This window comes from Xyrauchen texanus, chromosome 33, assembly GCF_025860055.1.
Source record: "Xyrauchen texanus isolate HMW12.3.18 chromosome 33, RBS_HiC_50CHRs, whole genome shotgun sequence".
Taxonomy (NCBI): domain Eukaryota; kingdom Metazoa; phylum Chordata; class Actinopteri; order Cypriniformes; family Catostomidae; genus Xyrauchen; species Xyrauchen texanus.
This window is the reverse complement of record NC_068308.1, coordinates 19,941,559-20,085,737: the sequence shown is the minus strand read 5'-3', so window position 1 is coordinate 20,085,737 and position 144,179 is coordinate 19,941,559. Positions and strand designations below refer to the sequence as shown.

At 39.4% G+C, this 144,179-nt stretch overlaps 3 protein-coding genes across 7 annotated transcripts; 2 read left to right on the top strand and 1 right to left on the bottom strand.

Annotated features, from left to right (window-relative positions):
- The first annotated feature begins 50,952 nt into the window (after positions 1-50,952).
- Positions 50,953-57,965, top strand: LOC127626612 (nucleoside diphosphate kinase A-like). 2 transcript variants are annotated; one of them, XM_052102524.1, is made up of 5 exons: positions 50,953-51,001; positions 51,742-51,874; positions 52,945-53,046; positions 53,199-53,311; positions 57,265-57,965. In XM_052102524.1, exons 2-5 carry the CDS (start codon positions 51,746-51,748, stop codon positions 57,380-57,382), a joined length of 462 nt encoding a protein of 153 aa, XP_051958484.1. In that variant the 5' UTR covers positions 50,953-51,001; positions 51,742-51,745; the 3' UTR covers positions 57,383-57,965. The 2 variants fall into 2 exon arrangements, with proteins under 2 accessions (XP_051958484.1, XP_051958483.1); XM_052102523.1 differs by lacking the exon at positions 57,265-57,965 and adding an exon at positions 53,694-53,958.
- Positions 54,693-131,373, bottom strand: LOC127626608 (caskin-2-like). Of its 4 annotated transcripts, XM_052102514.1 has the most exons (23): positions 131,151-131,361; positions 130,554-130,645; positions 130,297-130,449; positions 119,834-119,885; positions 110,846-110,943; positions 109,652-109,797; positions 97,570-97,665; positions 95,119-95,231; positions 92,243-92,351; positions 90,347-90,455; positions 89,431-89,525; positions 84,103-84,220; positions 82,572-82,742; positions 79,051-79,140; positions 78,017-78,132; positions 77,440-77,518; positions 75,022-75,083; positions 73,926-74,036; positions 73,651-73,752; positions 73,243-73,381; positions 69,810-71,483; positions 61,241-61,481; positions 54,693-56,314 (listed from the first exon to the last, which is right to left on the bottom strand). In XM_052102514.1, the coding sequence occupies exons 3-23, from the start codon at positions 130,388-130,390 to the stop codon at positions 56,218-56,220; spliced, it is 3,912 nt and encodes a 1,303-aa protein (XP_051958474.1). In that variant the 5' UTR covers positions 130,391-130,449; positions 130,554-130,645; positions 131,151-131,361; the 3' UTR covers positions 54,693-56,217. The 4 variants fall into 4 exon arrangements, with proteins under 4 accessions (XP_051958474.1, XP_051958475.1, XP_051958473.1 ...); XM_052102515.1 differs by having other exon boundaries at positions 130,297-130,645; positions 131,274-131,373; XM_052102513.1 differs by having other exon boundaries at positions 130,297-130,645.
- Positions 131,374-142,293: 10,920 nt separating this feature from the next.
- gip (gastric inhibitory polypeptide) lies at positions 142,294-143,566 on the top strand. Its single transcript, XM_052102647.1, has 4 exons — positions 142,294-142,376; positions 143,143-143,280; positions 143,385-143,480; positions 143,557-143,566. Exons 1-4 carry the CDS (start codon positions 142,294-142,296, stop codon positions 143,564-143,566), a joined length of 327 nt encoding a protein of 108 aa, XP_051958607.1.
- Positions 143,567-144,179: the final 613 nt, after the last annotated feature.

Below are 144,179 nucleotides of genomic sequence, written 5' to 3'. Positions count from 1 at the left end.
AAAGTGTAAAAGTGAATGTGACCATGCTTTAAGGAAGAAAGTCATATGGGTTTGGAATGACATCAAGGTGAGTACATTATGACAGAAGTTTAATTATTGGGGTAGCTATTTCTTTAAGGTTGCTTATCATGTGTCTTTGTGCAACTTTTTAAACAGCCAATAATCAGTTGAAAAATGCAGAAGCCAATTTAAGCTATTTTCTATTGCGGACAGACAGCCCTTTTCTGTGAGCACAGACATAAATGAGTATTTTCATGTACATTATTTATACATCCAATTCAAATCCCAACCAGACACCAGAAACTTTATTTGGGAAGACACCGTAAGCTCCATAAAAAAAACAACAACAAAAAAAAAATTACAAACTATTCTGTGATGGAGAGCCTGCAAGTCAGTCTCCATAACAAGATGTTAGTGTCTAAAGAATTGATTTCGTGTTTTACTAACCATTTTACAATATTTATTTGGGTTTCATTGTGGAATTGTTTTTATCAATCCTATTTATTGTATTTATTGGTTTTGTTTATAGCTCGCTTAAAATGGGGATGTGAGGGCTAATTTTATTCTAAAGGGTCATGACATGAAGAATCCACTTTTCCTTGATCTGACATATAAGAGGTCACTGTACTATGAAAACATATAGTAAGTTTCAGAACTGAAAACGTCCTCCTTAATAGAAAAAGAGCATTTATTTAAGCCAAGCTGCAAAAGCGACTCTTTTGGAATTTGTGGAACTTGTGATGTCAAAAGGACCAAATACATCTGCATATGACTGCCTCTTCAGCAAGACATCAATGCCTAATTTTTCATCATTGCACTCTTGGCCCTGCCCACTGGTGCTCAGTAAGGTGAAGAGAAGAGAGATGGGCCTCTCATGGAGATTCATCCATAGTCGATTTACACAGGACACCTTCATGTGCCTATATAGATTTAAATGTTTTTCTACATAAACGTGCATGGCTTTGACCTTTGTCATACATCTCACACAGCTTTTAAAATAAGAGACGTCAAGTTATAACTCTATAAAGGACTCCCCCATTATGTTTCATTCAGCAGCGCTGTCTTGCTGTTGTGCTGTTTTGAAGGCATCATGGGTTCTTATTGCACCCATTTGTGCTATTTATAATTGTTGGTCTTTTGTAAACATGACCTACAGGACATATTTTATCATTTTGATGCATTTCTGGCAATATGCGCAACGTTCTAAGAGCGGTACAAACTTTGCAAAGGAATTGTTATTGAAATATGGGGCAGTTAAAATTGGACTATTGGATGAAAGTAACCCGATTCAATCATGAATGTTTCATACAGTATGTCATGACTGTTTGATATTTTATGCTGTGCTTGAGTGAACAGTTTGATATATTCAGATGAAATGTGTTGGGGGTACATTATGTGATAACCCTGAAATGTAGTTTTATAATATTGTGTGAAAATTGTTAATTTTCTTCGGATTGCATTTCAAAAATAGCTGTATTTTAAGGCATGTATGATGTTAGCCAATCACAACAGTGGGCGATTACAGTGAAGTCTTAAAGGGCCAAACAGCTTACAACTGAGTGTTTCAGACAGAGGGCCAGAGACACGGTGGAAAATTATTATTTATGACTATATTATGACTGTTTGGTGCAACAAAAAAACTTTAACAACATTAAAATGGACCTCAGGGAAAATAATCAAAGGATATAATAAGAGTATGTCATAAATCCTTATAAATAATGGTATTCCAATTCCAATTATCAAAGGTGGGAAAAATGTATATAATAAATGTATAAAAGCCAGCCGCCACCAGAGGTTGGAGAACAAGATGGAGGACTAGTGTTTGGAGCACATGCGTAAGGTTGTTAGCGCTGCTCAAGCACTAAGTATACTCTGGCCTCTATTGTTCAGTGAGGAGAGTGGGTACTGCTCTAGTACTGTAAACAGGTCTAGGTTTTAGACAGTTTTAGATGGTGCTGATTTGTTTGCTCTTAAATCACTTAATTTGCACATTTTGCACTTTTCCAACAAAATAAACATCTTTTTGGAATGCCATCTTTTTGCAATGCCATCCCTTCTCTCCTGTGTAATTCTACATATTCCAAAGCTAAATTATGTCCCTCATGTGGAGGAATGCACTCAAATCTATAAACAAAGTAAAAGAGAGAAAAGGTACTGCTAGTGATGCATTTGAGGGTCAAATTCTTTGAGATCTCCAATCTGCCAGGTCTCAATTCACGCGGAACCAGTGTCCCTGCTGCAGAATTACCCTCCAGACCTGGGCTGCCAGCCACAGTACATTCAATTAATTCTAAACCATATGGAACCTTATTATAGCAGTGTGTTTTGGGAAGAACCTGAAGCCCTTCAGTGTACAGTACCACAAATATCACTTACCTTTCTGAGGGATGTCAAATGAGTAAAAGTTGCAGGTGACATCAGTAATGTCCAATAATGCTGATAATGCCTACCTCAGATACACTCAGATAATTGTTGGTAAATATTTCCAGTTCTTGTGAGTTTCTGTGAAAGCCTCAGGAATCAATATAGCTTGTCTTTGTTTATTCACCACTGCAGTAAGTGTTCATTGAACACAATCTGTTTAACTTTTTTCATTTTGAAGTCTTTTTAGTGAGCAGCCTGCCAAGGATTTGCTGATATTACTTAAAAAAAAATAAAATAAAATAAAATTAGATGAAGAGATCATGATTCATTTAATGTTTTTTATTTCTTTCTTTCTTAAATTTTTTTCTCTTTCTCTCTGTATAACATGTTTGCTACTATCATGGCCTTCAAAACATTTTGGTCACAGACAGTTGCCATGAAAAAAATACAAATTTGTATTTTTATTTGTAAAAATACAAATTTAGTGATTTATAAAGTTTTGTAAGCGAAGGTGGACAAAGTGCACAACTCCATTACTTGAGGAAAACGTTTGGTTACGTATGTAACCTCCGTTCCCCGAGGGAGGGAACGACACGTTGTGTCGGAGAAGCGACACTAGGGGTCTCTCTTGAGCGCCGATATTCATCTCTGACCTATTGAAAAGGGCCAATGAGAGTTGGCAGTCAGTATTTGCATACCCCACCCCCGCATACGGGTATTTAAGAGGGGCAAATACGGAAGTTTAGTCAGGATTTTTCTGAGGAGCCCGAAATGGTCCGGCCACAACAGTGGCTCGGTTCAGCGACATGGCGGAGGAAAGACACAACGTGTCGTTCCCTCCCTCGGGGAACGGAGGTTACATACATAAACCAAACGTTCCCCTTCTGTTGCTCTCTCCACGTTGTGTCGGAGAAGCGACACTAGGGGACCCATTCCAATCTTGCCATGTGCTGAACCGTGTACGTGAACTGCCGATACAGAGGCGGGCAGGGATTCATCCAGTGCCACGCATCGTCTGTACCCGGCTGCACGTACCCTTCCCCAATGCCCCATACGAACATCGGGATCCTTCTAGTTACCCTGAGAGGGGAACAAGGCGATGTTTGCCAACATGGGAGCGGGCCAGCCTGGCTGGGCCTCTTTTCTCTCTATGTTTCTCACATAGAGCAATCACGCCCGGGGCCCTTACACGCATATAGGGAAGGGGGTCTTACCCAGACCCTGCGGAGACCACACCTGCCCTTTTTCTTGGGGAGGAAAAGTGGTAGACACATCACACGGCCATCTTAGGGCTCGTGTGGAAAGTATGGTGCGGTGGTAGATCCAGCCTCGAAAGGGGGGAGTTGCTACAGCACGGCGACCGGGGCAGCTGTAATTGCCTAAGGGAGACACGGGGGTCCGCTCGTAAGGGGACAGAACCGTGGAAATACACACAGGTGGAGTCCGAGCAGGAGGCCTTACCTGTGGAGCACCTATACCAGTACAGGGTAGCCATCAGGGTACCCGCAGTGGCTTGGGTCGGCAAGTTCCTCCGCTGAACCGTGGAACCGGAGGGCTGGGGAGGAATCGACCAGGGTCCCGACTCGGAGTGGGGCGCCCTGGGAAAAAAGGCGCACTACTTAACCTTGACGTCGGTCTACGTGTTACCGAGTTCTACGGGCTCGGACCTGACAAAACACGAGACGCAACCGACTCAACGCGGAGGTTGTAAAACCTTGCGAAGGTGTTGGGTGTTGCCCAACCCGCGGCTCTACAGATGTCTGCTCGGGAGGTGCCCTTGGCCAGTGCCCACGAGGACGCAACACCCCTTGTTGAGTGAGCTCAGACCCGCAAGGGTAGGGGCACGGCCTGGGTGTGATAAGCCAGTGTGATGGCGTCGACAACCCAGTGGGCGAGCCTCTGTTTGGAGACGGCATTCCCTTTCTGCCATCCCCCAAAGCAGAAAAAGAGCTGCTCAGAGCGTCTGGTGCTCTGTGTGCGGTCCAGGTAAATGCGCAGGGCACGCACTGGACATAGCAACGAAAGGGTTGGGTCTGCCTCCTCCCGGGGCAGCGCTTGCAGGTTCACCACCTGATCTCGGAATGGTGTGGTAGGAACCTTGGGTACATAGCCCGGTCGCGGTCTTAGGATCACAGACGTATCTGCCGAACCGAACTCAAGGCAAGTGTCGCTGACAGAGAACGCTTGCAGGTCCCCGACCCTCTTGATAGAGGCGAGAGCGATCAGCAGGGCCGTCTTAAGAGAGAGGGCCCTGAGTCCAATTGATTCAAGCGGCTCGAAGGGGCGTCTCTGGAGTCCTGCCAAGACTACCGAGAGATCCCAGGAGGGAACTAGGCCTGGCCGGGAGGGATTCAACCTCCGGGCGCCTCTCAGGAACCTGAGGATCAGGTCGTGCTTACCCAAAGACTTGCCATCTACAGGATCGTGGTGGGCGGCAATGGCGGCAACATACACCTTGAGGGTGGACAGGGACAGCCTCCTGTCCAGCCTCTCCTGTAGGAAAGGAGCACTGACCTAATCGCGCATCTCTGCGGGTCTTCAGTTCGGGAAGAACACCAATCTGCGAACAAGCGCCACTTTAGGGCGTAAAGGTGCCTGGTAGAGGGGGCTCGGGCTTGGTTAATTGTATTCACAACGGTCGCCGGTAATCCGGCTAGCTCTTCCGCATCCCGTCCAGGGACCAGACGTGGAGGTTCCAGAGGTCTGGGCGCGGGTGCCAGAGCGTGCCCCGTCCCTGAGAGAGGAGGTCCTTTCTCAGGGGAATTCGCCAGGGAGGAGCTGTCGTGAGAAGTCTGAGTTCCAAGAACCAAGTCCGAGTGGGCCAGTAGGGGGTCACTAACGTGACTCGCTCCTCGTCCTCCCTGACCTTGCACAGCACCGGTGCAAGAAGGCTCACTGGGGGAAATGCGTACTTGCGCAGCCCCGAGGGCCAGCTGTGTGCCAGCGCGTCTGTCCCAAGGGGAGCCTCTGTTAGGGCGTACCAGAGCGGGCAGTGGGAGGTTTCCTGGGAGGCAAACAGGTCTACCTGGGCCTTGCCAAACCGTTCCCAAATCAGCTGGACCGCCTGGGTGTGAAGCCTCCACTCCCCGCCGGGCAGGCGTTGTCGTGATAGCGCGTCTGCTACGACGTTGAGCTTGCCGGGGATGTGAGTGGCATGCAGCGACCTGTGTCGCTGCTGGCTCCATAGGAGGAGACGGCGGGCGAGTTGTGACATGTGGCGGGAGCGTACGCCGCCTTGGCGATTTATGTACGACACCACCGTGGTGCTGTCCGATCTCACGAGGACGTGTTTGTCCCGAACTAACGGGAGGAACTTCCTGAGGGCAAGAAGGACGGTCAGCAACTCCAGGCAGTTGATGTGCCAACGCAGCGGGGCCCCTTTCCAAAGGCCCGCTGCTGCGTGCCCGCTGCACACGGCACCCCACCCGGACCGGGAGGCGTCGGTTGTGACCAGAACACGTCGGGACACCTGCTGCAAGGGCACTCCTGCCCGTAAAAAGCAGAGGTCTGTCCAGGGTCGGAGAGTTTTGAGGCAGGCGGGGGTGATCCTTACCCGATGCGTGCCGTGGTGCCATGCTTGTCTCGGGACTCGAGTCTGGAGCCAGTGCTGGAGTGGTCTCATATGCATCAACCCCAGCGGCGCGACCGCCGCGGAGGACGCCATATGCCCCAGGAGCCTCTGGAAAAGTTTTAGAGGGACCACTGTGCCTGGCTTGAAGGAAGCAAGGCAATCCAGCGCCGACTGAGCACGCTCGCTCGTGAGACGTGCTGTCATTGAGACTGAGTCTAACTCCAACCCGAGAAAAGAGATGCTCTGAACCGGAATGAGCTTGCTCTTTTCCCAGTTGACCTGAAGCCCCAAGCGGCTGAGGTGCCGGAGCACCTGGTCTCTGTGTGTGCATAGTAACTCTCGAGAGTGTGCTAGGATAAGCCAATCGTCGAGGTAGTTGAGAATGCGGATGCCGGCTACTCGTAGCGGGGCAAGAGCACGCTCGCTCTGCGACCTTCGTGAAGATGCGAGGGGACAGAGACAGGCCGAAGGGGAGGACTTTGTACTGAAACGCCTGGCCATCGAACGCGAACCGTAAGAAGGGTCGGTGTCGTGGCAGAATTGAGACGTGGAAGTACGCGTCCTTCAGGTCTACCGCTGCGAACCAATCTAGATGCTGAACGCCAGCCAGAATATTTCTCTGCGTGAGCATTTTGAACGGGAGTTTTAACAAGGCCCGATTGAAAACTCGCAGGTCCAAGATTGGTCGTAAGCCGCTGCCTTTCTTGGGTACATTGAAGTAAGGGCTGTAGAAACCCTTCCTCATTTCGGTTGGAGGGACGGGCTCTACCGCGCCCTTGGCTAAGAGGGTCGCGATTTCCGTGCGCAGGGAACTGGCATGCTCGCCGTGTACTGCGGAAAAGAGGACGCCCCTGAAGGGGGGCGGGAGCCGGGCAAACTGAATTGCGTAACCGAGTCAAATGGTCCGGTGCAGCCAGCGTGATGCGTTGGAAAGCGAAAACCACGCTTCCCAGCTCTGCGCTAGGGGCACCAAAGGGACGAGAATTTGGACGTACCCGGCGGGGCCTCGCAGCGGGGCGGAACAGGTAATGCAGCGTCGGGCGGCTTCGTTGCGGCCTGAGGCTGGGGTGCTGAGAATAGACTCAAAGCACTTACCTTGCTCCGCGACACCCGACAGGGGGCGGGTTCGTGACTGAGGAGGAGGTCTGCTGGCGTCCTCTGGACTCGTCTGAACCGGCCGGCCGGGGGGCAGTCATAGGCAGGTGGAAGGGGGATCGCCGCGTCCGGTGTACCAGGACTGTCGTAATCTGAAAGCAGATTGCCTTGAGAACGGCATTTGCGGGCCAGGTGACCCAGAGGCAAAGGAAATAGCTCTTTTATTGAGAATGTGGGTACCACAGCCCCCGTCAGGGGGTGTGGCAAATGAAAAAACAAAGGATTCTCCTCCCGGCCCTCGACGTGCTCGACGCTGGGGCTGAGAGCTGGGCCCGGGTTGAGGCGGAGCAGGAGCTGGTTTCTTCACAGGGGGACGCCCTCGGCGGGCAGACGGAGCAGGGCCCGTAGTGGCAGGTCTGCGGCGGGGCATGATATGGGAGATGGCCTCCGTCTGCTTCTTCACCGCGGAGAACTGTTGGGCGAAGTCCTCGACGGTGTCGCCGAAAAGGCCAATCTGGGAGACAGGTGCGTCCAGGAAGCGGTTCTTGTCGGCCTCACGCATCTCGACCAGATTGAGCCAAAGATGGCGTTCCTGGACCACTAGGGTGGCCATCGTCTGTCCGAGTGCCTGCGCTGTGGCCTTCGTCGCTCTCAGGGCGAGGTCGGTCGCTGAGCGCAGTTCCTGCAGCACATCAGGATCAGGTCCATCCCCGTGCATGTTTCTGAGAGCTTTGGCCTGGTGGACTTGCAGGAGGGCCATCGCATGCAGGGCGGAGGCAGCGCGTCCAGCCGCACTGTAGGCTCTCGCGTTGAGCGAGGATGTTGTCCTACAGGGCTTGGATAGGAGTACGGGGCGACCGCGCCAGGAGGTAGGGCTACCGGGGCATAGATGGTGCGCAACTGCCCTATCGACCTGGGGAATCGCCTCGTATCCGTGGTGCTCTCCGCCGTCGAGGGTGGAGAGAGTGGAGCGGGTGGCACCTAGACGAGTGGAGAGCGGGGCTCTCCACGTAGACGTCAGCTCATCATGCACCTCCGGGAAAAACGGGACCGGGGGGATGCGAGGCAGTGAACGGCGCGCTGCCCCCAGGAACCAATCATCCAACCGTGAAGGCTGTGGGGAGGACGGAGGGTTCCAATCCAACCCCACGCTCACGGCGGCCCGGGAAAGCATGTCGGACATCTGAGCATCGGCCTCAGCCTGGGCCTGCTGGCCCGAAGGCGGCAGTCCAGGGGAGCCCTCGGCATCAGACACCGCACTCTCCGATGCAGCGGCGAGCTCATCTGCTTCGGACTCGGGAGGATAGACGGCCAGGCCGTGAGGCGAGCCGCTATCGCCGCGAGCTTGGACGGGGACCAGGAGGTTCGCGGGGGGCTACCCGGCGAAACCGCACCCGCTGCCGCCCCCAAATCGCCCCCAGCACCAACCGCATCGTCCTCAATCCCGTGGGAAGAAGGAGCAATGCGGGGTGCAGCTGGGGTGGCTTGCTTTCTATTGAAAGCAAGCCACGACCGCAACGTGGTCATGGTCATGTTCTCGCAGTGAGAACATGAACCATCCACAAACGCCGCCTTGGGGTGATCGCGGCCCAAACACACGAGACAGCGCCTGTGGCCGTCTGAAGCGGAGAGACTTCTACCACATCCAGGAATGACACAGGGGCGGAAAGGCATCTTGAAAAAGACGCGTCCTTAAAAGGACGTTCAACGCCGCTGTGTTTGCTCTTTTAGAGAAATTTGCTCTTTTAAAGGAAATCACTCTTTTAATACACAGTGTGTGTGTGTGTGTGTCTGCGCTGTCGAAGTGCTTAGGGGCAACAATGCACGCCGTGCAAAGTACAGAGAAAGCCGCTGTTGTGCGCCATCAAATCCAACAGCAAGCAGATCATCAGAGATACAGGAACGTTCAGGGTGTGTATTCTCACAGCAGACTGCAAACAGACCATCAGCTCCGAAGAAATGTTCTGACTAAACTTCCGTATTTGCCCCGCTTAAATACCCGTATGCAGGGGCGGGGTATGCAAATACTGACTGCCAACTCTCATTGGCCCTTTTCAATAGGTCAGAGGTGAATATCGGCGCTCAAGAGAGACCCCTAGTGTCGCTTCTCCGACACAACGTGGAGAGAGCGACAGAAGGGGAAGTACAGATACTACTGGTCAAATATTACTTCAATACAAGTGAAAGTTGTTAAAACAGATTTATACTTAAGTAAAAGTACAGAAGTACTTGGTTGTAAAAGTTGTTCCTTTTTTTTCTCAACCGTGTTCAATGACTCTTATTTAGAAGTTTTCTCCTGCACTACATTTCCCCAGAATCCACCGTCCTAATCACTTCCTCGTTATCCCCACCTGTTTGCCATTCCCTCATTAAGTTCCCTGTGTATATATATATATATATATATACCTTCTAGTTTTGATTGTTAGTTGTCAGTCCTTAAACGGTAATGTTTGAATGTTAATGTTTGATGTTAGGATTTATGTTTGTTTCCACTCCAGCGTTTGTTCTACTCCAATTAATTAAAGGATTTAAAGATTCTACTCCTGCGTCTCCTCTGTTCCACTCCAGCACACCAAACGTTAAAAATGCATTGTTTTATTATTGTTGCATTGTTGTATACAATACCTTATGCCTCTGAAGCAACCTACTGAATACAATAACCAGCTTATAGTATCTGTGGAATAAAGAGCTTTTAGAATGTTACAAAACGTATAGCAATGAAACAACATAATTGACAAAAAAGACACCATAATCATCTATCATTTTTTTTATTTAACACTCCTACCCACCCCCACAAAAGCAGCATGGTAGTGTTCTCACACAGCTCTGGCAGTGTGCACACATCTATGTGTACATCCACATTTGAATCAAGCAGACAGTGAAATTGCTGTAAATACAGGCATGACCACACACTTTGGCTGTAAGTCCAGGACTATAAAAGACTGTTTATGAAGCTGTTTCATACCTGTAGATGATAACTGCTCTCTCTGGCTCAGCGGCAGCACCAATGCAGATTTGAATGTTCCGGTATGATTTTTGTTAAAGGTTTAATAGACAGGTGAATCATTATCATTTAGGAAAGAGATTGTGTGGGTGTTTGAATCGAGATCGCGATCTTTTATGATTTAACCGTGCAGCTCTACACAACTGTAGTAATTATGCAAGGTAACAACAACAACAAAAAACTAAAAAATGACAAGATATTAATTTTATTTAACTTTAATATTTAACTCTTTTTATATTAACTGATAGGCTGTCTGTCACCAGCAAAAAAACAATCACGTTTTAGAGAAGAAAAAAGCTGCTACATAGTAACGACTTTCTACTCGAGGCCCTTAATAGAAATGTAGTGGAGTGAAAAGTACAATATTTGTCTTTTAAATGTAGTGAAGTTAAAAAAAATTATACTCAAGTAAAGTACAGATACTCAAAAAGTGTACTAAAGTACAGTACTCAAGTAAATGTATTTCATTGCTGTCCACCTCTGCTTGTAAGGGAACATTAATTTTATTTCACAGCATTGAAAATCAGATGTAGAAATAATCTAATGGATACAGAAAGACTATAACAGCCTACACTAAAGTTTGATTGAAAATTCATGAAGATTATATGCAGTGAAATAGTTCAAATCTGCCCAAAACAATGACAATTACAGTACATTTCATAAAGTAGATGTCTATATTTAATAGAACATAGAAATCAATAGGTGGGAGGGTCCAAATGGTGAAAATCCAATAGGTTACAGCAAAAGATGAATAACTCTTTTTTTTTTGGCAGTTGGATTTTGGGAATTCAATATAAGTATAGCATGTCAGCAAATGCTTAAAGCACTGGTGCACATAAAAAACAGACATTTCGCAACTTTAGCTGTAGTGCTTAAGAGTTCTCATGTACATTATAACACTTAAGCTTGAACCACACACCACAGGCAACAAATATAGCATAATTTATATATTTATATATTTATTTATTCACTTTTTTGGTTGCATGACAAAATGGTTACTATTGTTACTATTACAAATATACTGTAGCAGTGCATGGCTACAGACTGATCAGGCAGTGAATTCAGCAACAGTAGTTCGAAAGTTCTGCTACTAAAATCAATACTTTTTAAGCCAAGTGTACACTACAAAACTCCAGCTCATCTCTTTTGATGCTTTGAGTTGGCGACTGATCTGTGTTGAGAAGTTTCAGTTGTGTTCACACTCCTGTGACAGGCCGAGACTTGTACCAAATACAAAGACAGTTTTGACAACAACTTGATATCTAGACATCTTTTCGTCAGGTGTGGGCACTGTCCCGATGAGTGAGAGACAGACAATGAGCCACAGCCAATGAAATATATAGAGAGTGCAAGACGAAGACAAGTTATTAGGAAGCATAAGACAAAAAATAATTTGAAAATAAAACTTTAGCCACATCTCCCTACCTGCGGTCTTGATTATTTTCAGCTGTTTGTCTTTTTTCCCCATTGTAAATATGCACAAAAACGGAAATAAGCATACGATAAGAAAATTGTATAAAGTAAATGCATGAACATGCACAATAGGGACACAGATATGAGCAGCACATAGATTAGAAGCTCAGTTACATGCACTGCACTAAAATAACTCAATGTAAGTTTAATTAAGAAAACTGTGTGCCGGTTTTTAGTAAAACACAGACAAGTCCTCAGGAAATTGGAGACTCTCCCCTCGAAATCCGAACACAAGTGGACAAAAGATATGACTAGGTCTAACGGTGTCTCGCTTGTATATTTATAATTGGATCACCCAAAAACTCATCTTAATACAGGGCACACATGGCCTCAGTCTGGGACAAATGGTCGTGTAGTTGGCACACTACAGTCCTGTAGTGTTTGCACCACAAAAAAACAAGATTGTGAGTTGCAGGGAGCCAACTGCAAGTCGTGCAGTGTACACTCACCTTTACATTAAATTTTAATCACTGCCCCACAGTGGCCAAAGCTGAAAGTGTTGTTAAACCTGTGTACATGCATAAGGAAAGCATATTTTATTAACTCTACTTTGGTGAGGAGGAGGGCATGGCAGGGCCATGATGGAGCACGGCCAGCGCTGAATCAGCTGATCAGCGGGAGAACGAGATTAGGGGCATCTGAAGACACCGGTAGGAGAGAGAGAGATGCACGTGGCCACGTTTCATGTGTGTCTGTGTCCTTATGTTTTATGTTGTTTTAAATTAATTAATGTATTAAAAATGTATGTTTATTGCTGAGCCGGTTCCCGCCTCCTCCTTGCCCAACCTTTAACTGTTAGATCTATGTACTAACCTAAACCTCATTCCTAAACCTAATAATTTGTGGAGTAAATCTATAATTTTGGAGAAAAAGTGCAACGTCTAAAAGTTTGTGAGTGTGATTACTTAGTAGGATGAGAACCCTTGTTTCAGAGGTTGCTCATGCAACACACTTATCACAAGCGCTAGAGGGAAAGGTAACCAGAATTGGGTTTGATTTCAGGGTTCATAAACTTTCAGTAACAACTTGTTGACTTCCTCTGTTATCACATTGCTGGTTAATGGGATCTTAAAATAGTCTAGGGTCATCCTTTTTTTCTCAAATTCTGTAGCGGCCACAATTTTTACCAAGTGAAAAACATTTAGTCATGGATCTGATTAAGATCTTGGCAACAGTTATCATGGACAATGAGTGATATTTGAGACTCTGATTATCAAATCACCCAAGGGTTTTCAAAAAAGATTTAATAAGGTTTATTAAAAATCAAAACCTCATCTGCCTGAGACACAATGAATCTCACTGTCTGCCTTCATATGCCAGCATAAAAACCTTTTAAGTGAATCTCTGCTTTACAATATCAGATTTCCTGCAGTTTAACTCCAGTTATTTCTTAGATGCTTATTGTAAAGTCACTATAATAATATATTACATTTATGGGTAACACTTTATTATAACATGAATAATCATGAATTAATACTTGAATTAATAGTTACTTCTGCATAAATTAATGATGAGTTAATGAATGGACTAATCAGGAACTAATGAAGAGCTAACATTAACTACAACATGACTCATATGAATTCATACTTTAATAAAAGCCACCTTAATTACATGTTAGTACATGTTTAATAGTTAATGTATTAACTATTTATAAGAAAGAATGTGAAGAACTTCAACCTTGAATTAAACATTCATATTTAATATTATCTTAATTAAAATATTTTATACTTTTAGCTGTCTGCAGTTTCACCACAAATGTCATTGAATGACGCAGCATAGAAGTCTTATGTAAGTTTATGTAAGCATAGAGGCAACATTTGTAACAGTCCTGAAACAGTAAACTTACAAAGTTTTAGCAAGGCACGGCAGCCACTACACTAGAGCAGAAGAGAATAAAGCATTGCCTTACCGATTATGAGTTGAAACTTCACTTGGTGCAGAACAATCTGGAATAATATGAAACAACGCAACAGTCCCCTCAGTGCAGCCTGAACTTGTTTAGAATGTTGAATCTTTGTGACAACTGCCCTGAAAACAATCTAGATGCAGCGCAAAGAATGAAACAGAGCTCTGGTGTCTCAACATGTGTTTTTTTTAATCCCTTAGTTAGTGGAAAGAAGACAGGAAATGACATTGGAGAAGAGTGGGAATGCGATCAGGAAAGGACCTCATGAGCCAGGACTCAAACTCGAGTCACCCGTGATCCATCAGCACCACATGTCATGAGCGTAGCCCGCTAGGCTACGGCTCTGACTCAACATACATTTTTGACCATTTTAAGTTCTTTTTAACTTCACATGGTATTTAAAATATGCTAGTTCTGCATGAGACACAGTGTGAATGTCTAAGACATTTGTCCACATGTGTAAACAATAGGAAAACAGAACAGATGCACGCAAAAACACATTCGGTGTGAACGGCCCCTAACTCATCCGTTCGTGCATGTCTGTGAGTGAGAGCACATGTGTGAAACAAGTTAGGTAAGCCTGTTTATTTTTTCATTAATTACAAACCCGAACCAACCCAAACCCAAAGTCCTACTTGAAAAACTGACCCGAACACGGCCCGAAACTTGTCAGATTATGATAGGATCATAATCTTCTTTTTCATTGTAGTTAATAATACATTTTGTAAATTTTTCTGTGGACATTTGTACATGTAAACCTTCAATAATTTCTTGTGTGAACTTCATCCATTTCAAGTGCAGATAGTTTGCTACATTTCTACCCGGAACCAAGTATGTGGCGTTTGTTTCTGATGGGGCACTTATAAGTGGCGCTCTCTTGGTTTTTGCTGGCTGCTTGCGTCCATTTAAATCATGGTAGTGAAAGATTCCCAGGAAGCTAGTGAAATGGAGGCTGCCATCTTTGCTCATGGTCGCTTAGTTCTGGGATCGGGTGTCATGTGACTGATCACTCGTCAATGTGAATCGATAGAGAAAAGAGCCATTCAAAAACAATCCGTCTGTGGATGACGATGTGCTAAATGGAACATTTTAAATGGAAATGTTTCTTGGAAAAAAAAAATATTTAATCACAAAACACGGCTACTTTTGAATGGCTGTCTATAGAGAAACATGCTTTTTGCCATAAGGTAGTGTAGTTCCAGCATCTACCACAGGGTCTAACAGGGACCTGCTAACCAGCCAATTCTTGACCCCCTGATTTAAATGCTGACATTTTTAATAAAAAATTATTGGTTGTTTTGTTAGACTGAATTAGGATTGAAATCAGAGCATTCATAATATCAGTTTTGACGATGTTATATGCATTATTTGAATTAATTTTGTTATTTGTGGGAGTGGTTTTGGCGTAGTGGGCTAAAGCACATAACTGTTAATCAGAAGATAGCTGGTTTGATCCCCACAGCCACCACCATTGTGTCCTTGAGCAAGACACTTAACTCCAGGTTGCTCCATGGGGATTGTCCCTGTAAAAAGTGCACTGTAAGTTGCTTTGGATAAAATCGTCTGCCAAATCCATAAATGTAAGTGTATTTGAATTGAATGTATTAAGTGCTAACATTAGCATTTTTAGCATTTCCTTGGCCATCATGATTTCAAACTCGATTACACTTCCTTGCACCATCTAGCACTCTGTGTCTTCATCAAGCACTATAAAGTGTAATTGAGCTTGAAATCATGATTGTGTCTAGAGACTGCAATGGCAAGATGTACAGTGTGCATTAGTTACATTTTGGTTTATTCTCAACCAAAACCAATAGCATCACTTACAAAGACATGTATTAAATCACTTGAGTCAAACAGATTACGTTTATGCTGTTTTATGTGCTTTTTGGAACTTCATAAATGTGGTCCCCATTCACTTGCATCATGCATATGGGCCTACAGAGCTGAGATGTTCTTCTAAAAATCTTCATTTGTGTTCTGCAGACAAAACAAAGTCGTTCACATCTGAAATGGTGTGAGGGTAAAATATTTTTTATCAACATTTGATAAGGATAATCCATGTAAATTTTGCAGAATAATCCTGCATCATCCAGTGATGTTTGTGGCGAACCTGAAGACACTTTAAAAGTTATAAATTTTTTTTTTTATTATGAACATATTAAATTATGCACATTTAATTCAAGGTTGAAGTACTTCACATTCAGTTTATTTCCTAATTTTTTATTAATGCATTAACTATCAAACATGTACTAACATAATTAAGGTTAGCGTTATTAATGCATGAATTCGTATGACTCATGTTGTAGTTAATGTTAGTTCATTATTAGTTCCTGATTAGTCCATTCCTTAACTCATCATTAATTAATGCAGAAGTAAATATTAATTCAGGTATTAATTCATGATTATTCATGTACTGTTATTATAAAGTGTTATGAATTTATGAATGCACATTTTTCAGTTTTGGATTTGGGACATTCTGTACCACATGCTTAAAACCAAAATCTCTGATGAGCCAAAACATTATTACCATGTGCTTAATATGCTGTTTGTCCTCCGTGTGTCATCCTAAAAGTGCTTTAAGTCCTGTAATTTGCAAGGTGTCGCCGCCGTGGATCGGACTTGGTCCAGCACATCCCTCAGATGCTTAATTGGATTGATATATGGGGAATTTGGAGGCCAGGGCAACACCTTGAACTCTTCATAATGTTCCTTAAACTATTCCCTGTGTGGCAGGGTGCATTATCCTTCTGAAAGAGGCCACTGCCATCAGAGAATATCATTGCCACGAAGGGTGTGCCTGGTCTGCAACAATGTTTAATTAGGTGGCACTTGTCAAATTGACCTCCACATGAATAGCCAAACCCAGGGTTTCCCAGTAGAACATTGCCCAAAGCATCAGATAAACAGTGTACACGTACACGGCTGTCCATGTGATGTAAAAGAACATGTGACTCATCGGACAAGGCGACCTTTTTACACTGCTCCAAGGTCCAGTTCTGACACTCGTGTGCCTATTTTAAGTACTTTTGGCAGTGGACATCGGTCATCATGGGCAATCTGATCGGTCTGCAGCTACACATTCCCAAACACATTAGGGTGCAATGCACTGTGTGTTGTGACACATTCCTCCCATAACCATCATTCAAATTTTCTGTGACTTGTGCCACAGCAGACCTTCTATCGGTTCGGACCAGATGGGATAGCATTCAATGCCCTTGCGCATCGATGAGCCTTGGGCGCCTAACACCCTGTCACCAGTGGTTTGTCCCTCCTCAGACCACTGTCAGTAGGCACTCACCACTGCTGACCGGGAACATCCCACAAGCCTTGCTATTTCAGAGATGCTCTGAGCCATGTGTAGGTTTTCTACAATATCTTGAATTACCTTGTCAAAAATAAAAAGTAATTCCATTAAGTCTAATCACAGTAACATTATTAATTGGCTCTTCACAATCTTTCCTCAAAAACGGCTTCATTCTGTTGGTGCTGTTCCTTGCCATAATGTATGATGCTTTTATTCAGTAAGACACTACTATTTATTTTAATATAAGTTGGGAGAGATACTGAAGTAACCCCAAGCCCTTATAGAGACAAGAGTGTGTTTTATATAAGAAATTCAGTGATACAAGAAGCTTTCTTCCAGCTTCTCCATCTCTGACACTTGCAATAGAGAGACAGCTGTTAAACATGTTTTTGTTTGCCTCTGCCCCCATTCCAACAAGATCAGAGACCCAAGTAATGAGACGGATATCCCATCCTACAGAGTTGACTTCAATTCAGCAGGGTGGGAACACCCCAATAAAGTCTCTACAAACTACTCGCTTCAATCTCCAGCAGCCATTTCCAACTTATCAGGAGTCATTACCTTCCTGCTACACTGAAGGGACAAGGACAAGCAAAGGAACATTGCTTGTTTATTCTATAAGGACAACCAATGAAGCAGAGTTGAGTCAAGCTGCCCCCAAAGCTTGAGAAGCAAAAACCTGATGAGAATTCTTGCTTTTTTTTCAAGATTTAATTGTTTTGATAATGCCAATTGCCTGAAATTCCCACTTTTTGAATTATATAAGAATTGAGGATTTGAGCATGTGTCCAGTAAAATGTAGCCAATTTCATGAAATGATCAAAAGAACATTCCTGTAGTCATGTCTAAGGAATGTAACCATCATGTTAGATATGTATGTATTTTTAGGGGTTTTTCAGTAAATAAATACAATTCCTGTTCTTTTTTAAATGGTCTAGAAACCACTCTTTATATACATACTGTATGTCTCTACCAGATATTATTTTTTATTCCAATTTTATGTACATTTTTATATTCAGCCTATTTAAGGTAAATTTGACCACCTATGCCATTTGGCAAGACACTTGGAAACTGGTGTCTCCAACACTTCAGACATTTACGACAAGAATGTTGACATATCATCTACTAACATGGTTTAGCAAAGTTTACAAAAATTACCAAAGAAACACAATAACTTTTTGAACACCAGACTTGATTTGATGAGCAAAATTGTCTTGCAAGATAATCTGTCATGCTCAAGGTTGTTGAACCAAATGTGAAAAAACCTTCAAAGATTTCAAAAGCATTCGAACACCTGTGTTACAGTCAAGCTAAGCAAAACAGAGTTCTACTCCTGTCTGCATGGGTTTCAGAAAACACACGTTAAGCTTCAGACACCAACACTAATGCAGGAAGTATACCCTATCAACGACTTGTAAAGGGACAAGTGGGTAAACAGGCATTTTAATCACATTAACTTACATGTAATAAAGATTCTGCATTACCCAAATACACTATAAAATCTGTACTAACAAGGTTTTATAATGTACAATAAACATGTGATTTGTAAATATTTTTGGAAAACAGCTAAAACAGGGATTATGATTTATGTGTGAGAAGATGCTGTCCTTTTATTTATTCTTACCACCATATTCTACAGCCTGAATTTGTTGACATGCCCTTTCTCAAGTTCTGTTTACTTTTCGTTGTGCCGAAGTAGCAGTGAATTCTCCTCCCAATATCTAGAGTGGCCGAGAGAAAGAGAGAGAAAGAAATAGAGATGGGGGAGTGGTAGCAGTAGCCTTATGAAGGAGACGCCTGAGGGCTTTTCAGAGAAGTCCTCCAAACTTCAAAGTCTCTTTGCTTCCATAAAGGCCATTGGGGAGTTGGCATCAATTTTAAATGATAAAGATAGAGGTTAGAGAGGGTAGTGAGCAAAAGCATAGCAGAATAAAAAGCAAGACTCTTGTAAGGATTAACATTAGTTGTATTTGTACTGAGAGCAAAAGACATGGGATGTGAAGGTTGTATTAGTTCATCTGCTCAAGCACAGCTGACCCCTTTGATGAGTACTTCAGTGCGTCAAGTAAAAAACATTAGGAATGTATTATCTCAGCAATATTTTGCACAATGGTGTACTTCTAACCCACATAATAGACACATCAAAGGAACTAAGGGTAAAAATACTGATTCTGTAGACCTTATTCACAGTAGCAGCATCTTTGATTTTTGATGGAAATAAAAATGAGACTGAGGTAAAGCAAATAATAATATTTATTAATATTATTATTATTATTATTATTATTATACAATATTGAATATCTTTGTGTCATAACTACAAAGTGGAAAAAATCCCCAACAATATGAGGCATCTAAGGGGAACCCCCCCTTCAGAAATGAATTTCCGGCCCTGATATTATCCATAGTGTTAGTGTGTAATTTGATTTCAGTTGTAATGCTGAGGGAAATGGTAGTCAAGTGAGCTCATTTCTTTTGAAATTCCTCTGCTAGTTTGCCAGCAAGCAAATTTTTAGTCTACCGTCTTACTTTTAGGAAAGTGCCAGGTAAAGGTGAAGGAAAAAAGAAGAGAAGGAATTTTAGAAGAGGATAAGAAGAGTGATGCAAAGAGTGCAGCTGCAATAGTTCCATATTCAATCATTGTTTATATATCTTTTTTGAGTGTTTATGTGGTGATAGGGGTGTGGTCGTGTGTCTGTTTGTGGTCAAGAAGGTGTGGTGAGGCTCATCAAGCTGGTTTACATGATTTCTAACAACTTTTTCTCATTACAGTGATAGTGGAGAGAGCCCTTAAAAACAGCTGAACACGCCAGAGAAGGGAGAGAGAGAATGAGTGTACAGCATTGGCATGTGTTCTACTGAGTGTTCAGATATAGTTAGTGTTTTTGAAGTAATTTATGATTATGTTGAAAGCAACAAAAAGTATCTATGCTGTACACAAAATAGAAAGCAAGAGAATAAAAAGCCTGAACTGCAGCGTGTCAGTGCTCCCCGTCTCCTAATTTCCACACCCGAACCCTGAAGTTTTGTCACAGTCATCTCCTGTATACAGTTTAGAAAATAATGAACTTGTATAAAAGAAGACAATTAAAAATGATCAACTCTACCTCTGTATCAAAATTTCATTGAGACATTCAACAGAGTATGATATACCATATTTCATCACATTATACATTCACCACTTTCAAAATCAGGGACTAAAAAATATTTTTTTCATTTTGGTTCATTCTGACAAAAAACTGTATTTTTTAATTCCGTTTCAGAGGTTTTGCAGCCTCTTATCCAAATGGTTACCGGTTATAACAAAGAAAATAGTGGTTAGTTATGTTCTTTTTAAAATGACAGTACTCTGCATTAAAGGGTGGGTGAAATACCAATTGCAGTGTTGCCATATCTCGCAAGAGAAACAAGCAACATGGTCTGGAAAAACAAACCCAAAATAAGCCACTTACCCCACCAAAATAACCTAAAGTAAGCAATTACATTTTTGTGTGGTAGATTTATCGGCTTAAAAATCATAACAAGCAGCTAATTAACAGTTAAGTATCATTTTTTTAAAGATTTGTTTCTCAGTCAAAACACACAGCATCAAATCTGTATTAATGCATCATATTTAACAATAATTCAGTGAAGACATGGAAATAACTGAGAAATGTACTTTTACCTCTAATAATGTTTTCCTTGTATCTGGATTAGCCGTGCATGTATATGTAGTATTTATAAATGGTTGTTAAAAAGGTCTTCATTCACAGAATGCAACATCCACAACAGGTAATTAGGGAAAGAAATGTGTGATGAAGCAGTTTCCTTCAGGATCAAAGCACATGTTTTATTTTTTCAGGAAACATGAAGTGGTGTAGTTTAAATGTATTTTTGTTGTAATCAACATTATTCCACAAATCCTCTCAATTGAACTTAACTTGTATTGAACCCAGAGTATTCCTTTAAAACATTGTGTTAAAAAACTGTTCACTCTAGTCTAAAGCATAAAGCCACTGTGAGATTTTTAATCTCTCATGACTATACATTTCAACAAAAACATGAACATTTGTAAATATTAACACAACGTGTATTTATTTCTCAACACGCATCCCTAAAGTGGGTCATGAATCATTGCTTGAGATCTTTTCTGTCATACAAATTACTAAAAAGAAGGATGTACATTTGAAATGTTTGGGGCAACAGTGACCTTTATTGTCAAATCGTGGTAATGTCTCCAGGTTTATGGAAACGACCCCAAGTAAGAGGATGCATTTCTCTGACATAAATTATTAGCTGTCCAATTACACTAATCCATCAGTGCTATGAATCGTTCATTTTTGACAAGGTCTCTCTACGTAACGTTGCATGCGCTAGCTCCATGCATTACCGTGCTAGTCTGAATGCAATCCAATCTCTTTTTATTCAATTTCATTTATTCTGGTGTTTACATTCCTCAACATGCGTGTGTGAGCACAGCAATAATTCAGCTAGCTGATCAGATCACAGGCACGGAGCAACAACAACCGGACTCACTTATTATTATTCCTGGAGATTTTAACAAAGAAAAGCTCACACCTGAACTGCCCAAATACAAACAACACATTACATGCCCAACCAGACAGAAATATAATGGATCACTGTTACACTACAATAAAGAATGCATACCGCTCTGTCCCTAGAGCAGCTTTGAGACTCTCTGATCACTGTCTGGTTAATCTTTTTCCATCCTACAGGCAGAAACTAAAATAAGCTAAATCTGTAGTTAAGATTGTAAAGAGTGGACAAATGAAGCAGAGCAGGAACTACAAGCCTGTTTTGACTGCACTGATTGGAGTGTTTTTGAAGCTGCAGCCACTGACCTGGACAAGTTCACAGATACTGTGACATTATATATCAGTTTCTGTGAGGACATGTGCATTCCTACTACGACCTATTTAACATACAGCATTGACAAACCATGGTTTACAGCTAAATTCAGGCAGCTTCGTCAGACAAAAGAGGATGCTTACAGAAGAAGGGATAGTATCTTGTAAAATCAGGCCAAAAACACACTAACAACGGAGATTAGAGCGGCTAAAAGAAGCTACTCTGAAAAGCTGGAAAACAATTTTTCAGCAAACGACCCTGCATCAGTGTGCAGTGGCCTGATAGACATTACCAACTTGAAGACACCATCCCCCAACACTGTAGGGAATCAACAACTGGCTGACAACCTGAATGTGTTTTAATGTAGATTTGAAAAGCCCAGTCTCACACCCCACACCATCTGACCTTCACACAAACACCCACACCTAATGCAACCCCCCTCCTCCCCCTTCCTGCTACTCAAACTGCACTTAAGATCTGTGAAGATGATGTGTGCTGGGTCTTCTGGAAACAGAAGACAAGGAAATCACAGGGCTCAGATGGTTTTTCACCCACTTGTCTATAAAACTATGCTAACCAGCTGGCCTCCATCATCACACAGACCTTCAAAACATCACTGGAGCACTGTGAAGTTCCTAGTTGCTTCAAATGTTCCCCCATCATCCCTGTCCCAAAGAAACCAAGATTGTAGGACTTAATGAATCAAGACCTGTCATCATGACATCTGTAATCATGAAGTCATTTGAGAGACTGGTGTTGGCCCACCTGAAGGACATCACTGGATCCTTAATGGATCCCCTGCTGTTTTCCTATCGAGCTAACAGGTTAGTGGATGATGCAGTCAATATAGGACTATATTACATACATCTAGACAGAGCTGGGACTTATGCAAGGGTCCTATTTGTGGACTTCTGTTTGGCTTTCAACACCATCATCCCTGATCTCCTATGGAATAAATTAACCCATCTCTCAGTTCCCACCTTTATCTGTCAGTGGATCAACAGCTTTCTGACAGATAGGCTGCAGTTAGTGAGACTGGGGAAATTCACTTCCAGCACATGCACAATCAGTACTGGTGCCCCCCAGGGATGTGTGCTCTCCCCACTATACTTACAAATGGAACCTTATAGTAAAGTATTACCTCATATATTTGTTTCCAAACAATCAAAGTGAATGGTGACTGAGGCTAACATCTCCTTTTGTGTTTCACAGAAGAAAGAAAGTCATACAGGCTTGGAACAACATTAGGGTGAGTGAAAGATGACAGAATGCTCCTTTTTGGGTGAACTGCCCATTCAGTAAAAACAACCTGAATCTATGACCAAGGAAAACACATCCAGGATAGGTATATCTGCAGCACAAGAGATCGTCTACCTGCACCGTTTAGACATGCCAGTTAATCTTTCCCCTTCTTGGCTGACATAGCTCAAGGGGAAATCAGGAAGGCAGGACATTGAGTTGATTGCTACAATGTAGCCACTGGTCATTCAGAAAGTTCAGAGCTCATTTAAAAGAGCTGGGGACCTTTTCACCTCGCACAGTGCAATGGGCTCAGGATGACAAATGAGCTCCTTAAACCACAATGTTCTGCTGCTACAACAGTTTCACCCCCACACTTCAACTTTGGCCATTTATCATTCACATCACTGCCTCACCAACAATGCCTATAGTTCATAGTTCATATTCCACAACCAGCAGAATATTTCCAATTTTGAGATATTTTAACTTATTTTAGAAAAAGTAAATAAATTATATCTGGAACTGAGCACTTTCCTAAACAGGTGATAATGGCACAGCTCAGTGGAAATTCACTTTTGTTTTTATGCTTTTTTGTTTTGTTTTGTTTTGTTTTGTTTTGTTTTGTTTTGTTTGAGCAGAGAATAATTATGCAATGAGCAACAGATGCATTTTTTCATGTCTTTGTTTATTTGATCAAAACTGATTGGACTGGGGAAATGAATGCGGCTGTAGCTCTGAAAACAAGCCAAAATAATTGAGCTATTCTCCAGAGTTTCATGAAAGTTTTGAAATCATTTAACTACAAGATGCATGCCCAAAGGATTTTCGTTTGTTTAATCATAATGTTTGTGTAGTGTTGATAAATAAAGCCTATCAAGTGGATGGAGTATTCCAACACAATGTCAAATCATATCAAACCTGCAGGTTCCTATGAGAGATGCATCTTTACCCTCAATTGTCTCCACAGCAACAGATTACATGTCAGAAATGTAAACTCCTTCTCGGTGGTGAAAACTAATGAGGGTGATTACAGAAGAAGGTGGGAAAAAATGAAATGATTAATTGTCTGAAATTCACAACAGTATTCATTTACAGAAATTTTGCTTGCTTTGAAGATGTTAATTGCATCACATTTGAAAAAGCCATCTCAGGCTCAATTCCTCTCAAGTTTCATTTCTACATCTATTTCCATTGCATATAGTCTTTTGCAAGAGCCTGCTACCAATTATACCAAGACAAAAGTATATAAAATGTATAAGGGTTGTCGATTCATTGTGTTAATTTAGTACAATTAAGAATATATGTTATAAATGTAATCATGCCCCTTGACTTGTAAAGCATTATATATGTACATATAATACTTTAATTTGAGTATAAGCCATGCCTCTCTCTAGGATGTGATATATTTATTTATTTATTTTTTGCTTTCCTTAAGACTTGGTTGTGGTTGTTTAGGGATGTAAAAGAATCCCCTAAGCAATTTGTTGTGGGATTGGAACAGTCTAATGAATAGGCCCTGAGTCAATTAGACAGAGGCTGTTTTTCTTTGTTTTGCTTATTGGCCTTGGCACTTTGAATGTAGATCTTGTCATGCAATATTATTAAACAAAAACACTAGGGACAAATAAAACATAAACAAGCATACAAGAAATCACTGACACCACACTCTATTATTCTGTCTCCTCAGCAGAGCTATCATTTCCTCCTGCTTAGTTGTAATTAATGTTAATCTAGCTGCTTGCTAGATATAGCACTCAGCATCTAGCTGTGGAGATCACAAAACAATCTTATAAGGAAACGTCACTCTACTGACCATTATCCATGCACCCCAAAAGCATCACTATCAACTTGTTTCAAAAACGTGACTCTGGTGACTTGTTTCAGAGGTTTGAAGAGTATGTTCTCTCAAAAATAAGAACTCTGTCATCATTTACTCACCCTTATGTCATTCAAAACCCATTAATTTATTCCGTAGCTCACAGAATCAGATAGAAGCCATTCAACAAAAATGGCACCATAGAAGTAGTCTATGACTGTTGAAGCACTAATATCTCATATATTCAAACTTGGTGCATCACAAATAGTCACAAGACATGCAAAAACTACGGTCATTAGTTACATACAGATTTTGCTCAGCACAAGCAAAAATTAGAGGGAACATTTATGTTGAAAAAGCCTGTCTAGCCAGTCTGCCATGCACAAACTCTACAATCAGCTCTGAGGGCCATAGGGAATAATCTACTTGAATACAAATTTGCAGAAACACTGTCAAGAAGATGGGACGTCTATGGTGATTGCCCTTCAGCAATCTTTAGTAAAAGCTTGACTCAGCTCAGTAATAAATATGCAAGATTTGACAACTTTATTTTGCCTCATTCATGTACAAAATGAATTGCATACAATGGATAGTTCTGAACAAAATATAAATAATTGTAATAGTGAATACTAAAGAATGAAGTACATTGTGGCTATTGTACAACCCTTAGATTTAGACTTATATCTGGGCTGTTATATGTTTGTGTTTACTGCTATTGTGCCAGTTTCATCAGTCATGCTCTTATACAATACTATGCACTCAGGCACTCCTCACATTACCCTAACCAGATGCATGGAAAGACCTTACATAGGTTCACCAGCTTTCAAAACACTTGACACTGAAGACCTTTTGTTTTTCATATTTCTCAGCAGAAGAATTAATTAAGTATTAGCACAGCTGATTTCAATTCTCATCTAGGGGATCATGCAAGGAAACATGACAGGTTGGATGGATAGGGTTACTGGTGCCTTCCAAAGATGGCAATCATAGAGAGCAGCCCATGTCATAGCTCAACAATGAAGATTTGTTTTCTTCTGGCCCAATGAGGCCAATAGTTCAGGTAGCACTTTATTTTACAGTAGGTGTACTTCCCTAGTTCAAATATGATAAATATGTTGTACCTACAGACAAATGTGTAGTAACAAGAGGTACTTACCTGAAGTGTTTGAATATGGTAACTAATATGAAACATTACTCTACTTACCAATAGTACATACATGGTCATTATGTTGTATCTGTAGAAAAGTGTTGGGTAATAACAGGCACTTACGGATTGTATACTTGCATGGTAACAACTTATACGAAACATCACTGTGCTTACCACTGGTAGACAAATGTGGCATATATGTACAATGGATATTACAAAGGTTAAAGAGCTGGTCATTTCTGTGTAGTGGTTATGTACAATGGTGCACTTTATTTTATATTCCTATTTCCATAAAATTACTATGGATGTACTAGTGAATATACCTAGCAGTTAATGCATAAGTTATACAATAATTGTAGGGAGATAAAAGCATGGATGAAGATACTTAATGAGTACTTGCTGGTACCATTGTACTTCACCTTACCTAACGATCTTTAACTGGACACTGATTCTCTTAACTGATTGGTATGTGCCACGACATTACCCTCCTTACATCCTTGTAATTTCTGGCAATTAATGAAGGGATTTTTGATGACATAGCTAATAATTATGTGTGTTTTTACAGTTCTCATTTCGGACATATGCAGTAGCTACCAGAATCATATTTGCACTTGACTTTACCAGTTGTCATGTGAAAAACCGCCTTGATTAAAATTACTAAGTACTGACCCTAAAAAGTGCTGCATAGTTACTGCTGTGTTTCATACTAGGTTGTATGTAAAGTAAGATCCCATCCAACTTACAAATCATGTACCACGAGGACTTTCACTTACTGACATTTATAATTTATAAAGTATTGGTTCACATTACGTTTCTAATGTTTCACATTAGTTAACATGTGCATACACTATTAGAAAGTGACTGTTATTACCCCACACATGTCTGTAAGTGCTACATTATAAGCATGTGTGTGGTATTGAGACATACTGTAAAGTTTCATATTAATCACCATGTAGGTACACTTTAGATAAATATGTATTGTAACTCCACAGTAATGTTTTCTATAAGTTACCATGTACGAATACCTTAAGTAAGTGGCTTATAAGACACACCTGTCTGGAGGTACAATACAATTACCAAGAATGTACCATTGGTATGTACAGTAATGTTTCATAAAAGTCACCAAACACTTCAGGTAAGTATCTCTTATTACTACACATTTACCATATATGTACCAGCAAAGTACACGTATAGTAAAATAAAGTGCTACCTCGATTTTTTTCACTGGTCCTGCCCAATACATATTTAAAAAATTATATATTTTAGCTACATATTTTTATGTGTGGAAAGAAATATATTTGTCATAACACGTCTACATATATTATTTTATATATCTCCTATAAATATACAGTATACAGAATATAAATATGCACTCACTGAGCACTTCATAAGGTACACCTGTACACCTACTTATTCATGCAATTATCTAATCAGCCAAATGTGAGGCAGCAGTGCATAAAATCACATAGATACAGGTCAGGAGCTTCAGTTAATGTTCACATCAACCATCAGAATGGGGAAAATGTGATCTCAGTGATTCTGTAACTGCTGATCTCCTGGGATTTCCACACACAACAGTCTCTAGAGTTTACTCAGAATGATGTCAAAAACAAAAAACATCCAGTGAGCGGTAGTTCTGTTCTGCCAGAAGCAGAAGACCACATCAGAATATATATATTATATATATATATATATATATATATATATATATATATATATATATATATATATATATATATATATATATATATATATACACATATAAACATAGATGTTTGTCTATATATCTATCTATCTATGATTCCTAAATGAATTTGACAAGTAAAATTAATGAAACCATATACTACCATACAAAAGCCAAACTCAGAAATTAACTAATAAACCTAAAAAGTTATTTTGAAGGAAAGTATTAAACAGCTTGAAGTATTTTTCTGTGGATTCTGTGTGAAAACACAGTTTTCTCTGAAATTCAGCATATGAGACAAACTCATCTGTCACAGAAAGAATATATAAGACAGCTGATTTCAGTCATAACTTGCCGTTGGGCAAATCGCAAATTGTACATTTCCATTTAACCAATAAATCACAAAAGTAAAAGAGAAATAATCATCTTCTTTTAATATTAGCCTATATAATTTGTTCCCATCTGTGTTCGAGTTTAGGTTCTTAATAATATATGTCCACCTACAACATCTTCTACTAGTCCACTCTAACATACCTGCTAGAGCCAGGATTGGGGTCTTTTTCTCTGGGTAAAAGAGAAGGCAGATAAAGCTCTACAAGCACAATGTCACTAATGCTAATCACCAGCCATTTAAATAGACCTTCTGAGGTGAGAACATCGCCCAAGCGATGAGCTAATTAAAGGTTATAGAACAGACTCCCGCTGGTTCTAATCACACAATATGACATTACTGCAAAGAAACTGTGTACCTCCAAATGACCTTTAGAAAGTCTTGAAACAAGTAACAGCTGAGGTTTATTGAAGGCAATAAAAAGATGAGTGACAAGTGCCTCTACTGCAAGAATATTTCTTCTTTCACTGGAATATATCTACAATTCAATAAGGCACTGCACCGTTTGGTGCAAACTAATGAATGATACTCACAATGAGTGACAATAACCCACTTGGAAATCTGTTTTGGAAACAATGAGCCAAAATGAGGGAATAATACAGGGATGAAAAAAAAATAATAATAATACCGGTGACTGCTGTATTGGTGGGGCATATTGAAAATGTCAATGACGCTGTGGAGAGAAAAATCATTCTCTATTTCCCTCTGGGGACTTTCCACATTCTCTCTGCGTGAGTGAAAGAGAAAGAGTGGAGTGAATGGTTGATGATTACCATCAGGTAGGTCTATGACTCTGACTGATACAACCACCTGCAAGAGAAATATTGCCCCAGTTCTACACTCAAAGATAAGCCTACACATTGTGAAGATTTGCACATGTCATTTTCATTATATTATTGAGTCGCTGAAACTTCGCCAGAAGGGAGTTCTATATAATATAAACATGTAAATTGAACTCCAACCATCAGTGTTTGGTTTCTGGAGGATTGATTGCGCCACAGTCTTTTTACTTATCGGAAATAAGTGTTTCAGCAACCATGGAGAGGTGAAAGGGAGATGGCAAATCTTAAAGGAATGTTCTGGGTTCTAAACAAGTTAAACTCAATTGACAGCATTTGCAACATAATTTTGACTACCGCAAAAAATTATTCGTCCTTTTTAAAAAAAACAAAAACATGGTTACTGTAAGGCACTTTCAATGGAAGTGAATGGTCCATAAATGCTAAATACACCTCTTATAGATCTCACAAGATTTACATTTACATAAACATTAACTGTACATGTTAACATGAATTTAGTGAGATAAAAATATTTAATCATTACAGAAAAGTAATAATATTTGATATAACTTTACACAGATAAGTGTTTTTATTTTACAAAAATCATGTTCACTCACAAATGTTTTTGTACTTTTAAAACATTGTGTATTTATCATTTATAGACTGACACCATTCTTCAAAGAAAGAAACCATATTTCTTTCTTTGGAATAAATTAAACGAGGGGCAAGTCAAAATTATTTCGTGTGGTAATCAAAATGATGGCATAAATTATGTTGATTGAGCTTAACTTGTTTAGAACCCGGAACATTTCTTTAACGTGAATTATAGAGGATTAAGTTCAAATAAAATAAAATACACTTTACCTTCTTGCACAACAAGATGATAATGTTTTTTATTATATGGATCAAACTCATGTGTAGGCTAAAAATTTAACAACTATTTAAAGAACTTATTCTTACACACTTACACACATCTCTATAAACTCACATTGTGTTTGTAAATCATGCATTTCAGACAATAGATTGAGTTAAACGTAAAATTTTTGATTACATTCAAAATGGATAAAATGAAATTCTGCAAGTGCACTACCTGTAATCCATATTTATAATACGTTTGCTGGATTTTGAATAATGCATGTTGACATTTATTGGCCCTCATTTAGACTGCAGAATATTTAATGCAAAAGTAAATTTTGCTTTGTTCACAATCAGTTCAGAGCAATAATGAGGGTCATAGTTTTTACAGGCAGTATACATTACAGACCAGTTGCAGTTGGCATTAATTTCTAATATGGCATGATGATGCTGAAAATGGATCAGTATCCCTTGATAATGTATCGCAGACTTTTAAAAACAAATAAATATGCTAAATATCTCCTCACAACTCCTAAACCATGTTTGTGTCTTGTTGCCATGCATTGCAAGAACAGAGCAGGTTGGGACAAGGTGATATACGTCACAGCGCCATCTGAAAGAAAGCTTTCAACCCCAGGAGGTGCAAAATGGGAAATATCTTCAAACCGACAGATGCAAAAAATCATTTAGTGCTATGGTTTGACACTGTTTATGATCATTCTCTCACACAGTAATGATTAGCTGGGGTGACTGAAACAAAAATACTTAAAGCATAGACTCAAGGGTCCTACAGTTATATAAGAATGGAGCACAAATACAGTGAGCCAAAGTGTTTGCAAACCAGCTGAGCATCAGTTTAGCCAAACTGGGACACCATCTTAAACCAGCAAACAATCTTAGACTGTTTTAATAAGTTTTTTTGTTTTGTTTGTTTTTTGAAAACAGGGAATATTCCATTTATAATATAACCCAAATAAAAGCACACCGACTTTTGCACAGCAGATGTGCAAGATTAATTATTTAATGTGGCTACAGTGTTTTTACACCGTAAACTGGTAATGATTTTGCAACAGTTTAACACCATTACCTCACCCCTTCTTAATTAGATCAAAATTATTTCAAGCTTAATTGAATTTCAGATTATTATTGCATGAAAGCAGCTGTTTGAGGACAGCAAGTCGAACAGGCGATGCACTTAGGAGTGATTGTCCTATCTCAGCCCTCTAGGATTAGTTTAGCATGTATGGAGAGGAGTGTTTTCACTGTTGTTTGCTAATGAATGGCTATGAATGCATGGTCATAGAGTGAATCTGCACTGGCAGCTAATTGAAAAGTAATCTCTGTTCTTTATCTTTATACACTCACGCTCTATTGAAAAACCTTGTGAGCTGCCTACGGAGGCAGCATTTTAAGGCATAGGTGTCTTAATTATGCTGCCTCCTAAGATACTTCATTTTGGCCACATTTTGAAACTTAAGTTAATACATTTTGCAACATAGTCTCATGCCAGTACATACTTATTCTTACAATATAGGAAAATCGTACAACTTTTAGTCCAACAACATGCTTCCCTTGTCTCCTTCTCAACCCTTATATTTCCTTTCATCCAAAAATGGTTAGGGATTCCACTTCATGGTCTCACAATCAAGTGTCCATAACATGTATAATTCTCTTACTTTCTTGGTAACAAATATGTATGTATTTATTTTTAGGGTCAGAATAGGTTGAAACACTTTATTGTTAGGTTTAGGATGTGTTTAGATACCTTTAGTTTAATATGGAAGAAAGTAAACACAATGGAATCATATGTGCTTGGTTGGTGTAAAAGTCTAAGTTATCTTAGCAACAAGCTAACGTCAAACTCTATTGAAATCAATTTTCCATTTGTTGAGTCTCACAATTTCTTTGTCTCCTGAGTATTGAAGTTGCTACCTGTGTAGAGTATTCCAACTCGGTAACTAATGAAGTTCAGTGACAGTTAAAATGCTGCTTTAGTAGGCAGCTGGCATCAGTAGGCAACGAGGCAGCTTACCAGGTTTTGGAAGAGAGCTTCAGTCATTCAAAGGAGGAAATTATTTTCAATATTCTCAGCTGGGCTGCAGCTAAACACAGCATCCACTCTAAGAAAAAGAACAACAGTAAATGTGATTCAGGCCAATATCCTTGACTTGAGACTTTTGAGATAAAATGATAATGATTGCGTCATCTGCAGACTCTTCATCTCAGCAGATTTTGGCTAATAGATGTCTGCCTTTCTAATGTATCCTGTTCCTGTTGTCGTAGAGCAACTATATAAAAGTCCCCAGAGGTTTAGAGTCAGTTTTGGTTCAGCTTCTTCAACATTTAGACCTCCAATGTTTTCGTGTATTCTCTGTCTACAGATGTCTCGGTGTTTTACCTTTCCTCTAAATCAGTCCCAATCTAATCCCAATCCCAATCCAATCCAATTTGCCTGCAGCCCCACACCTCGAAATAATACAAATAATAAACTTTGCAGGCAGTAGGGGCCTGACCTGATTTACTGATAACGCATTTTAATTCAGGCAAGTCCCTGGTCTCCTGCTGAGTTGTCTCTGGGAGGAGGAAAAAAGGTTCTGCTGCTGTGTATTATCATTTCATCATTTATTCATGCTGGTCTATAAACAGAGTAAGAGAGGCAGGCTGAAGTGCTTGGCAGCTTCAACCTGAAAGAGACAGCCATTAATGTGGGTGACATGTAGAGACCCAAATGATGATGCTTTACCTTGACATTAAATTGATGATAAGGATTTATTTCAAAAGTTCAACTGTGAGACTTTATTTCAGGCAGAGCAGAGGACTGCAGTAGGCCAAAATCTGGCACAGCTAAAGAGCACTGCAGCCATATTTCTGCCCCAACATGAATAAGTACCTAGATATAGCATGAGCCCTGGGATTCATACAGCACATGCCCTAAAACCCTTCTCTTGATTTATAAACATCAACAAGTGGAAAGCATTTCAAATTTACAATGTAATTTTAAGCTGATGGCTTGAGGTTCCATTCATGAAACTGCATATGATGGAATGTTTTTGATAATTGGTTTACAACTCAGAGGTCTATAATACATGGAGAAAAATATCCGTTAGCATCCCCATTCATCTCAATGTGGTTGCTTGGCTGGACCCCCCGAAATACATGACCTGCTTGATGTCATCTTTTCTCATGGGCACTCAGTTCTGAGACTTTTTTTGAGTCAGTCACCTGAATCATAAATGCCATCTGACATATTACTCTGGATCTGCAGTAAAATAACATCGTAACAATACTGATTGGATGATGCTCACTGTTTCAAACACTTTACTAGTGACTATCCTGCCAATAAAAGAGCTATGTCGTCAAAAGTAGCATAAAGGGGGGAAAAACTTTTATTTTAATATAATTAAATATTTGCAATTTGTTTTGTCAGAATGCACAGCTACTTTCGAATTAAATTCGGAACACTGCCCCCAGTGGCCAAAGCTGAAAGTGTTGTTGAACGTATGGGAATGTGTGATCTCCAGTGGTTCCAAAAGCAAGTTTTTAGGAGAGCTGTTAGAATTAAAGCGTTGACGCATCATGAACGCAGCTTCACGATTGCTGTAGGAAAGCGGATGGCCAGTCTACCTGCAGATTAATATTGCGAAGCATAAGTGTTTAAGAGATTTAATGCCCATTGCAATGAATATGCAACCTATTGGGAGACTAGTTCTTTCAATTAGTCAAACTCCCACTTAGACTTTGGGAGACGTTTAATGTTACTTGAATTGGTGTTTTTTTTAGTGCATTTCTATTTTTATAAGGCTTTGTTTGGAAAATGTTAATAAAGCATTATGTTGTTACATATTGTTTTGTCTTCTTTCCTAAGATGGAAAAAATACATTTTGACAGGAAAAGAAGTATACATTGTGTGAAATTGTCAAAATATGCGATTAATCGTGATTAAAAAATGTAATCGACTGACAGCACTAATAAATAATACACCAGTAAATAATGTATACAGTCAAAAGGAATGCATATTTTATTAACTCTTTAAAAGAACACCCCATATTCTTCAGATAGATGAGCATTCATTGCATCTGCGGCAGACAAACGCAAGTGTCTTTCTGTATATGTAAAGTTTGGTTCGAACTATCAAGACACAAACTTCAATATTTCACTTAACACAGTGAAGCTAACATATTTTCGAGTTGCCTAGTTACAGTGGTAAACAACTGCTGCTTGCACTCACAATAATGATGCAATTGGAACTCGGTTCAAACATAAATAATATGAAGTGGCCAGCAGGGGCAGGGGTAGGGGAGAGAAAACCAACCCAGGTTCGGACCAAGCAAATAAACCAAGTGTGAAAGCACCCTACGTTTGAACTGATGCAAAAATGTCTTATGATTGATGGTGCTTGTCATTAATTTGGCAGAATGGGATCGATTACAGGAACTTTTGAAAGCAACATGTCGATTTCCCTTGTGATCATGTTGGCAGAGCAGCCAAACCGTGAAACCCTGGGTTTCAAAATAGTCTAACTGGAGAGTATGATGAAGGTGTATTGAGAGAGGAAAGTATCCATTACTCCTTAACAATTATAAATGCTCAATTGCAAATAAATCAATTAATGTAAACTTAAAGGATAATTCTTTATTTAGCGTCTCTCATTAACATCCATTGGACTAATGTTTTTGTTCTTTAAGATAATAAGGACTAAATATTATGGGATTTAGAGGAACATTTTGTATGTAATATGTATATTACATATAAAACAAAAAAGCAATTCAACACTAAATCTAAATTAACTTGTTGGGTACAGGGATACTGTGTAGGCCTCTCTTTATGCCTCTGAGACCCTGCAGTCCAAAGGTTTTGGGCATGTAGGTATTTGAAGAGACAGGGCAACTGACTGTCAAGGTTTAGTCCAAATAAATGGTATATGACTGAAAAGCCAAGGATGTCATCTTCATTACAAAAGTGGTTTCATGCCAGCAGCATTTTTACCCTAATAAATTCAGGTCTTATCTCTCAGACCCTTAAAGGGGACAAAAATGAATTACATAGTCTCAGAAGGCATAGACCACAGGAAGCCTTCAGTCACAGTGAATTAACAAAGTGATCAACAGTAGTAGCTAGCGGAATGAATCAGATAATGGATCATTCTACAATTGTGACAATAACATGAAGACATTTAGGATGGAAGCAATTTTGTGGATTTCACGAAAACACCATTTTCTTTTTGAAAACGATTAATTGGTTGAATTCAGTAGAAAAAGCTTTTTTTTTTTTAATGGGTCTTGTTAAACATTTTCTATGAAAAGAACATAGCTGCACTTCACAATAAATGTATAAGAGGTTGTTCAAACCAACATCTATGCAAAGAACAGCACAAATAGAAAATAAAATGGCTATATCAGGAGTGCCTAAGAAATGAAAGACCAAATGGTCCCAACACTAACATTCTCATAGTTACTTGGCGACTGAATTGAGCCTTGAATCAAATAACCTTGCACCAGACTCCACAACAAAACTGATCAAGTGGGCTGTCTGTAATAAAAAAGAAGATACTGCCCTCTGCTGTTTTAAACAAGCACCTGTTTCCTGTTCACCCAAAATCAAAAATGATATATTGTAACCATAGAACTTTCATTATTTGATAAGGTATCTCACAAGTCTGAACTGGCAGCCTTACTTTGAAGGCTACACAAAAGCATGTCATGTTAAGTCACCTCTTGCATATGGCTATTTATTTATAATTGGTTTTGTTCAAATAAGTAAGAAGCATGCATTAAAGGGAGAGTGTACCCAAAAATGTTGTCCTCATTTACTCACCCTCATGTTGTCCTATATGGCTTTTTATCTTCACTGGAACCCAAAGGAGATGTTAGGCAGAATGATAGGAACTAACAGGCTCAGACACTATTCACTTTCAATGTATGGAAAAAAGTGTAAAGAAAGTAAATGGCAACTGTGTCTGTCCTTTTGCCTAACATCTCCTTTTGTATTCCATGGAAGAACTAAAATTGGGTTTGGAACAACAAGTGGGTAATGCCAAGCCCCGCTATCACTCCATGCTACATAATATCACTTCATTAACATCCTTTAAACACACATAACAGATGGAGCTTCAAAATTCATTGTGTCTGTTCTGACAGCTCTGGCAATGGCAGGTACAAACAGTTTTTGCTCAGTCGAATCACTGCACTGTCACAAAATGCAACTGTTGACACGCTATGGCTTGGTAACATAAACAGTTAGAGAGAAGCAAATTACAAGCAGATCATTTAGGAGTTATTGAAGACCAGTGCTGTATTTTAAATAAGGCCAGAGTTCCACTGCCGCAAGGAATGTTCAGTTCAGTGCAGTTCACACAAACATGAAAATTATGTTATCATTTACTCACTTTTTTTTATCATTAATTCACCTCCTTTCCCAGTAGGTGGATGAAGGTGCATGAAGCATGTGAATTGTCAAAAACAAAAGAAGAATGTGAAAGTAGTGATTGATCATAAAAAAGGACTTAAATATTTCTCTGTTTTACACCCTTAATTATCATATAGCTTCTGAAGACATAGATTTAACCACTGGAGTCATATGGATTAATTTATGCTGCCTTTATGTGCTTTTTGGTGCTTAAAATTTTTTGGCACCCATTCACTTGCATTGTGAGGACCTACAGAGCTGAAATATTCTTCTAAAAACTTCGTTTATGTACTACAGAAGAAAGAAAGTCATACACATCTGGGATGGCATGAGGGTGAGTAAATAATGAGAGAATTTTCATTTTTGGGTGAACTATTCCTTTAAGGCAGACTGCTGGCCTAATTCACCATTCACTTTCAACAATCAGGGGGAAAAAAGATGCAATGGAAGTGAATGGTGATTAAGGTTACATTCTACATCTCAAATTTGACAAGTTAAATTTTGAACAACATGAGGGTGAGTGAAGAATTTTCATGTTTGGAACGATTCCTTTAAACAACACTCAGGCTTTGTTAAATGTAAGATGATCTAGATCCAGATGATCTTTTTGGAGAACCACTGAGCTCTGCCACAGACACTGTCGATGCAGTTCCAAAAGAGTCTATCTCTTCCCAATCCCCTCTCATAGTGCAGCCTATTTTGCGCAATTGGAATAGGAAGAATTTGTCAATAAGCATGCAACTTTTACCATCCAAATTGCCTCACGTTGCAGGTTACCAGGGGAACAAAAATTCCATAGTCTGTTCTATGGATAGCAAACACAAACCTCAAGGTAACCGACATTAAGAAGTCTCATTCATGTGGAGAGGCTCAGAATTTCTGACAGTTTTACTGAGCCTTCTATCTCAACCCAGTGTGCTGTCTTTTTCATCCCTGTACAATCCATCCCCAGAATTACATGAGAGGTGAACAACAGTGATGGCTGAGTTCCCATTGCTTCTCTGTGATGACAAGGCACAACAAATCCCACACCTGAATAAAGCAGATCTGCTCCTGTGAAAATATCTACTTGGATACAAAGTAAAGATTCAAAAAATATCTGTATTCAGCGTATTTCTCCACTTTTTCTGTTTCCAATAAAAATGTTCCCCATCTCACGGACAGAAAAAAGCTATTTTCATAGACAGAAAGACAGAACAAGGTCTTCATGAGGTATGCGATGCTCCGGGTCTGTTAATAGGCACTCTGAGCTACTGAAAGAACACGTCATGGCATCTAATGAAGACAAAAGCGGAGGTTTGGGGAAGGAAGATGTGGGTGACAGAAGGTTAATGTTATATTAATAGAGACCTTCACTGTCCTTGGCAAATTATTTGGCCCCCAAAACCCTTTCCTAGACGTTAACATTATGATAGAAAGGCTAATGCATTCTTAAAGTCTTTTATTTCACTCTCATGTAGCGCATTTATAGAAAGTCATGTCAGCTGTTTTTATTACTTTGTGCCTTCACACTGTATAATTCAGATATTTAGCAATTCAGCAGGGACTCTGTGCTTGAATTTGGAATTCACACCAACAAGAACAGTGTTTGCAGCAAGATCCCAATACAGTCCCATGTTCAGAGTGTTTTGCAGTCAGACAAAGTCCCAAGATAAACAGGGATGTGTGATTTTTAGCGCTTCCGCGGCAGGTTCAGACAAAGCTGAGAATTAGGTTTCTATAATCAGTTTAACCTTTGGATTTCATGTTTCCAAACTGTAAAAGAAACTTCTTAAGAGAGAAAACATGAAACAGTAGCACTAGTACAAAAACATTTATTTGGCAATGTGTGAACAGCTTGTAACGCAACTTAAAAATTAAGCCCTTCGTGGACTTCCTAGGTTGCCTATTAAAGACTGTGGACTGATATTCTTGTGAAGCATTCCTCGAGGGAATTCATTCTGGTTTGGGGATCAAAACAGACCCTGAATTGGCATTCTTCTTATTGGACAGGTAAGCTTACATAACTGCAAAGCATGTGAAATATAGTGCCATAATGACTGATCTGTGTAATTGCCTGCTAATGCTGATGAACTGCAAGGTACTTTGCTTTGTAACTTTCAAATTATTTCAACGATCATCTCTTTACACCAAATGTCAGGTATACAGGATGCATTTAAGCAAATACGATGGTTTCTTGATCATCGTACAACATATGACATACAAAACATACAATAGTGCAACATAACTGCAGCGCAACAGTAAACTGGCTGGTATAGTTTGGTAGTATGTAGCTGTATGTGTGTATCAGTATGCTATGTTAGCTGATAAGTAGTTTTAGTTTAGTCTCATAGTTTGTAGTAAAACAATCATAACTGTGTAATTTTAATTATGCTACCTCATCTGTCAGGATGATGCCAGTGAATCACGTTCAGTCTCTTTGTACGTTACATCATTGTTTTGGCCGTTGCTCGCTCGGTCTCAGCTGCAAAGATGTAGCATCACGCAAGAGCACACGTGATGCCACAATTAACTTATTCGACGAGTACAAGTATGGAATGATATTCCGGACATTATTCAAAAGGAATTGCAAATTGTATTTGCAATTGCGTTTTCAATTTGTGGACGCATAAAATGTGACATAATCCAAACGCAATTGCAAATTGCCATTACGGTTTGCATTTTCGTTTAAGCGAACGCACAGTGACTGCCAGATTTCAAATGGAAAAGCAAAGTCCGTTTGCAACTGTGTTTCCCATATGTTACGAGTTTTGGCCCTGTCATATTTAAATAGCAATTTCAATTACCACGTCTGCTTTTTCACTTTCTCAGCATTGCGTATGTAGCCAGCCAAAACTCAAATGGAATAGGCCTACTATTTTTTTTTTTTTTTTTTTTATTAACAAACAGAACAAGACGATACATACAAGAAATATAAACAATCTTTCAAAACAAAAGAGAAATTATGGTTCAGAAAGTAAAAGTTAAGAGAGAAAATGTGAAAGAAATTTAAATATATTCAGCAATAGTCTAAAAAGAAAAGAGAGTAAGAGAAGAAAGAAAAAAAAAGAAGAGGGCACAAAAGAAAAAACATTAAGAGAGAATATTAAACATGGCACTAATTCTGGATGTTTTCATTGCTTTCTTGTTAACAGAAGTTGAAATTGTATTTAAATACATCTTCAATTTTTCTTTGAAAAAGCTAAAGTGGGGTTTACTTTTCATATATTTACATTTATGGATATGAAACTTTCCAATATATAAAAGAAAGTTTATACAAAAACATGCATTAATTAGATTCTTGTCTTTAACATAAAATCCAAAAAGAATGTGTCTATATGATAAAGAAAAGTTACATAAAACCTTTTGGACAATCAGAGCATCAATATTGTTCCAGAAAGACCGAGTAAAAAGACATTCCCGCAACAAATGATCAACAGTTTCAGAGGAGGCTTCACAAAAAGAGCAGGAAGTATCAATATCATTTCTAAATTTCTTTAAAAAAGTATTTAACTGGATAAAATCTATGAATAATTTTATAGGATATTTCTTTAACTTTATTAGTTAGAAAGAATTTCTGAGGAAGTGACCAAACATATGACCATTTAATATCATCAAAAAGTTATTCCAATAAAAAATGAAGGAAGGAATTGAAGTAACAGGGTCCAAAAATAATGACCTAATTTTATAATTGGATTTATGTATTGAAAAACAAATAGAACCAACCACAGTAGATTCAGGGCTAGGGGGAGAAACAGAAGTCACTGTAGCACTATTATTGTTTCTAAACAGCATACAGATTTCCAAAGAGATGGCCTTGAAAACTATATTAAATTCTTTACTAGATACTGGGAATTGGTATCCTGAAACAAAATCGGAATAATTAAATAAATTACCTTCACTATCAAATAGCTGGTTTACTAATATCACCCCATTATTGAACCAGTTTTCAAGAAATAAAGATTTCCTCTTATGAAGAATATTACAGTTGTTCTGTGGTATCCTACATTTCTGAAGATACTACATGTTCCAAATTAAAAAATTGTGTGGCGAGAAATTATGCTTGTAAATAAGTTTCCAAGCCATAAGAATCTGCTGATGATAATTGGAAAGTTTGACAGGAAGTTTACTAATTGAATAATTGCACATTAAAAGAAAATGTATACCTCCTAATTGAGAAAAAATATATCTTGGGATTATACTCCAAATAGAAGATTGATTGTGAAGGAAACATTTAAGCCAATTAATTTTTAAGGTATTGTTAAGAGAATCAAAATCAATGAAATTTAAGCCACCTTTATTATAAGAATTCAAAATAACTGATTTTCTAATACTCAAATGGAATACTAATTCCCTTAGTATTTCCATTTCCGATGCCTTACACAGAAACCTGTCAATCAGGGTCAAGGGTGGGATTATGCTATGGAGCGTGTTTTTCTTGGGAAGTGACGTCACTCACAGTCGACGGTCAAGAGGTGATGCCCTGAACAGACGAGATAGGTCTAACTGCAGAACCGCAGTACCATACGTCATAGCAGTGTGAGGACGACAGCGCCAGCCTAACCGTCTGATGCCGGAAGTGGGCGCGGCAAGGCATTGCGCTACTTCCGCGATTTGGAACGTTTTAAAGTTTAAAACAACGTTATTATAAATACTTTTTTTAAAACGATTTAATTGAAAAGATATATATATCTCAATTCTCAAAAAGTATAAAAGATAAGAATTATGTTTTGTCCAACAAAAGACAATATACTACTATTAACAAATGTTAATAGTTTTTAAAAGTTAAAATTATACTTTATCCATTTGTTTTGTTGAGTCAAATGATTAACAATATAAATTTAACAAAGCTTAAAACAAAAAAAATACAATGAAAACAAAGCTTGAGCGTTTGAACATTTGATTTAATTGAAAATAATTTTTAATACTCAACCAACAATTTTTTTCATAGAACACAACAATTATATGTTGGACTGAAAAAACAAAAATGATTAATTTAAATAAAATTAGTTTTTTCCTCAAATCATCTTTTGAAATATCAAAAGAATCACACACTATCTGTACCTGCTCCAAATAAATAATAGTAATTAAATAAAAATACAAAATTGAACTAAATAATAAATAAATTATATAAAACTAAATTAAACCAAAGAATATAAATCTTATAAAAGTTATGCAGGCACACATTTAACAATAATTCTCAAGAGAAAAATAATTAAAATAAATCAAAACTCCATACAAATGCAGTTAATCCTGAGGCGCCTTTCATCATGACACTTGCTAAGAAAAAGTTCCATGTCTTCCTTAAACTGGAACTGAAACATGAAAGGCTCTTTGGCCAGTTTCAGATCATCTTTCTTTTCTGCCTGATCAAGTTTAAGAAGGGCCTTTTCCTGGTCTTCCTTATTTAGGTTAAGATACCACGGCTCTTCCACAAAACCTCTGAACGAGTGGCAGTTTTCCCGGAGCCATGCAACTGCGGTCCTGAGGTCTTTGAATATCTGTGGTTCCTTCATGAGAGAGGAGTACAAAAAAGGAATGAAATATTTAATTCATTTAAAATAAATTATTCTCACAAGAGAAAAGATGGTTTGCACCACATTTAGCTGCTAGCTAATTTCCATCTGTTGTCCCTGGGGAGATTGGAAGTGTCCTCAACAATACATTGTGTTTTAATCAGGATGCATGTAAATTATTGTTTTGAAATTATGCTCTTTCATGTGCCCGTTTGAGACGATAAAAACATACCTTGTCGCCGATTTCAGTTTCTTGTGCTTTAGGTGGCACCTGCACATCAACGGCAGCATGTTTCCTGTGACAAACACATTTTTAAGTTAATTTATAGACAGAGAAAATCTTGAGAGAGCGAGAGAGTTACCTTTCAATGGCAAAGTTCTCCATCAGAATAAGGCACCACCATTTCCGAATAAGAGGGAAATCAGACTTACATAAGGGGGGAAAAAAGTGTTAATAGATCAATTTAATAGATTATATTATTTAATTAAAATATATATTTTTAACAAAGACTTACAGCTGTGAAATCAAAGGGTACCTCAAAGACCATCACAAAAAGGGCAGTGAAAATTTCTGCAGCATGTTGTAAATTGCTCCAAAGGTGGTAGCGCTGAACCTCTCTGAATCGTTATGTGGTTCTATAGGTGAAATAAAATACAATTAATGCAATTCTCATGGTCAGAAAATGTAACAAATGCCGTAAAATACAACGCCAACAACAAATTAAATCACAAACCATGAATATGTTACCTAACAAAGTGATGCAATCCAACTGTAAAATAACAATACGTGATCAAGTGCCTTCGTCACAATTCTCACTTAGTCACATTTATTATATAGCACTTTTTACAATACAGATTGTTTCAAAGCAGCTTTACAGGGATAATAGGAAAATTATGCAACAAAGTTTGTCTCTGTAGATCTAGAACAAAATAGTGTCATAATCCAGCTTATGTAAGTTCAGTGTTGATTAATTTCTGTTGTAAAAAAGTTATTAATTCTGTTAATTAATCTATATAGCCATTCTGGAGAAAATGTCCAGAATCAGTTCTCATATAATGTCGTCAATGACAGATCAATAGTATTGTTGAATATTAACTTACAAAATACTTAGAGCCGTTTTGCATAAGCGTATAACGTTAAGTATGTTGCATCCATCAAAGATATAACTTCTTTTTACCTTCTTCTCTTCTTCTTTTCCTTGTTCTACCGTGTGCTCCGCCATAGTTAAACATGAACTCCGTCCACTTCCGGCATCAGACTGCTACCCCGCCCACTTCCAGCATTAGACTGCTACCCCGCCCACTTCCGGCATCAGACGGTTAGGCTGGCGCTGTCGTCCTCACACTGCTATGACGTGTGGTTCTGCGGTTCTGCAGTTGGTTATTATTGGAACAGACGCCGGTTTATCAAATCAAATCAAATCACTTTATTGTCACACTACCATGTACACAAGTGCAACAGTAGGTGAAATTCTTGTGTGCAGTTCCGAGCAACATAGCAGTCATGACAGTGACGAGACATATACCAATTACAGTAAACAACATACTTACACAAAACAATTTACAAATCAAATGTACACATACTTACACAACACAATAATTATATACAATGTACAGTAAACAATACACACAATATACAATACAATAAGTAGGAGTATATGAAATATATATATATATATATATCTATGAAGTAGTATATTGAGGAGAATATGTTGACAGTCCAGTGTGAGATTATAGATGAATAAAGTGCAGTGCTAATTATTGATCCTGATAGACTGTGAGTGATGTCACTTCCCAAGACAAACACGCCCCATAGCATAATCCCACCCTTGACCCTGATTGACAGGTTTCTGTGTTAGGCATCGGAAATGGAAATACTAAGGGAATTAGTATTCCATTTGAGTTTTGGCTGGCTACATACGCGATGCTGAGAAAGTGAAAAAGCAGACGTGGTAATTGAAATTGCTATTTAAATATGACAGGGCCAAAACTCGTAAGATATGGGAAACACAGTTGCAAACGGACTTTGCTTTTCCATTTGAAATCTGGCAGTCACTGTGCGTTCAGCTAAACGAAAATGCAAACCGTAATGCGCGATTTGCAATTGCGTTTGGATTATGTCACATTTTATGCGTCCACAAATTGAAAACGCAATTGCAAATACAATTTGCAATTCCTTTTGAATAATGTCTGGAATATCATTCCATATACAAGTGTCCAATTACAGGGAAATAACCTCCTGAGACCCAAGCTTGACTACTGTGTGCAATTTCCCTTTCTAGAGCACTTTTGGATGAAATCAACCTACGAATGGTTTATTTATAATTGTTTCAGCATATTAAGTTAGGATGAGAAAAAGTATTTGAACATAAAAAAAATATATATATATTTTAAAACGTTTTTTGCTGTTAATATCATGCAACTTTTCAAATATTTTAATTGGAAACAAACCTTTTTTCACATATTTAATTTACTACTTGGACCAGTAACATAACTATGGTGCATTTAATATAGGCCCGTGTAAATCTGACTCTGTTCCTCAAATATCGTGGAAAATAATCATACAAAATGGCACTGGGTCTCAAAAAGCATATCCTTAACCAGGGACTAAAAACTAAATGTTTTTCATTTTGGTTCGTTCTGAGCAAAAACAGTATTTTTTTTCATTCTGGTTGAAAAGTTCTGCAGCCTCCTTTCCAAAAGGTTACTGGTTAGAACAAAATAAAAGAACAATTATGTCAGGTTTAGATGTGTTTTTGTTCATGTCTTGATTCCATGTCTGTTATTTTGAAAAGTTTTTAGTTGCCATGTGTTCCACTAGTCATGTGATGTCCTATTTTTCCCTCCATTTTCATGTGTCTTGTTTTCATTGGTTTATTGTTTAATTATCTTTTTTAGAGTTCTGTTTTATCATTGGTTTATGTTCCCCCCATGTAATGTATTTAAGCCCTCATGTTGCCATTGTCCAGTGTTGAGTATTGTTAATGTAACTTTGTAAATTTGTTCACGCCACGCTTTAGTCAAGACATGTTTTGTCATGTTTATATTTCACATTTATAGTTAGGGTTTCACTTCTGTTTAATAAACTGCATTTGGGATCATCACTCCAATTCACCAATGTCTTCTTAACTGACCCAATTTGTTTTGGGTGAGAATAGACCCAAATATAATTCCTTTTTTGACTATAATTCTTGACATTAGCAGTCTCCTTGGTGATCAGGATTTCAAGCTTGATTGCACTTCCTATAGCGCCACCTAGGGCTCCGCGTATGTGTCAAGCACTCGTGTAAAGGTCAATCTGTTACAGGTTAAGTAATTTCTCTTCCTGACCACTACAGGTCACTTTTAGGGGAAATGTCTATATAAAGCTTCTGTGAGCATAGAGAAAGAAAAGGGAAAGCATGGTCAGAGCGGTTTGTCTGTTTTGCTAAGTGTATGCTGTAACCGCCACACACCAACTGAGAGTTAAGTGAATGTTTTCTTCAAATGCTTAGATGTAACTGAATATTTTTTGTGTCGCTGAATATGTGTTAATTTATACTTGTTTGGAGTTTGTAAAGGGGTTGTAAAAAGCAAGGACTGTTAAAGACTGAGAGTGTGTTGAAAGGAGTTTCCCACCAGTCTTACCTGATTGGATGACTTTTTAGAATTTTTTTATTTATTTATTTTTTCTCCTTGGATTTTGGATTTTCATCACATCATCGCCATCTGGTACATTTCAAAGACTGCTCCTTTCCTCCTCAAACATGCAGATAAGTCATTTGTTTTATGGCCTGTGAATATATTGATTTCTCTCCATACTGAACAGTTGGCCTATATTTCATTCTCCTTTTTGCATACTGTTATTTATTGTGTTGGTGTTTCATTTACCAGTTCATTGGGTGTCTCAATCAAACAAACGTTTCATGTTTCAATGCTTTATTTCATGGTTATGAGTTATGTTTATTGTGACTGTTATTTATTTTGCTGATTTATGTATTTTCCTGATTAGATTTACAATGGTGCTTCATGAATGTGTTCATTGGTTTGTGTAACAATTAATGTTTTCAATACAAAGAATTGATGTTTTGCACTTACAAATCAAGACTCATGTTTAATACTTCAGCCTTATGTAGTTAGAATCCCCCTTTATTTTATGTAGTCTGCTGCCTGTGGAAATAGGTGAGATGGTTATCCTAGAAAGTGAAATCAAGCTTGAAATCATGATCATGAGATTGCAATGGCAAGATATACAGTGAAAATAAGTTACAATTTGGTTTGTTCTCACCCAAAACCAACTGAATCGCTTCAGAGGACACGGATTTAACCCCTGTAGTAGTGGATAACTTTATGCTCCCGTAATGTGCTTTTTGTAGCTTAATGTCTGGCCACAATTCATTTGCATTGAACTGACCTATAGAGCTGAAATATTCTTAAAATATTTGTATTCTGCAGGTGAAAAAGTCATGCACATCAGGCATGGCATGAGGATGAGTAAATGATGAGCACCACTTACTAGTTTTTGCTACTTTTACTTGAGTCAATTTCCATGAAGGGATCTTTTACTTTTACTCAAATATGAAAAATTAATACTTTATACACTGGTATTAATGCATCATATCAAACAATAATTCAGAGACAAATTGGAAACAACTGAGAAATTAACTTTTTACCTCTTATAATGTTTTACTTGTATCTGGATTAGATCTGCATGTATCCTGTATGTAGTATTTATAAATGGTTGTAAAAAGTTCTTAATTTACATAATGCATCATCCACAATGGGCAATTAGGCAAAGATATGTGTGATGCAGCGGTTTCCTTCAGGATCAAAGCACATGTTTAATTTTTACAGGCAACATAAAGTGGTGTAATTCCCAACATTTACTGTGATGAAACCCTTTGGCCTATAGTTTCATGAAGAAATTATTGGAACAAAATTAACTTTGTTAAAACCAGTTACCAGAATTTGAAATTACATTTTAACTCTGGAACAAATGAAAATCACTTTGTTCCGGTTTTCGGTTACGTTCTGCTAAAAATTTAGTTATTTTTCATTTTCGTTCCTTGAACTCTTTTTTTTTTTTTTTCATTTTCCTTAACCTCAACACTTGCTCTTTCTTTTTCTCCAACTCACTCTTTCAATCCAATTTTTGTCAATTTGAAATTTTCACAAAACTTTTGCTGAAATGGGACATATGGATTTCATTCATATCTGGATAGCACCGCCCTACAGTTCAGCATTCTTGTGGCTGGGGAGCAGAGCTTACCCCCACCCAGGACGTCACCTAAACTGTTGATGATGGGGGGGAACAATGGAAGTAAGCTACAATTTGAAACACTTGAGGTGAGCTCCTTAAAGAGGAGGCTGTGTTGTGTTTGGATAAGATGCCTGATAGAATGAATCCAGATATCTTCCTGCTAGAACTATGCTTACTCTTACATTGATAATTGTGGGTGAGAAACAAATCAATATTTGAGTACTTTTTACAATAAATCTCCACTTTTAAAATGTTAAACAATGTGGAAGTGAAAATGGAGAAGTGTTCTAAAAACCTTTGTGTGTGTGTGTAAGTAAGAGTAAGAAAGACATACACATCTGGGATGACATGAGGGTGAGAAAATGATGAGAGAATTTTTATTTTGGGGGTGAACTATCCCTTTAACTTGAACCAAAGTACTGGAGATAACAAAGCCAACTGTGAAAGTGCGAACAGAATTTTTTTTTCTTCTCAATTTATATGTAAATTACATTAATTACCCACCATATGATGTTCCTCTTTTACAGTTGTACTGAATTCATAAATCCAGGGCATCTGAACGAGGACGCATTATCACTCAATTTACTCTAGGCTGAAAATGGGCTTGTTGGCCTCAAGAAGCAAATGAAGCCAAGTGTGGTGCCAGTACACTGCCCTCTTGCGGCCATAGTGGGGAGTTGTTTCACTCATTGTTACTTGTGAAACCATTGAGAAAATTACAGGTTTCTCTAAGAGTGGAAATTGATTATTTGTTGCTTAGTGGAATGTATGTTTACTGATAGCACCCAGTCTGAAAGTAAAAGTGACACTGAAGGTTTCAGTCAGCAAGCCTGAGTAGCCTACTACAATAATTTAATGTGGTCTCTAATTAATGGAAACAAACACTAAGAATACCCACTTATTATCCCTTCTTGATACAACTCGGACCAATAAATGCAGAAAATTAGAGCACAAAAAATGTGACCTGAATAAAGCTGAAGTACAGATGTGATTACAAGCAAATGGAATAGATAGTACGTTTTTATTTGCTGATATATTTCCTCCTGGAGCTGTTTGGCTGCAAAGAACATTGCATAATACATTTGTGCTGATTGACTCCCGCTCTCCCACATGATTAAATTGGTGGCTGTGCACAAGCATTAATCAGATGTTGGCAAAAATAAAATCCTTACAAAAGAAGGGGTTTGACATCATATCTGCATGAAATGTAAGGAACACTTCTCAAGAACCAGAAAAATGTACTGAAACTGATAAGAGGCTAAACCTCTGTTGAAAGCGAAAGAACAAGATCTAAAAGTACATTTACAGTTACTAGGAACGAAGCTGTACTTCACACTACACTTGGCTGCTACAGAACCTCTTTTAATCCTTACTTTAAGCCCTGGTAAAAATAGAGCATGGATTACCAAACATCTACATTGCTGTTGGGGTGTTTAGGAGAGGATTATTTACCCATTTAGTCAGATTAGTACATTTTCTGTTTGAAGGAAGGATGTGGAGATAAGTGCCCTGACTGTTATGTCCCTTTTATTGTTAAAATGATAAAGAAAAACAAAAAAAATAACACTGTGTCTATTCCTTTCTTTTCATATGTGCTCATACAGTCACAGACTGTGTAGTACATCATCTTAGAGTTATGCATAAATACGTATTTGATTAAGTAACTACATATGTTGACAAGATCAACTATAATCAAAAAAATTTAAATAGAAAAATGTATCCATGGGAAATAGGTGGTTTGATTTCTTAAAATGTCCATTTTCATCATACAGTATGGTTTCAGAGGAAGTACAATGAACTGGAAGACTGCAGGTTCAAATCCTGGTCAAAGCACTTACAATTGCTCCTGTCAGGTCCTATTGCATGTCTCCTCTAGGCAGTGTTGGGGGTAACACGATAAAAGTCATGTGTGCTACGTAATCAGATTACTTTTTCAAGTAACGAGTTAAGTAATACAATATTTGTTATTTTAGACCATAATATCTGAGTTACTTTTTAAATAAAAAACTCTGGATCAGTGGCTCCGAGCAACGTTTTACATCGATTGTGTATGCAGAGAAAATTTTTGTTTTATAATAAACAAGAAGTTTGATTCCTGAAACAAACCATTTTTATGACATTTTGGTAGCATTAAAAACTATTCCATTGAAGTTGTATCAAAATGCACCTTTGAAGTTGTGGCATCTATATGCACCGTGGATCAACTCATGAATGAGAATGAGATGACTTAAGTGAAAAATATTAATTTATTCACTTATTCCTTGAACATGTTAGGCTGGCATTCCCCACTGACTTCTGAAAAATATCTTAAGTTGACTATGACATTATCAAGGGGCACAGCACATGATGACATATATTGATGCAGGTTCAAGTGTTGGACCTGGCTGAAGACAGTGGTTATTTTTCATTATTCACGTTGTCTGCCATGTTAATGGAAAAACAAGTCATGCAAATTCATGATATTGATTCTTTATAAATATGACGTGAAGATCTACTTTACTATGTTGTTTTGACATGAGTGTTGTACAGTAGCTAGCATAACCTGTAATGTCTCTTGTGTGCAATGCATGGCATAGCAGAAGAGAAAGTGGCTGAGCGAAAAAAGTAACACAAAGTAAATAACGCTTTACTTTCCATCAAAAACTACTTTTAATTAAGTTAATTTTTCAAGGAGTTACGCAATATTCTAACGAGTTACTTTTAAAAGTAACGTTACACAACACTGCCTCTAGGAACATGCGGCATTGGAGTTTCCGATACACACTGAGGACACCAATGTTTCATTACCAAGCAAAGGCGTTCCATTTAGATGCAATCGCAAGGTATCGATCCCATCACTGAACTGTGGTGTTCATGTGAGTAAGAGAAAAATGTTGACTGGTGCACAGATGGAGTGCTACGTAAACAAAATAAAAATCTATATTTCCTGGTAAATATCACGTGCAAAAAAAAATGAAGTAAAAATCAAGACACATTAATGACTTTTATTTTGGAATTCTCCGCAGTTCAGTGGTTTCTGTCACGCACACATTCTATAGACTGCAACACACCTGGACCTGTTCATTTACATACAAATATAAATGATGGTGTGAATTAAAAACAACTTTTTAAGTATAAAATAAGCTCTGAATAATCACAAAAAGACAAATAACTGAAAGTTACTACAAATAAAATAACAGGATATCTAAAATAGGCAGGACGTGAAGTTAAGCCGTACACACTAATCTAATTTATTCATAACGCAAAGCATTGCTGGGAACTGGAGCGCAGCTTCTTGTAACTGTATTATTAGACACAGATTGCAGACCTTGCTGAAAAATGCTCAATTCTGAAAGAATTTAAGCTATTTGAGTCATTGAGGCCTGTTTTGTGTAAAGGATAGCAGAAACAGTGCTTGACATTAGTGATTTTCACGTTTTCTCAAGAATAATCTGCTGGGGCAGGAATTTTCATGATTTTGCCTAGGGCCCCACAAACCCACAGGCCAGCCCTGGGGTTGAACTATCACTTTAAACACTGAACTGACTGTTTTCTGCACAAACAAGTTCAAATAGCTTAAAACACTGGATGTGTTTGTGGGAAAGGGGAGCTGCTTTATACTTCACAGTGTAATGTGTGTAATTGACGTGGTTGTTATGCAATAATTATCTAAGGATGAACTCTGTATATGCATATGCTGCAGAATATGAGCAGAGGTTTAACTGTACAACCAGGGAAATGTGTTCTGCAAATGAAGATAATGGCCAGATTGTATGTAATGGCTGGCTTATCTAGAGCCAAGATCAATCCCAATTGACCTTGTGCTGTTAGGTTAGAGCCCATTGGTTAAGTTGCTTTGGGTGCATTTAACGAATTAGGCGTTCTGATAATGTGCTTTTTAATGATGTTATCACTGCATATTGACAGTTGATATGCAGTTACATGTTACATGAAGTAATTTACACATAAAACATATACTTAAAATAGCATATAGACTTCTGTAATAAAAAGGAGACTGACAAGAGACAAAATGTGCACAACAGTAAAGACAAAGCATTAACATTCATAGTATGAGTGTTGATACCACCTAATATTGAAGACATGCTTAAACAGCTTGTCGTTCATTTCATGTCAAGTGAAAGAGCTCTGCTTTTCAGAAATCAAGATGCATTACAGAGACTAAGTACAACAGTGACATTCACTGGGACACAGTTTATCCTTCAAGGAGTGTCATCCAGAGGTAAATCTCAAAGCTGAGGCCGGCCAATTCTTTGCAGGTAGACACAAAGAACAAAAACAAAAAAGTCTCCGCCCACCGCTATAAAACAATTACTGCGGTTGATCATGGATTAGTGAATGCACGCGCATGTGAGGAATAAACTACAGACTCGAGGACAGTTGTCAAAGGTAAGAAAGTGTACATTCATGTGTTGTTATTATTAGTATTTTACCATGTTTTCTTAGTTTATTACTGCCTATTTTAGAAACAATCTTACATAGTAAAATATGGCATTGTCGAAGTAAATTCCAAGCAGTTAATAGACGTGTGATATTTGTAAACATTACTGAAATGTAGCGCGTGAATTGTTAAATAGCACGAACAATAATTTACCAGATAACGTATATAATCGACAAGTGTTAGTTTAAATCTGCGATTTTATGGAAATTATGATGTGGAATAACTTTAAGATATAACTTTTTTTAATAACTACTTAAACTTTACAGTTGTAATAAGTCATTTTGTGAGAGACATTTGGCTAAATTAAGAGCGTTAAAACGTTCTAAACGTAATTAGATAACCTACTGTTAATTCGCCGGAACGGATGCTACGATGGACAGAGATCAGATCATCAGTCACGATTTAAGCAGCCGGTCTACATTTAGCCGTCAAACGCAGGTGATCTTTCACTGTAACTTGAAATGTAATTGGTGATGGGATCAGGGGTTGTAGCACACAGGCTCCCTTTTACGCCTCAAGCCCAGTGTGCCAAATGTGTTGCAGGGTAAGTATATATATATATATATATATATATATATATATATATATATATATATATATATATATATATATATATATATATATTCAGGCAATGCGATATTTTTCTTGTTTATTCTTAACCGATATTCATTTGGGCTTTTTCCTCCAGCCCAATGTCTGCAAACGAGGAGCGCACCTTTATTGCCATCAAGCCGGATGGCGTGCAGAGGGGACTCGTCGGAGAGATCATCAAGCGTTTTGAACTGAAAGGATTCAGATTAGTTGCTATGAAGTTAATCCAGGTAACGTTTTTACATTCTGTTCAAAATATTTTATATACGACAATGATTTTGGGCCTGTGCTCAACAACATAGCCTACAGTTTGTGTTAGTTTATGGCGTATGTATGGTAGACTTCACTTAAAGGAATATCGCGGGTTCAATACAAAATAAGCAAAATCGACAACATCTGTGGCATAATGTTGAATACCACAAATTTCGACTCCACCATCGTTTTCCTCGTATATGAAAAAAGGGAAAATCTGGTAAAGTGAGGCACTTTATGGGAATGGGGCTAATTCCCAAACTTTAAAATACTCACTGTTTCAAAAGTATTGCAGTAAAATGTAAACATTATGCGTGATAACATGATTTTAGTGTGATAAATTGACTTACTAACCTTTTCTGTATAAAGTTATATCCAAGTTTACAACTTCGTTGACATGATGACATTACTCCATAAATACTAACCCAAAAATTACAATTTAAACAACTTTAAAGCTCAAATAATAACAGAAGAATGAATGCTTTTACATTTCTGCCTTTAAACTCTCCAAAAATTGGCCCATTCACTTCCACTGTAAGTGCCACACTGTCACATAAAGTTTTACTTTTTTAAAGAAAAGGACGAATTAGTCGAAATAAATTTTTTGGTAGTCAATATTATGCCACAAATGCTGTCAACTGAGCTTAACTTGTATTGAACCCAGAATAATATATAAGAGTTTATAATCATTAATTTGTTAAATAATATTTGATTTATGCCTCGGCTATGATTGTGGAAAGCTCTATTCTTGGCCTTAGGGGACTTTCACACATAGGGGTTAATCTAATTACTAACTTTTAATTGTTGTTGTTGTTTGTGGTCTGTCAGGCTGTGCCATACTGTATATATTCCCATGTGACCATCTAGTTATTATAAACATTTCAAAATTATGATTTACTGTAGTCACATAAAAAAAAATGTCACCGTATAAACATTACACTCAAAAGGGTATGTGAGATTCAAGGGCAATTTTTTTTTCCCCCAAAGTTTATATCTAGCAGTCTTTTTTTGCTTATGTTTTGTATCTTTGTTTGTCTCTTTAATGCAGGCCAGTGAAGATCTTCTCAGGCAGCACTACAGTGACTTGATGGATCAGCCTTTCTTTCCTGGGCTTGTCAGTTACATGTCCTCTGGCCCTGTGGTTGCTATGGTAAACCTGTTTATAATACTTCACTGCCCCCAAAGTCTGATTCTAGGATGCTTTGAATTCAATAATGTTTCTCCTTCATTGCTAATAAGCTGTATTCACAGATTACATGAAGGTTATTGTGATAATGTTCTTTTTTTGTGATATATCTTTAGGTGTGGGAGGGTTTTAATGTTATAAAAACCGGCAGAGTGATGCTTGGCGAGACTAATCCCATTGACTCAAAGCCTGGGACTATCCGAGGCGACTTTTGCGTTCAAGTTGGTCGGTAAGCTCTTATGCCATGTTCTAAAATAACTTTGTCTAGTCTATAAAAAAAGCTTGATTAATGAAGACATTTCTGGTGAAAATGTAAAGCGAAATCTGAAAAATAAAAAAAGGGAATTGTTTGAACATCAAATGTATTTGTAGAATTAAATCAGCATACAAATATCATTTTCTTTGATTAGAAAAAATAATAGATGTCTATGCAAAATAATGTAATTTCAGCAGTGTACTTTTCAATTGTACCGTGCAATTAATGTTTGGCATTGCAGCTGTTTTGCACTATATTCTTCTTCTGGAATCTATATAGTGTCGCTGATCTATGTTAATTTGTCTGTCACCTTTGTCATAAGTATTTTGCTAATGTTGGATTGCTTTTACTTCAGGAACATCATCCATGGCAGTGATTCTGTCGATAGTGCCAACACTGAGATCAGCCTATGGTTCTCACCAGAAGAGCTCTGTGATTATTTCAAATGTCAGCATAGCTGGATCTATAGCTGAACACTTTCTTCTTTCCCTCTTTGGTGTTTCTGTATTGATTCATATTATTTTCCCATTGTTCTTGATGGTTGTCTTTACAATAAATCCATGTGTCATTGATTGCATGTGTTTAGTGTGAAAAGTAATGGAAGGTGTGTGTTTACTAAGTTACAATATCTATTCCATGAGTTTGGTGGACAGAGTAGGTACTCTATTATAAAACCAAATACCAGACACATGATGACATGAGACATCTGATCTGAAGATTGAGCTCTCGAAGATCTTGATTTATTTAATGTTTTCAAATAATTTGTTGAATAAGAAACCTATTTATACTGATGGTACACATGGGTCTTCTTAGCACCACATAGCAAAGCAATTATAATGACAATGCAATGCCACACAACGCATTGCAATACGGAATGAACTTTGGGACATAAAGTACACAGTGTGCATATAAATGATACTGTAGCACCAACGGTGCTGTTTTTTTCTAAAGTCCATCAAAATATTAATATGCTATATAATATAAAACCTATAATTTCAGATTGTTACTTAAAGCATGCAAGAACATGATGCTCTGGTCCTTTGCAGCCACGCATTATAAAATGTAAGTTTCTTTTGAACAATGTTGGTTACATCAAACAGTTAGAGAAAGGTCTCTTTCAGTCAGGTACTGGTTATCTAACCAGTGTACAGTACATGCAGAATTGACAAGAACTGATAAATGAAAATATAAATGTATACAATAAAAGTTACAGTGCATTCACTACATAAATGTGGAAAAATTGCACAAGAGTCACAGGAGTTGCCATCCAAGCAATTAATGTTCCATTTAAACATTTGCTATACTTGTCCTGAATATCCTACCCCATCATAGTAATTTACTATAATTTGGTGATGTTTTTTGTGTGTTTTAACCAGGTGTACTCTAATCTATTAATATTAAAGACAGTTACACGAGTCTGTTATTTTTTGGTCAACTGCATCTAAAAATTTGTGCTTTGCAAAAGCATTTCTGTTGTTCCTGTGGTTCATACAAATCTATTTTGCCTGCAAATTTCATCCAGTTACAGCATTCACCCAGAGGGACTGTCACTTTCTAACCAGACAAATCAAATAAATTATCATTCTTATAAAAATATATATATAATAGATGTGATTCATTCAATGTATTAGCATTTCCATAAAACACAATGGTTGTCAACATAGACTATTGCTATATTAAAATGATAAGATTTTTTTTTTCACCCAAATATCATGTATATGATTTTATATGATCATTTATAAAATCATGTTGTTTCAGATCCATACAACTTTCTTTTTTTTCAAAAGAACACAAAAAGGAGATGTTATGCAGTATATACAGCTTTAGTCACCATTCACTTTCATTGCATCTTTTTTCCATACAATGCAATTGAATGGTGACTGAGGCTAACATTCAGCCTAACATCCCCTCTTGTGTTCCACAGAAGAAAGAGTCATAAGGGTTCTGAAAAAAAACAAGGATGAGTGAATGATGTCAGAAGTTTTTTGATGATCTATCCCTATAAAATCTAGTTAAATTGTTATGCAAAGGTTCAAACATTATACAATGTACAGTGCAAAGTAGGATTTACTGTACAAAACATCAAGTTCAGCAGATAACCATTGAATCTGTTGGCAAGAAATGGACCCTTCAGTACTGCCCCTGTACCTTTGTCAACTGGTTAGGTTACAATAATATTAGTCAAACATACTTGGTCCATGAGGTTTGTGTCAACAAATGATGAACTTAGCACTAACAACAGTGGTTGATTATCTTTTTAACTCCATTCCATTATATGGATAGGTTGTTTTCTCTTCAAAATTAACTGTATTATTACTTATGTTTGAACAGAGATTAGTGGATGTTCAGTCTACATGCAAGAAATCTAAAAGTGATACTGCATGCCAGAGAATTTTAAACATTTCAAGTTGTATCTCACTTAGATTATATACTGTATACCCATTGTTAGAGGTCAACTGTGTCATGATCGGAGCACCACAGGAAATTAAAGTGTCTCTGCTTGAAGAGCTTTACATGCAAATGCTTATGATAGAGTCTCATACTGTCCCGTTGAGTGTAATATGCAGAAAACAAAAGTCTGATAAGAGATATGTGAAAGCATAATGTCTCATGTTGTATGCCTACTCTTTGAGACTCTTCAAGTCTTCTTAAGTAAATAATGACAGAATTAAATTTTTAGGCTAACTACCCCTTTAAATTAAGTAATTTAATTCAATTGTTAAAGCCAATACTTGTTAGTAGGCCCACTGAATCACAGTGCAATGTAAACAAAGTGTTAGAAGTCAAAGAAGTGGGAAGTTTCCACACCGAACACTGCATCTCTATAACATCTAGAAGTGTCCATATGAAGGCCCCATGCAAAGGTTGTAGGAATCAGGTCAATCCAACATTGCTTCCAGCTGGTCAGCAAGATCATCAAACATGTTCCCAATATCGTCAAGAATGTTCCCAGCTGACTTCACTGTGTTAATGCCACTGAGAGAGCAAAAGAATAAGAACAAGGTTGAGGAGTTTAATAAGGATGTGTGGTCAGTGTATATCTGTCTCAATAAGTCAAGAAGCCACATGTTGCATTTAGATACACAGCATCCAAGTATGTAAAAAACTGAATTGTTTTTCTCTTAGATTACCATATGCTAGAATGTAATGAGCTAAATCTGTTCAAAATTCAAAATTAGGTCCATTGGCAGACAGATTGACAGTGGATTTGTTGTTACAAAATGGGAGGGCAATCAAATGAAAGTGCACATTGTTGAGACACCATCTGTCCTGGTCCCTGAAATAAGGACATCAACAATTTGTCTTCATCTCAGCCAAAAAATGTCAGAATCAAAAGGAAGACACTAGTTTCTCCTTCATTGCTAATAAGCTGTATTCACAGATTACATGAAGGTTATTGTGATAATGTTCTTTTTTGTGATATATCTTTAGGTGTGGGAGGGTTTTAATGTTATAAAAAAAACTGCAGAGTTATGCTTGGCGAGACTAATCCCATTGACTCAAAGCCTGGGACTATCCGAGGCGACTTTTGCATTCAAGTTGGTCGGTAAGCTCTTATGCCATGTTCTAAAATAACTTTGTCTAGTCTATAAAAAAAGCTTGATTAATGAAGACATTTCTGGTGAAAATGTAAAGCGAAATCTGAAAAATAAAAAAAGGGAATTGTTTGAACATCAAATGTATTTGTAGAATTAAATCAGCATACAAATCACATTTTCTTTGATTAGAAATAATAGATGTCTATGCAAAATAATGTAATTTCAGCAGTGTACTTTTCAATTGTACCGTGCAATTAATGTTTGGCATTGCAGCTGTTTTGCACTATATTCTTCTTCTGGAATCTATTTAGTGTCGCTGATCTATGTTAATTTGTCTGTCACCTTTGTCACAAGTATTTTGCTAATGCTGGATTGCTTTTACTTCAGGAACATCATCCATGGCAGTGATTCTGTCGATAGTGCCAACACTGAGATCAGCCTATGGTTCTCACCAGAAGAGCTCTGTGATTATTTCAAATGTCAGCATAGCTGGATCTATAGCTGAACACTTTCTTCTTTCCCTCTTTGGTGTTTCTGTATTGATTCATATTATTTTCCCATTGTTCTTGATGGTTGCCTTTACAATAAATCCCAAAATCCATGTGTCATTGATTGCATATGTTTAGTGTGAAAAGTAATGGAAGGTGAGTGTTAACTAAGTTACAATATCTATTCTGAAGATTGGATCGCCGGACCTGCCAAAATGGAATGGTGGACTGTGGTTGTAATGATGGCCATGCACACCGGATATGTGATCCATGGAATGAGGAAACTGCTCTTTTGTTGAACTTTTGGGTACCTCAGCTACTTGAGCATGCAGAAAATTTAAATGAAAACGAAACAAAACATTCTCCTCCCGGCCCTCCACCGGGGGATGGAGTGGTCTGTTCACCAACTCCGGAACAGTGGGTCTCCTTGTCTCTGGGTCATCCATCTCTGGTTCTTGTCAGCCGGCCACGAGACAGCTTGCGTCTGCTTCCTGCGGTGGGATCGATGCCAGGGCGTGGCCACAGGGGCAGGCAGCGGTGGAGCCGGTGCAGTCACTGGAGGAGGACACCCTTAGTGACAAGCAGATGGGGTGCAGGATCTTGAGCCATGCCGGGGCAGGATGTGTTGGATAGCCTCCGTCTGCTGCTTTACTGCTGAGAACTGCTGGGCAAAGTCCTCGACCGTGTCACCAAACAGGCCAACCTGGGAAATGGGGGCATCAAGGAACTGTGCCTCGTCGGCCTCTCTCCTCTCGACCAGGTTGAGACAAAGGTGTCGCTCCTGGACCACCAAGGTGGACACCGCCTGCCCAAGAGAGCGCGCCGTGACCGGGTGACAGCGGTCGAAGAGTGCAGTTCTTGCATCAATCCTGGGGTGGAACTAGCCTCGTGCAGTTATTTTAGCACCTTGGCTTGGTGGACTTGCAGGAGAGCCATGGCGTGCAGGGCGGAGGTGGCTTGTCCAACGGCACCATAGGCCTTGGCTGTCAGGGATGACGTAAACCTACAGGCCCTGGACGGGAGCTTCGGGCGCCCACGCCAGATGGCAGCGCTCTGCGGGCATAGGTGCACCGTGAGCAACTTATTCACCAGGGGGATCCCTGAATACTCTTGGCTGCCCCACTATTGAGGGTAGGGAGGGCGGGGGAGCTGACCTTGGTGCCTCCCACGACCTTGTCAGCTCCTCGTGCGCCTCCGGGAAGAAAGGAACTAGGGAGGTGCGTGGCTGTGAGCGGCGCCGCGGGCCCAGGAACCAATCATCGGGTTAGCTGATGCTTGCAGCAGCAGAGGAAAGCATCTCCATTTCGGCGTCAGCCTGTGACTGGGCGACCATACCCGAGGGGGGAAGCCCAACCAAGGCCTCCGCATCCGACTGGACGAGCCCCGAACAAGAGGTCGAACTCGCTCTGAGACGAGCCAGCGGACTCATCCGGAAGCCCGATCGGGGCAAACTAGTGAAATTATCTTTTCATTTCAACTCAGGGCTGGACTGGTAATCTGGCACACCGTAATTTTCCGGGTTATAGGTCTCCTTTAATGCTGACTGGGAGAGTTCTTGTTGCACATAAAACATGTCCAAAACAATGCAACTAATGCAAAAAAAACACAAAAAATGCAGGGTCTCTTGGCACGTCATGTTACACACAATAGTGCCGGCCACATTGGGTTTTAAAGGAATAAGTCACACAAAAATGAAAATTCTCTCATCATTTAGACACCCATATGCCTTCTTGGATGTGTATGACTTTCTTTCTTCAGCAGAACACAAATTAAGATTTTTAGAAGAATATCTCTGGTCTTTTGGTCCATACAATGCAAGTGAATGGGTGTCAAAAATTGGAAGCTCCAAAAATCACACAAGTCAGCATACAAGTATCCATGTGACTCCAGTGGTTAAATTAATGTCTTCAGAAGAGATATGATAGGTTGAGTGAGAAACAGATCAATATTTAAGTCAATTTTTATTATAAATTCTCCTCCCTGCTCAGTCAATCTCCACTTTCACATTCTTCTTCTTTTGTTTTTGGAGATTCACATTCTTCATGCATACTGCATATCTACTGGGCAGGGAGAAGAATTTCTATCAAAAATTCCTTAAATATTGATCTCTTTCTCATCCACACCGGTCATATTTTGGCATCCATTCACTTGCATTGTATGGACCTACAGAGCTGAAATATTAATTTGTGTTCTGAAGAAAGAGAGTCATACACATCTGGGATGGCATGAGGGTGAGTAAATGAGAATTATAATTTTTGAGTGAACTATTTCTTTCAGTAGCACTTGGGGGGCCACATATTCCTCCTTTTGAGATACAATGTTCCACATTGATTTAGTTCTTGTATCTTTTAAGCCCAGCAATAGTTGTGTTCTCATTATAATGCATGATGCACAATTATCTGAAGTTTGTGACTGAATATTCTGCCTGAAGTATTGTTCTACAAAGGTTGATACTTTTCTATCAGACATTTGAAAAAACGTGATAAAGGCTAAGCATAATTATAAATTATTTTATCACCTCTACTTTCCTGGTAATTTATTATACAAATTAACACACTCTCTACATCAGGGGTCAGTATTATTAAAAACTATTGTTATTAAAAATGTCACTGTTTTATTCTATTACATTAAAACTTTTAAAGCTACTAAATGTATTCAGCTAAAAGCAGTGAGTGGTTTTCTCGTTTCCTTGTTATTGTTGTTTGAGTAACAGCTTTTTTATGACCCAGCCTACTTGACAGTGCTCAATTCAGTTACATGTACACTTCAAGTCCAACATTTTGATGCAAATATGCTTTTTGTCCCACTGCGTTCACTTTAGACCAAATCGACAGCATTTAAATTAATGCCTCACCAAGACAGGAATTAGTGGATTATAAAGTGTTTTTGATAATTTTGTTGCGTACCCACATTAACGCACAAATATTAGCCGCCTGTCAATCAAACAGCACGCAGCTACGGCAGGAAATAAAAAGCCAATCTTTTATATTTTATCTAGAAAAAACCACCAGTGGTTGTCTTGTTATTGCGATCGATGTAATGAACACCCCTGTTCTAGATGTAGAACATAGGCTAAGTGTAGAAAATTACTCAAATGTTTGATCGCAGACATCTCTCTTTTTTTTCAGATAAACATCAGGATTGTTTTATCGACCAGCCCTATTGATAACATTACATTAATCTCTCACAGTAGCCCAATAATCACAGTGATAGATAGCTAATTCACAGGCTACATTATAGACAAAGAATCTAGTAAGCAGAAATATGAAATTTACCTTGATATGTTTCTTCAAATTAGAGGCAGGATTAATGCTGATAACTGGTTTGAGCAAGTTAAACTCACATGACACAATCAAGCAATTGGGCTTTTTCACAGCGAAAAGCCCTTTCAGGTGTGGCCGTGATGTTCAGGTGTTGAAAATGTGTTTGAGGCATCCTCCACATCCATAAAAGTTGACGCCTGAGCTACAGCTGCCATTCAAGTTTTTTACGTGTGATTTGATTTGATGGGAGTCACAAGACTCTCCCTAGCCAATAATGTTGATGGATAAAAATAAAATGAGGAGAGATGTAGCAAACACAGACTGTGGGAAAATAATGCATTAAAAGTTGTTGCAGCACTTAAAATGTACTCAAGTAAAAGTGTAAAATTTTAAAGCTACTTAATAAAGTACAATTCCAGGAAAAAACTACATGAGTATTTGGAATTCGATAATTTACACCCATGGAACTGAACACTCCCTAGGTTAGTTAATATGGACACAGATAATATTAAGGTAATCTTGCCATGCTTGCCCAAATATACCAAAATTTCATGACCATGTTGACTGACTTTAGACAGGACCCTAAGTGTGTTTGAATTTGTTGTGTATTACCTGTTTCTTGGATCCTCCTGAGCCAACTTTCTCTCCACTACTTTAAGTGCTGCCTCTAAAGATGTGCTGGTTTGCTCTAGTCGTTTATGTACAAGCACGTCCTGGCCTTCTGTCACAGCTTGTGGTTTTCCTGACAGCACAAACTGACCTTGAGGCACTTTGTTTGGGGGACATCGAGCCAGAGGACTGCACGGTGGTGAAACAGCAAAGGCCACACTCTGAATGACACTGACTGTCACTCCTGAAAAAAACAAAACAATATTGATGACGGCCGACAAGGGGAAGATGTAACATAACATATTACATTGATTATTAAAAGCATAAAACATCAGTTTACTACTTATTTTTTCCTAAAATGTACAAGATAATCCTAAAACCATTTCCAAATGTTTGTGAGCATCCCATGGTTCTATTTTTTTTACGATTTAATAGAAGCATTATATGAAACAAATTCAACAAAGTATTTAATTGTCAGTTACTTGAAAGTAATACAACTGTTATAAGAGTTTGTTTGCTGTATGATCATTTACGAATATATTGCAGAGAATGTTAACTAAGGAAATTATTTATAAAAAATAAACACTGTTGTATTAAAATTAACATGAAATCAAATTGAACCCCTTTTACTTTTTTAACAAATGTTCCTGGTCTTTTCTCCTGGTTCAATTAAAAAAAATGTATTCATAACCTTTTATCAAAATGCAAGTGAGGCGCACATTTTACAATTCAGTCAATGTCTGGTGGATAAAATCAAGTACTGCCCTACATTTCTTCTCCTCACAGAAGTAAAATGAGTTACGCCATTTAACATTGACTTCAATCATTCAAACGAGTAATACCAGATGCTGATTCAAAGGATAGTTCAACCAAAAATGAAAATTCTGTCATCATTTACTCACACTAATGTTGTTCCTAACACATATTCCTTATTTCCTGTGGAACACAAAAGGCGATGTTAGGTAGAATGTAAGCCTCAGTCATCATACACTTTTGTTGCATCTTTTTTCCATACAGTGAATGTGAATAATGACTAGCATTGTGGCTAACATTCTACTAAGCATCTCCTTTTGTGTTCTACAGCAGGGTTATTTAACTTCATCAACACTTGGGCCAAGCCAGAATATTTTGTCAACAAAAAGATACTACTGTATCTACAGATACTGTAACAGTTCAAAGTTATAGTATAATATTTGTTAACTATATAAATAAAACATTTGTGTTTATAGTTTTTATTTTTTGCATTAGAAATATTTTCAACTAGCAGGAAATAATTTTTTATTTTTTTAAAATACAAGTTCATCACAAGTTGAGCTCAATCGACAGCATTTGTGCCATAATGTTGAGTTCCACAAAAATTATTTTCTACTCATCCCTCCTTTTCTTTAAAAAAATCAAAGTTGCATTGATGCACTTACAATGGAAATTAATTGGGCCAATTTCCTGAGGGTTTAAAGGCAAATATATGAAGCTTTTCATTTTGTAGAAGCATATACATTAATTTTTCTTTTAAAACGCATGTATTATTTGAGCTGTAAAAAAATTACACAGAAGAGGTAAGTGATTTTTCACACCAAAATCATGTTAACATACATATTCAGGGTTTCCAATCTTTTCAAGGGCATTTTATATGCCCAATGGGTTTAATATTCAAGAAAAAACAAACAAGAGGCCATGATGTATAGTATATTGTGGTTATTGGATGGTTATTTTATTTTATTTATTCTATATTTGACAGTTTAATTCCATTAATTATCAAAATGTTGTCTAATCAAATTAATTCTTTAAAACTTTAATCAAATGAAAATAGAATTACTTAAATTAAAATTTTCAACATAACATCAGCAATCTGAAACAACACTGGAGATGAAGTGCTGCATAACAGAACAGATATTGCTTTAATACATCATTATTATTATTATTATTAAATTACTGTAAACATTACATTACCATGCATAATTTTTGCTCTTTTTTTCTCTATTTCACGCATCCATTAAAATGTTTTTTTATTTTAACGCTTCCCAGTGTTTTTGACCTTAGTTCCCTTACGAGGGAACTCGCGATGCGTCGATGACGCTTTGGGAACGCTTTTGCGTGATTACCTCTGAAGCACGTATGTCAACTAGTCAAAGGAATGAATGAACGCCACGGGTGGGTGATGTCATGACCAGGAAAGGATATAAGCACATCCGGTGCGTTATTTGCGCCAGCTTTTGTGTCTGTCTCTCATTATATTGGATGTTATGGCGAAACAACTATTTAAAGCCTGTGCCTCTCCTTGCCCTCGTTATATCACGGGTGGAGATACACATGAGCTTTGTGTAGTTTGTTTGGGAGTGGAGCATGCGATGTCAGCCTTCGAGGAGACTGACTGTCAGCATTGTGAGCGTCTGCCGCTCCGCACGCTCCGCTCCCGTCTGTCCGCATTTGAGGATGATGGACAGGCTCGCGAACCTCAGGGTTCTGGACCCGCGGCTGTCGAGGCAGCTCGGAGAAGGCTCACTTGGGGTTCGCAAATGGATATCTCGGCGGGGTTGGAGACGGGCTCTGCCTTATTTCCTCCTTTACCCGAGGGATCCATTGCTCTCTTGCCAGTGTCGGAAGCCCGCGCTGCAGCTTCTTCCGCCCGGGAAGAGAGCCCGACGCTTCGGTGCTCTAGCTCTGAGGAGGCGGAGTTACTGAGCATTTATGAGAGTGACACAAACACTAACACAATAAGGGGAGAGGATTCGCCATCCCTCTCCCCAGCATATGAGGAGCTTATTGAGGTGATAACTCGTGCTGTTAATAAGTTAAATATTGACTGGCCAGCAGAAAAAAGAGATACTCGTCCTAAAAGCAAATTAGACAAGCGTTTTCTCACATCTAATGTTTCATCTCAACCACGGGCCCTTCCATTTTTTCCTGATCTACATAGTGAGCTATGTAGATCATGGAATAAACCATTTTCGTCACGTCTTTTTAGTCCCCATGTTCACACATATTCAAATATAAAGGGGCTGAAAGATTTTGGTTATGGGTTGATGCCCCCAGCGGAACAGATGCTCGCGAGCTATCTGTCTCCTGGGTCAGCATCGTCCCTGAAGGATCCCGTGTTGCCGAATAAACCACTAAAAACCACATCTAATTTAGTGGGTAAGGCTTATACGGCAGCAGGTCAAGCTGGAGCCTGTATGCACACGATGGCAGTGCTCCAAGCCTATCAGGCAGATCTGCTGGGGGATATCGATAGGAGTGAGGGAGTTAGTCCCGACGAAATTCGAGAACTTCGTCGGGCTACAGATCTTTCTCTCAGAGCTACGAAGGAGACAACCCGTGCTATTGGGCGGTCTATGGCAGCCCTCGTAGCTACTGAGAGACATCTTTGGTTAAATCTTGCAGAGATTAAAGATAAAGAACGGGCTTTTCTTTTAGATGCCCCTATGTCTCCCTCTGGTCTTTTCGGTGACTCGGTGAATACGGTTGTTGAAAGGTTTCAAGAAAATAAAAAACAATCTGAGGCTTTTAAAAAATTCCTTCCTCACCGAGTCCATCCCCCTGGGGATGCTGGGCGTGAGCATCTCCAGCCAAGTTCCTCGCACCGTGTGCAACAGAAAATAAGTGTTGCGTCTCGTGCTCCTCCGAATAAATCTTGGGGACCGAGCCAACGCTCTCAGCCGAAGTCAGCTAAGTCTAAGCCGGATCTGAGGACCGTGCTTACGGCTAAGAAGGCTTCGGCTCAGAAAAGGTCCTGATGCTATGCACGTCAGACCATCGAGGACAGCCCCAACCGGTGTGGAGCAGTGTACACCTCAGAATATGGTGCCCGCTCCACTTCGGGGTCCTCATGGGACCGGTCTGCCAACCCCGCCACCCTTGGTGCTTCGGGGCGCAGTGGTATCCAGCGAAAGTTCTGCGCAATGTCGACTCGACGTTGCATCGGGCGTGAGCCCTCTGAGGGAGGTTCAAAAACAGTCAGTTCGGTTGTTTCCTGCCAATATGCTTCAGGTCGCCGAAGTGGCTGTTCCTTTAACACCAGAGGCCAGTCTCGAGAGACTGGTACCCTTAGTAGATTTTCTGACAGAGTGGAAGAATCTGGCGAATATATCTCCTTGGGTCCTGCAGATAATAGAGAAAGGTTACAGAATCCAATTCGGTTCTCCTCCGCCTCGTTACAACGGGGTGTTACTCACGGTAGTACATCCCGAGCAGGCTCTGGTAATGGAGCAAGAAGTAGAGTCTCTCTTAGCAAAGGGAGCTATAGAACAGGTGTACTCCCCCGACAGAGAATTGGGGTTTTACAGCCGATACTTCATTGTTCCAAAAAAGGATGGGGGGTTGCGTCCAATTTTAGATCTCCGTTTGCTGAATCGTGCAGCCATGAAATTGAAATTCAAGATGCTCACACTCAAACAGATAGTGACTCAAATCAGATCCGAGGACTGGTTTGTCACGATAGATTTGAAGGACGCTTACTTCCATGTCTCCATCCTCCCTCAACACAGGAAGTTCCTCAGGTTTTCTTTCGGGTGCAAAGAATACCAATATCGGGTGCTTCCATTCGGTCTAGCTCTGTCACCCCGTACGTTCACGAAGTGCGTAGATGCAGCTCTGGCCCCGCTCAGGCTGCAGGGCATACGCATTCTGAACTACATCGATGACTGGCTGATTCTGGCGGATTCAGAGCAGTCAGCGGGTCGGCATCGAGATGTCGTTCTCGCTCATATGAAAAAATTGGGGTTGAGACTCAATGCCAAGAAGAGTGTGCTTTCTCCATTACAGAGAACCACTTTCCTTGGTGTGATATGGGATTCAGTCACGATGCGGGCCACACTATCGCCCATTCGTGTAGCTGCTATCATCACAGCCACAAAAGAGTTGAAGCTAGGACAGTCATGCACTGTGAAACAGTTCAAGAGACTGTTAGGCCTCATGGCAGCAGCGTCCAATGTGATCCCCTTTGGCCTGCTGTACATGAAACCTTTGCAGTGGTGGCTCAGGACCAGAGGGTTCTCCCCGAGGGGGAACCCACTTCGTATGATCAAGATCACGCGGTGGTGCATCCGCGCCTTGATTATATGGAGGAAACATTGGTTCCTATCCCAGGGTCCGGTGTTGGGAGCTCTTTGCCATCGAGTTGCTATCTCGACAGACGCTTCTCTCACCGGCTGGGGAGCGGTAATGGAAGGCCGCTCAGCTCAGGGTCTGTGGAGGAACCATCATCTCTCTTGGCACATAAATTGCCTGGAGATGATGGCCGTCTTCAATGCGTTGAGACATTTCCTCCCAGATCTGAGGGGCCATCATGTGCTTGTCCGTACAGACAACACATCGGTGGTCTCTTATTTAAATCGACAGGGGGTCTGCGCCAGGCCCACTCTGCAAACTGGCGCACCAGATCCTCTTGTGGTCCCTGGGGAAAATACTCTCCCTGAGGGCAGTGTATATCCCAGGGTACCAGAATATAGGAGCAGACACCCTGTCGAGGCAGGTGCTGAGGCCAGGGAATGGAGACTCCACCCCGAGGCGTGGAGCTCATTTGGGAATTTTACGGCCAAGCAGAAGTGGATCTGTTTGCGCCTCAGCTTACTGACGCACTGTCCACTTTGGTTCTCCCTCACGCAACCAGCCCCCTTGGGGTTGGACGCTATGGTACAGACGTGGCCGAGGCTACGTCTGTACGCATTTCCCCCTGTTGCTCTGCTCCCAGGAGTTCTGGAGAGAGTCCGCTGGGACGGAGTAAGTCTACTATTAGTAACTCCAGGCTGGCCGAGTCGAATTTGGTTTGCGGACCTAATTCATCTCCTCGACGGCCCTCCTTTCGAGGTACCTGTCAGGAGAGACCTTCTGTCTCAGGCAGGGGGCACAATATTTCACCCCCGACCGGAGATTTGGAACCTATGGGTTTGGCCTCTGAGGGGGCCCAACTTTTAGAGAGTGGTCTCTCGACTGAGGTCGTTGAGACCATTCTTAGCTCCAGAGCTCCAGCCACGAGATAATTATATACACTTAAGTGGAAAGTTTTCACGTCTTGGTGTCACCAGCATCAGCGAGATCCAGTTAACTGTTCAGTCAACACAGTACTTGAGTTTCTCCAGTATCGCTTTACATCAGGTTTATGTCCTTCTACCTTAAAGGTTTACGTGGCGGCCATTGCGGCTTTCCATGCCCCTGTGGGTAGTACATCTTTGGGTCGAGACCCCCTGATTATTCGTTTCCTTCGTGGCACCTTGAGGCTGAGGCCTGTGGTTTGAACTAGGGTGCCGGCATGGGATTTGGCGATAGTTTTGGAAGGCTTGTCTGGGGCTCCCTTCGAGCCCCTAGAGTTAGTTTCAGAAAAATTTCTGACATTCAAAACTATCTTTCTGTTAGCCATTTCGTCCCTAAAAAGAGTCGGAGACCTTCAGGCTCTTTCGGTGTCTCCCACCTGTTTGGAATTTGCACCGGGTATGGTTAAGGCGTTCTTATATCCTAAGCAGGGTTACGTCCCTAAGGTGCCAACCAATGTTCCAAGGCCTATTGTACTGCAGGAATTCTGTCCTCCTCCGTTTACATCTTCGGACCAGGAAAAACTGAATCTCTTGTGTCCAGTGCGAGCACTGGACGCTTATGTCCACAGGGCTGCCCTGTGGAGAAGATCTGATCAGTTGTTTGTCTGTTTTGGTTCACCTAAGAAAGGTCTTCCTGCTTCTAAACAGACAATCAGTAAGTGGATAGTTGAGGCTATTTCTCTTGCATATGAGTCCTCTGGCCAGCCGTGCCCTTTGGTGGTCAGAGCTCACTCTACTCGAAGTATGGCGGCCTCTAAAGCCCTCTTATCAGGAGTTTCCCTCCAGGAGGTTTGTGATGCGGCAGGTTGGTCCTCGCTGCTGACTTTTGTGAGGTTTTATAGCCTGGACCTGGAAGCTGCCCCAGGATCCCAGGTGCTTTTTACTTAATTTGCCGACAGTTTTTATCATCTGGCATTTTGTAATTATGGCGGATTGGGTATTATCGCTCCCAAAGCGCCATCGACGCATCGCGAAGTTCCCTCGTAAGGGAACGTCTCAGGTTACGACTGTAACCCTAGTTCCCTGAGAAGGAACGAGACGATGCGTCGCCCTGCCATACTTCCTGCATCCCTGCGATCGACTTTGCTTCGGCTCTAAAAGCTAACGTGAGTAACGCACCGGATGTGCTTATATCCTTTCCTGGTCATGACGTCACCCGCCCGTGGTGTTCATTCATTCCTTTGACTAGTTGACATACGTGCTTCAGAGGTAAAAACCTCGAACGCAAAAGCTTTCCCAAAGCGTCATCGACGCATCGTCTCGTTCCCTTCTCAGGGAACTAGGGTTACAGTCGTAACCTGAGACGTTTCTTACCTCCAGATAAGCAGGTTGCTACATGGCCCAGTGTAATGATTATTAAACCCCAAAAAGCAAATTTAATCAAATAAACATATAGTCCATATGTCCTTCAGAGCTCTCTGTCATCTACTACACATGCACAGAATGACCAGATAATCATGATCCAGTGTTTTCAGGGTTTGAGTGTCCAGCTTCACACAATCACTTTGAAGGACGCAGCACATGCAGATTATAAATTATATTTATTTCATTAAATCGCAGTCTTTTGCGGTTTATTAATCGCAAATTAATCATTATTAATGAGTGTCCATGAACCCTAATATTGTTTATGTCTTGTGGCAATACTTTTTAAATAGTGAGTATTTTGACATTTACGGATTGGCCCCATTCACTTCCATTGTAAGTGCCTCACTGTAACCCAGATTTTTGCTTTCATTTCAAGAAAAGGAGGGACGAGATTCAAATCTAAATTATTTTTTGTTGTAATCAACATTATGCAACAAATGTTGTCGATTTAGATTAACTTGTATTGGACCAAGAAAACTAATTTAACTTGTGACAAAAACATACATAATCATATACTTCATATAATTCTTCACAACAGTTAAAGCATTGTTGCGTATAAAACACTTTGGAAGAGTTTACTCTTGTTTACGATAGCGTTTACGGTTTTGGTAACCAAAATGTTTTCATCATTTACAGAATTTCAAGACGATTGATGGATAATTCAAAATGCTTTCAATCATTTTGACCACTGGAACAATTGTTTCTTTACTTGTAGGCATTTCTCTACTTTTGAAACCTTCCCACCATTAAACAATCTGGATTAGTGGAAAGAAAAGGTATGAAATACAAAATGGGAGAGAGATGATAGTTAAGATTTGAGGAGAGAAACGAGAGATGCAAAGTGTTGTCCACTGGAATAATTCATGGAATATTATTCAATAATTGGGTGACAAGATCACAAGATCATCACATAAACTTACAAGAGAAGAATAAAAAGAAAAAAAGGAGAACCCACAATGCAGCCCTTGATATGCAAAAGTTCTTGCAATATATGTCACATTAAAATATGAAGCAGTATAACCAAATGAATAAATATAACTTATCTGTTTAAGTTTAAAATACAAATATCAATGCAAAGATTTACATGCAGATATTTAACATAAAAAAATTAATAAAAATTACTATCTACTTTTCTTACTTTAAAGAATTGTTTTAACAAGGTTCAAACATTGCCATACCTGAAGCTGCTGCAGTAGAATGGCATGTGGACTTTGAAGGGTTGGGAGGTTTATGCTGAGAGCCTGGTTTCAGAGAGGTTGTAGGTTTATAAGGATTTTTTGTCAATCCTACATTCTGCATTCGTTGCGAGACCATCTCAGTCTCTGTGGCCCTTTCATTTCCTATGTGCGTGCTTGTGTCCTGACCTTTAGTCTGCAGTTCTTTTGCTTTATGTCTCCTCTTGACAGTGTCTGATTCTTTTAAGTTAAACTCAGGCTCCTCTATGGCTAATTTGATTGATTTCTCTGGCTTCCGAATTTCAACATTGGCCTCAGACTCCATCTTAGTGCTAGATATTTTGGTCCTTTGTTTGATAGTAACTTTGCCCTCGTCAGCAAAAGGTATGCTCTCTTGTGAGCTCCCTTGTGCGGGTGAACATGAACACTGCTGATTCCTCAGAGGACTCATGTTTTCCTCCACAGGTTTTTCTCTGTTGTGCTCTGTCGCATACATTGAAGATTCACTGGTGGTTCTCCTACGGTTTTCCATGTTTTTTGGTGGGGTGGCTGGTGAGATGGCTCTAAAACAAGGGCTGTTGCATGTCTTACTTGGGCTTCCTGCATTGCTCTCCAGTTTAGCTGCAATGCTTCTTACACTTCCTGCACTCTCTGTTTCAACCCCACTTGAATTCACTCCACTTGGGGCAGAGCTTAGACGCTTTGGAGGGGGTGGAGGAGGACCCTTACTCTTGGCACGTATGGCAAAGGAATGACTGCGGCCCAGCTGGCGCCCACAGGGACCGTAAGATGACTGACTGCTACCAGGCTTGCGAGTTAGCGTGGCATATGAAGCCAGGTTGGCTGAAGTTTTAGGTTTTGATTTGTCGTCATCTTCATTCTCTCCGTCCGACAGAGTGTAGCGAGACAGACTTTGGGTGCGCTTTTTGGACTGGGATGCCTTTCCATTTTCCTGCTGTATCCTGATTGGAGCTGGACTTCCCATGCTGGATTTACTGTTTTTATGTTGCAAGTAGCTGAAACCTCTCTGAACAGGTGATCCATGTGGTGAGCAGTAATGGGGCTGAGTGGGAGAGGCCGCTGGTCTGGGCTTGGTCTGAACAGTTGAATAGGCAAAGTGTGCTATATTACTGGTCATTATGGGTGGTGTCCGTGCCGGCATTGGACTGCCAGATAAAGAGTGATGGTGCTGTGATACAATTTTGATAGGTGATATTTGGCTTCTGTCCTGAGACTCAACTGCTGCATGATGCTCCTTGCTGGGGCTGCTGTCCAGAATGCCCAGGCTCTCCTGTAAGCGGCTGTGGGGGGTGACTGATGCCATCGGGCGTTCCAGTGACTGCCTAGACCCCCCCGATTGTGTGCCAATGGTCTCTTGACTAAAATGCATGACTGCTCCGCTCATGCTGCCAAGACATTCTTGGCCTCCAGTGTGCCCGCTCCGAGCCATGGCATTTTGGAGCTCTGTGCTTAGCTCACTGTCCTGAAAAGTGAGCATCTTTGGTGATAGAGGAGATGATGGGCAGTCAGAGCTCTCGTGGTGCTCAATGGCCACCAGCTCCAGAGCAGGAGGCGCTCCCCTGCGCTGTAGAAGTGCCTGGCCCTCTGCCTGGCTCTTACGAGCCTTCTGCACATCACTGAGCTTCTTCACAGCAAGCATCAACTTCTTCTGATGGCCTATAGTTAAATATATCAATCCAAAAAGATATTTAGAAAATTATCTTCCATCCCTTCCTTTGGATGAATGGATGGATGGATGAACCTGTACCTAAATATCGATCCAACCATATATTCATCCATCCATCCATCCATCCATTCACCTACCCATCTATCTATACATATCATTTTTCATCCATCCAGCCATCCATCCACTTACCAACATACCTACCTACCTACTTACCTAACCACATACAGAGCTGTGAAAAGTATTTGCCCCCATCCTGATTTCTTCTGTTTTTGTGTATCTCTAATACAAAATTATTTCTAAAATTTAAACACAATCTAACATAAAACAATGGCAATCGGAGTAAACATAAAATACAGATTTTAAATTGTAATGTAATTTTTTTGAAGCAAAAAAAGTTATCCAATACCAACTGGGTCTGTGTGAAGAAGTATTTGTCCCCTTAGTTACCAAATCCCCAAATTCATAATTTGGTTCAGCTGGACTAGACACACCCAGGCCTGATTACTGGCAGTCCTGTTCAATCATATCAACACCTAAATAGAACTTTTTCAGCATCATGAAGTTGGCTTAAAGGTTGCACACTATGCCAAGGTCGAAAGAAATTCCAGAAATGATGAGGAAAATGGTGATTGAAATATATCAGTCTGGGAAGGTTTACAAGGCTATTTCAAAGTAAGAGCCATTATTTCCAAATGGAGAAAACTTGGCACAGTAGTGTACCTTCCCAAAAGTGGCCGACCTTCCAAATTCCTCCAAGAGCACAGCGATGACTCATCCAGGAATTCACAAAAAAGCCAAAGACAACATCCAAGGAACTGCAGGCCTCTCTCGCATCAAGAAAGGTCACTGTTCATAACTTCACTATCAGTAAGACACTGAGCAAAAATGCCATTCATGGAAGAGTGGCGAGGCAAAAACCATTGCTAACCAAGAAGAACATTAAGGCTCGTCAAAAGTGGATGAGTCAAAAGTGGAACTGTTTGGAAGACAGGGGTCCCATTACATCTGGCGTAAATCAAACACAGAATTCCCAAAAAATAACATCATTCCTACGGTCAAGCATGGTGGTGGTAGTGTGATGGTGTGGGGATGCTTTGCTGCTTCAGGGCCAGGGTGACTTTCAATAATTGAGGGAAACATGAATTCTGCTCTCTACCAGAAAATCCTAAAGGAGAATGTCCGTTCATCAGTCCATATCTTGATTTTCAGTCGCAACTGGATTATGCAACAAGACAATGATCCAAAGCATATGATTAAGTCCACCTCTGAATGGCTCAAAAAAGCTAAATTAAAGTTTTGGAGTGGCCTAGTCAAAGTCCTGACTTGAACCCGATTGGCAGGACTTTAAATGGGCATTTCATGCTTGAAAACCCTCCAATGTGGCTGAACTAAAGCAGTTCTGCAAAGAAGAGTGGGCCAAAATTCTACCACAGCATTGTGAAAGACTGATCTCCAGTTATCAGAAGCATTTGTTGTATATCTCATTTGAAGATCTAAAACAATTTAGAATGTAAAATAAAAAAAGAAGAAATCAGGAAGGGGGCAAATACTTTTTCAAAGCAATGTATTTATCTATCCACCTACCTACCGAACTATATATTCATCCATCAATTTATCTACAGTACTTTCCAATCTATCTAACCATCCATTCATCTACCCATCTATCCTTCTATCCATCCATCCATCCATCCATCCATCCATCCACCTAGATCAATTCTCTTTCTATGTAGTAAGGATATGCTCACTTACCCAGCATAGTGATGCCAATTTCCTGCATATCCTCCCAAGTGATGTCCTGCACTATACTGATGGAGTCATACCCATTCTCTGCTAGCTTTTTCTGGTACTGTGGCAGCCCAATAGCACTGAGCCATTTGCCAATATCAGACTGAAAAAAACAGACAAGTACTGTGTAGTTAATAATGGTGCTCTTATTACTTGATTTGATTATTCTTCCGTGTCTCTGTCTCTTTCTCCATCTCTCATGTAAAAGTCAATATCTACAATATAAATAAAAAAATCATCTTTTGTTTTGCAGCTAAAGCCCTCCTTAAGTGTCATGGCCGTCATTGAACATGTTTATGTAAGCATGTATGCAATACATGTATAATGCATATTGAAACTTTCATCTTAAAAGATCAAATAGCAATTCATTACTGGAATGTAATCTGGCAACCACTCAGGGATATTCAAATTGCTGATCTCCATGGAGATCTTCTTGCGATGGCCAGGCTTTGTCACACCAATAGCAGTGAGATCCTGAAACCACAAAAAGAGAAAAATTAATATAATAAATGTGATGACTGTGTTGCCTGTCCATCAGGTTTGATTCTGCAGGATGCAGAAGTGAATGCCAATTTGTTGTACAGGAACAGCAGGAAGAAAACAAGCTTTTGTATATCTGAATTCTGCTATACAAAGAGATAGCTCACCTCAGGGGTCATTCTGCTGATAGTGGGCACATCATAGCCAGCCGTGATGAAATTAGATGTATACTGCTCAAGTTGAAACTCACTGAGCCAGTGGTAAATAGCCTCAGCATCCTGGAGAGATCATTGAGAGTTATGCCACAGAAATTTGCATCAAAAACAGTAGCAGAAATAAAGAACACAAGGGGTCAGTCAAAGGGCCACAAGTCATTTGGTTCTGGTTCTTTACTATTTAAAAAATGTAATAGACATACTACAGATAACTGAAAACTACAGTAACCTGAATTGTTTTTTAATAATAAAAATAATAATAAAGTGGATTTGGATGGTTCCATTCGGCTATGTTCAGAATGGAATACTATCGTACTGCATGCTGCACATTATACACTGTAAACTGCCTAATTACTATTAACAAAAATAGTAGGTTAAACAGTAGGCATTATTCCAAGATAAACACTTTAAACTGTAGTATGCTACAACGCTAATGATCTCACTACGTTTGCCACATGACCTCACAAATTGCATGTTTAATTCAGTGAGTGGCATCTTTTGGATTGTTCACCTAAAAATGTATAAAACAATATGTCATAATTTTCTCACCCTCATATTGATCCAAACCTGTATGACTTTATTTCCTCCATGGAACATAAAAGTATATGTTTAGAAGAATGTTAGGGTAATAGCCTTAGACCCCATTTACTTAAACTGTACGGAAAAAAAGAGCAGCGTCAACATTCTTCGAAAAAAAAATAAATGAATAAACCATGAGGGTGAGTAAATGACTACATTGTTTTAATTTTTTGGTGAACTAACCCTTTATTATCTTTTGAAAAAAAAGTTTTTCATTTATAATACAGTTTTGTGTAAAAATGTCATTTGGCAGTCTAAAAAAACAAAACAGAAAAGAGATATACAAAATTGTTGCAGCAATTATTTCTGCTTCATTCATCACAGTGGAAATGGAAAGTCAAAGTGAGCACACACATGTGGTATAAATTCTATTCTGCACATACAGAACATTTGCATACTGTGCACAGTATACACTTCAGCAATAGTTATAATAATATCTCTAGTAATATAAGGGATATCTTGGACTCACCCTGCCATCTAGAAGTTTCTGTGGATGGATGACATGTTGAGGCACCCTGCATCCAAGAGCAACTACAGCACACACACACACACACACACACACACACACACACACACACACACACACACACACACACACACACACACACACTTGGTCAAAGCTATTGCCTTTGGCTGTGGAGGGTTGAATCTAGCAGCAGTAAACAGTGCAGGGGCTCAGTGCAGTCTTTCATACATGTTATTGTACCTATACGTTTGATGGACTACATGTTTCAACAGACTGAAAAAGAATGTTCTCATGTTTCCCCAGGCACTGTTTTTCATCATCATCAACAAAGTCATACCAGAAAATCACAATCCCTGACATTTAGGGAAGAGGACTTCAGTCTTAAGGCAGATTTGATGAGTGATTCTGTGAGTTTCCATATATAAGACACAGAGAGGAAAGGCATTATCAATGTCTGATGACAACATTTTATTGGCTTGAAAAACAAGTTCCAAAGTACTAATAATACTCTATACTGTATAAAGACAGCCATTACATTTGTAACAATGCATAAAGCTACATTTAAATAGATATTTTAAATATGCTGATTTTTAAAAAGTCTCTATCTCATGATAATTTTTGATCCTCTTCAATCCAAGGTTCCTATATATAATTTGTGTCCATGTCATTGATATTCTTTTCTCTCTCTCCACATCTTTTCTTGGGTATTTCTGACTTACATACAACTTTGCCTCCGTCACTGTGTCCTTCCCTCATATGTGAAATCTGACACGGCTCTGTATTGGTTCTTAAGTAAAAATGGGCATATATTCAAAGCCTCTTCACTCATGTCTTAATTGTTGTGTTGGAGAGGGACTGTTTCTAATTTTAAAACTAATAGTTTTGAGATAAAATGCAATTACATAAATGGCTTAAAACTTTCAGATGTTAAAAAAGTCATGAATATAGAGGGCTGGAATTGACATCTTTGCATTACACCATTCTCAGAATATGTATTTTGTGGGTAAGATACAACATGTGGCATCCTTAAGAACCTCACAAATTATAAGGGTAAGCTAGAGAATAGTGCAAATGTACTTTTTGCGCTTCAAATTTTCAATAAGTGTGTTCAAACGTATATTAATATTATTATCTAAACGAGCAAATGCTTTATACACTGTGGCACAAAATAGCAGACCAATTCAGGACACTCAATTTACAGTACATTTTATAATATAGCCTACCTGCATCTACATACAAACGATGCTCTGAGCAAACTTAACTTTTCTTTAGCCATTTTTGCAACGTCTATAATACAACAGATCCCAAGGTGCTTTCACACTAGCACATTTAGTGCATGCCCGGGTTCGAATGACATCAACGTTCGGTTCGTTTGCTTTATGTGAATGATATTTTCCAACCTTGATTGCACATCCGCGAACCGCACCAGAGTCCACTTGAAAAGGTGGTCTGGTGTACGATGTGAATTCCAAAATGTTTTGCTGCTGATATGAATGCAATAAATAAAATTGCGTAAGTTAAATGCTATTCATGATGTATAATTTGTGCATTTTCAGGCTCCCAATTGCAATTATAATGGTATACTGCATTTCCCATACCTGCTTGTGTCTAAATAAATCCCCTTCAGGGAGAAACTCACATTCTTAACATCTTGCATCCAAGGGCTCGTAGCGGACACCAACACTAACACTCTTTACATCATTGCACATTCAATGCATCCATAGCAGACAAACAAATGTCATTCTGTGCATGTAAAGTTTTGGTGGTAAATCTAAAGAGACAAACTTTAATACTTCACTTAACACAGTGAAGCTTATGTCTTCTTGAGTTGTTACCTAGTTGCAGTGGTACACAGCTGCTGCTTGTACTCACGTTGATGTTGCAATCGGACCGCAGTTTGGACCCAAATAATATAATGTGAACAGAAACCAGCAGGACCGGGGGAGAGGGGAGGAAACAAACTCGCGTTTGGTCCAAACAATCAAACCAAGTGTGAAAGCACCCTGAAGTTCACAAAAGTGTCCAAGCAGAGAAACCACAGTTTATTTACAACAAAGGACATGGTGTCCTAATGTGTCCAAATACTATTTGTCTAATTTGAATAATATATTGATTCATATATAAAATATTCAATTTTGTGAAATATTTTGCTTTAAAGGTGTGCTTGTGCTATCTTTCTTACGAATAAAGGTCGCTTGGTTTAATACTTTATTATATATAATGGAATGAGAAGTTTATACATTTCAAGAGTGGCTTAAGTGGCCACATCTTTTAGGGGTCTTTACATTAGTATTAGTAGATCACTATGCCAAAAACATTTTCAGAAGCCTTTTTAACCTTGTTATTATCTTTTGGTTCAGTTCAATTCTCAGAGAGATTAAGCAGTTCAGTAGTAAGAGCAGAGGTGAATATCATGCTAACCTGAATGAGGGTCTATCTGTTTGGTTGATTCAGGGATTTGACAGCATTGTTCCACCAATTCTCCAGCAGAGGGAGGCAGCTGCACAGAGGAAAAAAAACAACAACAACAACAAAATAACCAGTCTGGCATTCAACTCAACAGCTGTCTGGCAGAATAAGCTCACAGAGTGTGAAAGATTTCATAGAGTGTGCAAGATTTCACAGAGAGGCTCTTCATCATAAAAATCTGTGTGATCTTAAACTAAAAGAAATAAGAATAACTTCTTCAGTGTTCACTGTTGTGGTGTAATGACAATACAGAAACGGGGTAAATCACAGCATGCCACTTTTGAGATAAACAGTGGTTATTGTATGGTAACAGAAGTATTTGCAGAGGTTTAATATGTGGCACAGTCAGACAACCAGAAGATGTGGCTGGTTAGGACAAAAACTCTGATTAACATGGAAGATTATTCCTTTTGTTACTGCCTTACAAGCACAGTAATAAACATTCCAAAGCTGCATTTAAACTGCAGTGTTCCTTATGTTGTGTAATTAATGGCAATGAGACTGTGAAGACGATGGGAGCGGGACTAACAGAAGCAGGTGACTGATGGGGTCCATTGTGGAGAAAGTTTCCCTCAGTGCTCTGTCCACTGCCAGCACTGCGACTGCTGCCCATGCTGCCTGCACTGCCCACACTGTTCCTGTCTCCTAGCGAGACAAAGAAAACCAAAGTCAGAGAAAGAGATTGCGATATTTCACCTAATAATACTACAGTATATTGATATTCTAACGGCAATAATCAGTATTTGTAGTTACATTTTCAAATTACTATTTTCGGAAAAATTCCAGAGCACAACTCGGATCAAGTGTGCGAGAAAATGAAACGTACTGCAGTATGAGGTCAATGAACACTCAATTGTTTATATTCAATCAAAATGAAAACTCAGAACGAACTAATAATGTAAGTCTATAAATGTTATCACTTCTACGGATCTCTGAACAGATCCTCCATACAGACTGCAAGGTTATCTGTGTAATGATAAAGGCACTGGAAACAAGATGTGTCACATTTAGTTTTTTCTTTTCTGACACTGGTCTATTTCCCTTCTATTGCTCTATAATGAAGTAAAGAATGACATTTAGCACTAGTTGCACAAATCACAGAAGTCCAATGAAGATAAATGAAAAACAAGTGAGTAAAAACACACAACATATCACAGTTTTGAGTTGCAATACAGTAAGCACACAACATTATTATGTTATAACCAAGATATCAATATAATATTGTATCGCCAGGTGCCTGTTGATTCCCACCCCTAGAAACAAATCTAGAGGGAAGGATTCTAAATGGTATCAACTATGATGAGCTAGTAGGAGCACAAAGGAACAGTGAGGAGGACTAATGTGAATTAATTAACACACAATGGCAAGCTGATGGTAGGCTGCAAACAATCAATGGACAAATATAGCCAAAGGAAACAGGGACTGTGTGAAACAGTTCGGTGAAAACCTCAATTTCAGATTGCTGTGCAGGGTTTTAGAACAGCAGATGGTCGTGGGGATTAGATAAATGGCTGGGGATATGCTGAGGACGAACAGGGGCCAGGGAAAATGGGCAACTCTTACCATTAAGAGAGGTCCTGAGGACCCAAATATCCTCTGGCTCTTTGGGACTAGCTGGCTTACATGGGGCACTGGGACTGTCGGAAAGTGGACCTAGCAAACACAAACACTTTAAAGGGCCAGAGAGGGAAACTGAGGTTTCTGAATCTCATACCAGAGTGCACATGAGTTTTGACTTGTTAGTTTTAGAATTGGAGAATAAAAAATAAAAAAACTTGGGTCTACAGTGGCCCTAAAAAGTATTTAGACACTTAAAGGGATAGTTAACCCCAAAAAAATTAATTATCTTATAATTTCCTCACCTTCATCCCAGATGTGTATTACTTTCATCCTTCTGCTGAACACAAAGAATTTTAGGAGAATATCTCAGCTCTGTAGTTGGAGGACTAAGGAAGTGAATGGGTACCAACATTTTGAAGCTCCAAAATGCACAAAACGGCAGCATAAAAGTAATCCATAAGACTCCAGTGGTTATATCTATATCTTCAAAAGCGATATGATAAATGAGGGTACGAAACAGATCAATATTTAAGTCTGTTTTTACCATATATTCTCCTCCCTGCCCAGTAGGAGTGTGAATGTGAAAGGGGAGATTGATAGTAAAGAAGGACTTAAATATAGGTATATCGCTTATAAGCATACAGATTTAACCACTGGAGTCATATGATGAAAATTACTTTTATGCTACCTTTATGTGCATTTTGGAGCTTCAAAATATTGGTACCATTTGCATTGTATGGATTTACAGAGCTGAGATATTCTTCTAAAATTCTTTGTTTGTATTTAGCAGAAGAAAGAAAGTCATACACATCTGGGATGACATGAGGGTAATTAAATGATGAGCGATTTTTCATTTTTGGGTGAACTATACACACTTACAAGTCACACTTACAAAAGTGCCTGAATGTCATGGCATTAAATAACAAAATATCAAATGATACTAGAGCTTCAATATTTTGACCCATTTATCAATAACTGGCCACAAGGTGATATTATATTCGCACAGGAGTTTGAGCAGAAAAAACACAAGGGAACATCACATTAACAAAAGACGTGTAAAATGTAACAATAACTTTGTCTGCATTTTGAACAATATAGTCCTATATATCGTTTTATAAGTTGAAGCCAGCTACCTCCTTTTTTTTAAATGTCTTATTTGAAAAGTGTGCTTGTGCAATTTTTCTTTAAATATACATTTTTAAATATTTCTTTATCTTTCTCTAAAATAAATTTGGTTTGATATATAATGCAAAGACCTACAACTTTTAGTATTGCTAAGGTGTCCAACACAGGGGATCACCTATTATCACTTATTAACAATGGCTGGTTACAATGAATAAAACTGTAGATTCTGTTGTTCAACACTAAGGGTGGGACCATTCCTAGGAGGGAGAAAGTCTGTCATCACAATTTATCCTGAGCTTCACCTGACCCTTATCCAACAACTCCCACAACTGATATATCATGTCTGTGTTTGTTTTTTATAATCCAATACAGGGGTCGCCAACATATGGCACACGTGCCAGCATTGGTATGCGGAGGGGTAATCACTGGCATGCCAGCAACGGCGAGAGAGGAGTTGACTATTTTATTAAAGTGAATATAAAAGGTCTACACACCCCTGTTAAAATGCCAGTTCTTGTGATGTAAAAAAATGAGACAAAGATAAATCATGTTAGAACTTTTTCTACCTTTAATGTGACCTATAACGTGAACAACTCAATTGAAAAACAAACTGAAATCTTTGAGAAACTCACAATAACCGGGTTACATAAGTGTGCACACCCTTGTGTTTTTTCTGCTCAAACTCCTGTGCGAATATAATATCACCTTGTGCTTCAATACTTTGTTGAAGCACCTTAGCACTCAGTTTTTTGGGTAGGAGTCTATTAGCATGGCACATCTTGACATGGCAATATTTGCCCACTCTTCTTTGCAAAAGCGCTCCAAATCTGTCAGATTGCGAGGACATCTCCTGTGCACAGCCCTCTTCAGATCACCCCACATATGTTCAATTGGATTCAGGTCTGGGCTCTGACTGGGCCATTCCAAAAAGTTGATCTTCTTCTGGTGAAGCCATGCTTTTGTGGATTTGGATGTGTGCTTTGGGTCATTGTCATGCTGAAAGATGAACTTCCTCTTCATCTTCAGCTTTCTAACGCACGCCTGAAGGTTTTGTGCCAAAATTGCCTGGTATTTGGAACTGTTCATAATTCCCTCCACCCTGACTAAGGCCCCGGTTCCAGCTGAAGAAAAACAGCCCCAAAGCATTATGCTGCCACCACCATGCTTCACTGTGGGTATGGTGTTCTTTGGGTGATGTGCAGTGTTCTTTTTGCATCAAACATACCTTTTGGAATTATGACCAAAAAGTTCAACCTTGGTTTCATCAGACCATAACACATTTTCCAACGTGCTTTTGGGAGACTTGATGTTTGTTTTTGCAAACTTCAGCCGGGCTTGAATGTTTTTCTTTGTAAGAAAAGGCTTCCGTCTTGCCACCCTACCCCATAGCCCATTCATATGAAGAATATGGGAGATTGTTCTCACATGTAGCACACAGCCAGTACTTGCCATAAATTCCTGCAGTAGGCCTCTTGGAAGCCTCCCTGACCAGTTTTCTTCTCGTCTTTTCATCAATTTTGGAGGGATGTCCAGTTCTTGGTAATGTCTCTGTTTTGCCATATTTTCTCCACTTGATGATGACTGTCGTCACTGTGTTCCATGGTATATCTAATGTTTTGGAAATTCTTTTGTACCCTTCTCCTGACTGATATCTTTCAAGAATGAGATCCCTCTGATGCTTTGGAAGCTCTCTGCAGACCATGGCTTTTGCTCTGAGATGCAACTAAGAAAATGTCAGGAAAATCCTACTAGAACAGCTGAACTTTATTTGTGATTAATCAGAGTCACTTTAAATGATGGCAGGTGTGTAATGACTTCTATTTAACATGAGTTTGAAAGTGATTGGTTAATTCTGAACACAGCAACATCCTGAGTTATTTAACCAGGTTATTGTAAGGTTTTTAATTTTAATTTTTTCCCCCAGTAAGATTTCAGTTTGTTTTTCAATTTAATTGTTCACATTATAGGTCACATTAAAAGTGGAAAAAGTTCTGACATGATTTATCTTTGTCTCATTCTTTTACATCACAAAAACCTGGCATTTTAACAGGGGTGTGTAGACTTTTTATATCCACTGTATATCAATTCGCACCAGCATTCCAATCTACATCTTGATGAAATCCTTCCTCATGATCACCTAGCATGTGTTCATGAGCTGAATGGGAGACTAAACAAAAAGTTCAAATGTGGCCAGTCTGCAGTATACACAACAGACTCGTGCAGCACATGAAAGCCATTCGTGCATCATGAGCCGGCAGATAAAAAAATGGCACTCTGTGTCAAAAAGGTTGACGACCCCTGCTCTAAAAGACTGAAGTTTGGATGCCGTTGTGAAATTGTGTGTGTGTGTGTGTGTGGGTGTGTGATTTGATTCATGACTATGAGTCTTCTCACGCTACCTGAGTGCTGATCCAGCTCTTTCTGTTGAGTCAGGACAGGACGGGTGGATAAGTATAGGGTGTAGGAGTCATCTGTGTGAGAGGTGGGATTAGAACTGTGTGGGGGCAGGACCCTGGATAGAATGTGATGTTTCTGGATAGGCAGTGAGGCCTGCCGGGAGACAACACCCCCTATACACACAACATGGAAATACAAATGAGGTACTATGGCAACACAAATGAATTATGAAAGATGATACAAGAAATTAAATGAGACATGCTCTTAAAGCCAAAAGAGAAAGGTTAACTTTCTCTGAAATGCCACAATCATGTAACATTTAAATTAGAGGACCTCAACTAGTGGGTTGCAACCCAAAAATGGGACAGTTCTGATAGGGTCACAATGCTGAATGCAAATAAAATGTAAAAAAAAAAAAACCACATATTCATGCATAGTTATGATGAAAAAATAAATATGCATCTCATCTTTTTAAAGGGTGGAACTAACACTTCCCATATCTTTTGTTGTTGATGTCAAAGTTCTGATCAAACTCAATATTACAGTATTTTGGTGCGCATGATGGGTAGATAACTTATAATATATACAATATTTTGCCCAGTGTAATTTATATGCGTTAAAGTAAATCACATTTCTGTTTATGTGTTTTAAAAAATTTGAATATTTAGGTCTATGCAGTCCAAGTATTATTAATAAATGTTATGAGTGATGATGGTATGAATTTAAAGATGTTTTTGTTTACTTTTGTACAATAAACAATTCTGATACTGTGTTGGGTCGCCATTTGATGTAAAATCTGGGTCCTGAACCAAAACCAGTTTATAATTTCTGATCTAAATAAAAAAATGACTAAACACTGAAAAACATTAAAAGTGACAATTAAAAAAACAAGGAAGTTGACAAAAGAAAATTATAAACTGGATGTAAGAATAGTGGCCCGGCACGATCATATCGTGAGTTTGGGTCTAGATCCGAAAGGACTGGCATTTTTGCCTTCATCATCTTCTCTCCAGCAATATTGAGGCTAATTTCGAGTGAGCAGTAGGACGTTAAAGCAATGACATGGCGGAGTGCTGAGTCTGCCGCTGTGCTCACTCTCTCACAGGAAAAAACCCAGTATCATTTCAGGAAAAGATTTTCTATTCAGGCACTGGCAATCTAAGGCTTGCTTCCCCTTTCATGAAGGCACAGGGCTCTAAAGCTGATCCGACTGCCTCCAATTTGTTGCTGTTAATCCCATTAGAGTGTGTGTCTGTGTGTGCCTTTATCAATGGACTACATGTCCACATGTCTAAAGGAATTTATAAGAACTGCACTTCATGAGTATGCACAATTTAAATATGTGCAGTGGGGTTTAAAAGTATGAGTCCACATTGAAAATCTAGGATTAAAAATCTAATTTCAATCTGGAAATAAATAGATTTTATTTTAAATTATTTTTCAATCCTATAACATTCTGTAAAATATGTTTTAATTGTGTACAAATTAAGATACTGTAGTTTGAGCAATAAAACACACATATATCCAAAATACCTGATCTGCGACTAATGACCTCTGTGATGGAGGGAGGGAAGTATCCCACACGATCAGTACCTCTCTGACTGTCGTGGATGTGCCCTTTCCAACGTCCGTCCATGTGCTGCTCTAAGACCTGAAACAGACCAAGAAGATGAAAGGATTTCCAGGGCCAACTGCACTTTCAAAATAAAGTTACTTTCAGTGATTTGAGTGACCTTCTTAAACACTTTTTAAGAACTCAATAGTTAATGGGACATCAATTATTTTTAGATAAGGGATTATAAATAATTTTATAGCCTGTAATTAATTATAGCCTTCTTTGCACCCTATACAATTCAAAGCAAAGTGACCTGTGTGTCATCCAGTTTAAATTTTTAGATAAGGGATTATAAATAATTTTATAGCCTGTAATTTAATTATAGCCTTCTTTGCACCCTATACAATTCAAAGCAAAGTGGCCCGTGTGTCATCCAGTTTTAAATAACAGGCTTTAAACCTTTTTCCCTAACCTCATGGCCAAGCCTGTGATCCTTTCTTTATATGGCTGACCAATATGATAAATAAAGTCAGTTTGCATTCCACAGATAACAGAGAGAACATGTATAGCAACACACGGTCCATCTCGTTGTCAAAGAATTATATTTAGTATAAAGCCGTGTGTGTGGCTCGTGATAAGCAGAGCAGAAATATGACCACAAAGTGTGTCAAAAGGAAATCAGCAATCAGCAATCTATCTGAATCCTCATTGTAAACAAGCAATGGGGGTTTGTGCTTCTTCATTTAACATCTATTGTACTGTAGATCTATTGTACTCTGTAACACAGTATTATGGTTATTTAGAGATAGGATGCATCATGCATCAGATCAACACATGGTGAATAGGCCTATGCTGACTACGCCCTCTGTTGTTCAAACTTTTTGTTGGTCAAAATTTTGAAAAATGGATAAATCTAACTCTATATGTTATATCGCGATTAATTTTTCAAATCCACAATGAAAAAAAAGTCACATTTTTGTATCGTGGCGCGATATATTATAACACCCCTACTAGAAAACTCTATTTCCGCCAGCATAACATAACCAAAAACATTCTCTCACCCTCATGTTAATCCAAACCTGTATGCCTTTCTTTCTTATAAAACACAAAAGGAAATGTTTAAAAAAAAAAATGCTCAATACTTCGGCAGTGTATAAGATCCTTATTTTTAAGGTTGAAAAGTACCCAAAACACAGTTGCGTTTTATGCTAGCAGAAACGGCAGCCTATCCAGAGAGACTGGGTGTGAACAATGACCTTGCATATGTGTGGCACTGCACCTCAGGCTTCACACTACAGTACAGACAATGAACATAAACAAGCCTTTGAGTGGGGGAAGAAGAACACTGTATTGAAAATAGGATGAATCAACACTACTACAGCACAAACAACTCAACTTACGCTTAATTCACTTGAGTAAGACATCAAAAGCTGATTGACAAGGACCTAAATTGTTCTCTGCTGAGAACACCAAATTACCGTCCTCACTAATTTACTCTTCTGCTAATTTTTATGTTCAGATCATGATTGTTTCAGTTAGAGATTTTATATGAAACTGTGTTTTGTCTTCCATCTTATTGAATATTTAAAGCTCTAAAACAGCTACCTCTATCTGTACTGTTTTTCCATAGGCCTACACCAGTGTTTCTAAACCTTTTTGTCTTCGGTACCCCATAGCTCCATCAGTAAGGCTGAAGTACCCCTTCATCAACACCAAACCATAAATGTGTTCCTTTTAACTTATACATAAAAGGATATTAGTTAAAATGATTAAAATTACCATTCTTGCAATGGTTCACTTTGCAGCTAGAGTCCATAAAATGTGAGTAAACTTATTCAATTATTTCAATATTGCAGATTTGCAAATCAGTATCTGTTTTTCCCATAGGCTGGATATGAGTGACAGCTGCATAGTATAATTTGTCAAAATAGACAAATTTGTTTTCTTCGCTTAAAAAGACTTCAGCAAAATGACTCAAATTTCAAGTTGTTTCTCACTGAAACGTATCATATGTCTCCAGAAGTTGTATGGAAGTTGGAAATGTGACGCATGAAATGTCCTATTTAGTTCAGTTAGGAAGCTCTAAATGCCGCAAGCCAATAGGTCCAGTTCCCAACATACCTCTCTATGTAACCCAATAAGGTATTTACACCCATCTGTCAAAATATTAAACTACTTATCACCACAACAGCTTCGACTACAGGCCCAGCAGTTGGTCCATGCTGACTTCCACTGTCGTCACGTTTTTCATCTCCTTTTTTGCATTTCTCCTTTGAGAAGAAATGTCTCACCTTAAATATTCAAGCCAGAAGAGGCTATGCTCTAGTCGATTTGGGGGGTGAACATGATATCTGCAATGAGATCAAGGAATCCCTACCCACAGACACCAAGTGAAAAGTCAATCTTTGGGGTAAAACACATCTTATTGGTCTGTTTCAGTTGAGTGCGGACTGGACAATTTCCACAATCCTGGAGGATTTATTTACCTGGAAATATCTCCATCAACCAGATTGCCCACAAAGAATTGTTAGAATTATTTTTGTCCTCACAAGAAACTCCAGCTCCGACTACAACATAGCCAATGCATGCCCATACCAAAGCCAAGGCAAAGTGCAAACACCTCAATACTGGTACGTACCATGATATGTATCTATTCCTCCAGCCAAAAAGCGAAAACCTGACACACCTTCAAATAACGATCCAGCCATCACAGCAATACTGGAAATGCAAGAATCCATAAACAATCTGGATTGTAATGCTCAAAAATCCCCACACCCAGCCTTCCCCAGCTTGCCACGTTACCGCTCCTGCTTTCCCAATGGATCCCTCGTAATGTCAAAAATGAAGTCACTCAGTGTTTTGATTTGGCTTCAGGTATCCTGGCTTCTGTCTGCAGTTAACCTTTCATCCCTTGTGCACAAGCAATACTGTCTACCTTTCTCTAGATATTAGCAGGAAACAACGTTTATTTAATTAAAAATGTACTGTACTCTTCTAGATTGGTAGATAGGTGCAAAGTGGATTTTGGTGATGTCTCTGTTGGTCTAAAATAGTGTGACCCCACACTTTCTAAATGTCTCACCTTAGTAGAATTGAATGTTTCCTTTGGAGTGTACAGTATAGAGATACAATCTGTAAAATGTTTCCTGAGAGGAATGCTGAACTGGACACCTACCTTACAATCATATCAGATTATGCCCTCACACATCACAGATCACTAGAGTACCAAAAGTCCCTTTACATTCAACATTTTAATTTGAGGCTTGACTTGGCCATTGATGATCTGGAATTAATAAATAGGCACTTCACAGGTCACCAAGCTATCTCCTGTCCTTTCTGCAGTTCCTTCGCGCATTTTGCAAAACTGTGCCCTAGAACAATGTTTCAAACAGCACAGGATCAACTTGCATTGTCTTCTATTCGTGAGCCAAACATTTCTCTCTTTATATTCCAGAGAGTTTTAATGTTCCTGTACAAAACCAGACCAAGAAAATGAATAAATATCCTTCCACTCCAATCAACGTGCAAAAACTCTCAAAAGAATTATCTTGGCATCCTAATCAATGTTTCATTAACTTTCACATTTCTGGTCTTTTACAAGGTTCTCTAGCTGGTCTTTGCTTCATCCCCTCCTCCCATCACGTATAAAAAAATCAGCACTTAAGAAGCCCAATGTAGTACAGTAGATAGGCCTTGGCCTAGTACACAGTTAGACAGACCTAATTCAAAAGTAGGTGAAGAAGGACTACTTAACTGGTTCCTATTTACAAATTCTCCATTTAATAATCTATCCCTTAGGTCTTGCTATGAGGAAATATAACCAGTAAAAAATGCCTCATATATCAGCTCTGCACAGTAGTTCAGTTCCTAGCATTAACAGTCTCATTCCCTCTGACATTTTTTTCTTGTCCTATGCTTCAGTCATCCATGCCATTAAATGTATTAAAACAGGTGGCAAAGGTGCTTGGATAGGAAAACTGACATCACAGATACCTTGAAAACCATGCCACTACATCCCTCCAAATGGCATTTTTGGAGTCAAGTGGCGGTCAAAATTATACTTTGCCATCCGGCTAGCTTTTGGTTGCGTAATATTCTACAGTTCTTCGACACTCTATCTGAAGCATTTTGCAGGATCCTCCTCAATTAACATAAATAACTCTTACACCTGTTAGACGATTTCCTTGTGGTCGAATTTCTGATATACCAACCAGACTGAGGTATTTCAACTTTAAGGTCTGTTTCTCTTGACAACCACAATTCACTATCTTCCTTTTAGCATTCAAAAAATGACAGGCTCAGCAAAGGTACATCAATTGTCATAGCCTGAACTAACACAGGTTTCTGTGCTCTCTCTGCCCTGTCCTGCTATCTGCGAACCTGGAACTCCATCTTCCCTTTGCATCCTCTCTTCCTTATGGCCGAAAGGGACATTTATTAGTTTGTGGTTCACCTCTTAGATGAAGCAGCTCTGAGTACTCAGTGGACTCAATCCACAGGCATACACAAGCCACTAATTATGGATCGATTCTGGACCAAGTTCACAGGTTCTGCCAATTCTGCATGTTTTATTTGAACCCAGGATCTCGGCAGGGCTCTAGATTTGCTTTTGGTTAGTGGTAGCTGAATTTGCACTATTGTGCACATAGATAGCTTGTGTTCTTTCTCCATACTCATAGTCATTGCGATGTTGGGGGAGTAGGAGTGTGGTTTAACGGATGTTGTATGGTAGCAGCAGCATGTCTCTCTAATCTTAGGTGCAGCGCATTTCCAAAAAGAGCAGCAGCATATTGACTAATGTCAAGCAGCAGCGTGCATAAAGTAAATATAGTTAGCCAAGAATAAATCTAATCTGATATCATTTACATTATTAAAACATTTTTATAAACTATTTTAAGTCCTTTTTTAAGCTTTAAAGGGAGGCACTATCCAGTGCCATTGTATTAAATAGACGGATTGTGATCTTAAATTTTTCTTTTGTTTTCCACAAAATAAAGAAAGTAATATGGGTTTAAAACAACAAGTTACATGTCTGCTTTACAGGTTGAAAAACCCCACAGGGTTATGTAGAATCACTGCCCTAAACAACTTTGTTGTTTTTTCTGTGTCTGTGATTCATCAAAACATGGTTTAGTAGTTCAGTAATCCTGCAAATCAAGCCAATCCTCAAAAATGTATATCCTATTGTCTAGGCCTAATACATAACACACACATTATACACAAGTATAATTATCATATCAGTATCAAATTAGGACACCTCTTGTGAGAAATATAGGAGAGTTTGCATGGTAAATAATCAAGCCTACCATGATTAGATCTCCTGCCCGGATGTTGAGTGCAGTGGGGTCGTGGAGATTCCAGTAGTCCTTCAATGCTCTCACTTGCAATGCTCCACTGGCATCTAATATCACATGACACAGGGCAACATAAGGAAGAAATTGTGAGAATAAGAGAAAAAGAGAGACAGCTGCCATGAAAATATTAATCAATCCTCAACAGGCTTTACCTGCAAACTCAATATGGCTCCCTGGCAGTGTAACTAATGTGATCTTAAACAATTTGTGAGGTCTTCCTTCCCAAGATACAAAATTACTACCTGAGAATGTATTCCTCAAATGAAGAGACATTGTGGGTTGAAATAAAGAAGTGTAATGAAGAGAACTTAAAGAGCAGTATTGTAGTGTTTAAATACTCAGAAGCACTGAGCAGATCTCCTGAATATTTAATGGTAAGTGGAGCTCAGAACAGAGAGACTAACCACCTCTCATCTTCAAACACAACTCCTTCTGCCATTTAGTGCTCATATCAAAGTGCATACTTCAAATACAACAAGTTACTGGATTACAGGAGACATCGTACAAGAGTACAGTCCTTTATTTCACACATCCAGACGCACACAAGCCTGTTGAACCAGGCACACACACAAACAATCTTTTTGTTGAAACTCCAGGTATGGTTGCTATTGTTATGCCCCGGAACATTAATGTTATGCAACTCTATAACATGGAAACAAACAGGTTCTATCATATCTGTACACACCCACAACAGAAATGAAAACACAAAACTGAACACACCTCAAACAATATATTGTCTACATCTAGGCAAAAAGATAACAATGAATGAAAGTCGATAGCCTGACATAAACAAAATAAGGTAGATGAAGTATAGCAGAATGAGGAAAGAAAGAAAGAAAGAAAAAAAGAAAGAAAGAAAAAAAGAAACCTCTTAGAAGTTGTTTGATTTCTTTGCTGGCATGTGAAGTGGTGAACTGGTTCACGATGTCCAGGGCTGTTTGGTTGTAGGTGTTGCGGATGTTCACATCAATTCCAGCCTAAGTGGTATAGAGTGAAGCATTGGATTGCCACGGACAGAAACACACAATAATACATCACAAAAGTAAGATGACATTGAGCTCCAATATAACAGGAAAATGGTGGACAAACTTCCTAGAAGCTGCTATCACAGTTGTGTACACTGCAGTGTAGCTATACAGTGCATCCGGAAAATATTCACAGTGCTTCACTTTTTCCACATTTTGTTATGTTACAGCCTTATTCCAAAATGGATTACATTCATTATTTTCCTCAAAATTCTACAAACAATACCCCATAATAACAACATGAAAGAAGTTTGTTTGAATTCTTCAAAAATCACATGTACATAAGTATTCACAGTCTTTGCTCAATACTTTGTTGAAGCACCTTTGGCACCAATTACAGCCTCAAGTCTTTTTGTGTATGATGCTACAAGCTTGACACTCCTATTTTTGGGCAGTTTCTCCCTTTCTTCTTTGCACGACCTCACAAGCTCCATCAGGTTGTATTGGGAGTGTTGGTTCACAGCCATTTTCAGATCTCTCCAGAGATGTTCAATCAGGTTCAAGTCTGGGCCCTGGCTGGGCCACTCAAGGACATTCACAGAGTTGTCCCGTAGCCACTCCTTTGTTATATTCGCTGTGTGCTTAGGGTCGTTGTCCTGTTGGAAGATGAACCTTCACCCCAGTCTGAGGTCCAGAGCGCTCTGGAGCAGATTTTCATCAAGGATGTCTCTGTACATTGCTGCGTTCATCTTTCCCTCGATCCTGACTAGTCTCCCAGTTCCTGCCACTGAAAAACATCCCCACAGCATGATGCTGCCACCACCATGCTTCACTGTAGGGATGGTATTGGCCAGGTGATGAGTGGTGCCTGGTTTCCGCCAGACATGACGCTTGCCATTCAGGCCAAAGAGTTCAATCTTTGTTTCATCAGACCAGAGAATTTTGTTTCTCATGGTCTGAGAGTCCTTCAGGTGCCTTTTGGCAAACTACAGGTGGGCTGTCATGTGCTTTTACTGAGGAGTGGCCTCCGTCTGATTGGTGGAGTGCTGCAGAGATGGTTGTTCTTCTGGAAGATTCTCCTCTCTCCACAGAGAAACACGGGAGCTCTGTCAGAGTGACCATCGGGTTCTTGGTCACCTCCCTGACTAAGGCCCTTCTTCCCTGATCGCTCAGTTTGGCCAGGCGGCCAGCTCTAGGAAGAGTCCTGGTGGTTCCAAACTTCTTCCATTTACTGATGATGGAGGCCACTGTGCTCACTGGGACCTTCAATGCTGCAGAAATGTTTCTGTAGTACCCTTCCCCAGATCTGTGCCTCGATACTATCCTGTCTCGGAGGTCTACAGACAATTCCATGGACTTCATGGCTTGGTTTGTGCTCTAAAATGCACTGTTAACTGTGGGACCTTAAATAGACACGTGTGTGCCTTTCCAAATCATGTCCAATCAACTGAATTTACCACAGATGGGCTCCAGTTGTAGAAACACCTCAAGGATGATCAGTGGAAACAGGATGCACCTGAGCTCAATTTTGAGTGTCATGGCAAAGGCTGTGAATACTTATGTACATGTGATTTGTTTTTGTTTTTTATTTTTAATACATTTGCAAAGATTTCAAACAAACTTCTTTCATGTTGTTATTATGGGGTATTGTTTGTAGAATTTTAAGGAAAATAATTAATTTAATCTATGTGGAAATGTGGAAAAAGTGAAGCACTGTGAATACTTTCCGGGTACACTGTAGTTATAGTCACAACACTGTTCTATGTTTTTCTAATTAGAAAGAGCAATATTTCACTTACATCCAGCAACAGTTTTACTACTTCTGTTTTCCCATAGAGGGCAGCCTCGTGCAGAGCCGTACCAGCTTTAGTAGTTCTGTTGATGTCAATCCCAGCTTTCAGCAGGAGTCTAAATATGAATGATAGCACAGCGACACGTGAGCCATCCTGTCCTCAAGATACAAACAAAATAATTTATGTCTTTAAAAAACTATGTAAGGGACAATGCCCAGCGGGTCACTATCACAAAATAAACCCTGAAAAGATAATCAGGATCTTGTTTCACAATGAATGGGGTTTATTTAGCTATAATGACCAGCAGATTGTACATTATCTAGCTTATTACATGGTTTCTTATTAAAAAATAAATGATATTAAATATTGATCTCAGTTGAAATCATGTTGTTTGAGAAGAAAGGAACCCCAGAGTGATACGAGAGGCATGAATCTAGCACATCTGTGTAGAAAATGGTTTCCTGGGACATGCAGTTTGCAGTTATTCAGTTTCATGGTCATTAAACAAAAATATTTGACCACAGACTGCTGTGATTGACCAATCAGACCCCCCCCCCCCATGTCACTCCAAACCCATATGGCTTTCTTCTGTGAAACACAAATTTCAGATTCTTTCCATTTGAGACCTTCAGCAGAGCAAAAGATTATCAAAACATAACACATTACCTTTTGGCCTGTTCCTCACATAAACCTATTTTATGGCTTCAGAAGACTTGGCATATAGAGTACAAGTCATATAGACTACATTTATGGTGGTTTTTTGTCATTTTGGAGCCAGACAGGCCAATCCCATTTCACAATCTTTATATGGAAATAAAAAGCATCCAGCACAATATTCCAAATTTCTCCTTTTGTGTTCCTTTGAGGATAGAAAGTAAAACAAGTTTGTACAACATGAGGGCGAGTAAATTATATTATTTTAATTTTTGGGTACACTATTCCATTAAGTCACCATGACAATAATTACACTTCAACAAAATGCTGATAATCGAGTTAATTGATTCCTTGTGTAAACATCACAAAGTATCGACTTCCTGATAAAATCTGTTTGTTCAGTATAGTCATTATGTTTATAAGGAGACTAAGCAATTGAATGATTTATACTCCTAAGCAAAATGCAGCCTCCTGTTACCTCTGTCCATCTTTTCCTTGTTTACAAGTTGCATTCCAGGAAGGCTTTGGAGAGGAGAGAGATTCAGCATGAACTTTCATATATGGTTACTGCTAGAAGAGCATGTCAGAACAGCTGACTGGCCGGTGTAACCCTATTTGGCCTCATTCCTATGCATGTTAACATCACAGTGCTGTCAAAGGCCTCTAACTACATGCACACAGAGGGGAGGGCAGCTCGGGTCAACACATGCCCACACCTCCAAATGCACACTTAATTTCTCTACTCATCTATCTACTCTCCATTCTATCTGTCCACACGCTCATTCCACACTCCTGTCTCTTCACCTCAATTGTTCGACAAACATGTCAACAAAGCTGCCTACCAAAGCCTGCCTGACTACCTGCTTGACAACACACTAGGTCGCAAAAAAGGCAGACACCCTCCGCCTGGCATTCATTCCTACAAACACACACATATTCTCTCACTCTTTTGTTGCACCTCTGCAAGCAAGTACCTAAAAAAACACAGCATCTCTCCTCTTGATCTACAACATCAGTTTGAAGAAAGAAGCAGACAGATCTAGAACATTCCTGTAACTTAACAGGTAGAGCATGGCACTAGCAATGCCAAGGTTTGTTTACATGTAATACATAAAAGGATTATATGTATACCTACAGTTTTTATAAGGTATCTATAATTACTATGTACTTAAGCATTTGATACAATATACTTATTATGGACATATCATATGTGTTGTTGCATTGTACTTACATTTAAAGCACCTGCATTAAATTGCATCTGTAATTACACTGTTATCCTTACCCCCTAAACATAACTCTACACCAACCCTAACACCTAAACCCTAACCCTTACCTCACCCATACTTACCTGTATCTCAATCTCAGTAGCAGCCAATGTGAATCTTGTGAGAATTTTGCAGAACAACATGTAATTACACAGTAACACATTGTATTGTATGTGTTTTAATGTAAGTACATAGTAGTTAAAGACATGTAATATAAAGTGGGACCACACCTTGAATGCAGTATACTGTAAATTGTTTTGGATTTTGTTTTTAATTCTGCCAGATTCATAAATGCATTAGAGTTAAAACTAGTAGAGCATGGCACTAGCAATACCAAGGTTATGGGTTTGAGTCCCAGGGAGGGAACACGTAAATTTATAAAATATATACATTGAATGCACTGCAATTAGCATTAGATAAAAACTTGCATAGATACATTACAGTTATAACTGTTAGACCATGGCACTAGCAATACCAATGTCAAAGGTTTGATTCCCAGGGAACACATAAATGGATAAAATATATACCTTGAATGCACTGTAATTCACATTGGATTAAAATGTCTGCCAGATGCATAAATGTATTACAGTTACAACTGGTAGACAATGGTGCTAGCAATACCAAGGTTATGGGTTCGATTGCCAGGGAGGGAACACATAAACTGATTAAATATATTCCTAGAATGCACTTTATTTGCATTGTCGTAGTAGAACGACAATGCAAATTTCTACTTTGCATTGCAAGTAGAAAACTTCTAGACCATGGCGCTAACAAATATTATGGGTTATATTCCCAGAAAACACTTAAACTGATCAAATATATACTTTGATAGCACTTGACTTTAAGATGCTTTGGATAAAAGTGTCTGCTAAAAATATATAAAAGTAGATGTCAACAGAGAGGGAGATAAGATATAGGAAAACATAATAGATTGAACATTTTTGTAGCCAGTGAAAAGCAAACCTGATGATGTCCTTATGGCCATTGCGAGCAGCAAGGTGTAGGGGGGTATTATCTCGTCCATTTCCCTCTAAGAGTGCTACCACCATGTTACTGCTCAACAACAGCTGGGTCACCTGAGGGAAAGTAAAACAGAAGTGTATTTACCTGTCAGACAATACTCCAGTGTTATATACTTTTGTTCACATCAACGTTCTACAACAGGGGTCCTCAATAGTACTGCAGGGGGTTCGGCAATAATTGTTTGATCTCAAACTATTTTTAGTGAGACATTTTTTTAAATATATGTTAAAGAAATACAATAACAAGTTAACTTAAACCAATGATGTATATATAATGTACAAGTATATAACTATGTACATTTATTATCAATATGGTACTATACAAATATTATTACAGGTCTGGCTTAAAATGTAACAATCAGTTTTATACAATCAGTAACAGAGGTCCTTGGCCTGAACATTTTTGTAGAATCATGTGCTAAACAAGTAGCCAGTGCCAATTTACAATGCAGCAAACTTACCAGAAAGAATTGTCAACCCAGGCATATGACTATGTACTATCTGACATTGATAATGTGTCAAATGGAATTCAGTTTCCAACTGGGGCAGAATCCTCCCGCAGCCCAGCAACTGACTCGCTGGTGTGCTGCTAAATTAGACTCATTCCATCAGCCTGCCTCTCTGCAGCATTTACATTCTATAATTCCAAATTACTTGGGCAAAAGATTAAATAGAAACAGTTCACCCTTGCAAATCTAGTTTAAGGTGAATTAAAGATCTCTCAACAGGACTTATTCAGAAAACTGTCAAAAAAGCCATTTTCCCAATCCTTTTATCCTGATTTTCCCAGTTTGTGCAGGGTGCCACTGTAAGCAGTTTGTATAAGCTTAGTGATATTCTTCGCCACTGAATGCGTATGTAATACTGTCTTCGCCAAAATAATCAAGACCTCATTCAAGCTCTGTTATGTCATAAACTCCTGCTTATAATGTAGTGTGGAAATATCTTCAGTGGTATGAGCATGTTTTGAGAGTTGGATAACTCAGATAGATGTTGAAAAGGGCACAGTTATTTAAAATGTGGTTAAATGCTCACTGTACTGATGCAGAAAATACCAAAATAGTAGTTGAACGATTCCCCTGCACATTCACGGCACCATTTCATCTTGTGTTAATAAAATTAAAAATTTGCTAAAAAATGCAGTTTTACCCTTTGGAAAATCTAAATATTTGTACCTCAAATTGTTAAATGAAACAATCAAACAATCAAATCTTACGGACTAGGGTTATTGACAACGGCTTGAGTTCTTTCCTAAACACACAAACTAATGGACAGTTGAGTTCATTTTAATCATCCATAACTTTCTGAAACAAAATTGTATTAACAAATCAGCCTATTCAACTTTTACCTAGTCAAACACATTCAGGTGTGTCAAGATCATTTGTGACCCACAGGCTTATATACATTTTATTGTAATTAAAATAAATGTTATGCATTGGTTTTAGAAAGGGCTAATGTATGTCAACTGCGAGAATAAGTCTATAATTCTTAAACAAATGTTCATTCTGTTTAATACTATTTGTCAACATTGTGTGGGTAGGTTGCAAGGTTTTTATTAGCTGTATAACTTTCTATTTTTTTTTTGTCATGTCACTTAACATTGGCACCTTTAGACACCATTAAAGGGATTGTTCACCCAAAATGAAATTTCTGTCATAATGTACTCGCCCTCATGCCATCCTAGATGTGTATGATTTTCTTTCTTCTGCTGAACACAAACAAAGATTTTTAGCAAGTGAATGGTGGCCAGAAATTTAAAGGTCAACAAAGCACATAAAGGCAGCATAAAAGTAATCCACATGACTCCAGTGGTTAAATCCATATCTTCAGAAGCAACATGATTGGTGTAGGTGAGAAACAGATCAATATTTAAGGCCTTTTTTACTATATATTCTCCTCCCTTCCAAGTAGGTGGCGATAAGCACAAAGAATGCAAAATGCCAAAAACAAAAGAAGAAGGATGTGGAAGTGAAAGTGGAGAGTTATATTTAAAAATGACTTTAAATGGATCTTTTTCTCATCCACACCTATCACATCACTTATAAATATATGGATTTAACCACTGGAGTCTTATGGATTAATTTTATGCTGCCTTTATAAGCTTTTTGGACCTTCAAAGTTCTTCATTGTGTCTACAGAGCTGAGGTATTCTTCTAAAAATCTTTGTTTGTGTTCAGCAGAAGAATGAAAGTCATACACTTCTGGGATGGCATGAGGGCGAGTAAATGATGAGAGAATTTTCATTTTTTGATGAACTATCCCTTTAACATGATATTTTGTGACTTTTTGCTTGAATAGCACATATCAAGGATATATTTATCCCTCTGAAGAATAGGGGCAGGCCAGTTTACAACAGATGTAGTGACAGTCACAAAATCTCCTCTTCACTCACCTCGTGTCTGCCAAACTCACAGGCCAGGTCCAGAGGGGTCTTCTTTACTTTGTTGACAGCGCAGGGGTTGGACTGGTGTTGCAGTAGCATTTCAGACTGAGTAGACACACACAAACACAGAGATATAGTGAAAGGGCAAAGGAGCCGTGTCTGGGTACATTAGGCTTCTGGAATAACACAATTACACAATAGAAGGACAACATCAAAAGCCATATTGATTTTAGTCTCCTCGCAAATGAAAAGCTGAAATGGCATCCAGGAAGGTCAAGGAATTTGAGGGAAAGGGCATAGAAATCCTTTGAATTCTTTGTTAAAATATATTATGTTATCTAGCACACAGCATATCCTGTAACATTATTTGTGAGAAAGGGTCAGACATCTGGAAAGGGAATACTCTGCATTTCGAGCCAAACCTTCGTCACTCTAACAAGAGCAAGACTAACTGGAAAAAAAACACATTGTTTTAAAACAAAGCCCTGGACTTAAAGAGTAATGCTATCTATGTTGGGGACCACTGTTTTGCCTTGAGCATGCAACGACAAGTCTTGCATTTTCCAGGGCTCCCATTTTCTTTAAAAAAAAACATTAAATGCCACATATCCTCTTCATCTAGCAGCTACTGTAGCTCTGTAAACAGCCTCAAAAGCAAATATTTTGGTTTGATCCACAGCATATTCCTGAGTCACTATCAAAGAAATCTACATTCAGCCTTTTTGCCCATTTATTTTGAATAACGAGTGCAAAGACAGAGATGAAAGCATTTAGTGAATTCCCTTTGACAATATGGAAGATGAACATTACTATTTATACATGTATGCATTTAGCAAAAACCTATATCCAAAGTGACTTACAGTACATTCAGGGTATATCTTTTATCAAAATGTCTGTGCCCGCAGGGGCCTGTGTAGCTCAGCGAGTAAAGACACTGAATACCACCCCTGGAGTCGCAAATTTAAATCCAGGGCATGTTGAGTGACTCCAGCCAGTTCTCCTAAGCAACCAAATTGGCCGGTTGCAAGGGAGGGTAGAGTCACATGGGGTAACCACCTCATGGTCACAATAATGTGGTTCTTGATCTCTGTGGGGCACGTGATGAGTTATGTGTGGATGCTGCGGAGAATAGCATGAGCCTCCACACGTGCTACATCTCCGCGGCAATGTGCTCAACAAGCCACATTATAAGATGAGATTCATCCTCCACCACCCAGACTGAGGTGAGTCACTACGCCACCATGAGGACATAGAGAGTGTATTGGGAATTGGGCATTCCAAATTGGGGAGAAAATGCCTCGTTCTCTACTTCTGAGACGTCCCTACGTCACTAGAGAGGCCAAATAATTTATGACCGTCTCTACGGCGAAAAAACATCAACATCTACTTTAACATCATCGCACCCTTGGCTCCGCCTACTGGCACTCTGTTTGTACTCAGAGAGAGAGAGCAGGACAAACAGGCCTAGTATGGCCTAACTATTCCAGGATATCAAATTATATTTTAAATTGTTTTTGTATATTAACATGGATGTCTTTGACTGCTATCATGTATCTCGCTCCACTTTTAAAATACGCTGTGTCATGTTACAATTTGAAAAGGAGACCTTATTCTATTTCATTACCTGCTCTGCCTGTTTTGAGCACTTTTTGCACCCATCTGTACTATTTTTAATAGCCATGACAAATGCATTGAGAGAGATTGTAGTTTTTATAAAGTCAGATCAGATAACGGCTCTGTGACACATAAAACAAAGAAGAGAGAAAGACTTGCATTATTGGCATTACTTTCATGGCTGGAACAGTACATTAAACACAGTGATGTCACCCTCAACAAACTAATTTTAAAATCATGCCGTGCATAGTGTAAATGCCGGCTTCATACTTTTATGAGAATTTAAGTTCAAGCTTTGAACTTAAATAAGCCTAACAAGCTTCCAAACACGAGATGATGATGCAGTTTACCCTACAGAACTAATGATCTAAATTATTTCAACTAAATACTGTAACTACCCTGAACTAAGAATCCATGCAGGACTTAAAAAACATGTGAAGTAGCAACAGTAGGTATTAATAAAGCATGATCTTGCTTCATTTTAGCATTATATATAATTAGGCCTGTGGAACGTTGTTTACGTTTTTTCATTGTAATAATTACTAGAAAGGTTTCCAAACTTTTCTTCTAATAGAAAGATTCATCTAAATCTGTCAAGCGTCCTTAAAGTGATAGTTTAGCCATAAATTGATATTCTGTCATAACTTTCCCACATTCATGTTGTTCTAAACCCATGTGACTTTGTGTATTTTGTGGAACCCAAAATATGTTAGACAGAATGTTAGAGACTGACTGCCTCAGTCACTACTCACTTTAAAATATGGAGGAACAAAAACCATTCAGAGAAAATAAATAGTGACTAAGGCTAACATTCTGTCTAACATCTCCTTGATTGTATTGCATGGAAGAAAGTCATATGGTTTGAAACAACATGATGGTGAATAATGACAGAATTTCCAATATGATAATAATAATAATTATTATTATTATTACAATTGTTAGAATTAATATTATGTAACATTTTAATTGTGTATTTTGTAATGGAATATTGTGGAGTAAACGTCTATTATATTATATGTGGAAGTAAATAGTTACTCGCTACTTGAGTATTCTTTCAAGTGGATACTTTCTTACTCTTACAAATTTTCTCTTACAGGTAATTATTGACATAAGTACTTTTACTTCTACTTCAGTGATTCTTTTTAAAGTAATTGTACTTTTACTTGAGAAATGTTTTGGCTACTCTACCCACCTCTGCAATAAAATTATAAAAAGGCTATGTCATGACCCTTTTAAGATACAGGAACACCAGGACAATGTATTCTCCTATCACTTACTGCTAACAGGCCTCACAATAGGAACAAAAGGAAGGCAAAAGACCAAAGCGCAATTGACTGGAAAAGCTGAAATGACTGACAGGAGTAGGTTGGATTGAGAACAGGTTTCTATTTTAGGACTGATTCCATATGTTTTTTTAATACCGGAACTGTAAGATTTTCATGACTTTAGATGACATTATAATTTTTTATGTGCAGTTTTCAGATGATGCAGACGAAACATCATATTAAAATACTCTGACCATGTTTCCTGCACTTCCATTCAGTGGCACTCCAACATCGTTCTTGAATCTGCAGCTCTAAACATACAGTGCCAACCAGTGAAGTTTGATTCCTGAATGAATGACTCTTATGAGCAGTTTCTTTTGAATCTACAGCGCAATGAGTGTAGTGCGGTTCCTGAGCAAATTACTTTTATGAGCTGGTTATTTTTAATCTACAGCATAAAACACAACCTAGTAACCTAGACGTTCCCCGTCTGTCACTCACTTTGACGTTGTGTCGAAGAAGCGATAATCCAATAATCAATTTTAATCACGCCATGTGCTGAACCGTGTACGTGCGCTGCTGACACAGGTGCGGGCAGGCAGTTGTGTGCCAAAACGACAGGCAATGTCAGACTGTACGTACCCTTCCCCAACACCCCATAAGGCGCCAGCCGCACCTTTTCTCTCTCTCTGTGTTTCTCGCATAGAGTTAAAGTGGCTGGGGCCATCTTAACGCTCTCACACGCATCGGGGAAGGCGTTCTTCCCAATTCCTATTCTTTCAGGGGGGAAGACCCTGCGGAGACCACAACTGCCCAGGCTGGGGGAGATAAAGAGTGGTGGAATACATCACATGGGATTTTAGGTTGCATGTGGAAAATGGCGCGGTGGTAGATCCTACCTCATTGGGAGGGAGGAGTTGCTACAAACATGGTGACCGGGGGGCAGTGAGGACTGCCCAAGGGAGACGCGGGTCCGCTCGCAAGGGGACCGTACTGCGGAAAATACACACAGGGAAAAATGTCCACATGGGGGCCAGACTTGTGGAGCACCTATTTCAGTACAGAATAATTTGAGTACTCGTAGTGGGTCTGGTCGGGGAATTCCTCCGCTGAATTCGCGGACCAGAGGGCTAGGGAGGAGTCATCCAGGGAGCCGAGTTAGTGGGATCTCCTGGGATAAGAGTGCATGATATTACCTCAGTGAAGGGAAAGTGCGCTAGGTGGAAGCGGTACACCCGGTCAGTTGTTACCGCGTTACCGAGTTCTACCGGCTTGGACCTGAGAAAGCAAGGGATGAAACCGACTCAACCCTTAGATTGTAAAATCTCGTAAAGTTATTGGGTGTTGCCCAACTCGCTGCTCTGCAAAGGAGGTGCATTTGGCCAGTGCCCACGAGGATGCCACAATTCTCGTCTAGTGTGTTCGAACCCGCAAGGGGGAGGGCACGACCTGGGTGTGATAGACCAATGCTATGGCGTCAACCACCCAGTGGGAAAGCCTCTGTTTGGAGACAGCGTTCCCTTTCCGTTGTCCACCAAAGCAGACAAAGAGCTGCTCAGAACGTCTAAAGCTCTGCGTGCGGTCCAAATAGATATGCAAAGCACGTACCGGACACAGCAACAAAGGGGCTAGATCTGCCTCCTCCTGGGAGAGCGCTTGCAGGTTCACTATCTGGTCTCTAAAGGGAGTTGTAGGAACCTTGGGCACGTAGCCTGGTCGCAGTCTTAGGGTGACGTGAGTGTCTGCCGGACCGAACTGCAGGCAGGTGTCGCTGACAGAGACCACTTGCAGGTCCCCGACCCTCTTGATGGAGACGGAGAGGGTAGAGGGTCTTGAGTTCAACTGATTCTCCAAAGGCCTGAGGATGCGTGCCCATTGCACACGGTGCCCCAACCCTGTTTGGAGGCGTCTGTAGTGACCAGAATGCATCGGGACACCTGCTGCAAGGGAATTCCTGCCCGTAAAAAACAGAGGTCTGTCCAGGGTTTGAAAGTCTGGCGGCAGACGGGGATGATAAACATACGGTGCGTGCTCTGAACCAGGGCGAGCTTGCTCCATGCTTGTTTTCCCAGTTGACCTGAAGCTCTATGCGGCTGAGGTGCCTGAGCACCTGGTCCCTGTGGACGCACAGTGACTCTCGGGAGTGGGCCAGGATGAGCCAGTCGGCGAGGTAGCTGAGTATGCGAATGCCTGCTTCCCAAAGCGAGGCAAGGGCTGCCTCTGCGACCTTCGCAAAGATGCGAGGTGACAGGGACATGCCAAAGGGGAGGACCTTATACTGATACGGCTGGCCGTCGAACGTGAACCGTAGAAAGGGTCGATGTCGAGGCAAGATTGAGATTTGGAAGTACGTGTCCTTCAGGTCTAACGCTGCGAACCAATCTAGATGCCGGATGCAAGGTAAGATGCATCTTTGCGTGAGTATTTTGAATGGGAGTTTGTGCAAGGCCCGGTTTAAAACTCGCAAGTCCAAGATCGGTCGTAAGCCGCCGTCTTTCTTGGGTACGACCGTGTGACGGATTGGGAAGTGAAAGCCACGCATCCAAGCTCCGTGCTAGGGACACTAAGGGGACAATCATTCTGGCGGGGCGGAGCAGGTAATATAGCATCGGGAGGCAAAAGCGTGTCCTGAGGCTCTGGTGCTGAGGGAAGACTCGATGCACTTACCTTGCTCCGCATACCCGGCAGGGGGCGGGTTAGTGACTGAGGAGGAGGTCCCATGGAGGCGTCCTCTAGACTCGTCAGAACCGGCCGGCCGGGGGGAAACAGTCGTGGGTCTGGAGGCGGGAGGTCCGCATCCGATTTGCCGGGACTGTTGAGGTGTGGCACCGGGGTGCCGTGAGAATGGCATTTGCGGACCAGGTGACCCAGAGAAAGAGGAAATTGCTCCTTTATTGAGAATGTGGGTACCGCAGCCCGATGGCGGCAAAGAAAACAAACTGGACTTAGGATTCTCCTCCCGGCCCTCCACCGGTGGACGGATTGGTCTGCTTACCAGCTCCGGAGCAAACGTCTCAATCTCTGGGTCGTCCATCTCAGGAACGCTTGGGAGCCTTCCGGGTCCTGGAGGGTATTCGTGGGCGTACACTTCCTGTGGGGCGCTCAACGCTGGGGCTGAGAGCTGGGCCCAGGTTGAGGATGCCGCATGTATTGCTCTTTTGGAGAATCAAACTCATTTACAATATTCTCTTTTAGACAGCGCTGTCGAAGCGCCCAGGGGCAAAGCTGCACTGCCGTGCAGAGAAGGAGAAAACCGCTGATCTGCGCCTTAGATCCAACAGCATACCCTCTTAGAGATGAGGTGAACCGTTTTGTGAATCGCAGCTCTCTGCTCACACAACCGGTTGGCTCCGAAGAAAATTTCTGAATGAACAAACAGCTTCTTTCACAAAACGTCGAAGTGAGCGAAAGACGGGGAACACAACGCAAACAGTGTAGTTCAATTCCTGAATTAATTACACTTAAGGCTAATTTATACTTACTGGATGAACAGGGTTCTTTTATTTCGCATAAAAATTTTGACAAAATGTTATGAAGTTTATGTACCTCCAAGATGTTCATTTGCAGATATTTCTCCAATTCAGCACATCTCTGCAAATCTTGACCTAGGAGAACTTGGCTAGGCGAAAAGCATTTATGACTGGTTAAAACTAATCATGGGTGTGGTTTGGACGTAATGTTTTTTTATTTACAATCACGTGTGCCAGCTGAGGAGAAGTTACCAAGGTTACTATCGTTAAAAATGAATAACATTGAAGCCTGTCTCTTGTTTGTGCAGAAGTACACTTATTGTTTAAGGATTTACAACACAAACTATACAAAGAAAGCATGACCATGACAAATGCACTGAGAGAGATTGCAGTTTTTATAAAGTCAGATAAGATAACTTGGTGCCAAAAGTGGAAGGGGCTCTGTGACACATAAAACAAAGAAGCGATGCAGTGCTAAAAGTGGTGGAGAGAAAGACTTGAATTATTGGCATAACTTTTGCAGCTGGAACATTATATTAAACACAGTGATGTCACCCTCAACAAACTCATTTTAAAATGATGCGGTGCGTAGTGTAAAAGCAGCTTCATTCGACTAGGGTGCTTTAGTTCATCCAAGAGAAAAAAGTTCAGCTTGTTTCATAGTATAAATTAAGCTTGAAGAGATGGTTCTTTTAAATCTACAGCACATCCAGTGTAATGCAGCTGCTGAATGAATAACACTTATGAGCTGGTTCTTTTAGTGAATCAAAAACACTTCAACACAAATTTTGTTATAATAGGGATCCTTAAAAAAAATAAATGAATGAATGATATACCTGTATGTTAGCACAATATTTGTTTGTTTAAAATGTTATTTAAAAGTTAAAGTAGGACACATTATTGGATTGCATTTATCCCTCTAAAAGTATGTAAAGTACGAAAAGTATTAAAATGTCTGTGTAAACATGCCTTTTGTGATAATTGTATTAAATTGATCTCTTATTTGTTATATCTGCACTGTTGAAATCTGAAATTCCACATCTGTCACTCACTCGACGTTGTGTCGATGTAGTGACACTAGGGGTCGCTCTTGGGAGCCCCAAACACCTTCAATCTTTGAAAAAAGGTAAATGAGAATTGGCGAGTGGAATTTGCGTCCCACTCCCCCGGCCATATGGGTATAAAAGGAGCTGGAATGCAGCCACTCATTCAGATTTTTTCTTCCGAGTCAAGCAGTTGTGTGTCAGCGAGCTGAATCCCACTGCCAGTCCAATCACCTCTAAACAAAGAAGAGTATGCTATTGGATATACGCCGCATTCCCTTTCTCTCTGTCCTTCTGCATGATCAGTGCAGAGCAAGCCCCTGGGCGCTTCGACAGTGCTAAAAGAGTATAAATTCCTGACAAGAGAGTGTCTTTTTTTAAAGACGTGTCTTTTTAAAGATGCCTTTCCATCTTTGTGTAGTTCCTGGATGCGGTCGTTATCTCTCCACCTCCGACAGCCACGGGCGCTGCTTCACATGTCTGGGCATTGATCACGTTGAGGCAGCATTCGTGGATGGTTCATGTTCTCATTGCGATTGGGTCTGTCCGCCCAGTCTGAGGCCGACACAGAGCAGACCACCATGCTTGCCCTCCACCCTCCCCTGAGCCCTCACGGCTAGATGATTGGCCTATTGGGTGACACCGTCGAGGACTTTGCCCAGCAGTTCTCAGTGGCAAAGAAGCAGACTGAGGCAATGCAACACACCTTGCATGGCTCAAGATTCCGTACACCGTCTGCTCGCCGAAGGCATCCCCCTGCGGTGGCAAAAGCCAAGGCGGCTCCGCCACAGCCCGAGCCCAGTCCTCAGCCCCAGCATAAAACCCCTCACGGCCGGGCACTAGGACCCTGAGGAAAGTTTCTAAACATCCCTGAGATGGATGACTCAGGGAGCGAGATGTCCACCAGAACACTGGAGCTGGTATCCAGACGGGAGGTAAATCTTGTGTTCTCTTTTGTTCGCCACCCACATTTTCAAAGAGCGCTTTCCTCACTCCTTGAGTCACACAGCCGGTGTTTATGACCGATTTTATCAAGTCAACCGGACACCGAGCCCATGGCCAGGCGGATGTGACGAGCTACGAGGATGGTCAAAAAGCCCTCCTCCCCCATCGTTGACCCCCCCAAGGTTTCCCTCAGCGCAGCCACCTCAGGATGAAGTGAGGCACCTTGATGTGGCCTTTCCAGCTCCCGCCCGTTGCAAGGCCCCACCCCCAGGTACGTCAGACACGATTGTCCCTTAGCCCCTTAGTGCCCCTTGCCCGGAGCATGGACGCGTGGCTAATGCTTCCTACCCATCACGGTGGCTGGCTAGGACCATCTGATTCGGCTACGCGATTCAGTTCACCAGACGCCCGCCCCAGTTCGCCGGCGTCCGCTTCATCTCTGTGTAGGCCGAGAACGCCGCCACCCTGTGTGCTGAGATCGTGACCTTCTGCGCAAGGGCGCGATAGAGCCTGTCCATCCAGCCAAGATGAGGAATGGGTTCTACAGCCCTTACTCCATCGTGACACAATAAGTAAGGAAGAAAGGCGGTGGGTTACGGCCATTCATGGACCAGCGAGTTCTGAAACAGGCCCTGTACAGACTCCCATTCAAGATACTAACTCGGAAATGCATATTGCCATGTGTCGAGTAGGATCCAACCCGGCCACATCCAAGTGTGACATCAGAAGCCACGCCCATCCAAGTGTGACGTCGGAAGCCTACATAGTTACAAACTATTATTAAAGTGATAAGAGCTGCTTTCAACAGGTAACATCTCATTCTCATACAACTCATTCTTATTATGTTGAACAGTGTTTACACTAAAACCGCAAGTGTGTTTTGTGCATTTTGTTTCGCAGTTACCTTCGTCTTCTAGTCTTCTCTTCTCGATGCTTCTTCCTGTTTTTAAATGTTAACGTTAATGAGAATGTGTCCAATTTGGGCATGGGCGTAGTGGCTTCTGACGTCACACTTGGATGTGGCCGGGTTGGATATCCACCGCAGGATGCAGCGAGCTGTACTTCCATGTGTCCAGCATCAAGATTTGCGGCGGTAGACCTGAAGGATGCATACTTTCACGGTTTTACCGCATGACAGACCCTTCCTACGGTTTGTTTTCGACGGCCAGGTGTTCAATATAAGGTCCTTCCCTCCCCTTCCCTTCCCTTCTCTGTCCCCTCACATATTCACGAAGGTCGAAGAGGCAGCTCTTGCCCCGTTAAGGGAAGTGGGCATCCACCTATTCAACTACTGGCTGATTTTAACACACTCTGTGCACACAAGGACCTGGTGCTCAGGCACCTCAGCCGTTTAGGGCTTCAGGTCAACTGTGAAAAGAGCAAGCTTGCCTGTGTCAGGACCGGGGCTTGAACCCAGAGTGTGCTGCTGGCAACCCAGAGCACTAACCACTATGCTATGGAGCTGTGTGGACCCAAATTGCAGAGAATCACAAGAGGCAGGACTTGGGGAAAACAAACTGTCTTTACTTAATGTTCTTAAAGATCAATCATCAAAAGCAGGGCTGAAGAAAGTACAGATCCTCAATGGCTTGATGCTGGCAAAACATGTCCAAAAGCATAGAACAAACTTCCCAAACAAAAAGGTCAAAAGATATGGGAGAAAGTCTGTCAAAGTAATCAAAAGTAGGTTAAATGGGAACAGGCATTTACAAAAGATCTGCCTAAGCAAAAGAACTTCAAGACTGAGCAAAGATACAAACAAAAGCAGGTCTTATATATACAAATACACACACACTCTAACAAGCCAGGCACAGGTGATCATTGAGCTAATAATGAACAGGAAATTAGGAGGAAGTTGTGGAAGGACGTGTGCTCTAGGTTCCCCTCTGCTGGACAGACCATGATATAACAGCCTGGAGTTCGTTCTGGTAGATTCTAACGTTATCCTAAGACCTCAACCGGGCTATGAGCCCAAGGTTCCCACGAGCCCTTTAGGGGTCAGGTAGTGAGCCTGCAAGCGCTGTCCCAGAGGAGGAAGACCAAGCCTTAATCGTTGCTGTGTCTGGTGTGTGTTTGCACACCTATTTGGATTGCATGCAGAGCTCTAGATGCTCTGAGCAGCTATTTGTCTGCTTTGGAGGAGAGCAGAAAAGGAACGCTGTCTCCAAACTTTTAGGACTTTTTGTCTCTGGGTCGAGCCGGTTTCGTCCCGTGCATTTTCAGGTATGAACGGGTAAGGTTACAGGACAGCTGGCCAGGTATACTGCTTGCGTATGGCGCCTTTTCCCTCCGTGAGGTGAAGTGTGCTTCTTTCCCATGTGAGTTCATGAACCTGGATGCCTTCCTCCTTAGCCCTGTGGCTCGCATATTCAGCAGAAGAGTTTGCAGCCAGACCCACTATGGGTACTGATATGCCCTGTACTGGAATAAGTGCTCCACAGGTGCCAAATACTCCGGTAACCCCCTGTGATGTATTTTCTGAAGTACGGTCTCCCTGTAAGCAGACCCGCGTCTCCCTTGGGCAGAGTTTTCTCTGCCACAGTTGCTGTGTTGTAGAGCTCCTCCCCTTCGAGACAGGACCTACCACCGTTCCTTTTCTATGTGCGGCAGATGAGCCACATGTTAACTCCCCTTCGGGCAGGATGTGATCTCTGTGGGGTCTTTTTCACCTGAAAAATAGTTAAGGAAAATAACACCTTCCCCGATGCATAAAATAGCGTTAGATGGCCGAATATAATACTCTGTGGAGAGAAAACATAGAGAGAAAAGGCTGCGGCTGGCGCTGCCTGCTATCGTGCTAGTTATGTCACTTCCCCCCCTCAGGGGTGTGAGGAACTACATGACGTCTTGTGGGGACTTGGGGGAGTTTACGTGCAGACTGACGCACCTGCTATTATGCACGCAGCAGCTCGCTTGCACCAGCATCGGCAGTTCACGTAAAACAGTTCAGCTGTTGTGGTGTTTTTTCTACAGGGGTCCCTATTGTTTTACTATATCAACACAATGTCGAGTGAGTGACAGAAGGGGAAAGTCCCCTGATGGAGGGTATGAGACTTTGTGGCCCTCTTGCCACAACACTGTACTATCCGCTGAAATAGCCGGGACCTTGTCTCGGCTCCTCGGCACAAAACCTGAATGAGTGGCAGCATTCAGCTCCTTTTATACCCGTATGTCCAGGGAAGTGGCATGCAAATTCCACTCACCAATTCGCATAGGCCTTTTCGTCAAAGATTGGAAGTGTTTGGGGCTCCCAAGACCGACCTCTAGTGTCACTACATACACAACGTCTTGTTCCCTCCATCAGGGAATGGGGTTACAACAGTAACTGAGATGTTATCTCATCATTAGGCAACAGACTGCTAAAAATTGCATTATTTTCCAAATATTTCTTCCTCAAAATTAAGAAATTTTAATGGAACTGTCGAAGAATCTGAATCGTTAAGAGGAATGTTACCAAACCACCCGCTCTAAAAGTGTTTTTCATGAGCCACCCAAACGGAACCAGGTTTTGCTGAGTTGGTGATGGTTATACAATGGGTTTAGGAACACAGTTCACTCACTCAAAGCTGCCCAGGCTATATCTGTTCATCAGTACATCTATGCCATCACTACATATCATACCAGTCAACCTCACTCACTTTAGTACAATGGATTTTCATGCAAGTGGCAGTCTAAACCCAACTTGACTATTGACATTTTCCTCCTTGTGTCATTACAGACAGGTATAAAACTGGAGGAAACGTGAGCTACATACCACTTCATAGTGTCCGTACTGGGCAGCCAGGTGGAGAGGGATCTGTCCATCTTGTGAAGCCCCATTCACAGAAGCTCCAGCTCTTAGCAGCATTAGCACAGAGTCAGCCTTCCCCTGCCAGGCAGCATAGTGCAATGGACGCATACCTAGAATAGTGGGTAAAAGCAGAATATCGTTTTTTTTACAGCTTCAAGTTCCACTACATAGAAAAAGACTGTGCCTTCCTTGGTAGGGGCCTCTTTTTTCTATTAAAAGTTTTTTCTATGCTCAGCACATGTCCACAATAATCCATATATGTTTCTAGACTCCTTGGAGTCTTTTGAATGTTAGGTTTATAAAATTATGAATATGGGTTAGGAATTCTATGAAAAGTTTATAAGCTGTCAACACTTTTTGTCTGTAGTACAGTTGAAAAAGAGGCTCTGTGAATGCATGTGTTGTGAAAACCACTGGCAAAATAAAGTTGACTATTGGGTAGTTGACTGTTAATAATTTTTACTAAAACTATTTTAAACAGATAATTCTTTGATCATTACATTTGTCATACCATAGGACCATTAAAAATGAACTAATTAAAGCAAATACAGTAGCTGATTAAAGCAACGGTCATATTAGTGTTAGCCTTTGAGTATGCAAAATTATTGCAGACACCATAATGGATAGGAAATTATATCATGCTCAAGGGATTCTGTTTTTAAAAATTAATAAATCCCAAAAATGCTAACATATTAAAAATGTTAAAATACAGTGTCTATTCACTGTCCTGCAACAATAAAAATATGCAGCTTTGAAATATGAAGACCTTTCGATCTTCTATTGGTCACATGTATTTTCATCATACAAATTTACAGGCGATAGTTCACCAAACTTTCATCTGCATCGGAATGCAAAATTTCTTTGCATGAGCTTGCATTTTGGTCTCCTGCATTTGGTTGCATTTCAATTGCAGCTTAAAAATAATGACCAGATACAATGCACAATATATACAGTACACTTTCCCATTTATATCAACTTGAAATCTTGAACATCGACAAAAACAATATACAAGTCAACTACCCTGTCTTATTGAATCTGTTTTGATCCAACATTAAATTGATACAAAACAATGCAAAGTAAGGACATGCACACTAAACTGACTGACTGATTTGTAGCAGTATAATGGAAAGAGCAAGCAAAAATGCCACAGCATTTTACCATTACTGTCTTTGATATCCACGGTAGCCTGAGCCTCCAACAGCAGAGACAGCAGGTCAGTTGTGCCAGTGAGAGCTGCATGGTGAAGTGCTGAAAACCTGTGAAAGATAAGAAGAAAAATATAAAAGTCCTGAAAAGTATGAAAAATTGTCCTGAAAAAGTTCTCTAAACTTGTCTATTTATTGGTTAAATAAGGTTCAAAGTGACATGTAATTTCTGTGCATCTAGCGGCACCGTACATAATTGCAAAAACAATGACTGCTTTCAAAAAGGTTTCCCGAACATGCTCCCTGTCAGTTATTGGTCGTGCAAAGAGAAAGTACCGCCCCAAACTCACAACATTGGTTGAGCAAATGTTGCTGTGTCGGGCTGCAGGAGACGCTCAAAAAACAGAGCAATGTTTTGAAAGATCCAGTGTTTACACTTTTAATATAAACAAATATTGTGAAGTTTTATGCTCTGATTAGCCAAAATATGAGAAGAAACATTAATTCAATTCAGATCTTACAAATAAAAAATTTGGGAGAATAATAACCCATCTGGTGTTGAAGAATGTAATATTGTAATATTTAATATGATTAATAAATCCAGAATATCTTATACATATGTATATAAGTATGAGTCATGGACTGATTAAATGCTGTATTAAATATAAATGGTGTGCCATTAAAGCCATATCCAGAAATAAATTATATATCAAACATACAGTATATTAAAAGTGGAAGAGCTTTATTATAAGAATATTATTCTTCAAATCTGCCAGGCCAAGTGCACTTGGGATTTACAAATTGCTTTGTGTCAATGGAATAATAGATGTACATGTAGCTCACTACCATTTTAACATCCTCACACTGAGTTCTAAGAATAAAATGTGTCAGTACAGCTAATAAGTGTATAATTAGCTCTCTAGATTAAGCTGACTTTGCCTTGTAGACTTGAGATTGTTTGGAGGAATAGCACTAATCCAAACAAAGCCTTCCTGGCTGAGACAAATAAATATATAATTTGCATTAAAAAATGTATCACAGGAATAGAAGACCAATATTTCTTTGGAATTACTTGTGCCAAAGTGAAAAAGTTTTTCTTTTTTCACACTAGTTAGCTGTTGCATTATTCTTCTTTAATAGAATATCAGTGCACTGCATACTATGATGAATTTGCACAGTATTTATTGAAAAGATGTATTAAGGATCAGTTTAGAGACACTCCTTTCTAACCCATATGTGTAATTCAATGTCATAATAATATTCATCTGCCTTGGGTTTAATGATGGATGAGACCATGCCAACCGCACTTGTACTGTGTACTGTATTTGTCACACACCCCGTTTGTACAAAAACACATTAAAAAAAGAGGAGAATCAAGGGCCTCACACAAAAACTTAAGGGGCAAAATTGCAGCTTCAAAGACATTCAACAAGGGATGTGCAAAACTATAGATTTTCATAATCGATTTGTTGGGTTGAACAATTATTAGTCAACTTATTGGTCTTAAAGAAGCCCTGTATAATTAGACCTGACCCCAATCGGATGTGTACATCTTCCTGTCTTCTCTCACATTGCACTGACAGAGTGTTCCTACATGCCCTTTCATCCAGAGATGAATCACAGGTATGAGTACAACTACTCCTAACTTCAGTTGAGACTTACTGTAGATAAAATCATGATTGCATACTTATTTTTGTGAAACTAATAGATAAAAATGGAAAAAGCACCATGCAGCCTTTGTTCTGCAGCCACAGAAGTTGAGAGTGAGTAACGCTGAGACAATTAATATTACACATATCTCAAGCATGCTGTGTTTGGCTTATGGTGCGGCATTCACTATCTGATCCAGATTTCTGAGCTTTTGACTGAGAGCATTCTTAAACCCATTCACATGGGGCACTTCTTACACATCAGTATGTTGTCCATCGATAATTACTGTGTATGTTAAAAATATCCTGTCGGGCAAATTATTATGTCCTATTATTATGTATAGTGTGAATAACAGAACATGACTCTAGAAAAAACACACAAAAAGACTGATTGAGCAAATGAAAGAAAGAAAGAAAGAAAGAAAGAAAGAAAGAAAGAAAGAAAGAAAGAAAGAAAGAAAGAAAGAAAAAAGAAAGCCGGGTGCTGGAGCAAACAGCGCCAGTAGCACTGATGAATAATGAAATGTTTTCCCTCCACCTCAGCTGCGGGTCCCTCAGGAATCTGTTTCTCAGTTCTTCTCCTGCTGCTCATGAAAGCACAAATTAACAACTTCATCAAGATACGCTTTCAACTTTCTGCCGATTTTATCTCTCTAGACTAATGGGACACCCAGATACAACATCCGCCATTTTTTATGTATATGCCTACACAATGTCACATCATCTTTGAGCTACTTACAAAAAGGAATCCAGCTGCAAAGATACCAGATGACCATTTTACTCTGACTGAACTAGCAAATAACTTTAGTCACCAAAAATTACATTTTAGTTGACAATAATGTGCAAAATGACAAAAATGTGTGTCAAACTGTTTGTGGACCGGTTATGTTCTCACTGCGAGAGCATGACTATGGCAACATTGCAGTCGCGGCTTTCCGTCCTCAGAGGAAAAGCCACCCCAGTGGCTCCCCGCCGTGGTCCTTCTACCTACGGATTTGAGGCCGCATCGGTTAGCACAGGGGGCGATTTAGGGATTCCAATGGGAGCAGTTCTGCCGGGTAAACCCCACGGACCTCCCATTCCCCAGCACACTCGTTTGCCCCAGTCGAGATCTGCGATGAGACCACCGGCTCATCTCTGTGCGAGTTCACAAACTCATTCGGGGCTCGTGAAACGGATGAGCTCTCGATTGCAGCATTGGAGAGCGGGCTGGTTCAGTCTGAAACTGAGGACTCGATGGGGCTCCCACCTGTGGGTGCGGTTGCCCGTCGCAGGCCAACGAGGAGATGACTGCCATGCTTGTCTGGGCGGCTGCGAACGTCGGGCTGGAGTGGAACCCTAAGCCCTGTCCTGAACCATCGCGGATTGATGATTGGTTCCTGGGTCCGGAGCACCACTCACGGCCGCGTCCTGCCCGGTCCCTTTCTTCCCGTAGGTGCATAAGGAGCTCACGTAGTTGTGGTGGGCATCTTTTACTGCCCGGACCCGATCTCTGAGCTCCTCCGTTCTCACTACCCTCGATTCCCCAGGTGGATAAGGCACTTGTGTTTCACTTTTGCCCGCAAGGCGCTGCCACCTGGAGGAACCGTCAGAGACTCCCGTCCAAGGCCTGTAGGTTTATGTCACTGGTGACTAAGGCCTACATTGCTGCTGGACAGGCCGCCTCTGCCCTGCACACCATGGCTCTCCTGCAAGTGCACCCTCTGGGCAACGAAGGTCACGACTTGGACTCTCGGGCAGGCGATGTCTACCTTGTTGGTCCAGGAGCACCACCTATGGCTCAACTTGGTCGAGATGAGGGAGGCTGACAAGGCACAGTTCCTTGACGCCACCATCACCCAGGCTGGCCTATTTGGCAACACCGTCGAGGACTTTTCCCAGCAGTTCTCTGTGTTTAGAAGCAGAAGGTGGCATTCAGCACATTCACAAGATCCCACACCTCGTCTGCTAGTCGCCAAGAGCGTCCCACTGTGGCAACGACACAGGCCCTTCCTGCGGTTTGCTTTCAATGGCCGGGCATACCAGTGCAGGGTCCTCCCCTTTGTCCTGCCTGTCGCCTCTCGTGTTCACGAAAGTCGCAGAGGCAGCCCTTGTCCCGCTAAGTGAAGTGGGCATTCTCATCCTCAACTATCTCTTGAGACTTGCTGTGTGCGCACAGGGACCTGGTGCTCAGGCACCTCAGCCGGCTGGGGCTTCGGGTCAACTGGGAAAAGAGCAAGCTTTCCCCGGTTCAGAGCATTTCTTTTCTTGGGATGGAGTTAGACTCAGTCTCTATGATGGCACGCCTCACAAGCGAGTGGGTGCAGTCAGTGCTGGTCTGCCTGAATGTCGTCGGGCTGAGAACGGCAGTCCCACTAAAACCATTTCTGAGGTTCCTGGGGAATATGCCGTCCTCAGCGGCGGTTATACCACTCAGGTTGATGCATATGAGATTGCTTCAGCACTGGCTACAGACTCGAGTACCGAGATGGGCATGTCACCTCTGGGCACATCACGTGGTCATCATGCCAATCTGCCGCCTCTGGTTCAGCCCTTGGACAGACTTAGTGCAGGTGTCCAGGCATGTCATGGTTACGACAGACACCTCCAAGCGTGGCTGGGGTGCTGTGTGCAATGGGCGTGCAGCCGCCGGCTCCTGGACAGGGCCACAACTGCGTTGGTATATCAACTGAGTTGCTGGCAGTATTGCTCACCCTGCGGAGGCTTTGGCTGTTGATCCAGGACAAGCACGTGTTGGTCCAGACGGACAACACAGCGACTGCAGCGTACATCAACCGCCAAGGCATCTCCTCCTCTGGAGTTAGTAGTGAGCCACTCACATCCTGGGTGACCTCAACAGCATGGCAGATGTGCTATTCTGACAGGTCACGCGCAGGGGAGAGTGGAGACTCCACCCCCAGGTGGTCCAGCTGTTTTGGAGTTGATTCGGTAAAGCGCAGGTAGACCTGTTCGCTTCCCAGGAATCCTCCCACTGACCGCTCTTGTACACCCTGACCAAGGCTCAGATGCGCTGGCAAACAGCTAGCCCCGGTGGCGACGCAATAATGCGTTCCCCACAGTGAACCTACTTGCAAAGACCCTGTGCTAGGTCAGGGAGGACGAGGAGTAGGTCATCCTAGTAGCACCATACTGGCCCACCCAGACTTGGTTCTCGGACCCCACGCTCCTCGTGACAGCCCCCCCATGGCGAATTCCCCTGAGCAGAGATCTCCTCTCTCAGGGACAGGGCACCATCTGGCACCCATGACCAGACCTCTCGAATCTCCACGTCTGGCCCTTGGATCTAAGTGGCCTTCCACCCACAGTAGTAGACAAGATCACTCAGGCTAGGGCTCCCTCTACGAGGTGACTGTATGCCTTGAAGTGGTACCTGTTCACTAATTGGTGTTCTTCCCGACACGAAGACCCCCAGAGATACGCAGTCGGGTCGGTGCTTCCCTTTCTGGAGGAGAGGCTGGAGGGGGGGATGTCCCCCTCCACCTTGTAGGTGGACGTGGCCACTGTAGCAGCGTGACCTGATCATCAGGTTCCTTAGAGCCGCGGGGAGGTTGAATCACGCCTTGTTCCCTCATAGGATCTCTCTTTTTTGCCTACCAGTCACTGTGGCTGTTGAATGCCCAATTTTACCAGCCACTTACCAGCTACTTACCAGTGTGTGTGTGTATATCTTATTTTTATATATATATATCAAAAGTTTGGAATAATGTACAGATTTTGCTCTTATGGAAAGACATTGGTACTTTTATTCACCAAAGTGGCATTCAGCTGATCATAATGTATAGTCAGGGCATTAATAACATGAAAAATTACTATTTTATAAAATTCAGAACTTCTTAAACTTCAAAGAGTTCTCATCAAAAAATCCCCACATGCAGATCCTTGGCATTCTAGCTGCCAGTTTGTCCAGATACTCAGGTGGCATTTCACCCCACGCTTCCAGTCTTGTCGGGCACTTCTCACAGACCTTACAGTCTAGCTGATCCCACAAAAGCTCAATGGGGTTAAGATCCATAACACTCTTTTCCAATAATCTGTTGTCGAATGTCTGTGTTTCTTTGCCCACTCTAACCTTTTTTTATGTTTCAAAAGTGGCTTTTTCTTTGCAATTCTTCCCATAAGGCCTGCACCCCTGAGTCTTCTCTTCACTGTTGTACATGAAACTGATGTTGAGCACATAGAATTCAATGAAGCTGTCAGCCAAGGACATGTGAGGCATCTATTTCTCAAACTAGAGACTCTGATGTACTTATCCTCTTGTTTAGTTGTACATCTGGCCTTCCATATCTCTTTCTGTCCTTGTTAGAGCCAGTTGTCCTTTGTCTTTGAAGACTTTAGTGTACACCTTTGTATGAAATCTTCAGTTTTTTGGCAATTTCAAGCATTGTATAGCCTTCATTCCTCAAAACAATGATTGACTGATACGTTTCTGATGATAAATCTGTTTCTTTTATTGCCATTTTTGACCTAATATTGACCTTAAGGCATGCCAGTCTATTGCATACTGTGGCAACTCAAAAACAAACACAAAGTTTGATATAATGGCAAGTGATTTTCTAGTACCAAATTAGCAATTTAGCAAGATTACTCAAGGATAAGGTGTTGGAGTGGTGGCTGCTGGAAATGGGGCCTGTCTAGATTTGACCAAAAAATATTTTATTCAAATAGTTATTGTGCTGTTTTTACATCATTAATGTTCTGACTATACAGGTGAAACTCGAAAAATTAGAATATCATGCAAAAGTTCATTAATTTCAGTAATTCAACTTAAAAGGTGAAACTAATATATTATATAGACTCATTACAAGCAAAGTAAGATATTTCTTTTGGCAGTGTGGGCAGGTGCCAAGTCCTGCTGGAAAATGAAGTCAGCATCTCCATAAAGCTTGTCTGCTGAAGGAAGCATGAAGTGCTCTAAAATGTCCCGGTAGACGGCTGCGTTGACTCTGGACTTAATAAAGCACAGTGGACCAACACCAGCCGATGACATGGCTCCCCAAACCAACACAGACTGTGGAAACTTCACACTGGACTTCAAGCATCTTGGATTGTGTGCCTCTCCATTCTTCCTCCAGACTCTGGGACCTTGGTTTCCAAATGAGATGCAAAATTTGCTCTCATCAGAAAAGAGGACTTTGGACCACTGAGCAACAGACCAGTTCTTTTTTTCTTTAGCCCAGGTAAGACGTTTGACATTTGAAGCCCATGTCCAGGACCCGTCTGTGTGTGGTGGCTCTTGATGCAGTAACTCCAGCCTCAGTCCACTCCTTGTGAAGCTCCCCCACACATTTGAATGGCCTTTTCCTGACAATCCTCTCCAGGCTACGGTCATCCCTGCTGCTTGTGCACCTTTTTCTTCCACACTTTTCCCTTCCACTTAACTTTCTATTAATGTGCTTTGATACAGCACTTTGAGAACATCCAACTTCTTTTGCAATTACCTTTTGAGGCTTTCCCTCCTTGTGGAGGGTGTCAATGATGGTTTTCTGCACAACTGTCAGGTCAGCAGTCTTCCCCATGATTGTGCATTCAACTGAACCAGACTGAGAGACCATTTAAAGGCTCAGGAACCCTTTGCAGGTGTTTAGCTGATTAGAGTGTGACACTTTGAGCCTACAATACTGAACCTTTTCACAATATTCTAATTTTCTGAGATTCTGAATTTGGGGGTTTTCATAAGCTGTAAGCCATAATCATCAAAATTATATCAAATAAAGGCTTGAAATATCTTACTTTGCTTGTAATGAGTCTATATAATATATTAGTTTCACCTTTTAAGTTGAATTACTGAAATTAATGACCTTTTGCACGATATTCTAATTTTTCGAGTTTCACCTGTACTTTGTATTCAGTTGAATGCCACTTTGGTGAATTAAAGTAACATTTTCCTATATATATATAAATATATATATCATTGTAATGATATTTTGTTTTATAAAATATAATCAGGCCTACCATTTTATTATTATTACCATAATGATAATTTTGTAACATAAAAAGGGAAGCTAAAAAGTAGACCAGCACAGAATACATAAACTTCTTGTTCAAGCACCATTTCTGAGGCCAGGGGCGTAGCGCCAAATTTTGGGCCCTGGGTACAAACCATCTTGCTGGGCCCCCGTACCAAATATGTATGTATAGAAAACTGACTTCTAAGGGGCCTCCCCTGCCTCGGGCCCTGGGTACTCGGTACCCTTTACCCCCCCAGTCCGACGCCCCTGTCTGAGGCTGTACTGAATTATGAATACTACAGATGACAATTCTCACCTAATGTCATTGCATGTCATTTGCTATGTATGGTAATGTATACAGCCACAAAGATTTGGAATAAAGCAAAATCAAAATGAAGTGAACCTACAGAGTTTCGTCCCATGGGCGCAAACTGTTCCATGGAAAGTGAGCCAAAATCAGGTAATTTGCAGCATTCTCATAGACAACACTATTCTTGCAAACTGTTTGCAGATGACTGAAACAGAGTAGAAAGAGTGGGAACTTTTTGCAAGCACGTGTTCCATCAGATGCGCTTGTGCTGCGCTCATGGGCGGCAGAGCACCACTAAACACACTAAATCAGACACGTGCTTCAACTGCTTTTTTTTTCGTCTGTTCATCAAAATCTAATCAAGTGTGTTTATTAAAATGTGTGTCTTTGTGTCTAATGGCATTTCTGAAATATGTCATTCTCAGACATCTTACCCGCCACAGTGCTGGGTAGATAAGCACAAGTACCCACCACTGTGCATGTGGCGAGTTGGTGGGTGTTAATTTCAAACCCTGGATGTAACAATTTTCAATTTTTTAGATTTGTAAATTGTGAGAAAATTATACAAGTGAGCAGAGTCTTCCAGTAAGGTAATGGGACAGTAATGGTCACCACAAATTTCTAAAGAATTCTAAGGACATTGTTGTTCAACCAAACAAAAAGAAATCCAGTTTTTGTGACAATTCCAATTAAACAAGATTGTTAATGGCATCTGAATTGAATAAAGGCACTTTGACTGAAAAGCACATGTTCATAGTGTATTTAAACAGGTGAAAAACACATGATCACATGATCAATTTAAGGTGCGTATAATCACAAGGTGTTTTAAACTGAGAAACCAATGTTTTTGTGTAGCTACAGTATTTCTGAAGTGCTCTGTTTGATTCCAATCTGCTCCTTAGCAGTTATAAACAGGGCAACTTCATAATTGAGAATTTGAATTTTAAGTTTACAGAGATTACTATGTGGATATTTAACTGCCATGGGGGTAGGCTTGGAAAACTGCACAAAACATCATCTAAACACCAAAAAAACAGAACTGTGAAAAATGAGGGAAAAGTTCTCCATAACATGTGGAAAATTAGAGAACTTACCCATCTTGGTCTTGGTAGTTCACATTCAGCCTCTTTGTCGAGCCCAGTAACTCTGGAAAAACAGATAGAAATAAAAGTCAAGACATGATGTAATATTTTCAACATATCAGTCAGCTGCTGATCCCTCCATTAGAGAGCTATGAGGCATGATGCTTTTATGGCAAGAGAGCACTTGTTTCAAACTTTCAACAGGCAAGAAGACTGATGGCTGTATGATATTTTGTACCAGACTTACAAAGCATTTTTAAGTGTACACTGTCATCTGAATTACTAACCATATTTATATGTAAATACACTATGTTTGACTGTAACAAGGATTACTTATTCAGCATGTGAACTGATCAAAAAGTCAGTTATTTATTGCTCTGTTTAAATTTGTCTTAAAGGAATAGTTTACCCCAAAATATAGATTGTCATTATTTTCTCACTTATATGCCATTCAAAGCTGTATGCTTGTTTTGTTTTGTTTTGTTTTTTCAAAACAAAAGTAGAATTTTTTAATCTTCTTGCAGCTCTTTTCAACACAATGCAAATTTATGGTAGCATGCATCAAACTCCAAAAAAAACAAAACATAAAAGAACCTTTTTGTTCTTAAAGCTTGATATGGTCACTAGGAACTATACTTTTATGGAAAAGACTCATGAGCTGCATAAATATTCTGCAACAATGGAAAAACTAAGAGCATGCTTGTTTGGAACATCCTGTGGATTAATAGTGATAGAATTTTCCTTTTGGAGTGAACTATTCCTTTAACTGAAGCTCCTTCAAAGAGATCAGTCAATGCCTACAGATGTTCTGATTATTAAATCCTTCAAAATATCACTGCCTTTGCAGCCATGCAAACTCCTAACAATCCAAATTAGGAATGGCTCCTTTGGATACATTTCTCCATGTATATGGCTTGGTGAACATCCAAGCAACATCCAAGTTAGAATGTTCTAACAAATACAGAGAAAAAACAAATACAAAATGTTTGAGAAAATCAGTTCAGAACTGTCTTGCAAGCACTGCAAATGTCAAAATATATGAAACTCTGAAATATTTGTTGCTCCACCTGTCGCTAAAGGGAAAATGTGATCTAGATCCCTATGTGAAGGATGATGAATGCAGAGCCAGGCTGTGTCCAAGCTGTTAGTGACTGAAGACAAGTCTGTCCCCTAAACAACACAGAGCTGTGTCATCATTAAAAAGACATTCTGAGCTTCACAGCCTCCCCTGACCTCTCGCCTCCTCTTTTAAGAATAAGACAAAGAATGCTGAAAAGAATCATCAATGGAAAAACCATTAATGTAAACAGTTCTAACTTACCTGTCAGTACACACATCGCCACCTGTCCCATGTTGTCTTTAAAAAATGTCACCCAAAAATTATACCTATCTGTATCCTCACATTCCCTATTACACAATCGTTCACTTGCTGACAGACCTTCATATGCAAACCATATCAAAGCTAAGCACCATCAGCCACACTAAAATATCCTCTCTCCTGCCTGAGATCAAATCAGAGGAACACTGCAAGAAACTGGATCAATAACTATTTGTTCGCTCCAGTATGGTGGGAGCAATAAAGATGCAATGAATTCCTTCCCCCACGTCTTTTGGATTAAAACCAATCAGAAAAAAAATCCAATTCATTGTTTCCTGCAAACTGTTATCTGTTACTTTTTGATTGCAGACAGTGATCTCTTTTACTTGGAGACCAGAAAGCTGCTTAAGACTTGAAAATGCGTTTTCATGCACTGTGTTTTACGCTTTCTCTTTACTCCCGTATTCATGTTGGATTATGCTACAATAGTGAACGCAGTCCACTATTATTTCACACAAGAGTGAAAAGAGTGACAAACTCTGGGATTCCCCCGATTTACTTTAATGCATATATATGCTGACAGTATTCAAGATTATAAACTGGTGTGTAATAATGGGTATATTTTATAATGTATGTGCTTTTAACACTGTACTCCCAGAAATATTTAATTCAATGAATTATTGAGTCATAATGCATTTTTATGCCATGTTATTCATAACAGTAGGTCAGTTGAGGCCGCTATTTTGCAGCTTTTGTTTTCAACAACTAATCAATAAAGCGCATTTTGACATCTTTGGAGTTCGTGGTTTGGAAAGAGGGGGCATGCCTAATCCAACGGCTCAGTCTTGTGGAAGTAGAATGTCTGAAATCGCTTACAGCACCTTTAAGTGCATGTAAACGTTGTCAGTGAAGGTGATTATCAATGCCATCTAAAATTTGGGAGCATTTAAACTATACAAATTTCACTCATCATGTTGAAATAAAGCAATTTATGCTTGCTTTCTATGGTCATGGTCAACTGTTAAATAAATCAAATATAAAAAGCACAACGGAATGTCTTAAATCACTACAAAAATAATGTTTTTAATGGTAATCAATAATTTTTACTGGTAATCAAGTCTTTTTGTCTTGATTTCCAGAAAAAGATAAACATCTTAAAACCAGCAAAAATTACCACAAGAAAAACTACATAAGATACTATATAAATGTATAATTCGCCCCAAAAATTATAATTCTCTCATCATTTAATCACCCTCATGCCATCCCAGATGTGTATGACTGTCTTACTTCTGCTGAACACTGAACAATATCTCTGTAGGTCCTTTTAATGCAAGTGAATGGTGGCCAGAAATCTAAAAGTTCCAAAAACAGATAAAAGCAGCATAAAAGTATTCCATAAAACTCAAGTGGTTAAATTACTTCAAAATATTCTTCTAAAAACCTTTGTTTATTTTCAGTAGAAGAAACAAAGTCATACACATCTGAGATGGCATGAAGGTGAGTAAATGATGAGAGAAATACATTTTTGGGTGAACTATCCATTTAAGACTTGTTTTCAGATAATATTTTATATATACATATATTAAGTCTTGAGTATGTGTACTCAAAATGCCAGATTTTCCCCACTGGCAAATTAAGCATAAACAAGTGTAAAAAAGTCAAACAAAATATGCCATAGCCGTAATTTATATATTCAGACATGTTTATTATTATGTACATTTATCTTGTCTTAAGGATTCTTAGGTATGGAAAACAAGATGAAGATACTAGTTGAGAATTTAGTTTTTGAAGCGTGGCTATTTCAAACATCATTTTATAAAACAAATTGTGTGAAATAAGTAGGGGCGTTTGTCTGTAGACCAGTAGCAACACTGGCATAGCAAGAAGGCGTACAAAGATCAGAGTGGATTCTATCTGTCTATATTCGCTATAGTCAATCCAAGTAGTCAATCCAGCTACTGATTTCCTGTGGATCTGAGAGGAATTAAGCCATGCCTTTGGCTCAATCCTGATCATGTCGGCCTAATCATATGTGCTGTTGTGCTCCAACAGCGCCAATCCACATGGCCAGCGGACAGAGGGAAAGATGCCAGTAAAGCTATATGAACTTTACATATTGCTGCAAGGGAGGGGAAAAAGACAGCTAAATGAATGTTATGGGCCTTTCAAGAGGAGTTCAAGTTTCAACATGAGACAACATTCCAGACATGGCTTACCCACCCAATCTCTCTATTTCTATCTATGCCCCTCTCTCCTGCCCTCACAAAAGTGTGCGTGCAAACACAAACACTCTTTGTGTCTGTCAACAGTGGTCTTTTCACATTTAATGGAAGCGCTGCTTCTAATGTGGGCATCTCTCAAATGAAATGAGCCACAGTAACCATACAATACACATAATGAACCAATGTAAAGGACACCTAGTATCAAACAATTAAATGTCAATGGGCCTGTTAATTTATAACACTTGAAAACATATTTCCATATATCTTTATGAACAGAAAATGCCCCTCAAAAACATTTGAAAACACAACAGCAAATAGGTTAAGGGTGAAATCCAAGGACGTGAGCATGTAAGTGAATGAGAGAGAGAGATATCAAAAGCCTTATAATGTTGTTGTTCAAGGAATTTGACATGCTCAAGTTAATGATAACATCAGTGAAAGTGCATTTGTGAAATGCCAACAAGTCATTAACCTTTTTAATCCAGCTCTTAAATTATTTTTATTATTGCAATGTCATTATCAATTGTAACTTCTGAGATATACTATAGGACTTGCTAATTTGTTACAAAATCTCTATTAATGTACGTATCTAAACAGGCCTATAAGAAGCTACATTTTCATGCTGACACTGACATGCTTGCTCTTTTTGACTTACTGTAGCACCAAAGTATTGAAATTTTATTGAAAGTATTCCCACCTGCATATTTGCCGCAACGTGTTTTGCATTCATGCTTACAAATCCTTATTTTCCATGTTTCCACAGTGGAATATGCCACAGTTTCATTAATGTCTGAAGACCAGACTGATGTAACATGTACGCAATGCTTCAAGATTTCACTCTACAAAAGCAGTTATATTTGTTTGGATACTGTAATGGTGTTAGTTAGTGAATTCCTAATCAATCTACCTAGTATAGGGAACAAACCTACCGTTACCTAATAGCATTCATTCTTTTTCGAATAATTTTTTTTTACTCAATTTCTGTACTTCACAGCAGGACTTATTAATTTGCCCAACATTAGCTAGCTCTTGTCCTGAACATAGGAGTCAACACGTGAGGGTCAAAGAGAAGGTCAAAGAGATCATTGACCTTCCTATGTGTTTCAATAATCATTACAATGTTTCCTCTCTTATTCAAGCTATTAAGGAATTGAAGGGATAGTTCAACCAAGAATAATTATTCTGTCATAATTTACTCATGTTGTTCTGAACCCATATGACTTACTTTCTTCCTGTATAATTTTCTGTCTTCCACAAAGAAAAGAGAAAACAAAAATTTTGGGGGGAACTATCGCTTTAATACGTTACGCTGTAAAACATTATGTAATATGTGCAAACCATTTTATTTTTATGACTGTAAATTAAGACTTTAAATCTGAGAATACTGCCAATTCTAGCATAAACTGACAAAAAAAAGAGGACCAACCAATAAATTCCTTGGAGAACATGTGATTAAGCGAGGGTGAAATGAATGATGATGGAATGAGCATTTAGACAACTATACCGTTAACCCACATGAATTTCAACTACTTCTGTGTGGCGCACTAGACCTAGCAGTCACAATACTGGTTTCCCATGAGCCTTTATGACAGTGTGCTCAAAAGGAATTACCATAACAAAAATGGGAAGAGATTTACTTTAATACCTTTCTAAAACATTGGACCTTCAGCTCACTTTCCACACAATGTTCTTCCTCATGATGAAAGCTTCCCAGAAGAAACAAATGGAACATTGTCAAGGTGTCTAAGCTCACTGTCTGTGGATGAGCTGAGATAAATGAGACACATGGTTACATAACATAGGCTACATCATGTGACTGCACACAAGGCTGACTTACAGTAGCTGAACATACAGGTATATTTAAATTAACCTGAACACAATCTACCAGAAGAAGCAAACCATGGAAATGCATTGAAAAAGACTTTTGACACAAATATTTTCACAAATAAATTCTAATACCACAAAATAGCACGATTATGACAAAACGTATAATTGTCAATTATTCCTCTTGATATGTAATCATGACTTTTAATTACGATAAATATAATTAACATTGAAAGACGTGTTTTGCAAGCCAAATTCTTTGCTACAATTCAAAAACAAGCTGAGAATTGTGTTCTTCAATTACTTATTTGCTGTTAAATTAAAGAGATAGTTCACCCGAAGCTGAAAATTCTCTCATCATTTATTCACCCTCATGCCATCCCAGATGTGTCCCAGACTTTCTATCTTCTACAGAACACAAACAAATATTTTTAGAAGATCATTTCGGCTGTGTAGGTCCTCACAATACAAATGAATTGTGGCCAGAATTCTGAAGGTCCAAAAATCACATAAAGAATAAAAACTAATCAATAAGACTCCAGTGGTTAAAACCATATCACCTGAAGCAAAATAATAGGTGTTGGTGAGAAATAGATCAATATTTAAGTCCTTTTTTTACTTTAAATCTTCACATTTGACCCGCCCCAACCAGTAGGTGGCAATATGCACGAAGAATAAGAATCACCCTGTGGCAGCGGGGGCGTGGTCAAGCGCCCGTCCGGGAGAGAAAAGCGGTAAGGGCGCTTACAACTGAGCTAAATTAAGCCTAACACCTGTGTCTAATTGCAGTAGCGTGAGGAGAGCGGATAAAAGCAGCAGCCACAGAGCACGAGAGGGAGAGCCCGACACCAACACCGAGAAACAAAGTGTTATGTAATTTGTTAAAACTGTGGAGATAAGATATTAAAGGACCCTTACCTTTGAAACTGACGCTGTTTCCGACCCTTCCTTAGTGAAAAACCTTTACACACCCAAATAAAAGAAGAATGTGAAAGTGAAAGTGAAAGTGGAGATGGGTAGTAAAAAGGACTAAAATATTGATCTGATTCTCACCCTTGCATATCATATCGCTTCTGAAGACGTAGATTTAACCAATGGACTCATGTGGATTAATTACTGCCTCTGTGTGTTTTTTGTAGCTTAACAATTTGGGTGCCTATTCAATTGCATTGTATGGACCTACAAAGCTGAAATATTCTTAAAAAAATCTTTTTTTCATTTTTGGGTGAAATATCCCTTTATATATTATAAGGGGAGCGTTCTACTTGTGTCGCAAACAACATTACTGGCTTCCCTGATAGCACATGTACATCACCCAGACATTTGTTTGATGTGTTTGTTCATACATTAAATGCATCAAATGTAATTTGTTTATACATTAATGTATTCCATTTAATTCCTAAACAAATTGAACATGCTTCCTAAGTCACATGAGGTGTGCCAAGATGCCAAGTGAGCAGGGTGGAAACCCATTAAAACTATAATAGAATAGACTTTAATTTATAAATAATTGTAGTTAAAATGTATTTGGTTGCAAAAGATTCTAACAAAATGCAAAATCATCCAAATGAGGATGTATTTTGATTCTACGCATGCCTGAATGACTTCAAAGCTGTTATTTAAACTTTGATGAAAAAAAGTATTTAAAACAAAAATCTGTCTTAAAGTTATTTATTTTTAATATTGTGGGCACCTGTACAAAATAATTAAATAACATGTTCTGTAATCTTTTTTTTTTTTTTAAACTTACATTGACACGTGTTTTTGTTTTTTCTTGAACCCATCTTTTTTCTTTTGCCAAAAATTATGACAGAAGCAAGGAAGAAGCTATTTAAGACATACTGAAGAAAGACAAAATCATTCAGATGAAAGCAGATATGGGCCTTTGAGTTCAAACAAGGTTCATATCTCGTGCATAGTCTGGTTTCGTTGTCTGCCTTTGTATGATCGTTTTGGCGCTGGTGACTGTAAACAAATCTAGCGTGAACCAGTCTCATCAAATAAACCTTAAATTCACTTGGCAAGCCATCACAGATGAAAGAAGACGTTTCTAGAAGCAAGACATTTCTATAATGAATGCTACATTTCCATTCAAACATTTCTGTGCCAGTAATTTTTCCTAAAACAAATATGTTCTGAATGAGGTGAAACTTATAATACCAATACCAATACCAAAGATTATGGCAAGTGTCTATGTAGTCATTGTTCAGCTTTAAAATATAAACTCTTAAGGTGGTTGAGGTAAAAAAAAAAAATGCATCTGGGGCATTGTACCATTATTTTAGAAAACTGGCTTCCAAAAAAAGTGCATGTCTATTTAAGCACAATATAATTTGTTTTAAATCCTAGATAACACTTTTTGCACAGAAATAATGGCTTACTATTGTCTCTACTTATTATTCAAAGTACTGTTTGCTCATTCCTAAATCTGTTCTTGCAGTACTAACACTGTAATAGGAAATTACATATTCACTATATACAGTATAACAAGTCAGTAAAGAATGTGAAACGTGTTATGTTTTTTGAAGCCTGAACAGGTTCACTATCAATTGCATCAACACTAAAACCAAAAATGAGGCAGAGAATATAAGAAAGTACAAAGCTGAAAAGTAGAGTAAATGAAAAAGAAACCATGCTCATATTTATTAGTTATAACCTCTTTTCCCTCTGAACCTATTTTTTACATTATAAAACCAAGGTAGTAGAAAGCTGATTCACATGCAGTCATATCCAGTCAGAGTAATAAGTGTTCTTGCAGCCTGCTGCACTCTATTTGTATATTCTACAGTAGCCCTGTATTCTGTATGCTAATTAAGCCAAAAATAGCAAATGTATGCATGCTCTCAGATATTGCTATACTGTCCATCCTTTAATTATCTCTAGTTTCAATGAATATTTAAAAGCTGACGTTTAGACACAGGGCCTGTCTGCCTAGTTCAAAGAAATGCATGCTTAGTTTGTACTAGATCTAGCGATGACTGACAACATCGCTCATGGATTAACCCATTGAGCAGATTCCAAAACAGGCCTGAGTAGCCTGACCCATCTGTCATGAACAAGACTTATAAAACCTGTGTATGCTTGTGTCAAACATACAGTCATAAGACAATACTTAAGTTTCCACACTGAACTAACTGGCTTTGAGCCAACTCATGTGTTGCAGTGCTGATCTTTTTACTGTAGTAACTTGTATAGTACATTTTGGGGAAACAAGAAACAAAGAAGCAATAACAAAGTAAAAAGGATTAACTACAATGGCTTAGTGACATTGTTAAATAACAGTGAAGAGTGTCCTGAAATCTGTTAAGTGAATCTGTCAGTTTGCCATATGGGGTATCCTTGATTTGTAACAGGACATGTGTGGGCAGGGATGAGCACATACCAGATTTTGGCAAAATGGAAGGCTGTTAAATATCAACGCACCAAAAAAAAATGGAAAAATTCTTGGTTTTGGCTTGTTTTGTAAAGCAAAAGCCCTAAGAGAGCAAAGGTCTTTGCATCATCATAGACAACATTTATGCATTTGGCAGACGCTTTTATCCAAAGCGACTTACAGAGCACTTATTACAGGGACAATCCCCCCGGAGCAACCTGGAGTTAAGTGCCTTGCTCTAGGACACAATGGTGGTGGCTGTGGGGATCGAACCGACAACCTTCTGCTTAACAGTTTAGTGCTTTAGCCCACTACACCACTGCCTTTCCTAGACAATTGTAAGCTTAAAATTACAGTAGTATTAAGAGTATTTAGAACATAAAAGCAATGGAACATGGAAATAAACCATGGGACAAATGTATATAATGGTGAATGGGAGACCACAGCAAATATTATTTTTAAGTTCCTATTTGCTCCAACAGAGAGCAGTGGACTATGACAGTAAGAATAGAAAAAGATACCAAATTTACCTTCACTCCCTCAGCAGCAGTATTAGAAACACTATCATGGCAGTGTTATCTTTTTTTTTTTTCCTTAATGGCAGAATAATATAAAAATATAAGGATATAAATGTTTATCAAATAATTAAAAAGATAAACCCTGCTAAATTAAGGTGGGAAAAATCATCACAGTTGGTGAAATGGGTCCATTGGACAAGACATCAAACACAAAGATCATTAAAGTAAATATTCCAGGTTCAATACAAGTTCAGCTCAATTGACAGCATTTGTGAAATAATATTGAGTACCACAAAAATTTATTTTGACTTGCCCCTACTTTTCTTAAAAAAAAAAGCTAACATCGAAGTTCCAGTGAAGCACTTACAATGAAAGTGAATGTGGGCCAATCCGTAAATGTTAAAATACTCACTATTTCTAAATTATAGCCACAAGACATAAACAATATGCATGTTAACATGATTTTAGTGTGATAAAATCACTTACTAACCTTTTCTGTGTAAAGTTATAGACAATTTTACAACTTCGTTATCATAACTATGTAACATCAACATCAACAACCCTAAAATGACTGTAAAAATTACCATTTAAACAACTTAACATCTCAAATAATACATGAATTTTAACAGCAGTGTTTTTATAAAATTATAAGCTTCTCATTTCATAAAATTATGTTTACAAGCTGTAAACAAGATTTCACACAAGGATTGATGTCCTGAAGCAGAATATGATCATAAATTGGACTTACTATCACAGGGGAGTTCTACTTATTTAACCAGAGTTTATGTCTCAGATACCCTATTTACATCCAGTGTTTACATAAAGTAGTTTAGTGCAAACATGACTGGAATGGTCATGAAAAGTGTATTTAATTTTAAGTTTGGATGCGGCTGTTGCTTGGTGTCACACAGGGAGTCTTGGCACTGTTAATTAGTGCAATTACCACTGTTGATGGATACAGCTCAAATGTTCAAAAAGTTGTGTCAGCAAGGGAAATTTTCTTTTTGAAATGACTATTCTAACATCTTGGGAAAATTAAATCAATCACTTGTGCCCCCAAAAAGTAATTAAATAGTTAATTTGATGATGAGTTTGATTGCCACATTTGAGTGTCTAAAAAAGTGTCATTTGAGTGTCATTTTTCAAACAACTCATCAATGTACAATTACCAGCTGGTATATAAAGAACTAAGGAACTAAAACAGCACCAAGACTACTTACTACTTCGGTTGGTCTTGGTCTTGGCCAGAAGTTTATGAGCTAAGGGAAGGTCTCCATTCTTCACAGCCAGAAGAAGGTCCTGCTCTTTGCCCATGACTCTTGTCCAGCTACTGCGATAAGTTGCACTCAAGGCTCACAATGTCATGATCCTCTCTGTTCAGAAAACCGTGGATTGGTTTATCACACCATTCTGTCAAATTTAGTTCATGTTAAGCTTTTTATTCATATTTGACAGAACAGGGGATTGATAGAAACACCTTTGAGATTAAGGTTTTATTCTATAGAAAGTAGATATTTGTTCTTGAAGACTGTAAGCCATCCTTAGAGCCAGAAACATCACAGAGGAAACCTAGGGAAGAACAGATATGCTATATTATCACAATAATTCTGTTGACTAATATTGTGCACTGTACATTGTATATGCTATCTATACTGATAATACACTTTAAGGTAAAAAATTGTACATTAAAAAAACTTTGCCAAGCTATTGAAGAACATTGTACTTATATACACATCTTGGTCATCTGTGGTCAATGACATTCAACTACTTCCAGAATTTATTTGCTATATTTACTATATATTTGGTATAAATCATTCCCTGCGTGAACTTAAACATCATTCTTAAATTCAACTAGTCAAATACAACTGACATAATCTGCTGTACAGCCAGTTCTTTAACAACTTAACTATTATCTAGACATTTATAATAATAATAACAATAATAATAATAATCATAATAATGAAAAGTTTTTTGTGATCAATAGCCAGGAAACCTTTCATGAGGGTGTTAAGACAACAAATCACTTCATGAGACTAAGACAACGTAGGACGTTAAAGTAACGTAAGACGGATACCTGAAAACTTTCCTGTCCGGTAGCCTGTCCTGATATTGTAATCTATAGTGCTAGTAGATTCACATGCATCTTAAAAAAAAAATTGCAGCACGTCTCAGCAGTCGGGAAAGGTAGCCTACTCACCGATACAAACACAGGTCGATAAAGTGCAATATTCATAGATTCCATGAAAAGTAAGAATTTCAACAAGTACAATCCTCTCTATAGTTTCTGTTCGTGGAAGCGCCAAAGCGCAATGCCATTCTTGTGAACGAGTATAACACAAGCGAGCCCTGCGTGAACGCGCGCGCGTCTCACGCGCATCCCCGTGTTATTTTCTTCCTGAAAGATGCGCTATACATTTTTCCAACATATTCCTGATAAAGATCCTACAAATGCAAGATATTTGCAATAAATCAAATGAATATTTACGTTCAGATGTTTACGTTGCTGTATCTAATGTCCCACAATATTCAATATAATTACATTTGATAATTTAGGCCATTATTAAAAGGTATTCATCGTGACTAGCTTAAAGAAATTCTACATATATTATGATGGTGATTTAGGTAATATTGTAAAACGTTAATCTTTAATTTTGTAAGGAATAAATCACTGTCCAGGGTGTCTAAAGGTTAGAGCGGCATCTACTGGCCGAACTCTACAATGTCCCGAGAGTCAATGGAGTTCACCTGTAGTTCCACCTCAAGCACACATCAGTCCTTTAAAGACTGGATTCTAACACGCGCTCCTCTCAAGTAGGATGACTGAATGTAAGAAAACCACAGAACTGACCTATTGTGGTATTTTTACGGTTTATTAATTTATTCATTTCAGAATACAAAATACACTAAATAGAAAAACCATGCAAAAAGCTGTAAACAGATTTCATACCCCACATTTGCAGCACATTTTCACAATGTGAAATAGCACAGACTCAGACTCTACTTTTGCTTTTCTTTATTTAGTTATTATTTGGGTCAATTTAAGGAAGCTAAAGTTCTTGCAAGAGACTGAAATTCCCACTTAGATCTCAGATTTTGTCAAATACAATCAGATCAATATGTCATCATGAAATCCCTTCTAGGTCTTTATTTCCCAATGGTAAACATGATTATCAAAAAAGCAATTCTTTACTTTGTTTGGTGTCATAATAGTAGTTTGGACATTTCCGAAAGTCAGCTCTGCCATAACTATAGACTCTCACCTACAGTAGGAGCAAAAAAAGAGATAATTAGATAATCAGTCTTTATTTATTCTGCTGAACACAAACAAAGATTTTTATAAGAATATTTCAGCTCTGTAGGTCCATACAATGCAAGTGATACCAACATTTTGAAGTTCCAAAAAGCATATGAAGGCAGTATAAAAATAATCCATAAATCTCCAGTGGTTAAATTCATATCTGCAGAACTGCTATGGTAGGTATGGAACAAATCAAATATTTGTATTTGATTTTTTTGCTATGAATTATCCTCCCTGCCCAATAGGTGGTGATATGCATGAAGAATGTGAATTGCCAAAAGTCAAGTCATTTTTATTTGTATAGCGCTTTTCACACACAACACATCATTTCAAAGCAGCTTTACAGAAAATTATGCTTTAAAAGAAAAAGAAGCTCTAATAGTATAGTAATGTATTGGAGTCACAATAGTGCCATTAAAAAAACATGATTGTAATTGTCCCTTAAAATAAATAATAATATAAATAAGTTAATTATTTTTGTATTTCGACCACTAGTGAACAAGCTAATGGCAAGTTTGCAACTGTGGCAAGGAACACAAAAAGATTTTGGTTAATTAATATAAATAACCTTGAGGGAAACCAGGCTCACTGTGGGGGCCAGGTCCCTTCTGACTAAACAGCATGAATATAATGCCAATAGTAGTCATTTATGTGTATTACAAGTCATGATTTCAAATTAATAAACTATGTAATTGGTAGGTGCCAATGTTTAAACAAAAACATTTTGTATGAACTAAAATGAATGACTAATATCTTAAGTCCATCCTGAATTAACTGGGAAAATGAACACCTTTGTTTTTTGGCTGATGAGTGCTTAATTTGGTAACTAATTTATTATCTATGTATTTCATTTTAAGAGAGTTGTCCATCCTATGACCAAGGTGATGCCGGCAGAGGTCAGTGAGGTGCATTGCAGTTCCACTGGCTTGTGGCAGATTAATTTATGGTAATATACTTCCCATCTTAAGTTTGATGTTTAGGCAGTGTCCAGTGAAGTATCCCATGTCTGACAGTTGGTGCTGGCATCAGTTCATCCTCTGTGAAGTCCATCATAGTAGACTGAAGTAATATCTAGCTGGCACAAGCTGCAGTTAGTCTTCATCCATCAGCAACACTTAGTAGTGGGAGTCAGACATCAGACAGGCAATAACACAAGAAGAAGAATGAGAAAGTGAAAGTAAAAGTGGAGACAGAGGTTAAAAAGGACTTAAACATTGTTTCATATATTTTTTCTAACACCCACTTATCAAATCGCTTCTGAAGAAATTGATTTAACCACTGTAGTCCATAAAGTTTGTCTATGGCAGAAATATTTATTCACCCATCACCACCGGCTGCCTCAGAGATTGCACTTACAGGGAAGGTCAATCACAAAGAAAAAGTGCTGTGTAATGATAATAAAAACAAATGAATTGCATCAGCTACAGTGGAGTTAACGTTTGCCAACGATGTCTGATCTATGTAGAACAGTCAGTCGTGTTTTTCATAGTTTAATATAGATTACCACTATGTCTATGTTTTTATATCTATGAAAAAAATGTGAATGAAAACAGTGAGATGCGGAGCAACGGTCAAAGATGACTGTCCACTGCATATTTAAGTGCATTCGTCTAGCATGGTTATATAGGAAAATAATTTAACCTCTTAACGACAGGTGGTTCAAAAATGACCCACTTGCTTATTTATTTACATTTAATTTATGTTTAACAAATGTTTATACTGTGAAAATGAAAAACAATATTTACATCCAATATATCATTTGGAAGATCTGGGTCTCAAAATCTGATATATTAAAGCGATTTTGACAAACGCAAAGATACAACAATAAGATTTTATTAAGCATGTCAAGAGTGAAAATCAAAACATGGAAAATGAAACCAGAAGTTCTGACATTTATTGTCTTCCAGCCAAACACAGATGAAAACAATCCTTCAAGCTTCAGTATGCTTTCATTGCAAGAGTCCAATAAATAAAATAGCATACATTAGAGAATTTAGTCCAAAAATGTACAAATATGAAGAAATATTGATAAATCTGTCTTTGTTCTGGTTTTACATACTCAACACATGTTATCATTCATGTCCATTCTCTGCAAAATCTTACACTCTGTGTAGTGTTTCAGTAGCAAAACAACCAAGCATGATTTTTGGGAGGGTCTTACGAACAAAATGAGCCCTCTCTCAAGATTCTCTGTGCAGTTGTGATTGGGTAGTCACTCAAAATATCCAAACAGGACAGTTGACACAAGTGATGTAAAGATTTGCGTCATCAATGTTTGTCTCTGGAAAAAGCCAGCCAATGAAAAGCTAGGTCATTTTTGACTGATTTGGGTCGTGTAGCTAATGAAAAGATGAAAACAACAAAATGAGGGTTGTATGCCGAATGCCGATTTGCAAAGGCTCGGATTGGAAAATCATGGACTGTGTTTGTTTGTTTGTGCTTTTACGCACTATGTGCAGTCATAGTGTGTTACTGCAACCCGGTTGGTTACTGACATACTGTTGACAAAGAACTCGGCTTTTTGACCCGTGATCTGATCCACCCACCACGGCTTCAGTCACAATCATGGAGGTTATGGAGAACACACACTCCCGACTGCATTTTTTAATTAAAACCCCTGTTCAACTGCACATCCAGGGGGCTCGGACATGTCATTCAACCCAAAATGAGCCACGCTCCTCGGCTTCAGTCACCATCACGAGGGCCTGGAGGAACCATTCCTCCCGACTGCATTTTTTCATCAAACCCCCTGTTCAACTGCATCACCGCCTGGTACAGCAATAGCACGGCCCTCAACCGCAAAGCCCTGCAAAGGGTGGTGCGAACTGCCAGACACATCATCGGAGGTGAGCTTCCCTCCCTCCAGGACATATATAACAGGCGGTGTGTGAAAAAAGCTCGGAGGATCATCAGAGACTCCAGTCACCCGAGTCATGGGCTGTTCTCACTGCTACCATCAGGCAGGCGGTATCGCAGCATCAAGACCCGCACCAGCCGACTACATGACAGCTTCTTCCCCCAAGCAATCAGACTTCTGAACACTTGATCTCTCATGATCAATATACACAAGCACTGCACTTTATTAATCTATTATCTCACACTGGACTGTCATAATTATACTCTCCACAATACAACTACAGCATATATATTTTATATACTCTTTATTTTTATTTTTTATTGTATGTGCATTCTACAGTATATTGTGTGTATTGTTTACTGTACATTGTATATTATTATTGTGTTGTGTAATTATGTGTACATTGATATGTATATTGTGTTGTGTAAATATGTTGCTTATTGAAATTGGTTTATGTCTCATCACTGTCATGACTAAGTAAGTAAAATGTATTTATATAGCACATTTCTCAGATAAAAATCACAAAGTGCTTCACAAGAAAAGGTAAATACACAACATTAATAAATACATGACACTATGTGATCCAAATAAATAACTAAATCAAAAACAAAAACATAAACAAACAGAAATACACATCAGACAGGCCTAACCACTGCTATGTTGTTTGGAACTGCACACAAGACTTTCACCTACTGTTGCACTTGTGTATATAGTCATGTGACAATAAAGCGATTTGATTTATTTGATATGACATCCAGGGGGCTCGGACATGTCATTCAAGCCGAGATGAGCCACTCTCACCAAGAGTTAGTTTTCTATTGGCGCCTCCAAGTGGCCTTTATTTTGGAAGTAGGCCCTACACTTACATAAATCATTATGGAACATAGAGTTTTGGTCATATCTACTTCAAAATTGTGTTAGACCTTCATCCGACATGTATCAGATACTTTTGTATTTTGTGCATAGTCTTTCATATAAAAAAACTAATATATATATATATATATATATATATATATATATATATATATATATATATATTTTTTTTTTTTTTTTTTTTATATGTAGGCCCTATATATATTTGAATAGCTCTAACTAATTTTTTTTACTACAATGATACATTTTTTACTCTTGAATATCAAATGTCTAAGTGTCTACTTTCAAACAAGCTCAAGTTTGTGTTTGTAGACCATAGGGTTCAAGAACTGAAAGTGTTTTACTTTGGGTATTTTGTTTTCAAGCTCATGCACAAAAAGAGGCCGGCTGTTAACAGTGCGAGTGGTCACAAACTATAAAAGGTGTGGTGACAAAATGTAAAAAGTTAAAAATAATACTTGAATTCTTAAGATTTATAATTTATGGCCGTCTTAGATTTTAAAACACAACTTTAACTGTAAATTGCTTAAAAAATAAACATTAGACTAAAAGAAAAAATCCTAGAAAATCTTTTGGAGCAACAGATAACTCAGCAGCTTTAGCTATTTAAAGCTGCACTGTGTAAAATGTTTTGGTTAAAAATTCACAAATTGCCTTTATTGATTGAGTACATAACCAGTGTTCAAAACAATGTCCATACTTTACCCCGATTAACTATGGTAAGCCTATAAAAATTATTTGTATTTTGAGCAGTCGGGTTTGATTTGGCGCAAAATCACTGGCTTATGACGCACATCTTTGCATCTCTTTGCTGATGGGAGCCTTGTCTGTAGTTTCCAATTCATGAGCATTTCCGCTGGTGAAAGAACATTCTCCAGTGGTGATGCCCTGTAATTGAGAATACTCAGGTATGGATCTTCCCCTGTTTCTGTGGCTTCTTCAGAAGGCATTTCACGATTTGCACCCCTTTCTCCGTTAATCCGTTGGATTGTGGGTAAAGAGGGCTTGATGTTATATGCTCAAACCCATAATTGTTTGCTAAGTTTTTAAAGCATTGACTTCTGAATTGCAGTCCACTGTCACTTATTACAGTCATTGGAATCCCATGGTGTGTGAATATTACTTCTGTGAGTGTGATTACTTGTTTTGTTGCTGTGCCTGACAACAGCCCAAATTCTGGGTAATTGGAATAATAGTCCATGAGTAACAAGTAGTCTTTGTCTTTCAGTTGAAACTGGTCCATTCCAACCTTCCTCTATGGTTCCTTTGGTTTGTTGTGTGGTTCCATTGGCTCTTTGGGTTGCTGGTATCTGTGGCATTGGCAAATCTCACATTGTACCAGTGTCACGATGTCTCTGCGCATGTAAGGCCAGCATAGTACATCTCGTGCACGTCTTTTACATTTTTCGATCCCCAAGTATCCCACATGCACTATACCCTCAACATCTGTGCTCTCATGTAAGTAGGTATGACTATCTTTGTGCCTTTTAACAGAACTCCATCTGACATTGACAGCTCACCTTTAAAGTGCTGGTATGGCTTTTCCAGTTTCCTATGACCAGGTAGATGTATCTGTTCCATCACTCTCCTCAGTCGTTCATCCTTCAGTGTTTCTCTAGCTATTTCAGCCCATTTTGCAGTTGACACTGGCATCTCTGATAGAGTCCACATGTATCTTCACATCTTCTTCTGTGGCGCTTTTGGTATTGCATAAGCTAGCCCTGCTCAGTGTGTCAGCTACTACTAGGTGTATGTCAGGCTTGAATTCAAATATCATATCATATTTTTGTAGTTGCAGCATTAAATGTTGTATACGCGGTGATGCTTCACTCAGTGGTTTACATGATATTGCTATTAATGGCTTATGATCTGTCTCTAGTATCACTGATCTTCCGTATACATTTTCACAGCCAAACACTGCACCAAGTGTCTCTTTTTCTATTTGCACATAGTTTCTTTCTGCAGATGTCATAGTGTGTGATGCATAGGCGAGTGGATACCACTCTGTGTCATGCTGCTGGAGTAGAACTGCTCCTAGGCCAGATTTTGATGCATCAGTAGAAACTTTTAGTGGACTGACTTGGTCATAGAATTTCAGAACAGGCTCTTTAGTTAAGATGCTCTTTAGCCACTCTCACTCTCTTGCATGCTCTGACTCCCACTGCCACGTGGTCTGTCTGTTTCCAACAGTCTTCTCAACACCCTTGTTATTGCTAACAGATTTGGAACTAATTTTCCTAGGTAGTTTACTAACCCTAAGGCTCTCTGTAGGTCTTGCTTGTCTCCCGGCTCTGGCATTTCTGCAATAGCCTGGATTTTTTCCGGATCTGACTGCCCCTTGCCTCAGACAGTCTCTCCCCCAGGAATGTAATGCCTCTCACACTGAACTGGCAATTGTTTTTATTCATTTTCAGGCCTGATTTTTGTGCTTGATTTAGGACCCTGTGCAGACTTTCATCATGTTCTACTTTTGTGCAGCCCCAGACTACCACATCATCAATGAAAACTCCTACTCCCTCTATTCCATCAAACAGCTGCTGCACGGTTTTGTGAAAAACTTCAGGGGCTGAGCTGATACCAAAAGGTAACTGTAAGAAACAATGCCTCCCGAATGGTTTATTAAAGGTGCATAGCTTTGCACTTTCCTCATCAAGCACTATTTGGTTGAAACAAGATGAGATGTCCAGTTTAGAGAAGTAGCACGTTCCACTCATTGCATTGGTTATGTCTGATTTTGTTGGTAGTCTATTGTGCTCGTGTAGGATCCCTTTGTTCAAGTCTTTTGGATCTATACACAGTCTCAGATCTCCATTGGTTTCTCTAATATGACCAGGGAGTTCACCCATTCTGGCGCTTCTATCTTCTTGATGACTCCTTCCTTTATTAGAGAATCCAGTTTCTCTCTCAATCTCTTTTTTAGTGTAATCAGCACTTTTCTTGCCGGGTTGTTCTGCATTTTCCTTCAGCTTTATCTTATATTCGCCTGGTAAGCAGCTTATTCCTCTGAACACCTCCTTGTATTCTATAACCCAGTCACTATTAGGGCTTTTCCACTGCACGGTACAACTCGACTCGATTCTGCTCGCTTTTGGGGGGTTTTCCACTGTGGATAGTACCTGGTACCTGGTACTTTTTTAGTACCACCTCAGTCTAGGTTCCAAGCGAGCCAATACTAAATGTGATGTCAAAATCTTGCAGATCACTGATTGGTCAGAGAGAATCATCACTACCAGCATCACTGGATTTGCGACATGGGACATCAACCTGCTAGTTTTAAAGTTAGCTACAGCGATAGCAGTATTATTTGTCCATGCGACTTTCGAATTGTAAAAATAAATGGCTGTGTGCAAAACCACGCCATGGTCAACAGGAATTGTCTCAGCTGTTGGCCACACATGGCTACCACCGGACCTACCAAAAGTGTAGGATTCGACCAAATGGACGCTATCTAGACCGGAAACCAATAGGAGGGAGAGTGCCCTGGACTCAGCCACGGCTGGAGTCCACGATGGAGGATGGTATGCTAACTCTATACTCTGCTTGAAAGCTTCACTTTATTTAGTTAATCATCTACTGGAAAGCTTGCTTCTAAAACAACCAGGCCAATTTAACTGTTACACTTGTGTAAAATCAACATGCAACAGCTGCTTTATGCAGCACAATATGCTATTAGCTAACAGCTAGCGGTTGTGTTATTGTAAATTGTTTTGTGTCCCGTTTAAGATGATGTCACAGTAGTAGAAGCAGCGCAACAATGGCGATCGGCCTATAATCCCACCCATGTTGAGACGGCACCAAACAGCAGTGGAAAAGCAAACTAAGAAAAGTAAGGCGAGTAGAGTCAAGTCGAGTCAAACCATAACGTGCAGTGGAAAAGTGCCATATGTGTAGCTCCCTTTGGAGTGGCATCCTTATTCTCTTTTATATTTCCATGAGATGTCACTTTCTCTTTATTTATGACATGGACTCTTTTTATTAGACCTAGCCGTAAGCAGGTTTTCAGCCCCAGTATAGCTTGTTTATTTCCCTCAACAAGTACAAAAATAGCATCCACCTTTTTTCCATTACCATACAGGCCAACTCTACACACTTCCTTAGTGGGTATGGGCTTGTTATCATATGTCCTCAGATTCAACTTTTTGTCACGTACCTTGGGCTTTTTTCTTAGTCTTTGAAAGTCTTTCATGGGCAGGATTTTTTGCGCCCAGGGCCGTAGCAAGGAATTCCTGACTGTACATTGCTCTGGGCCCCTTTCATGTGAAAAAATACCATTTAAAATTTGTTCTGGGCCCCTAGAATCATTACCACCTTTCACCCATTAGCTATGCCCTTCCTACACCCCTGTGTCCTGATTTAGCTAGATGTCTGTGCCGTTCACATCCATGTGTGCTATCCACTCATCGTCTGGAGCGCTATGTCCTTCTTCAATTGAGTCAACGAAGATCTTCATCCTCGCTGTCGCTCAGCTTTTCCACTAGCTGCACTTTTTTCTTGGAGAAACAGTATTTAATTAATTATTTCAGAGCGGTGGTGGTGTAGTGGGCTAAAGCACATATCTGTTAATCAGAGGGTCACTGGTTTGAGCCCCACGGCCACCACCATTGTGTCCTTGAGCAAGTCATTTAACTCCAGGTTGCTCCGGGGGATTGTCCCTGTAATAAGTGCACTGTAAGTTGTATTAGTTCCAAATGCATAAATGTAAATGTAATTCTTTCCTCCGCATTTCTTGCAGTCTTTTCCAAAAACTGAGCACTGTTTTGCTGCGTGCTTATTGCCACACCTTCCGCAGCCCCTGCTCTCTTGACTTGGCTTCTGCTTTTTCATTCTTGATGTGGCCCTCTCTTTGGCACGCCGCACTGCTTCCACCTCTGCGGCCTCTTTCTCATCACTAAAAGACATTTGCGCTTTTGCGCTTTCTAACGCTTGACAAATTTGAATTGCCTTTTCTAGTGTGAGGTCAGTCTCTTTCAATAATTGCATCTTCACTCTTTTGTCTTGTCCTCCAATTACTATTTGATCTCGAATCAGGGAGTTACATATCATTACGAAGTTACACGATTGCAATTTCAATCTTAAATCTGTGACATATTGTTCAATCAATTCTGACTCTTTCTGAAGTCTATTCCTGAAGACATACCTTTCGTAGGTGTAATATTTCCTCGGTTTGCAGTCATGTTCAACCTTTGCTATCAATGCCTCGTACTTGTCTTTTTCTTCTTTTGTGAAGAAAAACTTGCTATATAAGTACAGTGCGCTGCGGCCTACCACTGTTAGTAGCAATGCTATTTTCTGCCGGTCATTGTCTTCCGGCCCGATAGAGAGTGTATAAAGCTCAAAACTTTGTTTTAAAGCTTTCCCATTCTCATTGCCATTACCCGTCAACTTGAACTTGTCTGGTGGATGGATGGATTTCATCTTCGTTTTCCTTTATTTTTTGATATTGTTCAGAACTCTGGTCAGAATGTCTTTATTTCCACCTGTCATCTTATCACATGACTGCTTACTAGCTCTGTCCTGTTATATTATACTGCCTTCTAGTGTGGTCAACAGTATGCAAAAGCACATATCAATATAATAAATATATATTAACTGTCACTAATATTATTGCAAGGAAGCAGCCTAAATCAGAACCTTTTTGGAACATGCAGTATAATGTGTTTACTTTTCCAAAACTGGCTGAAAATTTACCTCTTGAGTCATTAGCTAGGTACACTTCCTTACAACAGCAAATATTACTCAGAATTTGCACAATGAAAACATATGCCTTTAAAAACTGTCTAATGGTTTAATAAGGTCATTCCTATATTGCAGTTCCATAAGCATGTAATTTTTCCATTTTAAACCGCAAAGAGGGCAAACAGATTTGAAACCTATGATTGTATTAGAAAGCAGCCTTATCAGTATTTATATCTCTGTATCACCCTCATTATTAATTGTTTTAATGATGTGGAAGTATGTTGTTGCTTGGTTGGTAATGTAATCTGCATTGTATAAAAGACCTGTGCAGTTTGCTGTAGAGATGTACATCAGTTTAAGCCATTCAGCACAGGACAAGAACCAGAAAAGGTAGGCATAAAAACATTTTCATTCAGCTATTTTGTTGTCAATACTGTTGGTCAATAGACTGACATTGGTCAGGTATTCTCCTTCTCAAATGATTTATAGGATTTAAGGAAGTAGTGCAGAAAAATGAAGCCTGCAGTATGTGCTCTGGTTTGCATATGTCTGGGCAGTATATGGACAAGTGCAGTATCCCAGCCTGTTGATAGTAGGTAAGAGTCAAAAGACAATTTTAGAATAACACACTAATGTTTGTTTGTATAATTTGTTTTGTGTTCTAATTTCATTAATTGCTCAACCAATTACATCCAAAAGCTGAGCCGCCGTTATGCCGAATCAACAATTGCAAGTGACATCAGTAAGATTATGGACTCCATGGTTCAGAAAAACTTTATGAGCTTTCTGCTTAATCAGAAAGACAAGAAAAGTTTGGGGAAATGGAAGCAGCAGCTTGTTGTAAAAGGAGTCTGGGGCTAGTTCTCACACTTTTTACTCCCGTGAATATTTCTCATCCCCAAGAAAAAAGATAATGTTTAATGAACACATTGAGCTTTTATGAAATCATACCAAAAAATAGTGGAGCATATTGTCTCAATATATGGGGTAAGTTGTCACAAAGGAACCTGCATTGTATGACAGTGTGCTTAAATTGTATTTACTCTTTACCCAAGAGCAAGCAAAAATATGATGGTATTGAAATTTTCACTTGGAGGACACAATTTATAACAATTATTATATTTTCAGAGGGTTTTGAACTAGGTGTAAAAATCAACATACAAAACCATGGCTGAAAAAAAAAAAAAAAACAAGCACTTGTGTAATTTGACAACTCAAAATTTTATAGTTACTGAGATAAAGCCCTTGTGACAAGTTGGCCCCGGTCTCCCCTATATATTAATATGTGTGTCACAAGACAATTGAAAAAGAGACACAAATGTTTTTTTGAATAAATGGTTGTATTTTTTAATGTTGTTGCAGCGCAACAAATGACATCCAGAAGTTGAGCCGTCGTTATGCTGAATCAACAATTGCAAGTGACATCAGTAAGATTATGGACTCCATGGTTCAGAAGAACTTTGTGAAATTTCTCCTTAATCAGAGAGAGAAGAAGAGTGTGTAAGTGTGGGGAAATGGGGGCAACAGCTTATTTTTAAGCTAAGTATATGTTAGATTCAGAATACCTAAAAGTAACAGGCAGCATCTGGTGCTCATTTCTATAGACCAACTATGGCAGGTGATCCAGACTACAGCATCTTCAATGACCTCCTGAAAAAGGAGTTCATGATGTTGGTTCACAGTAAAGGGGATGCATTCAAGTAAGTTGTCTTCTGCAAATAAAATGAATCATGTTTCACCATGATGAATTTTACTGTTTTTTTCCTTTATCCACAGGAATCAATAAAGCTAAGCAGGACATGTCACTAAGTTGATTTGGAAAACAGAATGAATTCTTCTGATTTCAAGAGCAAAAAGCCTACCAGATCAGTAAATGTATTGACCAATGTATCTTGTCATGTCTGTTCATTACAATTAAATTGTTGAAATCAAATAATCTATTTTCTACTTGTTTTGCATCATACACTTAACAAAAAAATAAAAAAAAATAAAAATAGTTGGTTTAACTTAATTCAGTTGTGGACATTTGTTCCACACAATGAAAATGAGTTCCTCAAATACTCAAATACTTGAGTGATACGTGTAGTGATCACCTAAATTAATTGAGTTAACGGAACTTAAATGTGATCTGTTTAAATACCTTGTAGCTAGTTAGCAACAAAAACATGAATGTTATTTTTGTACTGTATGACAAGTATGGTGCTGCAGAGATTTTACATATCCTCAATAACTGATGTTCACTCAGTGTATACTTCACGAGAAAATAAATTTCTCTTTTAAAAATAGCATATCATTTTAAAATGTACTCTCCCAATCAAACCCGATGCAAAGCATGCAGGGAACTGGAAATCCCCTGCCCAGTTTCAGCAATACATTGATGCAACAAATATTATTCACAT

Excerpts from the sequence above, each read along its gene's own strand:
- LOC127626612 (XM_052102524.1), top strand. The coding sequence starts at position 51,746 with ATGTCTGCAAACGAGGAGCGCACCTTTATTGCCATCAAGCCGGATGGC. Across the intron at positions 53,047-53,198 it reads CTGGCCCTGTGGTTGCTATG|GTGTGGGAGGGTTTTAATGT; the intron begins GTAAACCTGTTT and ends ATATATCTTTAG. Across the intron at positions 53,312-57,264 it reads TTTTGCGTTCAAGTTGGTCG|GAACATCATCCATGGCAGTG; the intron begins GTAAGCTCTTAT and ends CTTTTACTTCAG.
- gip (XM_052102647.1), top strand. The coding sequence starts at position 142,294 with ATGAAGCCTGCAGTATGTGCTCTGGTTTGCATATGTCTGGGCAGTATA. Across the intron at positions 142,377-143,142 it reads TCCCAGCCTGTTGATAGTAG|CGCAACAAATGACATCCAGA; the intron begins GTAAGAGTCAAA and ends ATGTTGTTGCAG. Across the intron at positions 143,281-143,384 it reads CAGAGAGAGAAGAAGAGTGT|ACCAACTATGGCAGGTGATC; the intron begins GTAAGTGTGGGG and ends TCATTTCTATAG.
- LOC127626608 (XM_052102515.1), bottom strand. The coding sequence starts at position 130,390 with ATGGGCAAAGAGCAGGACCTTCTTCTGGCTGTGAAGAATGGAGACCTT. Across the intron at positions 84,221-89,430 it reads GGGCAGGAGATCTAATCATG|GTCTTAGAGCAGCACATGGA; the intron begins GTAGGCTTGATT and ends GGTCTGTTTCAG. Across the intron at positions 79,141-82,571 it reads AGAGCTGGATCAGCACTCAG|GTCCACTTTCCGACAGTCCC; the intron begins GTAGCGTGAGAA and ends TGTGTTTGCTAG.